Source organism: Harmonia axyridis, chromosome 4 (genome assembly GCF_914767665.1).
Source record: "Harmonia axyridis chromosome 4, icHarAxyr1.1, whole genome shotgun sequence".
Taxonomy (NCBI): domain Eukaryota; kingdom Metazoa; phylum Arthropoda; class Insecta; order Coleoptera; family Coccinellidae; genus Harmonia; species Harmonia axyridis.
The window spans coordinates 29,467,229-29,604,627 of NC_059504.1; the positions used below are offsets into that span (position 1 = coordinate 29,467,229).

Consider the following 137,399-nt stretch of genomic DNA (forward strand, 5'->3'; position numbering starts at 1 on the left):
TGGAGTTTTGAATGGTAGGTCAACTTGAAACCTACCCGATGGCAACCGAATGGTTGTGTTTTTTACTATCCGTTCAGCATTCTCTTCTGCTGAAGATAAAATGTGTTCAGATTGATTAGATATCTCCTCAATTTCACAGAACTCAGTCAGAATATTATTTAGTGAATCTTCTTGATTAACAATCGACTTTGAAGATTCAATTGAATTTTGGGAAAATTGTGCCAATGCTAAGTGAGTAGCGCGAGACATGTGAGCTGACTGTGGGACTTTTCCTGCAATTAGATATCCTAAGTGAGAATTTTGAAGAACAGGTCGACCAGGACCTAATTTGATAATGCCATTCATAATAATTTCAAAATAGATATCTGCACCTAAGAGAATATCAATATTGGAAGGAATATTGAATCTGATATCCGCTAATTTAATGCCATAAGGAATGGGGATAGAACACGAGTTGATATATGACTGTGGTTGTTGGCATGTTATATTTTTGAGGATAGCACAGGAGACCTTAAACTTTCGATGAGGATATACTAACGAATGAATTGTAAGATCTATCATTCTATTTGACATAGAACAACTTTGTGAGATTCCAGAAATTTGAATCGTTTGATTATACGGTTCGAGATGAAGTCTGTTGACCAGATCTTCAGTTATGAAAGATGTTTGACTTGCGGAGTCAGTCAAACAACGAGCAATAACTTGCTTGTTGTGTGAATCATATAATTTTACACAGGCAGTAGCTAAAAGGACTTGATTATTAGAAGATAGAGATGACAGACTAGACACGTTTTGACCTGGACTAATATTTTCATTACGGGTTGTGATGAATGGTTGAGCACTAGTAGACAAATGAGAAACTGCTTGAGATTCATTCTGAATTTGTGATAGATTATTTGATCTGGATACTTCGTTGTTGGATCTTGGATTAGGAACTTCATTGGAATATTGGCGAGTTGAAGTCCTATTGAAATGGAGCAAACTATGATGCTTTCTATGGCAATGGAAACATGTGTGTTGACTAGAACACGATTGTACACTATGACCCAACGTAAGACAATTCAGACAAGCATTCTTTTCTTTCACTAGACTGTGACGATTGTTAGGAGACAAATTCATGAATTTTCTACACGAATATATCTTATGTTCATCCGTATTACACATAAGACATTTGAAAAATTTATTTTTGTTAGTTCTGTTCGACGTGTTAGCATGATAAGAATTAGTATGGGCATATTTAGGGGAAGTTTTGAATTTTGAATGACCTGTTTGTTCGGTTGAACCTAAATTTTCGAGTACCTTATATTTCTTTTCTAAGAAACCAATAAATTCTGGGAGCGTTGGAAAATCTGAAGTATTCTTTTCTTCTTCAAATTCTTTTTTCAGAGTGAAATCCAATTTCTGGGTGAAAATTTGTATGAGAATCAAATCCGTTAATTTCTCCGATAAATTATAAGTTTTCAAGGCAGCGATATTTGTCTTGATTTGCGTAATAAAATCTCTTAACGCGTGTTCATTACTTTTCGTCAAGGAGGGAACATTCAATAGTTTACGAATATAAGAGTTGACAATAAGATATGGATTATCATATCTGTCTTTCAAAGTGTTAATAGCTATGTTGAAATTCAAACCTACAACTTCCAAGTTTTCAATAAGTTGTAACGGTTCTTTTGATAATGCTGATTTTAAGTACATCAACCGTTGGATATCAGACAAATTTTCGTTGTCTGTTATGAGGACGTTGAATAGTTCGAAGAAACTCGGCCATTGTTTAATATCACCCGAGAAGTTAGGAATCGAAATTTCCGGTAACTTTATGCTAGAATGAGTAGTGGGCTTATTATGTTTTTCACTTGGCGAGTTTTTGAACTGATTCATAGTTCTCGTTGCCATAGATATAACTTTAAAATACTTAGTTTCTACAATATCTCTGTCCTCTTCATATGAGGCAGAGTCAATTAACTCCAACTGAGTTTGAACATGTTCATAGTCTTTGAAGATTTGCTCTAACTGACATTTACGAGCACTACATTCTTCTCTATCTTTATTATTATCTTGGCCGAACCAATTGGCCATTCTAGTTAGTTTACTCTTAAGTATGGTTCTTTGTTTAATCAGATTATCGATATTAGACATTTTGAACAAAAGAAATAATTAAGGAAATATATGAAATAAATGAGAATTATATAGAAAATGAATCAAAATTCTAAAATTAACTTATCACTCTCTCCAAAACTGCTTGCACTGGAACCAAAATGGATTTTGGACAGGAACGATACGTCGTAGACAGCGACCTCTTGTTGCGAAAGAATTCACCACACTTTGCGCATGCGTTGATTAAGTTAACCTCTATGTCTGCTTCAGGCACGTGGGTGATACTTCAATTGTGGAAGTTGATAATTTCTTCAGGGATATCTCCAATTTATATACGGCTCTAAGGATCAAATTTATATCCGGCTCGAAGGATCAAATTATGTAGCTATTAGATGAGAACATCCATACATAAATTGGACTGTTAGGTGCTGGGTTGTTGAAGTTCGAAGGACCATGAAATTTTCCACACTATTTATTGAAGTAGGTTTATATATACAATTACACAATGTACACTTTACAAGATTCGCTTAACTAGTTATCGAAAACTATGAATCAGTTCCACGCACTTATCCAATAACTATTTACCGACTTGGGTAAACGATGACCGACTGAAGGATCTTTTTTAACCACGTGGCGACTAGGCCAATATTTAACTAACTTGAAATGTGCAAGCTGAACACTGTGTCTCAAGGGGTGAGAGCAACGACGAACTATACTAAACTGTACTTACTAGACTGTGTGTAGAATATTCTGAACTGACTTGAACTCGAATTGATTGAAGTGACGGTTCGATCTCTTACCCCCTCTCGACCCTTTTGTCGAACCATCGAAAAGGGTTAAGAACATAGAAGTGCTACAGATAAAACGGCCATAGTTAAATTATCATTATAGCCAGCCGTCATTAAAGGACGACTGCGCGTAGCACACAAATAAAGTGCGCGGAATTATCTATAACTAACTTCAGGGGTGATTCTTTGGACAATGGCGGCGCTGAGTTCTACGAACCTTGATCAAAACTTAACAACAGGATAAAAAAAGAAATTTGAACATAGTATTTTTGAAGCTATACATGATACCGATAAATTATTCCGACAATCTTAGAAGTTACTGTCGAAAAATATTCACCAAATGAATCCGCAGGGTTTGTACATAAATTTCCATTCAAAAGCAGATTTATTCTTTTATGATTTTTATTCGTTTTGCCGATTTCCTTATTCACTACTACTAGTTTCGAGTAATTGATTGTAATCTGCCTTAGCAGTTCTATACATTTTCAAAGATTCCACTGATCTGATATTAGAATGCAGCCAATATATATCTTTTAAACGAAGGCTAGCCTGTTTTATCTCTCGCGATAACCAAGGCTTAGAATCCTTTTTAGTGAAAATCCTCTTGAGAGGACAGCATTCGGTAAATGCTTCTTTAATGATGTTGACAAATATGTCAAAGCAGAAATCTATATCAAAATTGACATAAACATCTTCAAACTTGTGTTTTTAATTAGAACATTAAGTTCATCTAAATTTTTTTGAGTAACCTGCCTAACATCGCAAGAACTAATACTTTTCATTGAGTAGTAATAATCAAGGGAAACCACCTTATGATCAGCAAGATGAGTTTCAAAAATTCTAGTTTTACATGATTTTAGATCTACATCTGTCAAAATATAATCTAGCAAGGAAATTGATGTTTTACCAGAAATATCAGTAAATATTCGTGTTGGTTCGAATGATGTGATATTCAAATTAAAGCATTGTAGAAAGTCACTGAATCGAGATTTCGGTCTTGAGTCCATGCTGTTGAAATCTACATTCATATCTTCACACAAAAATAGTAAGTTGGTTTGATCTGTACACTTTTGCACCACGCTGGTGAGTTTATCAAGAAATAAGTTGAAGTCACCCACGGGTGATCTGTAGACACTAATTACACCCACTTTCAAGTCTTCACCCGATATTTTCACCGCACAGACCTCACAATTTAGTTCTTCTGAGAGCTGAGAAACATCAATGTTCGTAGCCCGTAGTGTGTTCTTTACGTAAATGGCAGTTCCACCAATTTTATGCGAGGTACGACAATAATATGAGACTAGCTTATAATCAGAAAGCCTCATAAGTTCTATATTTTCTTTCACACTCCAATGTTCGGCAATGCTAACTTTGTCCGGTTTCTCTTCAATTAATAGTACTTCCAGATTGTTGATCTTATTTGAAATACATTGAATATTTATTTGAAATATTTTCAATCTTTTTGATGACGTGATAATTTTAGGATTCACTTGGAGTTCTGATTGGGTACTTTTTGCCGGAAAAAATGACGGACATTTGCATGTTGAGGCCAATTGGAAGGTGAGACGGCTTTAGAGTACTCACTTGCTGGAATCATGACCTTAAAAGAGGAATAACTCTCGGAAAATCGTGATTTCAAAGGTTCACACATTACATTTCCCAAAAAATTCTGCCTTAGAAAAGACACCAAATCTTCAGCAGTCGTATCCGGTCGTAGATTTGTAACATGGAAGGGTCTTAATCTTTCTATTCCCTGAACATTGGTAGATCCTGCGTAATCACCGGATACCAAAGTACGGTTGGGTTTTCATTTTAACTTTTTGTAGGGTACTTGGGTCCATTCCGACATCTCGTAATGTTGTTTTTTTGCCCTGAGGTAGGGGGAAAGCTAATGCCTTCTCCAGCAGCGATGAAAGTCGTAATGTTGATTTGCTATGAAGTATAATTGTATCTTCTTGACCATTTGTCGACAGTTATCCCAGAAACTCCAAATATTTGCCTGGGTTTTCTAAATACGGAACCATACCATACCATATCATTCGATAGCATGGTAACCGGTCACAAGATCCGAGCTCCCACAAATCTGTAAGGCCCAGTTTCACCAAACAGCACTTGATCCCAGATTGATTAAACTCCGCTTGTTACTCAAGCAGGCTTAACAGTGTTTTCTGTTTCACCATGCATCAACCCGTCCAAAGATGATCGCGATTAACCAAATCGCGATTAAATAGTCGGACCATTTGGCAACGTTGTGAACAAAGAGTTATAACAGTGTTCTGTATCGTATTAGCAGTGATGACCACCATTGGCGCTAGGTGTCAGGTGTCATTCATTCATAACTCATAAAATTTCGAAACATTTGTCATCTTGTAAACAAAAAACAAAGTTAATTTTTGCCGAAAATGTCGAGTGATGTGCTTCGAAATGTCGGAAACTTGCAGAAGTTAAAAAGAAATTATCCCCTTTCACAAAACCACACATTCTGTAAAAAAAAACTATATAAGTAATTTTATTAACTTATTTATTTTTATTAACAAGTTTAACTGCTTCTTAAATAATATTTCAATCAAACATATCAATAAATTATTCTTTGCAATAAATTTCATAAAACACAAAAACAAAGTTTACGGCTATTTTAAATGGGAAATATTGTGCCTATACATATAGTCATATTTTGATAAAATTGACCCAAAAATTAGAAAAAAATTTGCTGGCTGCGAGTGATTTTTTTTTCTTTGTCAGCTGTTTTCAATGTCTTAAGTCCTATTGATCCTGCCTCACTTCTGGATGTGGATCTTCCGCAATCTCTTCATGTTCTTCCACTACAACCCTTCCAATTTCCCTGCGCTGTCGCTCTAGCATTACCAGCCTGAAATATACATATAAATTAGCATTTGCTTTGCTATTATAGAAATGCCAAAATATGTTCAATAATCTTCAGGCCGGACACAAACCTTGTGAAGTATTGATGAACCATAGTACGTCTTTCTCGGTGCTCAGGGTAATCTCTCCTCTCGTTCAATGGATGACCTAAGACTGCTATGGGATTTTGTCCCATGTCTCCCTGATCTATTATAACATCCCATGGTGCTGGTAGGTTGGCTTCAAACTCAGCATCAAAAGGTGGGACATCTTCCCCACGTCTTCGTAGGACATTGTGAAGTACAGCCGTTGCCACTATTAGAGGAAATACTTTATCCAAATCGATTCTAAAACCTAACGATAATACAGGAAAGCGTCTTTTCCAAACTCCAAACATTCTTTCCACAGGGTTTCTCGTTCTGATTTGAGATTCGTTGTATAATTGTTCCGCAGGGTTCAAACAATTTTCAAAAGGAGTCATGAAATACTTGGTACAGGAATATCCACTATCTCCTACTAGGACAGCATTTCCATATCTGTCATCATCAAACATAGCTTTCCGATAGCAATTACGGAATATGGTGGAATCATGACTACTTCCAGGCCACCTCGCAACTACGTCTGTGAATTCAAGTTTGGCATTGCATATAGCCTGAACATTCAGTGAAAAGTAACCCTTTCTGCAACGAAACAGCTCTGCATTATCACCACCTGAAAAATGACATAAATTTAATGAAACAGTGGGAGAAGAATCATTACATGTAGGAGGAAAGAAGGACGTACCTGGAGTTTTAATTTTAACATGAGTGCAATCGATGGCACCCAAAACCCTTGGAAAGCTTGCAATTCCGAAAAATTCAGTCTGTGTTCTTCGAATTTCCTCCTGAGTTTCAGGGAATGTTATATGCAGTGGACGGAGAGAGGCAATAGCAGTACTCACTCGATGAATTATTCTGTGGGCTGTCGATTTACTAATTCCAGTGAAGTCTGCAACTGTCATTTGGTGACAACCAGTAGCATAGTATCGTAAGGTGCATAGTAACTGATTCATTGGAGAAACAGAATTATTCCTGGAAATCAATAGGAAACGCAAAATCAGTGTATCAAACTATATTGCAAACATAACCTCAACAATATCAGTAGCCAATTCAAAAGGAAAATGAAACATTAAAACTTACTTGTCGTTTGCAAATTCAATTTGTTCCTCAATTGAACCCAGTATTTGGAGTGCAGCTTTTTTTGAGAGACGGAATCTTTTCTCAAAATCCGCATTGTCCAAATTTTGGAAATGATCTTCTCTTTCTCGGATCCATCGAGGACGTCGAACGACAAATTCTTCATCACTATCATCATCTTCAAAGGCAAGATCATATACTCGTCGAAAGGCCATTTTAACGAAATTCCCGGAAAAATAATTACATAGACAAGAGTTCCAAATAATTATTAATCTCAGCTTGAAAGGTTATAATCCTCCAAAAATGGCCGATTAGTGCTAAATCGCGATTGGTCGATTAAATGGCGCTTTGGAGTGTGGTGAAACGCTACATTACATTAATCGTGATCTAAAGCCTCACTTAAGAGCTAAGTCAAGATTAAAGCATTTGGTGAAACTGGGCCTAAGAGTTTATTGGTATATCGGATAAATTCACTGAAGATTGACGGTTCATTCCATTGTTTAATTTCTACTACTGAGTATATTTGGTATGAATCTCAAGAAAATGGTGATCACAAGAGAAATCCGAGATGAAATTGCGTCCGAGGTAAACAAAGCGCTGAAGAACTACTTGAGCAATGAATCATTCTTAAAAACCATAGCGGACAATGTGTCGAACACGATAATCAAATAGTCGAATTGAAACTGTCGCAGATCTAAACAACAATGACAAATATGCAAGCTGACATTACAAACATCAGGGATGAAAACAAGGTCATAGTTGAGAAGGTAGATAGGCATACGAATGATTTTTTGCATTACAAAACAATAATGGAGAGGAAATATGATCGAATCGACCGATATTCGAGGAAATGCAGCAACTTGACGATTTTTGGTTTTGAAGAGCGACCGAATGAACAAACTAGAAGATGTCTATGAAATTGACTGAAGACGATATGGAAGTGTGCTAGAGAGTTGGAAGAAAGGGTGGCGAGAAGTCAAGGGCTGTTTTTCTCAAAGTTAATAATTTAAACTTAAAAAATCAAATTTATCCCAAGAAACGGCTGCTGAAGGCACTGGTGTTGTGATAAGAGAAGATTTCACTAGTCATAGAGTTGAACTGTTCTCCAAATGTGTGGAAAAAGCTGTTGTGAAGAATGTTTGGACAGACTCTGGAAAGGTTTACATCTTTAAAGGTAAGAAAAAAATTTTTGTAAGATCTCTAGACGATCTCGATTCTTTTTTTTTCAATGGATTATTGAGAATTTCCCATTCTTTTGTCATGGGTATTTGATTTTGTCAAATTTTGATTTGTTAATTTTCTGTATCTATCAATGATTTCAAATTTCGAATTTATTTTAATTTTTAGGGATTTCGGATCGGGGAATGAGTTCCCAGGATTGTGTTGGATATTTTGGATGTATTGGATGGAAATTAGGGGGTAAAAACGGTAGTTTGTAATAATTTAGATGGTGGCTGGAATACCCAGAAATTAAGTGGTCTGGGAGTGATCCATTTCAATGTACGTAGTCTCAAAAAAAATTTGATGAACTTCTTCTACATTCACAAGAGAATATTGATAATTTAGATGTAATTATTCTGTCGGAAACTTGGAGGGTGGAAAGGGTGAGTGATTTCAGTATTCCCAATTTTCTTGTTTACTACAATGAATCGAAACATAATCAGAACGATGGCCTGGTTGTATATGTGAGGAGCTCTATAGACGCTGATGTTCAGATTGTGAGTTTGACTGAAACGAATCTATTAAGAATAACATTCCGCGTAGGCCTCTTTGAGAAAAATTTCGATATTGGCATAACAGCTTCCTATCGACCTCCTTCTACTGATTGTGGGATTCATCTAGGGGATTTAGAAAGTTTTTTTCAGCTTTCCGATAAAAAACGCTATTTATGGGTGATATAAATATCAATTTGTTGAATTTGAATTGAAAAAGCTATTTATGGGTGATATAAATATCAATTTGTTGAATTTGAATTCTCAACACACAAATCGGTATCAAAATTTGATGGCGGAGAATGGTTTTTCTTCGTATATAAATGAGGTCACGAGAAGTGTCAATGGCTCAAACTCTATACTCGACCACATTTTCATCAGAAAGGAAAATTGTTTGAATGATAAAATAGAACTTAGACCCAATGTCATTAATATCAATACCAGAGATCATTTTCCGGAGCTTTTGGGTGTGGCCCAGTTGAAATTGTCGAAACCTTGGCAGGATAGATGTCATTCATATAAAAGAATCGATTTCAGTAAACTTAAAACAATTCTTAGATCAGAAGAATCGGAAAAGGTTCTCCCAAGTAATGATAGTCAAGAATCTTATAATGTGTTTATTTCTAATTTATTGGGACATGTTGAAAGCGCAACCGGGAATTATAAATTATTATTACAGAATTACTGAGTTGAAACCTTGGATTACGGTTGGAATGATAAACTCTATCAGAACAAGAGATACTTTGAAAAGAAAACTCTTAAAAAATTATACGAAGGAACTTGAAGATCAGTATAAATGTTTTAGAAATCGCCTTAATCATAATAAGGTTCACAAAAAATGAATATTACATGAATAAACTAAACTTAGCTAGAGGTAACATTAAGCAAACTTGGAGGATAATAAATGATATTTCATGTAATGATCCATCTGTTAACACCTTGGAGAGTACCTCCTTTAACTGGATTAATGGCGAGAAAGTCACAAGTAATCGCAAGAAAGCAAACTTATTTAGTGAGCATTTTAATGAAGTGGGTGTTAATTCGGTGAAAAGTGTGATTTGGTAAAAGAGTGATCTTCTAAAAGAGTCATCTGAAGTATCTTCTTTTTATCTAAAACCTGTGAATGTGGAACAGATTGCTGCACTGATTTCTGGTCTCAAAACATTTGTTCCTCAGGTCCGGACGGTATCTCTTGAATTGTTAAAAAACATTAATGAGTTCATTCAAAGTCCCATCGTCCATATTATAAACCTATGTTTTAGTCAGGGTACTATACCTCACCAGTGGAAGGAATTCAGCGTTACTCCGGTTTTTAAGGGTGGTTGTCGAGGTAACTTGAATAATTATAGGTCAATATATGTGATCAATGCCTCTGCTAAGATTTTTGAACAGTCTCTGAAAACAAGAATGAATTCTTTCTCCGGAAAATGCCATATTATAACAGATCGTCAATTCGGCTTCATAAAAAAGTCTAGTGGTACGGAAAACGCGATTTTAGATCTTACTGAAAAAATCGTTAAAGCCCTCGATGTTTCTGAGAAGTGCTTGTCCATTTTTCTGGATTTGGCGAAGGCGTTTGACACTGTATCTCATGACATCTTGTTGGCTAAATTATTCAAATGTGGCATTCGAGGACATGCTTTGAAACTTACCTGTTTGACAGAACTCAAAGGGTGAAAGTTGGTCGGGATCGGAGTGCTGCTTCGGTGGTGGACATTGGAGTACCCCAGTGGACTATCTTAGGTCCCATCTTATTTCTGGTGTATATAAACGATATAGCTAGAATAAGAAATTTAAAGGGAAGTATCGTGTGTTATGCTGATGACACAGTACTTTGTGTCACGGGAAGGGACTGGAGTGTTTACCGCGCTGCTGAAGAGGATCTTCGAAAGCTACATATTTGGTTGAGCAATAATCTTTTAAGTTTGAATGTGGATAAAACCATTGGATGAGGAAACAACACTCTACACGCTTTCGTTTGGGGACGATCAAATTGTGATAGCCCAGGATGTAGATGACCTGAACTACATGACGCGCAAATTAGTAGAGGAGTATGCCAAATGGGGCCTGGAGGTGAACATCCAAAAGACACAATACTTGTGCATTGGTGGTGGTCGGCAGAGCTCTGATCCGGACCTGACTTTGTCTAGCTCTCAATCAATAAAACAGTGCAAGGCCTACAAATACCTGGGATTAAGAATATCGGAGGATGGAGTTCTCGATGAATCGATACGAGAAAGGAATACCCTCGGCAGGAGGGCGATATCGATGCTCAATGGTGTTTTATGGGATAAAAATATATCCAAAGAAAATAAAAAAAGGATTTACAACACAATTGTTAAGAGCATTGTAACATACAGCTCGGAAGTATGGCCAATAAAGGCTAAAACTGAAAAAATGCTCATGGCTACCGAGATGGACTTCTGGAGAAGATCGGCGGGCAGATCAAGAACAGAAACAGATTCGTCGCGCATATCTGGCTTGATTAATATTTCGAGTTGCTTCGTTAATGCGTGTGCGTAATTCTTCAACTGAATTTATCGGCTTGTCATATACCTTCTCTTTGAGACATCCCAATAGAATAAAATCTAATGGATTTAGATCAGGAGATCGTGGTGACAAAGAAATTTTACCTATTCGTCTAATACAACTTCTATGGAATTTTTCATTCGAATAATCACGTACCTTTCGTGCGGAATGTGCAGGGCAGCCATCATGTTGCAGCCACATCCGTCTCCTGTCTTCTAAATTCAAATTTTTTAGTAAAAGCGGCAACTATGCATATTATGCAGGTTGAGGTAGGAGTCGGATATGGCTGCAACATAATGGCTGCCCTGCACATTTCGCACGACAGGTACGTGATTACTTAAATGAAAATTTCCCGAGAAGATTGATTGGACGTATGGGTACAATTTCTTGGCCACCACGATCTACTGATCTAAATCCATTAGATTTTATTCTATTGGCGATGTCTCAAAGAGAAGGTATATGACAAGCCGATAAGTTCAGTTTAAGAATTACGCACACGCATTACCGAAGCAGCTCGAAATATTAATCAAGCCAGATATGCGCGACGAATGAAACGATCTTTTATTAGAAGATGTTCAGCGTGCACTTATGTTAGCACTTACTGTAATTTAAAATAAATATTGAAAATTTTACTGTGTTTTATTGAACCCTTATTAGGTATCATCTCAAATCCCTAAAACTCTCTTTCACTGAAATTAGTACCTCAGATGTAATAATGAAACGTACTCCGAGCACCCAATAAAAGAATAACATGTATTACACCATTTTAGAACCGCAATGAAATAGACAATTTATTTATGAAATGTTCACAAAGGTCTCAATACATTTTTTTTTCACCATAACGACTTAAACTTGAAGAAAAAAGTAAGTGAATTTGCAAACATGAGGATAGTCCTACTTTTTTTTTCTTAATTAAGCAAGATGGTAGGAATTTGGTAGTTTATCTCTTAGTACAGCTATTTGAGAGTAAAATAAAAAACTATGCCCAAAGAAATAACAAGATTTGTGATCACAGCATTGAAATTAGTGAGTTAAGGTGCACTTTTTAGAAAAAAATGAAATTGTCCGATATCTCGAAAACTATGATATTTTTACTGAACATAACTTTACATTTTCTGGTCGGCCATGACCTCCCCTATTCGCCAGTACAGGATTATCCATTAATTACGCCACACCCTGTATATTGATTCAACTCTGTGATAAGAGGCTGCAAGGGCTACTTTACTACTGTCTGTGAATGTGTGTAGCTCTATGTTCTCAGCATTTGGTTGGTCATGCTATAACATTTTGGTACTCTGAAATTATTTACCGATTTCAGATTCTCCAGCATCCAAATGATCTTAAAATTTCCTGGTAATTCTTGGTCCAAATCAATTTTAGCTTTTCATTTCTGCTGCATTAAAATTGTTCCTTTTACAATAAAATGAGAAATGAATTCCATGTGATCAAATAATGTCATAATCTATTTTGAAACATTTCTCTTGGTTGGTCTCTAGTTTTCATATTTCTCGATCTCCATTTTGAATGACAATTGATCAGTTTTAAAATTCAGTAGATAAGGTCCAATCAACAGAATATCATTCAGACTTGAACCCTGAAATTCATAAACCATCCTCACTTTCTTCCTGTTCTGATTCACCACTGGAAAATGAGGTAGATTCCATATCCGTTGACTTCTTCTTGAAGCTTCTTCTGTCAATTTTCGTAGGTTTCCTTTCTGAAAATGGTCATCAAATTTTTCCTGGTATTCTTGATTCAATGTAGGGTCTTTCATGCACTTTTTTTCCTCAATATTCTCGGATTCTGATGAATCTAGGCTAACAACTGTTTCCATTTCAGTTTCTTCCGGCATATGTAAAATTCTAAATTTATTCTCATATGATAAATCCTTCATTGGCCCGTGAACCGACCATCCTAATTTGCATTTGGAAGCATATGGCATGTTCTATGGATGAGATAAATTTCTGAGACTTCGTACACCATGGAGTGAAAATTTTCCTTCTTCATTGTTAGTATCCGATATTTCAATATCTAGTTTTAAGGAGTTCTCTTCTGTTACTATATCATCGTTTGTCCACTGTAAACATAGAGGTTTCAATTGGCCGTCTAACTTTTCAGCAATTTTTGAGTCTAACAATATTATTGTAGATCCCTCGTCACACATGGCCAAGATTTCACATTGTCCTCTAGGTCCATAATTTTTTACTGGAATAAAACGATTCCTTATCGTAGACACAGATTCAGTAGTTATTGGGTTCTCAATCAATTTATCACTTTCTTTATGAAAAAGGGGATGATGTGAAGTCTGCATCCATTCTTCCCACACATTTTCTAATTTCTTCATTTTACTTTTTGATGATTTCTCTTGAGACAAGCAAAACATAATTTTTTTTGTTCTCACAATATTCCATCTACTTTCCATATCATCCATTTCCATTTTTGGATAATTCTCTTCATGAGCGGGCTCTTCACAATAACTGCATTTAGGAATTATTTGTTCTTGAGTAATGAACACTGGTTCTGTTCTCCTTGCTGTGCCTAAAGACGATTTTAATTTGTCCCCAGGAATTTTTGATCTGTCACAATATTCAGAAAAATTAGCGACACTAACTTGACAAGTTGTCTCTGAAAAAGTAGCCAACCTATTAGTAAAATCTTCAAGATTCATATCACAATTTTCTCTTCTCTTCTGAATTATAGCTTCACCCCATTTGAGTTTCAACTCATCAGGAAGCTTACTCACTAAATTTCTTTGTAATTGTTAATTTTGCAAATGGCCAACACAATTTAGAGATTTCATTATAGTTCCAATATTAGTAACTTCGGTCGAGAGGTCTATCAATTTTTCCAAATTTGTATATTTGATTGGTTGAATGACGCTAATTTTGGACAACAGCATCTCTATAATAATATCAGGTCGGCCAAAACGAGTTTCTAATGTTGCAATAATTTTGTTCGCATCAGAAGTCAAAATTATACCAGCAACTGCTGCCTTTGCTGGGCCTTTCAAAAATTTTTGAAGTTTGAACACAATTTAATCGGCTGAATAAAGGTATATGACTCGGTCAAATTACGAACTTGCCGAATGAAAACTGGCCAATCAAGAGGATTTCCATCGAAGTAAATAAAATCTTTTTCTAAAAACTCACGTTTCTCCGGCTTAACGTGCTGTTGAACGGTATTATTCACCGAGAGAAGCACCTCAATTTATGGTCTCACACAACATCTTCACACTTGTATCACCGTGCTGTGGCAATGTGTTCTTGTTCGTTTTTTCGTGGTCGCCAATTTCTTCTTTTTCACTTTCAACCCATCGATTTATCTTAGTATATCATTATAATATTCATTTTCGCTATGCTCGCTCTCTTGATTATCTTATTCCTCCCCCAGATCCAAGAGTCTCAAAGCATTATCTATCTCCAATTTCTTCAACTCTATTTCCTGTCTTTTCCTTTCAGTCTCCAATTCAATTCTTCTTTTTGCTATCTTAATGCTTGAAGTCTACACAGTTCTTGAACTTTCTCCAGTCATTGACTTACTTTTTCTTGACATAATCAACTCTGGTCTCTCGTTCACCTCAGATTTTTCTGCATGGTCTTTGGAACGTTTATTTCCCACCATCGTGTCTTCCTTCTGCCTTAAGTCCTCTTCCTTCCGAACTTGTCAGGCCACACGAAGTCCTAAGATGAACTTGTCCGTATTCCAGCTCCACTTGTTAGAGATCATTCTTTGCCGTTCATATCACGTCGGGGTCACCAAAATGTTCAGAGTTGGACCCCTAATGACTACTGAACACTTAAGAGTATATTTTCGGTCGAAATCTTTTTTATTATCATACAACTGTCAAACAACTGTCAGTCATCTATTCGACTAACTTGATAAAACAAATAATAAAATTCTATGCTAGATCTCTGTGAATTCTCACACCGCCCTTTGTATCTTGTGGTGTGATAGGTAATCTTTCATCGATCGTACGCAATGTGAGATCACTTACGCATTGTTGTCCAGGAATTTATGATAGGCAAAAATGTTCGAAAAAAAAGAAAGCCAGTGGAAACGGCTTTAGAAAGGAATGATTAGCAAAAACGCTAGAGAAATCAAAAATGGCAAATTATCATCGAGGCAGTTGATGTTTTTTGTTGGGGGATGGGGGTGTTATTGATACTTTTTCAGCAGGGGCGCCAAAAAATGATTTGCTTCAGGCGTCAAAATTCTCGCGCCGGCCCTGATTAATACAGCCATATCTACAGAACCCCTTGTCGGATTTTACCTTAGAAGGAACGGAAAGTAAACATTTGTACTCGATCCCGAATACAAGAGAGATGGAAGTTTAGTGTCATCAATCACAATCGAGCTAGCCAATTGTGTGGGCGAGCCATAGGCGTGGAGAATCCTGATTTGATTGTTGATTTCTTCATAACTTCACAATAGCTAAATCATTCAACTGAGAAAAACATCCCGTCAAACAAGGAGGGACGAATGTTGGCATCAAAACAAATGCATCAGTTACAAGGCGATTTCCGTTCCTCTTATAAATGTTCTAATAGCGCGTTCGGCAATAGCATCCGAGCGGACGGATATTTTAGTCACGTGACCACAGATTTTACAAATAATCAAGATTTATCTGAAATAAACGAACGGTACAGAGCACCTGAGCTTCAACTGTTATGTCAGTTCTTTGATATATGCATGTGGTGCCCTTCGTGGCTAAATGAAATGAAATCATTAGTAAAACATAATCAATATTCATAATATACACTTTTACTGTCTTGCCTGTTGAAGAGGCGTTAGAAATTTATGCTTTTTTTAACTATACTAAGAAGTTTTCAGTTGATTTTGTTTTCAATATTGAAAAATACGGAAAAATTCTGAAGATATGGACTTTAATATTATTAATTATTTACTGCAAAAAATTCACAAATTCATTGCTATGTAGTTGGTTGCCACATTTCATATTACAATAAGAAAAAGTAGCTCGATAAAGAAGGAAAGATATGGATTATTAGTGTGAGAAGAGTTTGATAAGAATATTTGAGAAATGATAGCAAATGTCTCTCATCTAAAACTTATTGTAGTGCTGATCATACTTTGAAAGAAATGGCAACCTGAAGTATTCCATAAAATATGCAGTGCTCATTTTGAGTGAAACGTGAAGAATAATGATTATGAGAGAACTTCATTTAAACCAAAGATTTGTAGAGGTTAGTTTAAATTATGTTACGTTTATCTAATCTCATATTCTACTTATTTCAGAAGTATAAAAAAATGGATACCTAAATTCCTCTACAAAAATGAAAAGATATAAAATAAAATTGGTCTGATCTAGTAGAAAGTATATTTCCAAGGAGGAATCACTTCTAAAATCTCCATTCTTTTTATGAAGACAAAAATGTTTCAATGGAAGTTTAAGAAGGAAAAAAGGAATTTTCATGTCAAATTGATCCAAGTGATTTGGAAGATGATATCTTTTTGTTTTCATCAGTAATTTAATGGACTATGGTGCCAAGGGAATGTGTGATGGGATAACTTACTGCCATAGGATAAATAAATGATATGTAAAATCAATGCAGTATTTGATAATAATAATTTATTTGCACACAAGAAATCCATAAAAACATACGCCATCAAAAGTTCACATAGCTTGTCAATCAAAAAATCTTAAACTATAAATGAATAGTATTAATAGTCATTGTTATGAAAACATAAATATGTTTGTAGTTACAAATTATCAAATAATATTTACAAAAATGATTCCTAAATAAATCACTCAACCTGTATATTGTATGATCCAATAGCAAATCCTTTACTCTCTTACTAATAACAACTGGACTCAATTTTTTCAATAATCTGGAAGTTATAACATGTATAACTTCAGACATGTATGATTCGGAACTTTTCTTATTCTGGATGGTCTTATAACAGCACAATTAAGGCTTGGAAAAATATCTTTCTAATTGAAAAATTTAAACTTTCATGCTACACAATGTGTGAAGCATATTTTTAAAATACGCGCTATAGGTCGAAAACGTCCGACGAAAAATATCGACATCTGATTGATCAGATATCTTTGCCGAACGCTCCAGATGTGTATTCCCCTCAATCTGGAATCTGGATGTAATAAACGAACGGTTCAGACAAGTCCGAGCGGTCCGAGGTAATAACCGAACGCGCTTTAAGTTCTAAGGCCCAGTTTCACCAAACAGCACTTGATCCCAGATTGATTAAACTCCGCTTGTTACTAAAGCAGGCTTAACAGTGTTTTCTGTTTCACCATGCATCAACCCGTCCGAAGATGATCGCGATTAACCAAATCGCGATTAAATAGTCAAACCATTTGGCAACGTTGTGAACAAAAAGTTATATAGTGTTCTGTATCGTATAAGCAGTGATGACAACCATTGGCGATAGGTGTCAGGTGTCATTCATTCATAACTCATAACATTTCAAATCATTTGTCATCTTGTAAACAAAAAACAAAGTTAATTTTTGCCGAAAATGTCGAGTGATGTGCTTCGAAATGTCGGAAACTTGCAGAAGTTAAAAAGAAATTATCCCATTTCACAAAACCACACAGTCTGGAAAAAAAACTATATAAGTAATTTTATTAACTTATTTATTTTTATTAACAAGTTTAACTGCTTCTTAAATAATATTTCAATCAAACATATCAATAAATTATTCTTTGCAATAAATTTCATAAAACACAAAAACAAAGTTTACGTATATTTTGAATGGGAAATATTGAGCCTATACATATAGTCATATTTCGATAAAATTTACCCAAAAATTAGAAATTTCCGGAAAAATCAGTACATAGACAAGAGTTCCATACTGATAAATAATTATTAATCTCAACTTGATAGGTCAGGCCCAGTTTCACCAAATGCTTTAATCTTAACTTGGCTCTTAAGTGAGGCCTTAGATCACGATTAATGTAATGTAGCGTTTCACCACACTCCAAAGCGCCATTTAATCGACCAATCGCGATTTAGCACTAATCGGCCATTTTTGGAGGATTATAACCTTTCAAGTTGAGATTAATAATTATTCATCAGTATGGAACTCTTGTCTATGTAATTATTTTTCCGGAAATTTCTAATTTTTGGGTCAATTTTATCAAAATATGACTATATGTATAGGCTCAATATTTCCCATTTAAAATACACGTAAATTTTGTTTTTGTGTTTTATGAAATTTATTGCAAAGAATAATTTATTGATATGTTTGATTGAAATATTATTTAAGAAGCTGTTAAACTTGTTATTAAAAATAAATGAGTTAATAAAATTACTTATATAGTTTTTTTTTTCAGAATGTGTGGTTTTGTGAAATGGGATAATTTCTTTTTAACTTCTGCAAGTTTCCGACATTTCGAAGCACATCACTCGACATTTTCGGCAAAAATTAACTTTGTTTTTTGTTTACAAGATGACAAATGATTTGAAATGTTATGAGTTATGAATGAATGACACCTGACACCTAGCGCCAATGGTGGTCATCACTGCTAATACGATACAGAACACTATATAACTTTTTGTTCACAACGTTGCCAAATGGTTTGACTATTTAATCGCGATTTGGTTAATCGCGATCATCTTCGGACGGGTTGATGCATGGTGAAACAGAAAGCACTGTTGAGCCTGCTTTAGTAACAAGCGGAGTTTAATCAATCTGGGATCAAGTGCTGTTTGGTGAAACTGGGCCTTATAATCCTCCAAAAATGGCCGATTAGTGCTAAATCGCGATTGGTCGATTAAATGGCGTTTCGGAGTGTGGTGAAACGCTACATTACATTAATCGTGATCTAAGGCCTCACTTAAGACCCAAGTCAAGATTAAAGCATTTGGTGAAACTGCGCCTAACAGGCGTAAGGCCCAGTTTCACCAAACAGCACTTGATCCCAGATTGATTAAACTCCGCTTGTTACTAAAGCAGGCTTAACAGTGTTTTCTGTTTCACCATGCATCAACCCGTCCGAAGATGATCGCGATTAACCAAATCGCGATTAAATAGTCAAACCATTTGGCAACGTTGTGAACAAAAAGTTATATAGTGTTCTGTATCGTATTAGCCGTGATGACCACCATTGCCGCTAGGTGTCAGGTGTCATTCATTCATAACTCATAACATTTCAAATCATTTGACATCTTGTAAACAAAAAACAAAGTTAATTTTTGCCGAAAATGTCGAGTGATGTGCTTCGAAATGTCGGAAACTTGCAGAAGTTAAAAAGAAATTATCCCATTTCACAAAACCACACAGTCTGGAAAAAAAACTATATAAGTAATTTTATTAACTTATTTATTTTTATTAACAAGTTTAACTGCTTCTTAAATAATATTTCAATCAAACATATCAATAAATTATTCTTTGCAATAAATTTCATAAAACACAAAAACAAAGTTTACGTATATTTTGAATGGGAAATATTGAGCCTATACATATAGTCATATTTCGATAAAATTTACCCAAAAATTAGAAATTTCCGGAAAAATCAGTACATAGACAAGAGTTCCATACTGATAAATAATTATTAATCTCAACTTGATAGGTTAGGCCCAGTTTCACCAAATGCTTTAATCTTAACTTGGCTCTTAAGTGAGGCCTTAGATCACGATTAATGTAATGTAGCGTTTCACCACACTCCAAAGCGCCATTTAATCGACCAATCGCGATTTAGCACTAATCGGCCATTTTTGGAGGATTATAACCTTTCAAGTTGAGATTAATAATTATTCATCAGTATGGAACTCTTGTCTATGTAATTATTTTTCCGGAAATTTCTAATTTTTGGGTCAATTTTATCAAAATATGACTATATGTATAGGCTCAATATTTCCCATTTAAAATACACGTAAATTTTGTTTTTGTGTTTTATGAAATTTATTGCAAAGAATAATTTATTGATATGTTTGATTGAAATATTATTTAAGAAGCTGTTAAACTTGTTATTAAAAATAAATGAGTTAATAAAATTACTTATATAGTTTTTTTTTTCAGAATGTGTGGTTTTGTGAAATGGGATAATTTCTTTTTAACTTCTGCAAGTTTCCGACATTTCGAAGCACATCACTCGACATTTTCGGCAAAAATTAACTTTGTTTTTTGTTTACAAGATGACAAATGATTTGAAATGTTATGAGTTATGAATGAATGACACCTGACACCTAGCGCCAATGGTGGTCATCACTGCTAATACGATACAGAACACTATATAACTTTTTGTTCACAACGTTGCCAAATGGTTTGACTATTTAATCGCGATTTGGTTAATCGCGATCATCTTCGGACGGGTTGATGCATGGTGAAACAGAAAGCACTGTTGAGCCTGCTTTAGTAACAAGCGGAGTTTAATCAATCTGGGATCAAGTGCTGTTTGGTGAAACTGGGCCTTATAATCCTCCAAAAATGGCCGATTAGTGCTAAATCGCGATTGGTCGATTAAATGGCGTTTCGGAGTGTGGTGAAACGCTACATTACATTAATCGTGATCTAAGGCCTCACTTAAGACCCAAGTCAAGATTAAAGCATTTGGTGAAACTGCGCCTAACAGGCGTAAGGCCCAGTTTCACCAAACAGCACTTGATCCCAGATTGATTAAACTCCGCTTGTTACTAAAGCAGGCTTAACAGTGTTTTCTGTTTCACCATGCATCAACCCGTCCGAAGATGATCGCGATTAACCAAATCGCGATTAAATAGTCAAACCATTTGGCAACGTTGTGAACAAAAAGTTATATAGTGTTCTGTATCGTATTAGCCGTGATGACCACCATTGCCGCTAGGTGTCAGGTGTCATTCATTCATAACTCATAACATTTCAAATCATTTGACATCTTGTAAACAAAAAACAAAGTTAATTTTTGCCGAAAATGTCGAGTGATGTGCTTCGAAATGTCGGAAACTTGCAGAAGTTAAAAAGAAATTATCCCATTTCACAAAACCACACAGTCTGGAAAAAAAACTATATAAGTAATTTTATTAACTTATTTATTTTTATTAACAAGTTTAACTGCTTCTTAAATAATATTTCAATCAAACATATCAATAAATTATTCTTTGCAATAAATTTCATAAAACACAAAAACAAAGTTTACGTATATTTTGAATGGGAAATATTGAGCCTATACATATAGTCATATTTCGATAAAATTTACCCAAAAATTAGAAATTTCCGGAAAAATCAGTACATAGACAAGAGTTCCATACTGATAAATAATTATTAATCTCAACTTGATAGGTTAGGCCCAGTTTCACCAAATGCTTTAATCTTAACTTGGCTCTTAAGTGAGGCCTTAGATCACGATTAATGTAATGTAGCGTTTCACCACACTCCAAAGCGCCATTTAATCGACCAATCGCGATTTAGCACTAATCGGCCATTTTTGGAGGATTATAACCTTTCAAGTTGAGATTAATAATTATTCATCAGTATGGAACTCTTGTCTATGTAATTATTTTTCCGGAAATTTCTAATTTTTGGGTCAATTTTATCAAAATATGACTATATGTATAGGCTCAATATTTCCCATTTAAAATACACGTAAATTTTGTTTTTGTGTTTTATGAAATTTATTGCAAAGAATAATTTATTGATATGTTTGATTGAAATATTATTTAAGAAGCTGTTAAACTTGTTATTAAAAATAAATGAGTTAATAAAATTACTTATATAGTTTTTTTTTTCAGAATGTGTGGTTTTGTGAAATGGGATAATTTCTTTTTAACTTCTGCAAGTTTCCGACATTTCGAAGCACATCACTCGACATTTTCGGCAAAAATTAACTTTGTTTTTTGTTTACAAGATGACAAATGATTTGAAATGTTATGAGTTATGAATGAATGACACCTGACACCTAGCGCCAATGGTGGTCATCACTGCTAATACGATACAGAACACTATATAACTTTTTGTTCACAACGTTGCCAAATGGTTTGACTATTTAATCGCGATTTGGTTAATCGCGATCATCTTCGGACGGGTTGATGCATGGTGAAACAGAAATCACTGTTGAGCCTGCTTTAGTAACAAGCAGAGTTTAATCAATCTGGGATCAAGTGCTGTTTGGTGAAACTGGGCCTTATAATCCTCCAAAAATGGCCGATTAGTGCTAAATCGCGATTGGTCGATTAAATGGCGCTTCGGAGTGTGGTGAAACGCTACATTACATTAATCGTGATCTAAGGCCTCACTTAAGACCCAAGTCAAGATTAAAGCATTTGGTGAAACTGCGCCTAACAGGCGTAAGGCCCAGTTTCACCAAACAGCACTTGATCCCAGATTGATTAAACTCCGCTTGTTACTAAAGCAGGCTTAACAGTGTTTTCTGTTTCACCATGCATCAACCCGTCCGAAGATGATCGCGATTAACCAAATCGCGATTAAATAGTCAAACCATTTGGCAACGTTGTGAACAAAAAGTTATATAGTGTTCTGTATCGTATTAGCCGTGATGACCACCATTGCCGCTAGGTGTCAGGTGTCATTCATTCATAACTCATAACATTTCAAATCATTTGACATCTTGTAAACAAAAAACAAAGTTAATTTTTGCCGAAAATGTCGAGTGATGTGCTTCGAAATGTCGGAAACTTGCAGAAGTTAAAAAGAAATTATCCCATTTCACAAAACCACACATTCTGGAAAAAAAACTATATAAGTAATTTTATTAACTTATTTATTTTTATTAACAAGTTTAACTGCTTATTAAATAATATTTCAATCAAACATATCAATAAATTATTCTTTGCAATAAATTTCATAAAACACAAAAACAAAGTTTACGTGTATTTTAAATGGGAAATATTGAGCCTATACATATAGTCATATTTTGATAAAATTGACCCAAAAATTAGAAATTTCCGGAAAAATAATTACATAGACAAGAGTTCCATACTGATAAATAATTATTAATCTCAACTTGAAAGGTTATAATCCTCCAAAAATGGCCGATTAGTGCTAAATCGCCAGGGCCCCCGCAACCGCGCGTTCAACGCGTGCACCGCACGCGGGCGCCACTCTATAGGGGCGCCAAAATCTCTTATAGACCACATGAAAAACCGAAAGACCAAAGGTTTTTGAAATTTTTTTTTTATTTTTTCAACAATTTTGAACGTGCAAAGACATCTTTTACACATCCAAACAAGTTCCCGAACGTCGCAATCCCCATAAAATAACCTCGGCCACAGATTGCAATTATACGATTCTTTTCGAGTAAACAAATCATAAATAATCATCCCTTTGTCGGTACGGGATTTTTTTATGGACCGCCTGCACCGGATGGCGGGCACCATTTCTTCGATCATCACTAAAACGCATATGGTAGTATGGTACATATAAACAATCATAAATACCGAAGCAATAGCTTTTAGTCAGGGGAATTACTGAAACTTTCGCCACCATCTGTAGGAAAAATACTACAGGTTACAGAGAATTTCTGAAACTACCAAAATCTGCTTGCTATGCTATAACAGCAGAAACCTATCCAAAGAATAGTTATTTTGTTTCGAAACGTTTAGGGGTTGAGGTCAAGACGCAAAAAATTCTACTAGTTTTTCTGATTGGCAACATTTATCCTCAGGCATTACAAGACATGAAACATCAATTGCACATAAAGTTCACATGGATAAATTTAAAAAAAATGTTAAAATTGTCCACAACGGTGAACGATCATCACTTACGGGTTTTAGAAACTGAAAAAAAATATTGGCATGACGTTCTAGCAAGAATTGTTTCAATTGTTCAATGTTTATCCAGACAGTGTCTAGCTTTTCAAGGTTCTTCTAAAAAACTTTTTGAAAATGATAATGGGAACTTCCTCAAAACTGTCGAAATGATTTCATCTTTTGATCCTGTGATGAGAGAGCACATTAGTCGAGTGCAAAACTCACAAACAAATTCTTGATAACCCATTATTTAGGCTACCAGATACAAAATGAAATTATTGAATTGATGGCTTCTAAAGTAAAAAATAATATTTTGGATATGGTTCGAAGTTCCAAATATTATTCAATAATTTTAGATTGTACACCGGATGCAAGCCATACAGAGCAAATGAGCCTCGTTTTGCGTTATGTTGTTCTAAATGACAATTCTAAAATGGTTCAAATACAAGAAAATTTTATAGCGTTTAGTCCAATATTCGACTCTACAGGGGATGAAGGGCTATTCAATTTTGTTATGGGATTTTTGGAAAATTTAAATTTAGATATTAAATACATGAGAGGTCAAGGGTATGATAATGGGGCGAATATGCGCGGAAAACATATTGGTTTACAAAAACGCATACTCGATGCTAATTCTAGGGCTTTTTTTGTGCCATGTGCTGCACACAGCTTAAATTTAACTGTAAATGATGCTGCTAAGGTTTCAAATGAAACACTGAATTTTTTTAATATTGTACAAGAACTATATACATTTTTCTCCTCATCCACAAAAAGATGGGATGTTATAAAAAAGCATGTTCCTCAGTTACATCTAAAACCCCTAAGTGATACTAGATGGTCAAGTAGGATTGATGCTATAAAACCACTTAAATTTCATTTAATTCAAATATGTGATAGCCTTTTAGAATTAGCTGAAAATGATACTTTCACCATAGAACCTAAACATAAAGCAAATTCTCTTTTATCAAATATTTAAACTTTCAAATTTATTTGTAGTGTAATAATTTGGTATGATGTTTTATTCCAAATTAATATTGTAAGCAAAATGATGCAGAGTGTAGCGATTGACATTAAAGTGTGCCAAAACTATTTAAAGAATTTAGTTGATCATTTTAAAAATTATAGAGATGATAATGTTTTTGAGGAAAAACTTTCTGAAGCTGGAAAACTAGCGGCTGCTCTTGAGATAGAGCAAAGTTTTTCTCCATTATATAGTGTAAGACGAAAGTATAAACCAAAATTGTTCGATTATGAACACACGGATGAGGCACCTCAAGATCCAAAAATCGCTTTCAAAATTAATTTTTTTTTTGAAAATAATTGATCAAACGCTAAGTTCTTTAAATAGTAGGTTCGATATGATATCTGAATACGATAACGTTTTTGGTTTTATTTGTGATATTCTCAAATTAAATGACGAAGATCTATTAAAATGCTGTCATGCTCTTCAACAAAAGCTTACTGATCAGGAAAAGAAGGAGGCTGACGTGGAAGAAAATGATTTATTCAACGAGATAAAAGCCCTAAGATTGTTTTCATTACCTGAAGCGTCAAATCCTCTCGAAATTCTACAATATATTTTTGAAAATAATCTAACTTCTTCTCTACCGAATCTTAGTATTGCCTTAAAAATCCTTCTGACTTTACCTGTGTCTGTTGCTTCTGGTGAGAGATCATTCTCTAAATTAAAAATAATTAAAAATTATTTGAGGTCTACTATGTCACAAGAAAGATTATCTGGATTGGCCATCTTAGCTATAGAGCAAGAGATACTCGATAAGATTGATTTTGATGATATAATAAAAGAATTCGCAGCAAGCCAAATCTATAAGAAAAACATCCATTTAATTATATCCTTCAATTGAATATTTTATTTGTTATTCGTTTATTGTTTGGTTTATATATTTATGAATAGATTAAAGAAGAATAAAGCTCAGGTTTTGAAAACTGCAGTTTCATTACAAATTTAAAATAAAATGCGGTTTTGATCGAATGCTTGAATAAAATAATGAAAAATTTAAAAAATGTATTATGCAACAACTGACAGCATAAAGTTCTTAAGGCATCCAATAAAGGTTGCTGATAGTTTTTTTAACCCTTCTACAAATAAATTCCTAACGAAAACTGAAACATTTTTTGCCGATTATCCTGCGACGTTTTTCTCCACTTCCCCCCTTTAAGGGGCGCCAAAATATTTTCGGCACGCGGGCGTTGATGACCCTTGCGGGGGCCCTGTAAATCGCGATTGGTCGATTAAATGGCGCTTTGGAGTGTGGTGAAACGCTACATTACATTAATCGTGATCTAAGGCCTCACTTAAGAGCCAAGTCAAGATTAAAGCATTTGGTGAAACTGGGCCTAAGAGGAACACCACCACGTGACTTTCTAGTGATCTGTCAATATTTTCCCAGAGGAGGAGGACGAAAATAATGTGCGATTTTAACAATCAGTAGAAAGAAGATATGAATAAGTCAGCAACATATCAAAAACTGATTTCCACAGTGAATGAATTTTTTTTCAGCCCTCAAGTCATTATTCTAAACCTTTTGAACGGCAAGTTCGGTCAGAAGTCAAAATGAACATAAAATAACAGAATTGTCAAACAAATCTGTTAAAACCTATCAACTTTAATCAATTTAGAAAAACAAATATTCCACCAAATTTAAACTGATGAAAAACCGCAATAAATAATATTCCAGAAACCTTTCACATCATTTAGGTTATCACCTTAATTCTTATTAAATGTGGCAACGCCGAAATAATTTTGACAACTGGTAACCCAACCCAAACAAATTTTATTTCTGTTATGTGTATTTTAGCTCCTTACATAATCTGGATTATTTATTTTTAGGAAGATTTCGTATAATGCGATAAACTGTATTAGTAATGCTTGGACGTGTCAGAGCGTTCTTCCGTTTGACTCACCGCAAGTTGCCTCATCAACAATTCCATAATTACCAGAGAATATCACCCATTTTTACAACAGGTAACTCCAATTAATTACCATACAGTTAATCACTATTCCCCTACTCTGCATTTATTAACGAACCGTACAAACTACCTCATTTTCGATCAATTTACACGTATATAGCTACGAAGATGGCAGACAAAGTAGATAAGGCTGAGCTAAAAAAAAAGTTGACCCCCATGCAGTATCATGTAACTCAGGAAAAGGGCACCGAACGACCTTATACAGGTAAGTCTAGTAAAACTTAATTTTATCATTAAAACTACATACTTAATACTTTTGATTTTAGGATGTTATGATAAATCTTTTGAAGAAGGTACTTATGTGTGCATAGTCTGCGAACAGTCTCTTTTTAGTTCAAAAACAAAATTTGATAGTGGATGTGGTTGGCCTGCCTTCAATGATGTTTTGGATAAGGGCAAAGTAAAACTAAGTCCAGATACTAGCGGAGGTATGAAAAACATTCATTTCATTTCTAACATTTTTCAAAGGTTAAATTTGAGTAAATTCTTTTCAACTTCAATATAGCCCAATTCTCATTGAATGAGGTAATTCATATTGTATAAATAAAATCAAGGTATAACAAATTGTAGTAACTACTACCAGACGTTTTTAAACCTGCTTTATTAGTGAGCCAAGCTTTATAAAAACTTGTTTTAAACTCGGACTGTACAATCCAATCTCAAAAATGTCATTTCACTGTTTGAATTTACTTGAATGAAGCCTTAATTGGTAGGTATGAATTTTGTGTGGTAATTGGCATATTGGTTTCCTACATTTTCTAGTTCTAATAAATTGTTAAATATTTCCCTCAATCTCCTAAAAGAACAATAGCATAAAACTGAACATATCAACTTAATATAATTGTATCTTCTTCACAAAACAATTGATTTAAAACTTGCCATGAATATCTCAGATAAACATTTTACCCCTTATCAATAAATAATTATTGATAGTAGTATAATTAATTTATTGATTATATACATTTAAGAACTCATCATTTTCCAGTTAGTGTGTAATCTCAAATTCCAAAATTAATTTCAAATTAAACAAATCTATAATTAATGAATCATTTATATCTACTTCTGTTTTTATCAAGATTTTAATTCAAATTCTAGAACATTTCAGAAGTAAAGTTTTTATGTTCTGTACCTGTAACTAGTTAATGCTTTACTAAATCATTAACTCTACTCAACTCTTGAACCTTGCCTAATCCTAATATCTGGTGGTTTTATGTACTAGTCACTAATGAACCTGAAGCCTGTGTGAAGTGACAATATGTATTTGGGAATCTAATTTCAACTATTTTCTCTCCCATTCTCCCCTCCATTGCCACACAATTTGAAAAATTTTCACATCACTGGTGATTGGTCTATCGTATATCGCAAATTCCCCTTCACCTAATCAATGGATAGTTGGCTCAAACCTTTTACTCCTCATATCCCAACCAGGACGTATAAGAACAGAGGTGACTTGCTCAAAGTGTGATGCACATCTTGGACATGTCTTTGATGATGGCCCAGCACCAACCAGGAAGCGGTTCTGCATAAATTCTGCTTCTCTGAACTTTATTCCAGGCAAAACGATAGGAGACAGTTAATAACAAAGCACTGGAGATTTATATTATAGGTTGCTTTTTTATTGAAGTTATTTTTATATGAGAAAATTATAATTGGTCTATGGGTGATATCATAGATGAAGGTCATTGTGATGAAAAAAATTATAAGATCTTTATGGCCCAATTCATGTTTCATTAATGTACTTACACTATTGTATCTACTGGAATATAATGAGTACAGTAGATCTTCGAGCTTGGGTTATTATTACAATATTGTTCAATAAATTTGTCTACTAATATCTTATAATAGAAAATATTCTAGTCTTTTCATTTTAAATAATTTAAAATTGTTTGAAAAATGTTTTTTTGATATATGCTACAAATTAAGAGATATATTCAATACAGAGATGGTTTCTGAAATGATTTTTGTGTTTTAATTGTAATTTCAAAAATTCTAATCAAAATATTGATTGAGATGAATTATTTATAATGAATGTAAACTCAAATGTAAGAATTTTCAAGTAATTAATAAACGTAATTGCTTATATTTTATGCATTTTCTCTAGAAATACATATATAAATAGAATTTCTTTTCTTGGGAAGCTGCAAGTCAGCGGGTGATGCCAATATTGCCCACTGAGCAAGGTGAATTGTTGCTTCATGATGTACCCACAAGAATTGTTGAATATATTCAAATGTGAACATTTTTCAATGGAAGTCGAATGGCGAAAGCTATCCAACTTAAACAATGTGATGCCTAGGCCTACAATGTAGGTATTTGATCTAAAATCTAATGAAAATTGCTTAATCAGTATTCGACCTGTACACGAGATGAAATGTGGCTTAAATATATACAGTGGACTCTCGTTAACTCGAAATCCTTGATAACTCGAATTATTTTCAATCCCCTTGGATAAACCTGTCTAAGCCGAAAAAATTTCCACGTATTACTCGAAACGATTTTACGGATATATTTTACCATTTTGACCTTTATAAGTCGAAGATGCACTAAATTTACCTCTATAACTCGAAGTCAGTAGTTAATTCCGAACCCCGCCACACAAGTCGAAACGTGTCAATGAATCGACCATATTTAAAGATGCAATCATTGCATCGTTAGGTTTTATAGAATTTTGTTTTATTTGTTGCTTAGTTATGTAAAGGTTGTTGGAATACATTTTTTGTTTAATGTTTTTTATCTCGACTTTCCTAAGCCTCTGAGAGACCTCTCGGTAGATTGAAATTTTTACGAATAACTAATTTAGAATGCTCTCAATTTCTGAAACAAGCTTAAAAAATTTGAATAAAATACTCCTGCGCACAATAATTGCAATAATGTGTCAGGGTGAAAAAAAAAGTTACCAAGAAAATAACAAACAATAACACTTTGAATTAACTCTTTTGACGTTTAGTTAGAGTCTAAATCAAACTCCTTCATCAGATAAACTCTTAACATATTCAAAATTTGTCAATAGGCTTTTGTCAACACACAGACACATTGATCTATTTCATTGTAAAATTTTCTATTGTCAATTCGTTTTTCTGTGAATTCATCAAATATTTATGATCTACCCTTATTATAGGGAATAAATATACTTAGATATTTCGTATTCAACACCATTAACTATACTTTCTCTTTAACAAGATTTTTCGAAAAACACGTGAGTTACATCCACCACTTTCAGTCATCGAATGAAACATGGAAATCTCACGTAACGGTCATCAACCGTTCCTTTACCTCCCTTAACCACCAGATAGACTAATTGTCCTCTATAAGCATAGGGCTCGAAGCTCTAGTGCTCCGAGCCGCGGGGTGACACGCACCTGACTGGAAAGCAGCTATTAGTTTTCTGAACTGATTGTATGTGTTTTCTTTTGGTGATTACTGATTTTTAAACCATTTACTGAGTGTTTGTTGATGTTCTGGTGCTTATTTTAGTACTAATAAACAATTTTAAGTATCTCTGCTTCGAGTGTAGCTTATAATTGTGTTGTTATATCCAAAAAAGGGTTGGACGTGACATTTTATAGGTAAGAAAACAAGAAGGGATTTATCGTTTATTTTATTGAATATTTTCACAGGTTTCCGAGAAATTGAATTAAATGGGTAATGGAAATATGGAGTAAAGACAAAAAAACCTTCTGCCACAACCGTAATATGTAGTAATTACTTCAAAACAGAGGACTATTATGTCAATCCCCATATGGAACCAAAGTTTTGAAGGAAGGAGCCATACAATTATGATATTGAGAACATGTGTTACTAAAATAATAATGAATACTATACAGCAAATTCCTGCCATTCATAAATACGGAGTTATGAATTTTTGACCATGTTATTCCAGTTTCGAAGCCTTGATTCGAATCTCTTCGTCGGATGTTAATCATAATTTTTTTATATTGATATTTATCATATGTTTTTTTTTTCCATATGTGCTTGCATATTTGATGATGGAAGGTAATATAATAAACCCATGTATAAAATTTGCAGTCCTTTTTTAAACCGTTAGAGTATAGAGGAAGATGTATACTTACTTTTGGAACGTAAGGCTGAATTTGTCCTTTGATAGGAAAAATATGGCATTTTCATTCCCAATAACACTCACTATTTTATTTCCTCAGTCTATTTCTGAGAATATTTGGGCCATTTTTTCAGAAGATAAAATATATAAAATTTTAAAAATTTCATAAATTTTCTGTTGTGTTTTTACTTATCACAAATTTTGAATTTCCTAAAGCTCAGTTACACTTGTAGCTACATTATATCGAATATAAATTTAATTATCTATAATATTCTTGATATACTGAACTATCTAAAAGTTCTGGAATAGAAATTAAAAAATATTTTCTTTCAGGTAGCACACAATAAAATTCATCTTTTTCTGAAAGAAATTTTAGATTACATGAAAATCTGTACCATACAATTCTAAAATGTTATTCATTTAACTATTTCAATACTATTCTCATCCGAATAACTCAAATTTTTCTGTAAAAAAAAATTAAAAGCGCGTTATTCCCATAGCCATATCAAGCTATTTCCATCCGAATAACTCCATATTTCTCATTAAAAAAATTAAAATCGCTTTATTTCCATAGCCATTTAGCTATTTCAATAATCAACTAATGCGAAAAACTCGGTATTTCTCCAAAAAAAAAATTTAAAACGCGCTATTCCCTTAGTAAATTCGCACTTTCTACTTCCATCCTTCACAACACCTCTCTCTCTTTGATAGTCCGCAGAGCGAAGCGAGTAGAAGCCACGTGAGAGCCAGTCCATGTTATTATAGGTCTATGGTTGTAGGCATGTTTAAAAAGAGTTACACAGGGTGAACTCTAACAAATATCACTATTCTTTACCTCTATAACCCGAATTACCATTTGGTTTACCTCTCGGCTTACCTCTATATCTCATTACCTCTGTGAGTCGAATTTAATCAAGAATGACCTGTATAACTTGAACTACACCTATGTCGAACTATTCGTAACTCGACGAAAAATCTTGGTCCGGTGGTGTTTCGAGTTAACTAGAGTAGAGTCCACTGTATTTTATGGGTAAGAAAAGGAATTATTCAGAAACCATAATAGAATCTGCTTTCTACTTACAAATTTTAACCAATATTGTTATTGGTATTCAGTTAAAAATAGTAAATTAAAATTTTGCATATTATGCTCAGTGAAGAATCTGAATATTTGACAATAATGGTAATGGCATAACATTGAAATTGAGATGAAAATGGAATATAGGATAATTATAGGATTAGCAAGCTTAATTAAAAGGTTCAGTTTATTTACAAAAATTTAATATTTAACAAAATATAATCAACAGATACTAATCAGTTAATGATATGAGAATAAATACTTTGAAAAACTAAGATATAAGTAGAAAAAGCGATAGATATAATACACGTTTCATAAAATTGAAAACATCTTGAATGTCATTCTGTCATAAATTCAATGAAGAGTAATAATGCTAGAAATATGCAATGAATATTATGTTTCTGCTGATAAATTCAACTTTTATTTAGGCCTTAAAATTGGATGTGAGTAAAAATTAAGTCCACAATAGAATATTGTGAACCTGTGAATGTTATCGAATTATAAGTGTTAATATCTACTGGAAGATCTATTTGAAAATTAGAACTAGATTTATGCATCATTTATCTTGCAGTCACAGAGGAGACACTATCATGTTTCAATAAAAACCAGACTCAAAAATAATAAACAATCAAATTAAAGTAAATTAATATTTGGAAAGTTTTTATTGTCACAACAAGAATAGCCATATATCAGATAATTGAAACTTGATTGCATCTTCTTTCCAGTGTTAGTTTGCATGAAGGTTTCTTGATTATAATAGATTCGTACTTGTTGACATGAATAAGACTTATTTATTTGAATATCACAAACGAAGTTGAGTCTGACAGAATCTGTATAAATATGAACATTTTTCAAAAATATGAATTAAAACTCAAAGAAGCCTGTCATTACTACTCCTTGTGTGAGCTCACATTATCAAAATAGTGGTGATGACTACCTACAAGATATCAACACGTCAAATTTATAACTTCTCTCTTTTATTAAGGCCAATTAGATATATCTAAAAAAAAGTAATGAATGAATTCGAAGACACAAACAAATAAATTCTAATTTTTCCAAATAAAAATTTCAATCAACCCCACTCTTGAAGGGGATATTGACAGATACATCTAAAAGAGGTTCATCAAAAGATTATACTGAATAAAATTGGAAAGTTTTATGAAGTTCCTGAACAAATGAATCAAAAAATTGTCTATCAGAAAATATTCATACATTACATGACAGTTTATCGCATTCAAAAATATAAAGTTAAACTTGAATATTCTTGGAAATTAAAATCCATTTAAAGCTAAAAAGCATTCACATTTTAAAAATAATTATGTAGAGTATTATTCAATTGTATTCCATAGGAAAATATTTTCAATGTAAAATCCTCCTTTCGTTCTAAGAATCAAAGTCGCATCACTAGACATTGATATTTCGGACTTTAAATCGCTTCCAAATTTGAAATAATTGACTCAAACAGAATATGCTTAAATGTTTAGCACAATCAATATAATTAGTTTTGCAGTTTTGACCATTGCTCGACAGATTGTTCCATCTTTAGATAACTGAAGATATGTAATAAAATACAGAGTATTTTGTATCTATAACATAATTAAAAAGTGACAGAGATATACTGAAGTCTTATGGATCTCAAACATTGTATTCGAAAAAAATCTTATCTGTATGAGTCAATATATTATTATAAAATTTGGTAAAATACCTCTTGACTTTTTCTTCAAAAAAATGCAGCTCATACAAATGTAACAATATTTTCATATCATTTTTTTCTTTACACACCTCAAGATTTGACACTTTACAATAATGATATGATAAAGAGCAATATGACAATAAAAAAAAATCGACCATATTCCTTTAAAATATTTCCGATTGAGTCACGAATTCTTTCAGACATAATTGGATCAAACATCTAACTATCATCTCAAAAATAGTAGCATTAAATCTTGTATATCTACCTCACAAGCTCTAAGAGATCAGAAATTTGAGAATAGCTCTCCTTTTATAGTACTTCAGAAATGAAAATCACAAAAAAACAATCAAAACATTGGGCAATAAATAATTATTACTTCAAAGATATCTATCATATTTGCTAAAAAATATTTTGAATCATATCATTCAGTTACAATTCATATAACACATAATAATAAATAAAATACTAATAAAAACAAATAGTTATAGAGATCCATAAAAATCCTTATAAAACACTATGAAAAGGTTTCAAAAATATATGTTACTGAGAAGCTACGACATAGACAAACTCATTTTCTGCCACAGATTCCAATTTCAAGTTTATAAATAGATATCAACAAAATTCCAATGAAATAAATTGATTTGTAAAAAATAATTGCTTACAATAATTTAGTCTAATTATAGTATCAGATTTCTGTTGCAATATTTCATTGATTGATATGATTCAAATTTAATATTATTAGGGTATAAATTGAATCAGTTTATATCAACTTGAAATTTAAGACTTACACTCAGCATTAGAGAAATAGTTACTAAATCCGTTTTTACATATAAAATATTTAGATCCATAAAATTCCTGATATAATAGAAAGAAGCATCCCAAAATCCTATCTCTGATCAAAGTATAAATTAAAATACTTCATGAAAATATCAAAGATACATAAAATCTTATATTCTTGGATTAGGCACACTGCTCCTGTGATTTACAATTTTTAACTCGTACAAACTTACTCTATCTAAATGCTTGTCTCAAAAAAAAAGTAAAATGCTACATCTACCCATATAACTAGAATTGCAAGAAGAGAAAATATATATTCATTTATATTTATATCATATATATAAAACACGACTATATTACATACGGACTCCTTTTTAAACTATGCATTTCTAGTAACATGGGTTAAATAGTTTGTCACATATAATACAACTGTTTTTGTTTATCATTCTTTTGTTTAATGCTAGTGCTGCTTTGTGGCATCTTTGGCTGCCAAAATTAGAGGCGTTAAACTTGCTAAAGGTCGGCTCACTTTCAAAAATGGATGCTACAAATTACAAAAACATTTTGAAACGCCAATCAAAATAAATGTAATGAACAATGCTTTTAAAATTCTACCAAAAAAGAATAGTTACTAACAAGGTGTACTTACTTTTAACAGATCTTTTGCTGAAGCTCTCTTGTCTACATCTACTTCTAAACACTTGTCTAAAAAATCCTGAAAGGCAGGAGAGAGTTTGTCCTTGTCTTTTATGTCTGGTTTTCCATTAGTTGCAATAAGATAAAGGGCTCTCAAAGGATTTTCATTGAGATATGGCGGTTCACCTTCAATCATTTCGATTGCCATGATACCTAGTGACCATACATCAACCTAAAAGAACAACAGGTTTGTAAACCCTCCACTGGCATCTGACTTTTTGGTAACTGGTATGTTTGGGTCATTGCTGACCCGAATATTTCAAGAAGGTTTTCAAAGTATCGAAATATTTTAGTCCATCTATGAATATATGCAGATAGTTTTATATTCAAATGTCAAAAATATTCATTAATTGAAAAAGAAGTATTTCTTCAACAGTGGCATCTTAAGCTAAATACTAAGTTTTCAGTACCTAAAACAGCGAATTTCAAGAAGATCCATTTATTTTCTTCTCAACTAATCATGAATACAAAACTTAGAGAACTATTCATGAAATAAAATTAAAATTACATATAAAAATGTATTGGTGGGTTGAAATCGAGTTCTAGAAGAGCACAAAAGAAAATTTTTGTTTTCAAAAACAGGAATAAATTTGAATTGAACCCATCCAACATATACAATAACAAAGGGAAAACGAACCTAAAATATCCCATTCACAGAAAAACATCTACAAAGAAAGGACCTGAATACATAATGTATCAAGTATTTCAATACTATGCCTGATATGATAAAGAATGAAACTAGCTTGAACACCTATAGAAAGAAAGTGTATCCTGCTTGATGTAGAACTCTATAATATTGAAGAATTTTTGAATGGGGCAAAAACTTGGAACGATACAACATCTAGATAGCAGTGTCTGTCTTGTTTGTCTGTTGTTTTTTTAATGATATTTCATCTTGGGGAATACTTTGTTAGCATTGTATCTTTTATTTAAAATAAATTATTATTATTATGTTTAAGATTCTTACTGGAGAGAGAGCTTGTTCGGGAAACGTACCCGCAAAATAGAATTAAAATGACAACTTTCTCAAAATGGGAATGGACCAGAAAATGAAAGAATCAAGGATATACAAAATCAACCATTGGGAATGTACAAGACCAGTATTCATATCTTTAGTGCAGAAATGTAATTCAAAAATACTGAGAGAATGATAAAAAATGCTTTCTATATAACTCTTTTTTGAAAAAAGGCACAGGAATTGGGATATTCTGAGCCAAACTGAGGATCCTTAAGCCCTGGAAAGTGAGCTTATTTTAGAAACCAAGACACTAACTGTTTATACCTGCACTCAAGAATGTCTGAAAAGGAACCTCAAAGGGGCGCATATTTATATCACTATGGACAGCCAGCCCATGCTGAGGTCTCTAGAATTACAAAACCAGGGGTCTCTGCTGAGTGTTGTAATACCGTAGAGCTACTAGCCAGAGGAAATGAAGTAACTCTGCTATGGGTACCGGTATTGGTATTGAAGGAAATGAAAGAGCCAATGACCTTGCCAAAGAACATCAAGGTTAACACCTGTTGGCTCTGAGCCTTATTGTGGGCTTGAAAAAGATCAAAAGGAAACAATCCAACAATGGGAATTGGACAATAGAACAACCCTCTGGAGGAACACTTGGTCTTGCTCAGGCAAAGAAATTTGTGGTGCTTTCACTGACCTATATCAGAAAACTCTTAAAGCTGCCACAAGCTGAGCTTCAGGTAATGGTGAGACTGCTGACAGACCACTGTCGGTGCAAATATCTTTTGTACGGCTTGGGAAAGTCGGCAGTTGAGTACTGCAGGCTTTGTGGAACGAAGATATAAACTAATGAACACATAGGGTGCAAATGTCCGAGGTTAATTGGCCTAAGAACCACTCATGTGGGAAAGTCCGTCCTAGATACTCACGATGTAACACCCAAATCTCCTAAGGATGTTGTCGGTTTCGTTATCAGTATTGACGACCTCTTTGAGTTTGTATGAATGGGAAGGGTTAAGAACAAAAAACCCATTTGGTCACAGTCCCCGGAAGGCTGATCGAACCGCAACAACCCCGATTTAAAATAAAAATAATAATTATAATAAAATGGTTACGAACAAATGATTCAAAGTATTGCCGCTTGTTAGCTACAACTTTTTTCATTTTTCAGGTAGAACTTGAATACCGTTATAGTAAAAGATTTAATCTTTTCAGGCTATCCACGAATCAAGCCATCTTTTTTATGTCATCATATGAGTGGAACTGCTGTAATCAGACTATGTACCATCGACCAGAACAAATAATACTTTCACAGCGCAATATCTGAAGAATACATTTGAGCGTTTCCAGATAGGTTTTAACGGGTTTAGCAACGTGGTCGCACGTTATCATGCTGTAGAATCACTTTATCGTGCTTTTGCTCATATAGTGGCCGTTTTTCGCGCAGTTTTTGGCTCAATAGCATCAATGGAAGTCCCCAGTAATGGTTTCACTTGGTTCCAACAGCTCATAATAAATAACAGCGAGGTGGTCCCACCAAAAATACCAGATTACCTTCGCAGCGTGAATAGTCAGTCGAGGCGACGATGTAGAAGCATGATCGGGCAGTCCCTGTGACTTTCTTTTCATTGGGTTGCTGTAATAGATCCATCCTTTTTTGCCGAATAAGCAGTAGTCCACATGCGAAAAAACGACGTTCAACGTCCTTTGGCTTCAATACATAAGGAACCCGAGTTCCTTCTTTTTGAATCATTCCCAACGCATGGAGTCGTTTGGAAATGGCTTGGCAGGTAACCCAATTCAGCGACTTCGAAGGTTTTTGGCTTTCCTTCACGCGGACAGTCAACACCGAAATCATCGTCTTTTAACCAATCACTGTACGTTGTTTCACTTAGAGTAGCATCCCTGTAAATCTTTTGGAGCTCTCGATGCGCTTCAGCCGCCGTTTTCTTCGAATGAAAGAAGACAATCAACACTTCCCGCAAATGACCATCATTTGGCACAAAATTAGATTTTCGATGTGTAGCAGGTCCTAGGATAGGACAGGTGTTTCGCGAGCTCCCGATTAATCTTGATTATCAAGTGTTATTGAAAGAGCAATTGAAATTTTATACCCATCTGTTGTGGGGAAAATCACTGAACACGGTGCAAACTTTTTTTTCTAAAAGCGCTCCATTCATAAGAGAATTCAAATTTACAAGAATTCATTTTTTATTCATAACAGAAGAGAATTTATAAACAACATCTGCGAGTGCCGATAACAATCATCATCTGTTCGTATCATGAACAAAGTCCAGTGGCGGAGATCAACAATATAAATGTGATCGCAGCGAAAACAAACGGAAATGTTTCCAACGATGCCGGATTCAAGGGATTTCCCAGTTCGACAAATACTCGACAATCCAATATCTCCCCAGAATCTTTCAATTACCATATTGAACAAATAACAAATAATCAACAAAGACACGGAAATAGCCAACACTCTGTCTACTCTCAAGCCATCCAAACGTCAATTCCACCTTCAACTCAAAACTTTAATGCAAGAGAATTTAATGAACTCTCAGGTGATGAATCATCCAATGAAAGACCAAGTGATAATAGCGGACACTCATGGCAAACTATAGAACGGAAGAGAAAAAGACCAATAAGTCTTCAAACCTCTGATGAAATATTCAAAGAATTGAGAATATCCAACAGCTTCCAGTCACTTATGGATTATAATGAAAATCAAACAGATAATGACCTAAATAATCCTAGATCTGATCCAAAACCTCCACCGATTTATATTTACGGAGTATCCTTCTGAAATCCGTAAAGAAATAAATCTTCTAAAAACTCATAAGGCACCAGGATATGATTTGATAACGGCTGAAATATTAAAACATCTACCAAAAAAAAGCTGTGGTACTACTAACAATTATATATAATAGCATGTTACGGTTATGTTACTTCCCCATTCAGTGAAAACACGCTCACGTCATTATGACTCCAAAATCTGGAAAGAACTCTACTGAGGTAACATCATATAGACCAATAAGCCTTTCACTTCTCTATCCAAATTATTTGAGAGACTCCTACTGAATAGAATAGAAAGAGCGAGCATTCTGAATGGCCTGATTTCCGATCATCAGTTTGAATTCAGACAGAGACACTCCATAATCCAGCAATGCCATAGAGTAGTGAACAAAATAAGAGAAAGTCTAGAAAACAAGAAAATGTGTTCATCTGTCTTCCTAGATATATATATATATATATATATATATATATATATATATATATATATATATATATATATATGTAAAGGACTTATTCATTGGGTATCTAGGTTGAAGTTTGATTTCGATGTAAACAATAAACATCGAAATCAAACTTCAACCTAGATACCCAATGAATAAGTCCTTTACATGTTATAAAGAACTAAGTAAAAATGAATTCAAATATATATATATATTGTCTCCAGATAACAGTCGTACTATATATATATATATCTATAGAGAGAGTATGGCATGTCGGTCTCTTATACAAAATCAAGAAGCATATGACAGACCAGTTGTTTCCACTCATGAAGTCTTACTTGAGCGATAGGTATTTTCAAGTGAAAGTGGAAGATGCATATTCAGATTATCATAATATTCAAGCCGGAGTACCACAGGATAGTGTATTGGGCCCCATTTTGTACCTTATATTTACGGCAGATATACCACAAACCAACAACACTTTGATAGCAACCTTTGCAGATGATACAGCTATAATGTCATCAGATGTCGACCCAATAACAGCATCTAATAAACTCCAATCACACCTGAACTTGCTACACAAGTGGTTTATGAAATGGAAGATCAAAGTCAACAATAGTAAGTCTGCACACATTACTTTCACTCTAAGAAGGAACACTTGCCCCCAAGTATCAATCAACCATATTCCTATCCCCCGAAAATCAGAAGTCAAATATCTAGGGCTTCATATGGACGAGAAATTAACTTGGAGGGCACATATCAAGGCCAAAAGAACTCAACTATACCTAAAAGTGAAACAAATGTACTGGTTGTTGAATAGAAAATCCACTTTAACCTTAATAAAGTGTTGATCTATAAAAGCATACTCAGACCAATTTGGACATACGGAATAGAGCTCTGGGGATGCAGCAAGCCATCAAATACAAAAATCCTCCAAACATTTCAATCCAAGACCTTGCGAATGATAGCAAATGCTCCATGGTATGTATCCAACCAAACACTCTATAATGATTTGGAGATCCCTTATGTTTGTGAGATAATGAGACAACATTCAACAAAATACGAGACCCGCACCAATGATCATGAAAACTCACTAGTCAACGAACTTTTCAATCTCACTCATACAAGAAGACTCAAAAGGACATGGCCAGAAGATCTTTGTGGATAGAACTCAGTCTTCCGTATCCGGATGGTAACTGTCTCAAATCAAGATCACACAAAATATTTACTTATTACCGAATTGAGTAGATTGTAAATTAGCAATAAATTAATAAATAAAGAAAAAAAATTGGCACAAAATTAGACATATTCACCCAACCAAAAGTATATGATGCCAAAACAAAATCACTTATGAGTTAAAACAGTTTATCATGTCTAAGCTTGGTTCATGCAATTTGGATATGTCAAAATCGACCAGCACTAAAGTGACTTCGGCTGGCTGTCCCAGTGGGAATTAATACATTCTTGAATGTATATAGAATATATTGTTAGTAATCCCAATTTCTTGAATGTACCTCTACATGATTGATCATACCTCATGTTGTTTAGTAATCGTATTGCTTTTTTCTGTAATACATATAGAGGCTTTATGTTTCTGGATCCATAGAAGATTATGCTAAATCTCAGTTTGGCTTCTATTGTTGCGTGATACACCATCTTTAAGTTGCATTGGCGAATGTATTTGTTATTCTAAAACCATAAATTGCTGTCTGAATTTTTGTACAAAGATTTGAAATATGCTCCTTCCAGTCCAGATGACTATCCATATGCACTCCCAAAAATTTTGTACGCTCCAAAAGTTGGTATTACATAGTTGATTACTGTTATTTTATTATTTTCGCTGCCATAGCTTACTGTGTAGTCAATGATGTATATTATGAAAAATATTGGTCCAGCAATGCATCCTTGTGGTATACCTAAAAGCCGTTCCTCCATATTTGATCTAATCACTTTCTCTTCTATTTCCATTTCCACCATCTGTTTTCTTATTGTGAAATATGACCTCACCCACTGGAAGGCAGGTATTCTAATTCCATATCTTTCCAGTTTCACCGGTAGTTTTTCACTGTCCAAGCAGTCATATGCCTTGGTTAGGTCAAGAAATATTCCCATAGCTAATTCTCCACTTTCAAAGGCTTCAACTATTTTATTAATGAATTTGTACACTGCTGTCTTTGTATATTTTCCTTTTATATAACCATGCTGATTATTTCTATGTATTTCATTCCTCACTAAAAATTCCATTAATTGAGTACAGTATACCATCTCGAATATCTTGGAGAAACTTGGCAGGATACTTATAGGCCTATAGTTGTTAAAGTCATTTATATCACTCTTTTTATGTATTGGTTTCACAAATGCAATTTTCAATTTATCAGGGAAAATACCATGTTTGAGAGTGCTATTAATGATATGGCTCAAAGGTTCAATTATTTATTCTGCGGTTTGCTTAATTATGTGATTTAAAATTTCATTATATCAACTGGAATGTTTATATTTTAACGATTTTATAACCTCTTTGATTTCTAATGGGGAAAATTTCTTCAAACAGATGGATTCATCTCTTTTTTCACATTTTTCATTCTTATTGGTTTTCATAATGTTTTCTGTTGAAATCATACCTGCCTTTATGAAGTGTTCAATCATTTCATATGCAATTTTTTGTGGATCTCCATCTATTTCAATTTTAGTTTCATTAGAAAGTTTCGCATTTTTGAAAGAGTTCACCAATGTCCACACAGTGTTGCATTTATTGTCAGAATTTTCAATTAACTTTTCATATTTTTCCAGCTTTTGTTCCATTAGTAATTTATCATACTGGATTTTGTTTTCATGGTATTTGTCTTTAAAAGATTTATCATATGTGCTCCTGACTAATAGTATGTCTAATTTTGTCTTCTTTTCTTTGATTTCCATGTCTGGTATTATTGGTTTCCTGCGCACCATTATCTTTTTTAGCAGAAAAGCTTTATTGAAGCTCTGTAGATGTAAGCGATGGAATTCATCAAATTGAGCATTCACGTTGTTATTCGGTAATTAATACATTGATATCCACTCTTCTTTGTGTATCAGTTCTTTGAAGTATTCAATGTTTTTCTGTGAAAATGTGCGTTTGAGTATATAATTTGTTTGACTTTGGTTCACTGTAAATGTTATATTCTGTGCAGTATGATCAGATATATGTGTTTGTATGATATTGGTTAAATAGTTATCCTCAGCATTCAAAAAATATTATCAATACATGTGGACGTTGTAGCTGTTATTCTTGTTGGTTAATAAATTGTCTGTTGTAGGTTATATGATCTCAGAAAATCCAGTAGTTGTTGTCCCTTTGTTGAGTTCTCCAACATATTTATAATGAAGTCCCCAACTAAGGTAACTAATATTTTCCTCCATAAGTTTATGTAGTATAGGTTCCATTGCTTCCGTCAGAGCTTCGGTATTTCCATCATTATAAATTGCTATACATACGTATTTATTTCCATCTAGTTTGAATTCTATACCAATACATTCACAATTCTTTTTCCTCAACTGATTTTTAATATCTGTTCTCCCTTTGGTCTGTATTTCATTTCTCTCGTAGATGGCCACCCCTCCATGCTCATTTTGTTCTCTACAAAAAAAAGATCGTAATGAAAAATTCGCTATTCCATGATATTCTATTTGTTCCTTTGTTTTCCAGTGCTCAGTTAAGCACAAAATTTTTATATCACCCTGTTCTGCCAAAATTGCTTCCAACCGTTTCCTTGCATTACCTAACGAACACACATTTCGATATAATATGCTGAAGTTCTCATTTTTCTGCTTAATTTTGATGTTGTCATACCTCTTTTCTTCCTCAAGGGGTTTTATATTCAAGCTGATACTTTCTGCTTCTCTAAAAAATGTTGTCCTTTGATGAAATCAAATCTTGAGTATCTAATTCCTGATGGCCAAAAGTCACTCTTGTATATTTCCTCCTTCATAGTTATAGGAACACCAACTAGAAAACACATTTTTAGTTTAGGTCCTCTTGGTTCCTGGTATTCAATTTTCTTGCATAAACTTGGTTTTCTTCTAATTTTCCCTTACTCATAATATATGCTTTGATCTCTTCATCTTTAACATTCTCATGTACTCGAGATACAAATAGCCATAACTTTCTATCTTTTTCATCTTTCATAGCTTTAGATGACTTGAAACTTGAATTCTCGAAAATCCCTGTTCCTACATCACCCTTTCTAGTTTTTCTCAGTCTGACGTTTATATATACTGATGTACCATCAGGGACAGTATTATTTTCTTGTTCATATATCTGCATTTTTGGCATGTTAGTGTTTATGTTTTTTTCTAGGTTATATTTGGTTTTGTTGGTCAATGTCATAGTTGCGGAATGTGGTAGTTCAGATGTCTCGCATCTGTGGTTTGATGATCGCTGCATTGGTGGTTTTTGATCGTTGAAAATTGAAATTGTTTTGTTTAAGTTTGTATTGATGGATGAACTTGATTTTTTACGGCTTCCGCAAAGAGAGAGAGAGAGAGAGAGAGAGAGAAAGTATATTTATTGCTTAGCAAATGGCTAACGACTTTCGTCTTTCTGCCCGTGTGAATTACATTTTGTACAATATTACGTATGGTAAAATAACTAAGATATTCTGTTTGACAAAAAAAAAAAAAAGAAGAAATGTATGTGTTCACAAAAAAAAGGTATTTCAATGAGTTAACAGCTACAGTGTTTCTGAGAGGTCCTTTATTACATCCATTAGTGGTTTAGTTGGGTACTTTCGTCAGTGATGTCTGCTATAATTTTCTTGTATCGTGTTGCATTGCAGGATTTGTAGGTTGTGGGGGTTGTTTACAAATTTTTTCCCTAATGTTCTGAATCTACTCAATATTGGTTCTATCTTAGTTTTTTCATACAGTAGGGTGTTGGGTGGGTTATAGAGTGGGTTTTCTGGATGACGTATCTTGCTCAAAGTTCTCAAACTACTGCGTTCTGCCACTTCGATGTTGTTCAGGGTGGGTCTTCTAGCGTTGCTATACAAAAGGTGTCCATATTCAAGCATTGGTCTACATATAGTCTTATATATCTTAGAGGCTGTTTCGGTGTTTATGCCACGATTTTTGTATGTGAGAGACCTAAAGTGCTTTGATCTAGCAATTATTTCTTTCTTTTTCTTGTGGGAATGTGTTTTGAAGTTTATTTTATTATCAAGAGTAATTCCTAGGTACTTAACATGTTGTGTTGGTTTTATATTCTGTTGGAGCATATTTATCCCTGGTGACATGTTTGATAGTTTGTGACCAAATAGTATAAGTTTGGATTTCTCCAGGTTTGGCAGGATTCTCCATTTTTTTATCCACATCATGATTTTGTTACAAAGATCATGTAGTTTTTTTATTGCTTCCAATAGGTTTCTGTTGTGTGCGATGATTGCTGTATCATCGGCATACTGAAGGATATAGCTTTCGAGATCATGTTTTATCTCTAGGATGTCGTATACATAGATGTTGTATAATAGGGGCGATAATGGAGAGCCTTGCGGTACGCCTTGTTGGGGAGTAAATGGTAACGAGAGATATTTGTTTATCTTGACCATGATGCTTCTGCCTCTCAAAAAATCTTTTATTATTTTTTGTAGGTATATTGGAGCGTCTAGATGATGTAGCTTATACAGAAGACCCTCATGCCACACGCTATCAAATGCTTTTTGGATGTCCATGAATAGAGCTGCTGATTTGTGACCTTTCTTCATTGTGGTTTGGATGTTTGAGATAAGAGCTACTAGTGGATGGATGGTGGAGTGATTTTCTTTTAATCCAAATTGGTGATTGGGAATATTTTGACCAATTGTGTTCTGAAGACGATTTTTCACTATTTTTTCAAATGTTTTTCCGATTATTGGAAGAAGGGTAATGGGCCTGTAGTTGGACACTTGGTTGTGATCTGTTCCGTGTTTGTGGATTGTTACGATGATGCCTTTCTTCCATTCCACTGGAAAGTATCCCTTAGATAGACAGTAGTCATATATTTTCCGTATTTCATCATGAATTTTTGGGCTCAGTTGGCGTAAAATTTTTCGTGTTATATTGTCATATCCGGGTGTGGTGTTTTTTCCCTGTAAGGCTTCTTCATACTCTGTATCGGTTATTTCTGGGACTGTTTCTGTATTATTCTGCTTTTCAGCTGTTTTTCTGAGATTTTCTATTTTTGTTTTGAAATTTTGATCATAGTTTATATTGTCTTTAGGCGTGAATGTTTCCTGATAGTATTCTCTGAATGCTGAGGCTATTTCTTCATCTGTGTTGTAGGTTCTTCCGTTTTTAGTTATTTGGCTCATTTTAACTTTTGGGTTGTATCTGGTCAGTTTCTTTATTTCTTGCCAGTAGTTTCTGCCTTTCATTTCATTAATCCTTTCACATGTTTCGATCCACTTGTTCGATCTATATTCAGTAATGAGTTTGTGGATTTCTTTGTTGAGGTTGTTATAAAGTTTTTTCAAGTTGGCGTCGTTGTTTACTTTCAGTTCTCGGTAAAGTTGTTTTTTCTTCTTGATTTGGTTAACTTTGTGTGGTGGTAACGTATGAAGAAAATGGCCTCTGGTAATTTTTGGTGTGTGCACGTTTATTAAGTCTGTTAATTTACTTTGAAAATCGCTTATATATTTGTTGGATATTGGGGCTCTAGTATCAATAAAATACTCCATCTATTCATTTACTTTTTCAATATTACATTTCTCCAGATTCAAATGTACATCTTCAGTGTTGCAAGGTAGTTGATTAGGCAACGTTAGCATGATCTCTATGGCCAAGTTGTCAGATCAGGAACCAGCTTAGTTTTTAAATAATTTTTCAGGTTGTTGGTGCAAATAACTATATCTGGGGTACTAGGTGGGTTATTACTCATGAATAATGTAGGTGGAGTTTTAATTTGGGTGAAATCAGAGTTATCTAAAAATTGTTGGATTTGTTTTCTCTTTCTTTTGTTACAGTTGTAGTCTCCGATAAGTAGAGCATATTTGTATTGTGCTGCCTTCCTGAATATGTTTTCTTCGATTTTCGATAGCGGGTGTATATATGAAAGGAAAACGTGCAGCTTTTCATTACCTATTGGGATTGTGCAGTGAAGGGTTTCATTGAGTGAGTTATTCATGGCTGGTGGATTGGCTTTACCTAGGTTTAGTTCTCTACAACATTGGATTAAGCTACCTCCTCTGGTGTTGTTTGTTTTATTACCAAATTTTTTTATGGTCGTCCAGTCCCAATAATCTGTGTTGTGCTTCTCATTTCTTTTAGCCTCGACAAATAGGTTACACATTATATCGTTATTTTCGACGTAATGGTTGATCAAGTATTTCCTTGAGTTGTAGTTATTTATGTTGGAGTATAATAATTTTATGTCATTGAATGCTTCTACTGGGGCCAGGTGTTGTGTTGTCGTTTGTGGCAAGGATTTGTGTTCCCTCTATTGGTTCGGTAGCAACTACTGAGTTTTCCTCATTTAAATCAAACATCAGTATGTACAGTCGGTTTCCTGAGAATACTGCTGTTGTATCGATGTTATGTGCTTAAATGAATCGCATTTTCAATTTGTTTATGAGTTGCTGTCGATCTGTGTTTTTGGGATTATTCAGTTTTTGTATATATGTGTCTATTATATTGTCGTGGATAGTAATTGGTGTATGAACTCTATTGTTTTTTGTGATGGAAGGTTTGATTTGATGGGATTTTTTGTTAATAGATTCAATTTTTACATTTGGAATGCCATCAATTGGTTTTGTTGGTCTTTTTGGGCATTTTATTGACCAAGCTACATGGTCTTTTTCACCACATGCAGTGCAGGAAATTGGTAATGGGGAAGTGCAAGAGTTGGTGTGATGGTTTCCTTTGCACTTGTTACATATAGTGACTGATTTGCAGTTGATTGTCGTGTGGGTGAATTCGTTGCATCTTGCACATGGTACTGGTATCGGTTCTGGTGGGGTACTGGGGAATACAGGGTAGTGACGACATTTGTAGAAGAGTCCTGCTGCTAGGAGACATTCAAATGCTTTAATGTTGCCAGTAATTATTCTGATTAGTTGTGTTGGTTTTCCTGTGGCTCTAGATGTGATTCGTTCACAGAATCGGTGCTCTATTTTCTGGTTCTTCAGTTCTGTACCTATTTCTTCGTCCGTTATATCCGGATCGACAGAGCTTATAACGACTGAATAACTTCCCTGGGTTGAAAATCCTTGTGATGTTGAGTTCATTTCTTTGTTTTCTTCAAATGAGTTTATGGTTTTGTTGTTTTTCAGCAGTTGTAAGATTTTTACGATGTTTTCTTTATCGCCATCTGATTTAATTAGGAATCCCTTTTTAGTTTTCAATATGGTATCTTTACTTCTTGGAAAGTGATTCATCCATATATCAGCCATCTGAGTTCTGGGGAGATCTGTTGTTGTTGATACATAAAAACCATGTTGATATTTTCTGTTTATCTTGTGGAACATTTGTTGTGAATGATTATTGATTGTTTTTTTTTAAGAATTGTTGGAAGTTGTATTTGTGACTTTATTTTGTGGATTTTTTTGAGGTGGTGGTAAAAGTGGAGGATTCATTCTGATTTCAGGTGATTTAGTGTCATTCAGTTTTTTTGTTTGTGTGGAAGATCGTTGATTTTTTTTGCGTTTTGTCTCTCCCACTGTGGTGAATGTTTGCTCATCTTCCGTGGATTCGGGGGCTGATGTGCCGCTGGCTTGCGACATTATGGGACTACAGAAGTCCTCAAATTCATCTACAGTTATTATCTTTTCTCTACTTGAAGAAATTTTGAGATTTTACGTAGTTTTCCACTAGAATTATTATCGTAAATCGCCGTATGCGCGCGTTATCACACATGTGTACACCGCGAGCGTTCAAACGAGACTGTTGCTTCCGCAAAGGATATCTCTTTCTTTTTTTGTTACCTTCCAATATTTTGATTTTTTTTAACAGGAGACTATTATTCTGCATAAACACTTGGTTTTTCTCTGTCATTTCCTTTATAAGTTTCTTGAGATATAAATTTTCTATTTCCAAAATCTTATTTTTCATATCAACTGAGTCTTCCTTCACCGTTAATGGCGACTGGTAGTTTCCTAACCTCTCATGCTTGCATTTTGCATTTTTCAGACTTCCCTCTTTGATGAGGCATGATTCGTGGAAAATATTAAAACATTTCCCGTATTTCTTAATTGGTTTTCCGCAGTATACACACTCGAAACCGTCATCTTTCCCATCTTTTAGGGAGCTTGCTTCAGAGTCACTCTCATTTGACGCCATCTTTATCTTTAATTTGTTCTATGTACAATCAAATACTATCAAGCCCAATAATTTTAAATTTGACAAAGTGTCAGTTCAGTTCAGTCAATTGTGTTCTCAAGTTTTATGGTAAAGCCATATGGTTCGCCACTTTTAGGCTCAATTTGAAGAAATTGTCGCTACTGTGTTTAATTAAGTCACTGTAACCAGCACTATAGTGACTTTATATACTACAATGATATTTAAATATGGCGGACGAAGAAGATGTGTTGTCGGATGTCTCCGATAAAAATGATAGAGATTTACAATATTTTAAATGTTGTGCTACCAAAAACTGTAAGTTTAAAGTGTGCATACAGTGTTTTGCGATATTCCATCAAGCCTGTGCGAAAAAGAACCCAAATCTGAAATATCTAACGGGAAATAAAGTGATTTGTTGCTACGGATCGAGTGAAACTAAAGAAAAACAAACTGAGGAGATGAAGTCAGATAACAACGCAATGGAGATAATATATCTTAAGGAATTGCTGAAAGAATCAAGAGATAAGAATGAAATATTGAAGTTCAACAATTCTCTACTCATGGATAAAATTAAAACTCTTGAAAACATAAAAACAAAGGTAAACATCAATGAAAAAATACCACTAATAAGATTAACAGAGGATGAGTCGAAAACGCAACCAAATACAGGAACAACAGAAACCTATACATATGCAAGGGCAACTAGATCGGCTACTGGGCAACAGAGGGCTCCACAAGAAAATCTGCAATCAAGAAAAATTTCAAATCATAGACTTTTGAATACGGAAACATCAATCACAAATGAAAATGACAATCTAACCTCCAATTTGAATAATCAAAACACAACAATAAGAAATGTACAAACCGGAATTTTGGCCTAAATACGTTGCTGTGAAGCGGTTCGACTTTGAGCGTCATCGTCAATTTCTGAATGGACAAAGTGGACATTTTTTATGAAGAAAAAAACTCCAAAGGTTACAACAACAAAAAGAAAAAATACGTATATATCATCTAGCCTGATACTTCAAAACTTACAGTCAATTTCAAATTGTATAGATGAGGTAGGTGTCTTATTATCTGATAATGCAGACTGTGTTGCATTTGCAGTTACTGAGCACTGGCAAACGGAATATCAACTGAGAGCATATAATATCCCCAACTTTAAATTAGCAGCATATTTTTGTAGGGAAAAAAATGAACATGGTGGTGTTGGAATCTACATTAGAAATGGATTCGAATTCAATGTGAAATGTGAAATCAATAAAATCTCTAAAAAGAAGATATTTGAATGTGCAGGTGTTGAATGCAAAATAGGCATTGAGAACTATATCGTCGTGAGTGTATATCGACCACCAATAAGAGAAAACTTAAACGAGTTTTACCAAAAGCTAGAGGCATTACTAGAACTGTTAGTGAATGAGAAGAAAATCATCCTCATTGCTGGTGACTTCAATATCGATCTGAAAGACGATGCTGTGAATATTCACAGAATGAACCTGCTTTTAAATGGATATTCATTTACTTTTCTAGTGAATGAGTACACAAGAATTGCACATAAAAGTAAGTCATGTTTGGATAATGTTTTTACTAACTGTATTAGTATAGATGAAGTGAATATTATGCAGACTAATATCTCTGATCATATGGGAGTCAAAATAAATTTTCCAACAAATACAAAACAAAATAAAATATATAAAAACATTAGGTTGCTTTCCGAAGAAAATAAAATTATATTTAAAAAACAAATAGCAGAACAAGATTGGTCCAACATATATAACATCGCTGCAAATGAAGTAGATGAACAATGGAATCTTTTTGTGAATACCTTCATAATGCATTTTGATGAATGCTTTCCACTCAAAAAAAAGTGTGTCACCGGAAAATCATTAAAATTTAAACCCGATCAGGAAATACTGGATTTTAAAAATAGATTGAGTATATTAGGTATCATTATGCATTATCATCCTGAACTAAAATCACTTTATAATGATACCAAGAAAAACTATCAGAAATTACTAGCAAAAAAGAGAACTAAAAAATATGAAATCAGTATATCCCAATCTGATAATAAAATGAAAACAATGTGGAATATTTTCAATGAAATTACAGGTAGAGATAAAGTAAATGACACTTTCATCAGTGGAAATCCTGAAAGAATAGCTAACATGTTTAATGAATACCTAACAACAAATGTACCGATTTTGCCCGTAAACATATTATCATGTGATATCCCAAGAGCTTCACGATCAATATTTTTGACACCTGTTACACCTAGAGAAATAGAAGAACTGAATAAACAAATTAAAAATAAACATTCTAGTGGAGATGATGATATACCTATCAGCTTGATAAAATTTTGTATACAAAATTTAGCAGAAGTACTATGCTACATAATTAACAATTCCCTCACATATGGTATTTTCCCTAGTCAATTGAAGATATCTGTAATTACACCAATTTATAAAAAAGGTGATCGCGAGTCCCTTGGAAACTACAGACCCATCAGTGTACTACCAAGTTTCTCAAAATTTTTTGAAATGGCAATGTGTAACCGTCTAGTTAACTTTCTATTAGTGAACAATATACTGAATGATAACCAACATGGATATATAAAAGGAAGATCGATAATGTCAGCTACTATTCAATTCACTGAAAATATAATCAAATCGTTCGAAAATAATGATATACTTCTAGGAATATTTTTAGATCTATCAAAAGCGTTTGACTGCCTGAATCGACCACTTTTGTTGGAAAAAATCGAAGCTTATGGAATAAGGGGAACTGCTTTGAGATGGTTCGAATCATATCTGAATAATAGAAAGCAGAGGGTTAAAGTTATGAAAAACGGAAAAACTACAAAATCTGACATAAAAACCAATTATACCGGTGTACCTCAAGGAAGCATATTGGGCCCTATTTTGTTCATTTTGTTCACAAATGATATGGAACGAGCACTGATGTCTGATTCGAGTCTTCTCACCAATTATGCAGATGATACAAATTTGTTGGTTGCTGGATCTACCTACCCAAACTTGATAAATGAAGCCAGCACTTCGTATAAGAAAATCGAAAACTGGATTGAAAGGAATGGTCTTCTTTTGAGTCAGGAGAAAACTACCACTATTCTCTTTAGAACAAAACAACAAAAGATCACAACACCATCTCAGATACAACTGTCAAATTTGAGCATCACACCTGAACATTGTACTAAATTTCTTGGTATGCAAATTGATGAACATCTAAACTGGAACAACCACATTATATGTACAGGAAAAAAACTAAATTCAGTCAGCTATAGTATAAGAATAATTAGTAAATATTTAAATGAAAATTGTTTGAAAATTTTTTATTTCACTAATTTTGAAAGTTTAATGAGGTTCGGATTGATTTTCTACGGATCTGATTCAGGGGTGTTGGAGATTTTCCGTATACAAAAGAGAGTCATAAGAACTATATTTGGACTCAAATACAGAGAATCATGTAGAGGTTTATTTAGGAAAAATCAGATTATGACAGTATTTGCATTGTATATATATGAATGTTTAGTTTATTTATTCAAGAATAGAAATAAGTTTGTATACAGTAGTTCCGTCCATGATTATAGTACAAGACATGTAAATATTCTTTATCCTGAACATAGATTGGTCAAATATGAAAAACATCCAACATATGCCGCAATAAAATTTTTCAACCAATTACCAGATGATATAAAAAAATGTACAACACTCAATAAGTTTAAAAATGATGTAAGAAATATACTCATTAACATGGAACCTTATTCCATTCATGAATACAACATTTAACAATTCTGTTAGTTGACACTATTCCATCTAATGTACTGTATTGTATGTAATGTATTATATTGGACATTCTTTCGGAATAAAGATCATTATTATTATTATTATTATTACAGTGACGACAATTCCGTCCATCCGCCATTAAATATCGGCGGGATTCAAACACTAAGCGGTGTTTCAAGATTCATATTATTGACTGCGCCTGCACGAAGGGTGGTCGACAGCTAGTTTCTTTTGATAACATCTTCACATTTTGAAACATTCCAAATTAGACTAACACAGTCACAGTCACTAACAAGTCAAATAAGAATGCTTCAAAGCATGTCAAACAGCACGGCACTCGAATGTAAATAGTGAAAATCAGAGATCTCTGGTGAAAGTTCGACCTTTAATGGCAGATAGGGTTCCAACCAATCAAAACTCAAACGAGCTTTGTCGTCACTGTGGTATATAAAGACACTGTAACCAGCACTTACTGCTGAAGCCATTTATTGACAAACAGGGGGAACTTAGTTGCACACCTAATACATTAAAAGGTAGTCAACCTCTGATCAAAAGTTATTGACTCAATAAGCTTTTGTTTTTTAATCGTCATAATTCATTCATTATTTATCATTCATATTATTCATCAGTCAGAACTAGAACAATTATTGATGAACAATACTAAGCAAAAAAAAAAAAAACAATCCATTACCTTAGGACCATATTGCTTCCTAGTAACTACTTCTGGAGCCATCCAATATGGTGTCCCAACCATAGTCGTTCTCTTAGTTTGTTCAGGACTGATTTGAGCACAGAAACCAAAATCAGCTGAGATGTAAATATTTTATTAGAAAACTGTTATAGCTGCTGCTCATTTGATACTCACTCAACTTAACTGATCCATCTAACCCAAGCAATATATTGTCAGACTTGATATCTCTATGGATCACTTGATTCGAATGCAAAAAATCTAATGCTTGTAATACTTCACGACACACAGCCGCAATTTGACCCTCATCCATACATGTTTCCGTCACTACATCAGTCAGGGAACCTCCCGGCAAATATTCCATGACCACCCAGAGTTCCTAAAATGAACAATTGAAGAAAATTATATGATAATATTTTTTTTTTGTAACCTGATAATTGTGATTTGAACTAATTGAGCTGAAGAACTTTGGTCAATTACATTAAATACAATTGTTTTAATAATATAAAACTGAGAGAAATTTACCTCGTTTACTAAATAACTATCTAAATAATTAACGACATTCCCGTGCTTATTCTCTCTCATGACTAGAATTTCATTTATGATCAGTTCTTTTTTGGGTTGCTGGGATAGATTCATCTGTTTGATTGCTACTTCCATCCCAGTTGAGCTTTCAATTGCAGTGTAAACCACACCAGAGGCACTGAAAAAAAAAAAATTGCATCTCATATAGCCTTTCAATCTTAAAGAATAAGGTTTTAAAGGAAAATGTTATTAATATATAGAAAAATAATTTCTGAGAGGATACTAACAAAATAATGAGAAATGTTTCCTTACCCTTGTCCAATTTTATCGATTTTATTATACTTCCTATTGGGATCCCCCACTGATACAATACTCCGAAGCTTCTCTAGTATTTCTTCGTCAGACATTTTTTTCTTCCTTTTTTCTGAAGCCACCCTAGACATTTCAGATCCAGCTTGATTCTTGTTTCTGTCCAAGACGGGTGCGCTAGTAGTGGAATTTGTATTTACGATTTGTGGTCCAGTTATGTGAGCTGGACTCAAACTGTGAGTAGGTGTACTAACACTGTTTGTGTTGTTCTGTTCTTCTTGTAATGGTTTTGTGTACTAAAAAAGATAGATTTTTATAGATTATCCTTTGATAAATCCAAAAGTCTAGGGTCTAATTAGTTGAGTTTGTGGAATATACATATAAAAGAATTGAAAAAATATATTACTTACTATACTTTTCGTACGTTCTGGCCGACTGGCAATAGGAGGTGGTGGTGCTTCGTCTTCTATTTCAGAACTTACAGCATGAACAGGACTGTGGTACAAGTTCTGGCTACCGCCTTCACCTTCAGTTGGTGTTGTACTACTTGGACTTGAACTTGATACTCGACTCAATGATGAACCTTCAAATATTAAAGAAAATTAATTAAAATAAATAAATCTTAACAGTGATTTTACCTGAATTGGTAGCTGTGGCTTTAGTCATATATTTCGTAGTAGGGGGTTCCTTTGAAGTATTGTCATACCAATTTAAAACATCAAGAACTGCTTGAGGATTATTCTTTTGTTCTTGTTTACTGATATTTGAGTTCATGAGCAGTTTCGACCAAGCCTCAGGCATACCCTGTAGAAAAAATTTCAAATTATCTATTGTATTGAAAGTAAGGTGATAATACTAATTGAATTTCCAAGTAGAGCTCTTCACAAATATCAATTTGCTTTCTATGTTTAAAATAAAATGAAATTTTTTTTGGATAATTGAAAATTTTACTACTAAAAAATTCTACTTCCTTATCGGAAAAAAGTGCAGCCAATCAAAGAGTTGTAGTCGAATGTTTAGTAACACACATATTATAATGATTCACTTCAACAAGAAAATCAATAACTATTTAATGCAATACCAAATAAAAAATAAAAATTGTATAGAAAAGTAATGAATGACAAAATCTCTAGTTGAATATATGAAATTTTGAATTTAAAAAAATTAATTTCTTTTCATCAATTTTAGAAAACTGAAAAGTTTCTAGCAACATCAGGAATCAAATCATTATTCGCCATTGGTGCTTTTTGGATATTCAAAATAAGATCAAATATTGATGATTCAAATTAACTTATAAATTCTATGAAACTGCCTTCATATAGCTTTTAAGAATTTCATCAAACACTTTTAAAAGATTAATTGAACAAAACATTCAACTAAACAGCAACTAAATTAAACACCAAATTCTATAATAGTATCATCTAAATGCAACTGAACAAAAATGTTGTCTTGCATTACTTACTTTAATAGGCAGCTTGTAAAAAGACACTTAAATTATTTTAACTGAATTAAAAAACAAGCATCTACTTATCTAGACTGATTTGGAAATCTACTTACAGTAAACTCCCCAGATATAGGATCGAAACCAACATGCACTGTATGTTCAAAGTTTGTAGGATATGAGATTTCAGGCTTATCGCAATAAGTTGAATGTTTGAGTGTTTTCTTAGATTTGAGTGCTTTCTTTTTTCTGTCTGCATCTTCAGGCTCTTTTGGCAATGGTCTATCAACTGCTATAGAACTATTAGCCAGATCTGTCCCCCTATTAGAAGTTAAACGGACAGGGGGAGCTGGGGGCTTTTCATCTTCAGAGGACATGATTCCTACAATGAATGAACTACTTGAAATTGGTAATTTCAGAAGATAAGGTTGAGTGGGCTTATCAGAAAATATTCAGCCAACTATGCGTGGGTTATTTATTTTACTCTGTTTTGATTTAAAAAAGGACCCTGTATGGGCGCGCCGGTTATGCGTCAGCTTTCCATGGAATATATGAAGTAGGATGAGTTGATAGCAGAGCTGACTTGGTGCTTCCTCACCTTTTATGACAGGCACTTGCAATTGAAAGCTCACCAAATTGTTTAATAGAGACAATACACCGCGAACGAAGTGTAATTCTAACTCATTTGTGTAATAAAATACTAAAACAGATTAAAAAAGCCTCTTTAATGATGCCCGAATTCCACCATCTTAGTTAGCGCAGATTTTCCACCTATTCATTCTTCTTCTTCTACTTAACCTTCAATATTAATATTACTGAAAATTTTATAAGATTTTTCACAATAACAACAAAAAAATCTCTTTAGCGGATTAAATTATTGCAATAACCAAATATTTATTATTCGATCAGGAGTTATTATCCGTAACTAGTAATTACAACTTCTCCAGTGTAATATTAGAAAATTTCCGAAGGAAATCCCATTTCCCCCATAGATTATTTGACAGATCAATGATTCAAAATAGAACCCTAACCTCATAAAGTAGATAAATCAAAATAAACTAACTCAAAAGGAAAATTTCAGAATCAAGAAATGGCTATAAATTGGAACAGTGATTATTATGTCGCTTTGGAGGGGAAAGACTTACAAGCCAATGCTATGGCTGTTGATTTAACTGGCACTTATGTTTTGCTTGCTGGGTAAAATTTATTTTCCAGATATCTTTGTAGTACAAATAATATTACTCAATTAAAATGATTTATTTTATTTCTTGTTCATTTTCCAGGAGAAGATATATCGCCCTACATAATCTGGAGGAAGAATGTGAAATTGTCCAAAAATTCCCTCGGCATAGCAAATACGATGTGGGGGTTGCCGAATGGAATCCAACAATGCATCACAGAGATTTGTGTGTTATATCTGTGAGATAATAATAAGTATTAGGAATGGTCATCTTGTAATGATTTCAAATTTTCAGAGTAACCAAAGACTTGAAGTTCTTACATGGAGATCTGAAGAACTCACTCAATCCCACTGTCTCAAAGCACATACTAGAGTAGTGACGGATGTCAATTGGCATCAAATGGATCCTAATTTATTAGCAAGTTGCTCAGTAGATACATTCATTCATATATGGGATTTGAGAGATTCTAGAAGGCCTGCACTTTCTTTATCAGCTATTGCAGAAGCTTCTCAGGTTTGAAAATTGGCATAACTCAGTTGAACTAGAATAATTTATAGTGCTTAAATCTAAAATATCTAGAGATATCATTCTTAGGATTTTGATTTGAATCTTAGGTACGATGGAATAGGATTTCAGCCAATCTGTTAGCTACAGCTCATGAAGGCGATATCAAAATTTGGGATCAAAGAAAAGGGACGTCACCTGTACAATATGTGGCTGCCCATTTGTCCAAAATACACGGGTTAGATTGGAGTAGAACTTCAGAGACTCAGTTCACTACTTGTAGTCAAGATAACACTGTTAAATTTTTTGACACAGCTAACCCTAGGAAAGCAGAATATGTTTTAACTACCAATGCACCAGTCTGGAGAGCAAGGTGATTGTTGCAAATTTTTTCATTGTATCATTCATACATAAATATCAGGTCGACAGACTAAAGAACGTCCTATAATAAATAAGTCAAGTTACATTCTCTAGTGAAGTGATAAATTGAAACTACAGCAAAAGACGCTGCTTTAGTCAAAGAAATGCACCAAAGCTCCTGATTTCACTGATATCAGTGATTTTCTCATTTTGGTGTATTATTTTCAATAATAAAGCTTTGGAATCGTTTGAGAAAAAAAAATTTAACCCCTCATGAAATTTTCACAGTTCTTCACATTTTGTAATGTATAGAATCCAAAAACCAAATAAAAAATATCCATCCGCTGTTTAAAGCAGACATGAAATTTGATACAAAAATGGGTTATTATACTGCATTGATCCTCCTTGCTTAGAAAACATAATCCATGAATTTTTAAAGCAAAAAAAATCATGGAGACAAGTTTAAAACAATTCATTTTTCAGAAAATTAACAACACAATCATGAAATTGAAAATATATATTATTAGAGGGCTGAAGGACCTTAGGTCGATGGCCATTTGTTTGTTTATGAACAATAAAGTACTGTTACTACTACAACTATTATTAGAGATATGAATTTTAGAAATTTTCATTTGGAATCATTGACCCTGGTTCGAATCGCGCTGCTGGTTATTCATTAAAATTTTCATATATTGATAATTTAATACTTTGAAAGTAGATATAATTAACTATTGTTATCATTATTAAAATTTTTGTTTTCCCAACAAAACATTTATTCTACAAGACAGAGAGAAGTCCAAGACTTTCGATGTGAAAAAGCAGGATTATTTCTGCAATATCAAAATTTTGAACCTCCATTGTGATCATAATAATCATTAATTCTCTTTGAAATATGCATTTTAGATACACTCCCTTTGGAAATGGTCTTATAACTGTTGTTGTGCCTCATATGAGAAGGGGAGAAAACAGCTTACTGCTTTGGAATACAGCAAATAGGGCAACTCCAATGCATACCTTTGTTGGACACAAAGATGTTGTTTTAGAATTCGCATGGAGGTATAAACGTCCTGGAGAATCATGCTTTGAACTGGTCACATGGTCAAAAGATCAAACCCTCCTTATATGGAAGATCGAGCCATTCCTTCAAAAACTATGTGGTTATGAGCCTGAAGTAGCCCAAGATGTTCTATCATATCATAATTCTAAAGAAAACACAGGAAAGGTATTGAAGAAAGTACCTCCTAAGGTCGAGCCATTACAGCAAGAGTTTTCACTAATCAATGTACACATTCCTAATTTAGATGTGAAAACAATGAATTTATCTGAACGCATTTGTGCTGTGAGAGCTACTGTGAGTAGATTCACAGTTAATTTACAAATAAGCTTCCCTGCAGCTTATCCCCACGGTGTTCCTCCAGTTTTTGAGATAAAAGAAAATTCTCAAGTTACTGAAAACATAGCAACTCAGTTACTTCAAACATTAAACCATCTGGCCCAACAAAGAGTTTCTAAAAATAGAACATGCTTAGAATCCTGTCTCAGACAAATGGTTACTACTTTTGAACAATTAGTAACTGATACAGAAGCAGACAGAATGTATGAGAACAGTTTTATTCATTCGGCCAATACCTTAGGAGGATTTATTGATGCCTACATACCATTTCCTAGAACATCTGGTGCTAAATTTTGTTCCGTTGATACCCTTGTGTGTTTTGGGAGATCTGGGCATAGTCGTAGATTGTCCACAAAGATGGATATTGCCACTCCAAGAGCACTTTCTGCCCTAGAAAATCTATTGGCTAAAAGATCCCCATATAATCTATCAGTTTCCAACTATTATTTTCAAAGGCCAAGAACCAGAACTAAGCATTATTCAAAACCCACTAAGGCAGTTGTGCATATTTATGATAGTTCTGGATTGTTTCTTGTGCATAAACAATTAGCCGAAGAATATATTTTAGAAGGAGATGTTGGAACAGTGTGCAAGCATAATGCTGCTGCTGCAGCTCTTGTTGGCAGATGGGATCTAGTGCAAGCCTGGGCATTGGCAGAGCTTACTGCTTGTCCTGACCAGGTTAGAGATAGTGAAATGTGGGTACAGCATCCATTCAATGTCCGACTCATGAAATCCTTGTAAGTATTATCAAATTCAAATACTATTGTCGATAACTTACCCGCAATTTGCCAATGAAACACTAAATACTTATAACTCATCCAAGTTTATTGTATCGTCTTCAAAGTAGGCCTCTTCCGAAATAATACTCTTACGCCAGTAAGAGTATATATATGAGGTAGCTCTAATATTGAAATAATTATTATTGATGATAATAATATTGTACTGTTTCTTCTTCTATAATTTTTTTATTATACATGAGTATGTATACATATGGGGAAAGCAGTCCTGGATACCTGAAAGGTAACGGCCAAGGTCCTTAAGGAGGTTGTCAGGTTTATTCACGTCATTGACGACCTCCTTGGGTTTTCAATGGATGGGTAAGGTATAGAATAAAAGATCTACATGGTCGCAGTTCCCGGAAGGCTTACCAAGCCACAATGACCTCAGTTCAAATAATAATAATAATGTAAACAGTGTGAAGAATGGTGTTCCAGGCAAAGATACAAAATTTGGCCCTTTTAAGCATACAAATTCTAAATTTTTATTTCAAGATGCAAGGTGTCAAAGTTATAACAAAAATCAGTTTTTATTATTCACCCAAAAACTAATTTTGATAAAAGTTAGTTTATTTGTCGTAATATGGAGAGAATGAACATGGAAATAGTGACATGCAAATATTAGTCTTACTAATATCAATTTGATCAACCACAAGAACTAATAATTACCTCAAATAAGCATGTCAAATTTTATGAAAATGGATCAAAAGGTTTCAGACTAAATGAAAATCTAAATTTTTCTTATAATTTTGCCACACTTTTTCTCAAAACCGAAACAAGTTAGACACAATCATGAAGGAAAAAATTCTTATGTATACCTGAAAAATGTTGAGCTTTGGAAGGTTTAACTCTGGATTTCCCTGTATATATATGTAGGATCCAGTTTATTGTTTCCCTGTAAATAATGGCGATGGTCAACCGGAACCTATTAGTTTCTTTTAATGTCGAGGGCATGACAGTTTCAATGGATTTACAGGGAACGTATTGTACATAATGTAAAAAGGATGTGCTATTCTTCGGGATGTCGAAGAATGTCATATGTCGATGGTAAAACTTAAGGGATTTATGGGGTTGGATTTATGGGGTTGGGAAAGGTTTCGGAACAAGACGATTATGCCACATGTGTTTCATGCTTTTTCTCAGGCCCTAGTTCTTCTAGAATATTCCAGGAATCCGGAAGATCTTTGGGGGCGGTACGGCAAAAATCTTATTGGACTAGGGGGATGGTACCTTCCCCTAAGGGTGTGGTCAAACCGAGACAGGGTAGTTCCAATCGACAGAGAGCACAGTTAAGATTAAGCCGAAGACGGAAACAGTTCAGATTAAACCAAAGACGTGTACAGACGGTACAGTTTAACTCAAGTCGAAGACGAGACAAGTTCGGTCGGTCAACTTAAGACGTACGACGTAAAGACGGTTCGCGGACTAGATTAAGACGAGTCGCGAACAAGTTAAAGACGAGACGACCGAAATCTTGAAGTACGACGAAGACGTTTCGAGTTATCAATTAAACGTGTTAAAGACGAAATTCAGTACCGTAGTGGGAAACTTGTAATTAAGACGTAATTAAGATCTTCCCAATACCGAGTTTGTACTGTATAATTGTGGCTTTGTAAATAGATGTAAATAATTGAAAAGAGTTTAATTATTACAAACCCAACAAAGTCACGAAGAAAAAGACGAAAGGCCAGGTAATCGAATCATACCTCTAGACGATCGATTAACCAAGCCTACATTTTGGGGGCTCAACCGGGATCGAAGTAGATTTTCAAGGAGAAAATCAACCGGGATCTGTGGAGTATTTTCAAGGAGAAAATCGTCCGGGATCAAAGTGAAAAGCCTACACTAAGGAGAAAATCGTCCAGGATCTGAGAAGAATTTCCGAATATTCGACGTAGACGAGAATATTCTACAAAAGAAGGAAGATCAACCGAGAGACGAGGAGAAGACCATCTAGGAAGTGTGTGAAGTGATAAAAGGTCATTTTTGTGTAACAGTGTGAATAAAGGATTACGTTCAACAAGACGAGGAATTGTACAAGGTAGAAATTCATAAGCTGTTGGTTCTGCAATTCCATTTGACTTAATTTGATTATTCACTGTTTTTTGACTTTTATTCACTTGAGAATTTTTTCCTGTATCTGTTTTTCTCTGGTATATTTTAATCAGGATTGAAGACGAATATTTTGATCTCCGATTCTCAAATCTGACGATTTATTTTCTGTAGATTTAGTGTGTTGATTTTGCTTTTTGTTCTTATTCCCATTTATTTTTATGTGTGTCCATTTTATTTTGTGTTACTGTTGCTTTTATTTGTGAGCGGTTACTGAATTTCTGTCAACGGGTAAAGTAAGACGATTCAATTTAATTTCATTCCGTTTCGACGTAGATACCTAAATTGAAAATGTTCTCGTTAGGCGAAATAAAACATATTGAAGACGGTATTTCGAAAGCCAAAGTTCCGGCTATTAGAGCACTGCACATAGCTTATTTCGGGACCGAAGGTGACAAATACAAAAGACGTAGGGCAATACGAAACTTTGACGGATTTGATTGGGACAAAGACGATAACGAACATCAAGACAAAATACAAGACGTTGAACAAAAATTGACGGAGACTGATTTAGAGGCGGTATGCCAAATTTTGAATTTACCATACGAGGGTTCTACGGAAGAGATCGCCAAAAGGGTGTGCGATTTCTTGTGTGGTCCCCTTTTAGAGAAAGACGAAGACGATGACGACGAAAATGACGATGATTTAGTTAGCTCTGTTTCGGTATCGGTGTCGAAAATGAAGCTCGAAGAGGAAAACCGTAATTGTCGAAGTAGTTTCTCTTTGACGTTTAGGGATGTCGAAGATTCAATTCGACAATTCACGGGGGCCGATAATTATCCGGTCGGGAGGTGGATTGAGGATTTTGAGGAAATGGCTGCGATGACGGGTTGGTCAGATCTTCAAAAATTGATATTCGCGAAAAAGTCTCTGTCGGGTTTAGCGAGATTGTTTATTCAATCTCAAAAGGGGATAAAGACGTGGGCATCTTTAAAAGAGCGGCTATGCGAGGAATTTGAAGTCCGTGTGAGTTCGGCGCAAATTCACAAACTCCTGGCTAGCAGGAGGAAGAAATCTAGTGAGAGTGTACAAGAGTACATTCTCGCTATGAGGGAGATCGGCAGTAGAGCCAATATCGAAGAAGAAGCGGTGATACAATACATTATAGACGGTATTGCGGACATTTCCGCAAATAAAATAGTATTGTATGGCTCGAAAAATTTTGGTGATTTCAAGCAGAAGGCCAAAATTTATGAGGAAATCACCAAAAGGGGGGATTCTCACTTCCAAAGAAAGGATGTGAGATCAAACGGTTATGAAAAGCGGACGGAGACGAAAGAGAAAAATTTGACTAAAGACGCGAAAAACGGTGCGCAAGCAAGCAGCGAATCTTGCTTTAGTTGCGGTAGAAGAGGGCATAAGTCGAGGGAATGTCCAGATAAAAGCAAAGGAACAAAATGCTTCCGATGCAATAAGCATGGACATATTGCCGCGAGTTGCAGAGAAAAGGTTGAAACCACGGAAGTGGCCGTGGTAGAATCAGTTCCCAAAAATGCGATCAGACTTGTTTTTGGGGCGGTTGCGGTTGAGGCTCTCTTTGATACCGGTAGCGAGATTAGCATTATTCGCGAGGATATTTATAATTCATACCTGCGTCACTTACCGTTAGAGAAAGACGTCACCATCATTAGAGGTTTGGGTCATTTCAAGGTGAATACGATGGGTTCTTTGAAATTAGACGTGAAGATAGATGGACAATTGTTCAACCTTAAATTTCATATTATCCCTAAAGGATCGTTGGGATTCCAAGCGATCCTTGGTACTAATATTTTGAAACAGGCTACTGTTTTAATTGGGGAAGAAGGGATTAGCGTGAGATCAAAGGAACAAGCGGTTGCGAACAGTTGGTTGATGCATATCGCCATCGACGACGACGAAGATAGAATTCATGTAGAACGCATCGATAGTAAACCTTGTAAAGGTAAAGACGGTAAACTGACCCAGAATTATAAAGCCAATCAGACGAAAGACGTGAAGTTAAAGATTAAGAAGGAACGCATAAACCAGGTAAAGATTACGACCGATGTCCCCAGAAGTAATAGTCAGGGGGAAAGGGTTAAAATGCGTGAAAAGGAAAATCGGTCAGTGGTCGAAGCGTTCGAAAATGACATGACGAAAGACGATAAAGGGCAAAAACGAAGTAAATGCGCCGATCAGGTACCTAAGGTACAAAGGGATGGCAAACGAAGACACGATCGACGGAGAAAGAAAGTCGAGACGTCCACGGTAGGAGACCTGGTAGCGATAAGGCAAACTCAATTCGGCGCGGGTCAGAAGCGTAAACGAAAGTTTTTAGGCCCATATGAGGTATCCCGATCGAAGGGAAAGGAGAGGTACGAAGTGACAAAAGTCGGGGTTCATGAAGGTCCTATGAGGACATCTACATGTGCGGAATTCATGAAACCGTGGATACCTCACGAAGACGAGGACGATGATGAGTTCGGGTCGAACTCTAATTTTTAGGGGGGTCGAATGTAGGATCCAGTTTATTGTTTCCCTGTAAATAATGGCGATGGTCAACCGGAACCTATTAGTTTCTTTTAATGTCGAGGGCATGACAGTTTCAATGGATTTACAGGGAACGTATTGTACATAATGTAAAAAGGATGTGCTATTCTTCGGGATGTCGAAGAATGTCATATGTCGATGGTAAAACTTAAGGGATTTATGGGGTTGGATTTATGGGGTTGGGAAAGGTTTCGGAACAAGACGATTATGCCACATGTGTTTCATGCTTTTTCTCAGGCCCTAGTTCTTCTAGAATATTCCAGGAATCCGGAAGATCTTTGGGGGCGGTACGGCAAAAATCTTATTGGACTAGGGGGATGGTACCTTCCCCTAAGGGTGTGGTCAAACCGAGACAGGGTAGTTCCAATCGACAGAGAGCACAGTTAAGATTAAGCCGAAGACGGAAACAGTTCAGATTAAACCAAAGACGTGTACAGACGGTACAGTTTAACTCAAGTCGAAGACGAGACAAGTTCGGTCGGTCAACTTAAGACGTACGACGTAAAGACGGTTCGCGGACTAGATTAAGACGAGTCGCGAACAAGTTAAAGACGAGACGACCGAAATCTTGAAGTACGACGAAGACGTTTCGAGTTATCAATTAAACGTGTTAAAGACGAAATTCAGTACCGTAGTGGGAAACTTGTAATTAAGACGTAATTAAGATCTTCCCAATACCGAGTTTGTACTGTATAATTGTGGCTTTGTAAATAGATGTAAATAATTGAAAAGAGTTTAATTATTACAAACCCAACAAAGTCACGAAGAAAAAGACGAAAGGCCAGGTAATCGAATCATACCTCTAGACGATCGATTAACCAAGCCTACATATATATATATTATTTTCATTGAAATTACAAGATAAGTTTCTGCCAAGTAAAAATGGAGATAATCAAATATGAAAAAACATTTACTTATTCCAATAATAGAAGAATTGAGAGATGATCTGCCTAATAAAATTTGATTCCAGAATATCTCATTATGCAACTTTGAACGATGTCCAAATGGCTGCGATGCTTTGTTGCATTTATGGAAAAGAGCAAGAAAGAGCAAAAAAAATTCTGAAAAATAAGGAAAAATTAGCTAAAGTAAGGATCGTTACAAATCATTAGGAAAAACACTATCTAATTCGAATTATGTAGATCGTTAAGTATTGGAAATTTAATATTCACTTCAATTCATCTATCAGCATTCATATGAAATAACAAAAATTAAAATTTCTTTGATCAACAAACCAAAACTGAATAATTCTATTCCGTTTTTTTTTTCTAATAAATGTAGTGAAAAATGTTCTTCATAAACTTTCTTAAACAAATCACATAATAATGTATGTTTTTTCTTCTGCTTATCATCTACTTAAATAATGAGTTTTTAACTAATATTATCAACATATACTATAATAATAGCTAAGAACGAGTTATTCAAAAATAAATTGACTACTGATAAAAAAAAGATAAACACTCATACATAAAAATCCTATTTAGTTTACTCTTGGTACACTTGTTGAGTCTCATACTTCTCTTACTCAGTAAATAATTGGAATTTGATGCTTCCAGTAGAAAGCCCTGATTCAGTAGTGTATTGAAGACCCGCCATTCCTTAGGTAGTTCTATGAGGGAGTCGATATCTTCTTGGGGTATCCTATTCCACCCAAATTTCGATCTAAGATGGATATATGGATATATTTTCTCTGGTATCATGAAATCTGACGTTACCTTGTTTCAACGTAGTATTCTCACTTGTTCGTGAAAATATATCACAAACTATTACAATTAGATAAACATATGGGTGTTCACCTTTTTTGTCATTCAGTATACATACTTGTGAATGTATCTTAATTTCATAGTAGTTCCAAGATTTTAATTTTTAACAAATAAAACACAATGTCATGAATTATTTTTAGAGTTGCATATACCTATATATTGGATTTAATGAAGAATATTCTATTTTTTGAATGACTTGTTTCCGAGTACCTTCTTCAGTGGTAATATTTATATATCTAATCCATTTCCATGTTCTAACTCTTTTACAGTCCCAGGCTCATTTTAAACTTGTACCATCTACGTTTTCTTCTTCCAAACATAGCAAACATATTTTACATAAGGTGGGCCTATTTATTATCTGAATTAATTTGTTACAGTACTATGCTTTTAATATAACGATTACACTTTGTTGCTACAATCTGAGTGCTTAAATTATTTTATTTGGTTTAATGTCCATTTTCTTGACAAAACCTAATCAAATCAGATACATAAGCTTTCAACATTAGTACTCAGATTTCCAATTTCCATCAAGCAAAATTCATTGTGATGCCATTGTATTTACTAATTAATATGTAGCGTTGTATTTTTCAGTCATGTGTTTCGCCATACCATACAATACCACCAGCAGACGTTCTAGCAGAAGGTTGGGTATTTCCGTCTCTAGAAACAATGAGATCGTCATCATCTTTAGATTGTTTATGGTTAGATAACCCTGAGAAAAAAGAAAAAAGCTCCACCATATCTAATTATGAGTATTATAAACTAGCATATGCGGAAATACTTCACAGATGGGGATTATTATATAACCGAGCAGAAGTACTCACATATTTAAGTACACCTCAAGAACAGCACAAAGGTGTTGAGTTCCTCTCTGAGTGTAAATCATGTTCCAAACCATCTCGCTCTTCAAGCTGTAGTAGTTGTCGAAAACTTACCTTGAACTGCATAATTTGCCACCTGTCAGTAAGAGGCTCTGCTAACTGTTGCATTGTTTGCGGTCATGGTGGTCATACAATACATCTTATGAAATGGTTCAATGAAAATGACGTATGTCCCTCTGGTTGTGGGTGTAAATGTACTTATGAGACCGCAACTATGTTTTGAATTTTTGAACATTTTGAATTTAAACATGGCTAACTTGTGATATGTGTGTGTATTGAAGATTATAATTTTTTTATTCTATTATCATTGATATTAAACGTGATATTACAAAATACTAATTAGTTTATTATTTCCAAAACTAAATTTTTCAAATGAAAAACTTTCAGCTTGGTTTTTAGATAGTGTTTAACCTTAATATGAAAAATGCTCTATAAGAACTAATTGCATTGAATTAGTACAAAAATGCTCAACATTGATCTTCCAAACTCTAGATCTTAGCATTTCAATACCAAACATTAAAAAAAAATTAGCTCTATACAGGCTGTTTCTAAGTTGGTAGTAAAAAACGAAAATGGGAGATTCCCTGCATAATTTTAAGACAAAAAAAAGGCTTAAAAACTGAACCTGCAAAAGCTTTGTTTTGAAAACAGGATGTTTCTTGTAGTCCTACTATATTGTGATGATTAGACTAGTTTATCGAATCGTTATGCTAAATATCGGGGAAAAAAGCATCAAAATTAATAATTAACCTTTTCACCTCAGCTCTTTTACTGGATTCTTATGGTCATTTGTATTTTTCTGAGGATTTCGAGAATTGTTTGAAATTTGTTTTTTCGAAATCGGTATGACAAAATAACTACAAAAAGTTTATTACTAGATCAAATTTCTTTTTAAATTTTCTGAAACTACCAGTAGTGCAACAAAAAAGGTTTTGGAGAAAAAAGCGAACACTGTACCAGAAAAATTATGACCCTGCAGATTTTCAATTTAAATTATCATACCCTATGATATGAACTCTAAATTGGAATATTATTATTATTATTAAACAAAATTACAGAGTTGAGGTATATTAGACCATAGTATAAGGAATCCTTATACTATGATTAAACCTATAAACTCTAACTCAAAATCCATAATACAACTGTAGAGAAAGAAAAAAAAACAGAGATAAGTGAAACGAGTAAAGTATGGTCAATCATCACCAGAAATTTACAAAAGGCTACAAGAATGATATCATCAACAACCAAAAACCTAACAATGTACACACTAATTACTTTTCCGGGTGTCAAATTTATTCTTGAACGCATTGACTGATACTGCTTCTAGAATTTCGCTGGGCAGGCCGTTCCAATGGTTAAACACCCGATTACAAAGGAAATACTCTCGGCACCTCGTTCGAAATACTTCTCTCGGTAACATATGCTCCATCTCGACTCGCCGTCCCCAGTGCACATTACATCATCCCAGTCTGTTTTGAAAAATATTTCATTAATACTCTGGTATCTGACAATTCACATCATTTGTAAGGATTAGATCTGGCGTTGTTGGTTCTTGATTTACTCTGTAACGGGTGGGTTGGTCAACTAACTGGTGTAAATTGGAGTGGTTCAATATTTCGGTGTATGGAATCGAAGGAGAATTTGCTGAGGGCGAACGAGATATTGGCCATATTGCCCATATTCTAATGTCGCCGAGATGAAGTCTCCAGCCAATAAAACATGTTTATGTAGGTTAGACAAGTTCACCAGATGCTCACATAGGTCTTTGTCATATATGGAAGGTCGTGGACGATATATACAGCCAACACACAAGGCGAAGCCAGATGATTCTATCTTCAAAAATATATTATCAATGCCTGGGGTATTGAGTGAATGTTTAGAGATTTTAAACGAATTAGCAATGGAGTCATGGACATATACAGGGTGTCCCGTAAAGACCACGTCAAACCGAGGGAGAATGTAGATCAAAGGATAACCCACCTGCTATGACAAAATTCCCATTATAAAAGTCTTACCGTTTTCGAGATATTTTTTTTTTTTTGAAAATAATGAATTTTTGCCCCTTTCAATAGTTTTGTCCTTACGGTTGCTACAATTTTACATCTTTTTGATTAATTTTTTTAGTAAAATATTGCTGAAGAATGATTTTAACGTTTACATCCTCCGAACATTTTAAAGGGGGGCTATGAGAAATATTTTCATTGGAAATTTTGGTAGTGGATTATTTTGTTCATGAAGTTTAGCCCATCGTAGTAGAAAAAAAATTTACCGAGCTACTGCTGCACATTACACCAATTAATTGTCTATTTTATAGTGATTTCAAAGAGGTATCACACAAGTCATTTGTTATTCAAAGAAAAAAGATATGGCTGTTTTTATCCAAATGGGTAGGTACGTTTCTGACAAAATCAAGTTTGTCAATTCTGTTAAGAAATCTTCGATATTGCTTTACTTAGTAAACAATGACAATTGTTTACGTGCGAAAATATTACTCGCATAATTATTCACCTCAACGAAATTCAATTTTGCCGGCAAATTTTGCGAAAACATCATGCAGATCCAGATTTTTTTAATAAGATCATTTGGAGCGAAGAGTCTCCCTGTACCAAGGATGGGTACATGAAGACCTAAATCCTCTGGACTTTTAATATTGGGGCTGCCTAAAAGACAAAGTATACGCAACACTCATACGTGATGAAGCCGAATTGCGGATGCGTTCTCTCAATTCGGCTTCATCACGCATGGGTGTTGCGTATACTTTGTCTTTTAGGCAGCCCCAATAATAAAAGTCCATAGGATTTAAGTCAGGTGAACGAGGAGGCCACAAAATTTCACCTTCTCTTCCAATCCACCGGTGGGGATAAATTCTATTTAAATGAGGGGTAACTTCGAGTCCGTAATGTGTTGGGCATCCATCATGTTGAAACCACAGACTACGTCGCAGCGCCAGTGGCACATCTTCCAATAAAATGGGCAGCTGGTTGGTTGAAAATTCCAGATAAATGTTTGCGTTCAGTGATGGCGGCAGTTCGATCGGGCCCAAAATTGCACCATTAAATATTCCAGTCCATAAATTGGTCTTGAATCGATATTGTGATCTATCTTCTCTCACCTCGTGTGGATTTATGATATTCCAGCCATGCAAATTGTGGAGATTCATGTACCCATCCTTGGTACAGGAAGACTCGTCCCTCCTAATGATCTTATTAAAAAAATCTGGATCTGCATGATGTTTTCGCAAAATTTGCCGGCAAAATTGAATTTCGTTGAGGTGAATAATTCTTCTCTTCTTCTTCTTCTTCTACATATTTTAAGCCTGTGGCTTGTATTTTCCAACTATTATGCCTCCTGTGAGATCGAAGTCCATGAGTCTCTCCAGCGTTTTGGTGGTCTCCCCAACGGTCTGCGTGTTCCCGGTGTTCCGTCTCTCACAATCTTCGCAATTCTTCCATCGCCCATTCTTTCTACGTGGGCATTCCATAATCTTCGCCTATTGCGACCCCATCGGACTACATCCGGAACTTCACATTCGCTGCGAATATCTTCGTTTCTTCTTCTGTCTCGTAATGTGAGGCCTAGGACGTTTCTGAGCACTTTCATCTCGGTAGTTCGCAGTGCGTTCTTCATTACTTTAGTATCGGCTCTCGTTTCGATACCGTATGTCATAATTGGTCTCACAATAGTTTTGTATATTCTGATCTTGGTTTGATTGCGCATGTGTTTGTTGTTCCACACAATGTCTCTAAGAGCACCCGATATTCTTGCCGCCTTATTCGCTTGGTCTTTAATTTCCCCTGTTCTGTCCTGATTAGATGAGATCTGCACGCCCAAATATGCAACCCTCATAACCTGTTCTATTGGTCGGTCCTCAACTACAAGTTTACATCTAATTGGTTCCTTTGAAACAACGAGTGACTTAGTTTTTGTAGTAGATATTTCCATGTTCAATTTTTTTGCCTTTGTGTAGAATTTAAACAAGAGCCTCTGTTGATCGTCTTCGCTCTCAGCCACAATTACTGCGTCGTCGGCGTAGCAGATTATCTTTATTTCACCGGTTGAATAATTATGCGAGTAATATTTTCGCACGTAAACAATTGCCATTGTTCACTAAGTGAAGCAATATCGAAGATTTCTTAACAAAATTGACAAACTTGATTTTGTCAGAAACGTACCTACCCATTTGGATAAAAACAGCCATATCTTTTTTCTTTGAATAACAAATGACTTGTGTGATACCTCTTTGAAATCACTATAAAATAGACAATTAATTGGTGTAATGTGCAGCAGTAGCTCGGTACATTTTTTTTCCACTACGATGGGCTAAACTTAATGAACAAAATAATCCACTACCAAAATTTCCAATGAAAATATTTCTCATAGCCCCCCTTTAAAATGTTCGGAGGATGTTTTTAATGTAAACGTTAAAATCATTCTTCAGCAATATTTTACTAAAAAAATTAATCAAAAAGATGTAAAATTGTAGCAACCGTAAGGACAAAACTATTGAAAGGGGCAAAAATTCATTATTTTCAACAAAAAAAAAAATATCTCGAAAACGGTAAGACTTTTATAATGGGAATTTTGTCATAGCAGGTGGGTTATCCTTTGATCTACATTCTCCCTCGGTTTGACGTGGTCTTTACGGGACACCCTGTATATATATACCCCAGCATAACCCGCAGTAGTAGTACTATCGCAACGGTATAAGGTGTAATCAGGAATATGAGCAATGATATCAGGCTTTTCTGGATGCAGCCATGTTTCCGTGATCATTATAAGAGAAGGCTTATGATATTCGACCAGTAAAAGAAGCTTATTGAACTTTGCAGTTAGGGAAAAGCTAGGTTGGAATATAATACTGGCCATACATTCAAAGGTAATGCTAGTTTTTTGAAGAAGAATCCTCTGATACAATTGCAGGAACACCCTTAATATATCTTATGGTGAGGTTGGCTTCTCCAGTTCGGCGTCTTCTCTCAAGCACAGCGCGTGGGTCTTGAAGCTGCTTTGCTTGCATAGGGGTTTTATCATCAGAGATGCTGAATTTGCGCCAATCAGGCATACTAGCGATAACTCTTTTGTTCTTCAGGATTCTCGTGACTATTAGATGGGTTTTTAAAGGATAACTTGAGAATTCTTGGACGGTCACTCAGTTCCTATTCTTGAGATGGAAGTGCGTTTAAATTTGCGTCGGAACATATGCAATCTCTCTGCAATTGGAATCTTACTTGGGTGGAAGCAGATCATCAGTAGCCTGGAAACTTATTAAAAGTTTGAGGAAAGATCAGATGACAAGAAGCAATATACAACCAATAACTTTGGATGAGTGGAAGGTACACTATAGGAAAGAGCTTCAAGAACATAGAGAAGAATTCATCAATATCTCTCCCAAATGATATACAGTACAAGGTCCAGCAGAAACAATCAATGAAGAACATATAGAAAAAGCCATAAGGTCTATGAAAAACAAGAAGGCTGCTGGACCTGGAGAAATCCCCGCCGAGTTGATCAAAAATGGAACAAAAAAATTACAACATATGATGAAAGATCTCTTCAACAAAAACCTGAACGGCGAAAATCTTCCCAGTGAATAGAAAGAAGCGTGGATAACTCCTCTACATAAAAAAGGCAATATAAGTGTTTGTAACAATTATCGGTGTATATCAGTAACTAGCACATTATTCAGCAGATTATACGGTAAAATATTGAAAAATCTGATAGAGCAGGAATACGAACCTAATGAATAAGAAGAGCAGGCTGGATTCAGGATTGGACGATCCTGCATAGATCACATTTTCACGCTCAACCGACTGACTGAAAAGAAGATGGCAACTGGCAGAGACACTCATTTGTTGTTTGTTGACTTGACGAAAGCGTATGATAATGTACCCATCATTAAACTCTGGCAGGTGCTGGAAAGGTCATCGGTAAACGTGACACTTATACGAGCAGTTCAACAGCTTTATGAAAATTCCTCTTCGAGAGTTAAAATAAACAATCAGTTATCCTCCAGCCTATCACCAACGTTGTTCAAAATTTATTTGGACGAGGCCCTGAAACATTGGAGAAGATCATGTCGTGGAATGGGGATTCAACTAAATGATCAAACGACTTTGTACACCTTACATTTCGCCGATGACCAGGTTGTTGCCTCCCAGGATAAAGAGGATTTGGAGTTTATGAGTAGCCGCTTGATCGTTCAATACGAGAAATGGGGATTGAGTGTAAATATGCAGAAGACCAAGAGTATATTTGTGTCGGCTCAGATACAGAGGATTTTTAACTGCAAGATGGCAGGCATATACCAACCACAACAGAATATACTTACTTAGGAACCAAAATCACTAGCACTGGCCGAACAGAAACCGAAATAGAAGAAATATTAATAAAGGGACAACAAATTATTGGTGCCTTAAATTCGGTGTTATGGTCAAATAAAATATCAAAAGGGATGAAACGACAAATATACAACACTATCTTCAAAAGTGTAGTTTTGTATGGCTGTGAGACATGGCAGCTAACATCGAAGACAATGCAGAGTATATCATCCCTAGAAATGGATTTTTGGCGACTATCAGCACGGATTTCTAGACTTCAACATATACCAAACACAACGATAAGGGAAAAATGAACGCAAACACTACTATAATCGATGATATAAAAATCAAACAACTCAGCAGGTATGGCCATGTGTAGAGAATGGGCGAAGATAGGATACCGAAACAGATTATGAACTGGAGTCCATTGGAGCGACGAAAACAGGGAAGACCGAAGATAACTTGGATACAGGAGGTGAGCAAAGCAATGTCCGAGAGAGATCTCAGACCAGGAGATTGGGAGAATCGACAGAAATGGAGACTGGGCTCCGCAAGGCGTACAACCCTATAGAGCGGATATATAGATATATATTTGTTTTTTCCTCCAAAAAAATCGAGTCGATATACCCTCATAAACTAATTCTATATATATATATATATATATATATATATATATATATATATATATATATATATATATATATATACAATACTCAAAAAGACAAACAACTGGTCTGCGCCGGGCCCCGACGGTATACACAGTTATTGGTGGAAGTATTTTGACTGCACCCACAGAATCCTGGCGAACATATTCCAGAGAGCGTTAACAAATCCGTCTGTCATACCGGAATCACTCACTGTTGGCATAACCCACATGCTTCCTAAAGGCGAAAAAAGTGGAAATCCGAGGAACTACCGGCCAATAACATGTTTATCGTCGGTGTACAAAGTACTCACCGGAGTGCTCACGCTTCACATTTCAAGACACATAGGACAACATAACATACTGGCACGAGAACAAAATGGGTGCCGTAGGGACGCGCGTGGTTGTAAGGAATTGCTTACCGTTGACTCTCTCATCACAAGACAGGCTAAAAGGAAACAACGAAATATATCAATGGCGTGGATAGACTACAAAAAAGCCTTTGACTCGATACCACACTCATGGTTGCTGAAAACCCTGCAACTCTATGGTGTGTCGGAGGCTTTGGTCAGGCTTCTCAGACACTTGATGAACTCATGGCGAACGAGGCTGCATGTGAATATCAACGGGCGCACATACACAACAGAAGAACTGCAAATCAGAAGGGGAATATTCCAAGGAGACAGGCTTAGTACCCTTTGGTTTTGCCTATCGATCAATTTTTTGAGCAAGCTCCTAAATAAAAGCCACCATGGGTATATAATAGAGAAGAGGCATAATACAAAGATAAATCACCAGCTTTACATTGATGACCTCAAACTTTACGCCGCCAATGAGGACCAACTGATGAGTCAGCTTAGAGTGGTGGCATCCTTCACTGAAACAATCAAAATGAAGATGGGGCTTGACAAGTGTGCGGTCGTACATGTGAAAAGGGGTAAACTCATGCAGGGAGAAGGAATGCTGGTGCAGGACGGAATAGAGATCCAAAGACTAAACACAGAAGAAACCTATAAGTATCTGGGCATCAAACAAGGGTTGGAAATAAAGACTGCTGAAACCAAAACCACGTTCAGGATTAAATTTCTGAATAGAGTGAACAAAATCCTGCAATGCAAACTGAATGCCAAGGCAATGGTCACATCGATAAACACCTGGGCGATGCCTTACTTGGCCTATTCCTTCGGAGTTGTTAAATGGTCCGCAGCAAACCTTAAGGACATTGACATACAGGTGAGAAAGCTCCTAACGAGGCATGGAATACACCACCCACGCGCATCAGTTAATAGGCTATACATACCGAGGAAAGATGGTGGGAGAGGTTTGCAAAGCGTCGAAACAGCACACCATAAAGCTGTAATAGAAATGAGGAACTATTTCTACAAAAAAAACACACCATTCTCCAGAGTTCTGTGTAAAGAAGATGAGAACATCACAGCATTGAACCTTGCATCCAGCAACCAACCAACTGAACCTCCTACATCTGAGAAATTATCTGAAGAATGGCATGGCAAGGCCCTTCATGGTAGATATCCGACGGCCCTGAAACGAAGAACAGTCAATAAAGAAAAATCAGTCTCCTACCTCAAATCTGGATATCTATTTGCCGAGACGGAGGGCAGGTTGGCGGCCATCCAAGATCAGGTGGTCCCCACAAGAGCGTACCTGAAAAATATAATAGGGAAAAACATACCTAATGATAGATGCCGCAAGTGTGCTCAGTCGCTTGAAACCATTCAGCACATCACCTCGTCCTGTTCGGTAATGGCTCCCAGAGAGTACACAGATCGCCACAACGCTATGGCCAAGATATACCACCAGGCCATTGCCATCCAAGCCGGACTAATAAAAGAAACAAAGAAGGTGCATGAGTATATACCAAGGGAAATACTGGAGAATGATGGAACTAGGTTATATTGGGATTCTCTACTTACCACGGACAGGCCTGTTCCACACAATCGACCCGACATTGTCATATTCGACAAAGCGAACAGGAAGGTGATAATCATCGACATCACCATTCCAGCGGATGACAACATCGAAAGAGCTTACACTGAAAAAAGGACTAAATATCATGACCTGTCATTCGAATTAAAAGAAATCTACAAACTCAACAGCACTACGATACTTCCCCTTATCATCAGCACGAATGGACTGGTTGAGGAACATTTAGTTGAAAATACTCACCATCTTGGATTGGAAGAGAGACTCATATCGGATGCACAAAGAGAGGTGATCTTGTGGACGACAAGAATTGTACGCGGATTTTTGACCAGTGAGTAACAATGCCTTGGCCAACTCGGCCCGGCATTCTCGCTCCTCAAGCCATACCCTATAAAGGTGGTTAAAAAAAAAAAAAAAAAAAAAAAATATTGATCATGTTATTTACCTGCTTTTCAATAGTCAATAGTATTTTCTTTATTTGGAAGTGTCATATATATATACTTAACTAATATATAATATATATATATATATATATATATATATATATATATATATATATATATATATATATATATATATATATATATATATATATATATATATATAATATACATACTAAACTTACCACAAAATACTCTGATGTGGATGCAAAAGGCTGTGATATTGGGCACAGTCAACATCGTGCGAAAGGTGCTTTATCCTCATTAACGGACTGAGTTGCTCTTGGCGTCCTCGCCCGGGTAGCTCTGGATTACTCCAAAACTGTGTGAATTTAAAAAAAAAAATCGCATTTATTTATTTAATGCTTCTTCTGGGCTATACTATAGACCTATAATAACATGGACTAACCCTCACGTGGCTTCTACTCACTGCGCTCTGCGGACTATCGAAGAGAGAGAGGTGTTGTGAAGGAAGGAAGTAGAAAGGCAGAAAACGCGAATTTACTAAGGGAATAGCGCGTTTTAATTTTTTTTTGGAAAAATATTTAGTTTTTCGCATTAGTTGATTATTGAAATAGGTAAATGGCTATGGGGATAAAGCGGTTTTAATTTTTTCAATGAGAAATATTTAGTTATTCGGATGGAATTATAATTGAAAGAGCTTGATATGGCTATTGGAATGGCGCGTTTTTAATTTTTTTTTGAAGAAATATTGAGTTTTTCGCATGAGTTAATTATTGAAATAGCTGAATGAAACACATTTAAGAATTGTATGGTACAGATTTTCATGTTATCTAAAATTCCTTTCAGAAAAAGGTGAATTTTATTGAGTGCTACCTGAAAGAAAATATTTTTTAATTTCTATTCCAGAGTTTCTAGATAGTTCAGTATATCAATAATATATATAGACAATTAAATTTATATTCCATATAATATAGCTACAAGTGTAACTGAGCTTTAGGAAATTCAAAATTTGTGATGAGTAAAAACACAACAGAAAATTTATGAAATTTTTAAAATTTTATATATTTTATCTTCTGAAAAAATAGCCCAAATATTTTTAGAAATAGAATGAGGAAATTAAATCGTGATTGTTATTGGGAATGAAAGTGCCATATTTTTCCTATCAAAGGACAAATTCAGCCTTACGTTCCAAAAGTATACATCTTCCTCTACTCTAACGGTTTAAAAAATTTCTGCAAATTTTATACATGGGTTTATTATATTACCTTTTATCATCAAATATGCAAGCACATATGGAAAAAAAAACATATAATAAATATCAATATAAAAAAAATTGTGATTAACATCCGACGAAGAGATTCGAATCAGGGCTTCGAAACTGGAATAACATGGACAAAAATTCATAACTCCGTATCTATGAAGGGCAGGAATTTGCTGTATAGTATTTATTATTATTATAGTAACCCATGTTCTCAATATCACAATTGTATGGCTCCTTCCTTCAAAACTTTGGTTCCATATAGAGATTGACATAATAGTCCTCTGTTTTGAAGTGATTACTACATATTACGGTTGTGGCAGAAGGTTTTTTGTCTTTACTCCATATTTCCATCACCCATTCAATTTAATTTCTCGGAAACCTGTGAAAATATTCAATAAAATAAACGATAAATCCCTTCTTGTTTTCTTACCTATGAAATGTCACGTCCAACCCTTTTTTGGATATAACAACACAATTATAAGCTACACACGAAGCAGAGATACTTAAAATTGTTCATTAGTACTGAAATAAGTACCAGAACACCAACAAACACTCAGTAAATTGTTTAAAAATCAGTAATCACCACAAGAAAACACATACAATCAGTTCAGAAAACCAATAGCTGCTTTCCAGTCAGGTGCGTGTCACCCCGGGGCTCGGCGCACTAGAGCTTCGAGCCCTTGCTATGAGTGGAACGCGCCAAAACGAAACTGTCAAATTCAACATAAACAAACCAGCGTTCTACAGCTGTCTCGTATTTTATGCGAAGTAACGGTCTTCTTTCTCTCTCACACCTGTCAGGGCTCGAAGCCCCGTCAATGCGGGGGGTGCTTCAGGGGGCTGGAAAGCACCTTATGTTATGCCTTTAAACTTTCATCCTTGTCACAATACACCGATATCAATGGTCTCTCTCTAACGCTCAGTCCATGTTATTATAGGTCTATGGCTTCTACGGAAAAGTACAATTATTTTTTAGTTTAAAAACATTTTCACATGTTTCGAACATGAGCTTTCGCATTTATTTATTTAATGCTTCTTCAGGGCTTCTACGGAAAAGTACAATTATTTTTTAGTTTAAAAACATTTTCACATGTTTCGAACATATGCTAGTTCATTCAAAAATCTCACATTCAGTAAGTTCCATGTGAAAATGTTTTTAAACTAAAAAATAATTGTACTTTTCCGTAGAAGCCATGAAGAAGCATTAAATAAATAAATGCGAAAGCTTGGCATAGAATAAAGAGTCCACTTTCTTTTTTCTCCAAAAAAATCGAGTCGATATACCCTCATAAACTAATTCTATATATATACAGGGTGTTTCAAGTTCGACGGCCTATACCCCCATTAACCAAAAGAGGGTTACCCTTGGCCTCCGGCCTTGGCGTCCGGATAACTCTCAGAAACTTGCAATTTTTCACGTTTCGTCACAGATGGCTCCACAATCTGTTATGCTGAACAGTTTGTTTTCAGTACATGTTCTATTATTGATCATAAATGACGAAATAATTTGTTCTTTGTTCAAAATACTAATAATAATTTGTATTTTTTGCCGTAGATCTGCTATGAAAAAGCAGAGGTTCCCATTTAATTACAATTCTAAAGTATTCATTATTATTTGAAATGATAACCTTTGTGAATTTGCAGATTTTCAGTTATAATTTTATTTGAAAATATAATTTACAAATTTACATTCAATAAATTTTACAACTTTATATATTCCATCATGAGTATATGGAAATTTTACTTCTTAAGGTATAATGAACATAAAATATATCTTAACCAGTATTAAAACTTGGCTTTGAACTTCACACTCATCACAAGAGAGAAGAAACTAAGGGTGAGGGAGGCCATTTCAAAAAACTGAAAAAAAAATAAAATAAATTAAAAAAATAATTCATTTATTTGTGATTAAGTGGCGTACCAGATCCTGAAACTTTCTCCAACTTCTCAAAGTGTTTTCTTGCATTTCTGATATTGATCAATGTAACTTCTGAAGGAATTTGAGGATCAGACATGCACACCATTACATAGGTGTTGCTAGTAAACATATCAATATAAGCTGCAAAGGCTGAATTCCTAACTTCCATACTCTGAAACTGGGCAGCTAGTTTTGAACATGACAATTTGAACTGTTTTATTATATTAGATACTTTCTCAAATCTATGAATATCTCTGTGGGCTTTCCTTTGATAATGAGAAATAACTAAAAAGGTAGCTCTCTCAAATAACAAGACTTCGTCAGCATCTACAATACTAGCAAACTGTTTTAAGCTATTCTCTAATTCTTTAACATTTGGTATCAACATGTAAACTATATTAGACCAAGCTCTATAGAGAGTTTCATCCCAAATTGATGTCCTAAAACATGTGCACTGCAGAGGTCTAGATAATTCTTTCAAATCTGTTTCTCTTTCTTTAAATATAATATCTCTTTGATCCTCAGTTACAAGATCCATTTTGTGTATCAGACAAAATAATTTTGCATCAGGAGAATTCTGCAGAATGGCTTCTAGACATGATTGATAATAATGAATATCTTTTTGGAGTTCTCTACTCTCTACGTCAAACACATAAATTAGAACTTCTACATTTCGAAATATGTTATCTCTCTGTGATGCAAAATAATTTTCCATAAAAGCTTCTTGACCACCACAATCCCATAAATTTAGCACGAGGTTTCCAAGAAATCGTACATGAGAATGCTCGACATCAACTAAAAATCAAATCTTTCTAGGGGTGTTTATATTGGAATTTATTCTTACTTACTTGTAGCTCCCAAACGTCTTGTATCTCTAGCTATATAATTAGCAAAAATGATAGATCTCATGCTGGTTTTTCCAGATCCACTTTTGCCCATAAGTAAAACCTACAATATTTTAAAATTAAATTATTACTATCAAAAAGTTGATACACCTACCTTTTTCTTCATTTTGTATATATTATCTTCTAATTGGAAATTAATTAGATAGCTCAATATAAATGACTTATATTTTAGCTGCTAGTGTTTTATTAAAACTGAAACTAAATCATGAAAATAGTAAATAACAAATTCTAACCTCTAACAAAGAAAAACCTTGTAAAGGTCATTGTAGTACTTGACAAGACAGACGTCATTTTCCGAGCACACGATTATTTTCAACTAATGCACATTGCTACTATAAAATTCATGAATTATAAATTCACAATTCTCTAGATGTTTCTGATATATCATTTAAATTCTTTTAATAGTCTGAACTAACGCCTTTATCATCTTAAAATATTCATACTTCCATTTATGAAAGATGAGATATTTGAGAACAATCAACTCGATTTTCAATTTATTCGCCTAATCAAGTTATCTCTTATTATAACAATATTTGTCCACCAATGATAAACTTATTATTCCAAGTTCAGTGAAGGTAAATACTTCTGAATTTGTCATCATACTTGATTTGAGTATTATAATTTCATCTTTACCTAGATTATCAGTGCTTACTTGCTCTTAGGTATAGACTTTCCAAAGTTACTTGACAAGAACTGATACGTACCATATATACAAGGCTTTCAAGTTTCAACTAATTCTTAGGGAGATTGAAGTTTTCATTTTTGTCATTTTAATTTTTTTCCGGTATTTTACGACTAGTGCGTCTCAACATCGAAGGAACAAATATATTAGCGTTTTCATAATTTGGTCAAGTGACTGGTACGAATACTATACGGTATAAAATGTGAAAGTGTAAAATAACTCTTACTCTCTTGTGAACACTTTCATAAGATAAAAACAATGAAAATTGAGCAATGGTTTATTATCTTCATGACATCTTGCAACCTCTTCGGAATTGATCCTGGGGTACTAGCTAGGTACTGGCCAATCATCTTAACAAGAACAATTGAGCCAAGAAGCTTTCGAATATAGAGATTGTGATGCTTTGGGGAACGATAATAATAAGCCAAAAAACTACTGAAAAATTCTACAAAAAAGGTCCATTACATCTAGATTTGATACGAATTTGAACTAGTAGCATTACTTCCGAGTCTACCAAATATAGTGGAAGCATTTGGGATAAAAAATATTTTTGGTCACCAATTTCAAAATTTACACTTGCAAAAATATATTTTAGATCATCACTTGTCAAGAGTATTAGTCCTTTCTGAACAGCTTCAAGTGATACCATTTTTTTCTGATTTTAATGAAATTTAATATGGGTTATCAGTTATGGACAGTGGATGGTTTCATAAAAATTCATTTCACCAAAAAAAGGATGCACATTGGAAATGGGCTCTTGAAAAAAAAAACAATTATATTAAACCTATATTAGAAGAATGCTTTGGGAATAACACTACAACATATCAAATATACAACATAAAATCTCTAATACAAATACAGTGTGAACATTTCAAATGATATAAATTAAAGAAAATATCATTACATAGTCGCACTGGGTAAAATAGATGTTTGATTGATTTGAAAAAATTGATTAAATGGAATGGATATATAAAATAAATTTAACATTTCAGTAAAACTTAACTAAAATTCATCTGAAGAAATAAAACCAATATTTTATATTTCATTTCAAAGAAGGGAATGATGAAATGATTCAAAGATATATAATAATAAGATTAGTCACTTCCACATTTCCCTTCTCTACAATGAAATCCTCATGATATCAACATAATTCAGATCTCTGAAAAAAGGTCAGAATATTATTACAGAAGGTAAGATAGTAATCACATATGTACACTTATAATAACTGCACTAAAAATGTAATTTTTTTTGTCATTGCACTTCAAGTCTATTTCAATCACTCTCCATCTCTTCATCAGATATTACATTAGACACATTATTACTAGTAGATGGCAAGGGTTTTAAAACTTGTACAGTACTATTGACTTTCTGACTTGGACTTCCTGCTTGTTGGGTTCTATTTGATGGCGACGTTACTGTAGAGTTTACATTCCTAACCCTTGTAAATAAGGAACTTGTTGCTATGTATTTAGTTCCTTGTGAATTCGCAAGGAATTCTACATTCGATGAATCTACTATTGTTAAATGACCTCCTGTGGTTGTCTATAAGAAAAAAATTAAGATTTTTTTGCATTAAAATGAAATTAAGAAAAGATTGTAATTCAAAAAAACATACTACAATAGACAAAAAATTATGTAAAAAAAAATTTCATCAGAAGTCTGGTATCTGAATGTCATATACAGTGGAACTCCCTTACTCGAACTTCCCTATCTCGAAGAATTCTTCAAGTCGAATTTTCTTGAGAAGCAAAAACGTTTCGACAACATCGCCATGTATTTTTTCCCTATAAGTCGAATTTCCATAACTCGAATATTTCTGAAACTCGAACTGAAATTCAGCAGTAACCGAGGCGGCAACCAAGCATAACTCGAATTTTTTGGGGAAACGCTCACTGCAACTTCGGGAAATTACCGAGCGGAGAGTCGCCGGCAGATCCAAACTTGTTTTTCTTAGTTTCCTTACGAAGGTTGAATCGCGCACGCGCTCTATAAAATATCAGTTCTGATAAGTTACGTTGTGAAATTTAAAAAGGCTTTATGTTGGGTATCAGTGGTGAACTAAAATGACATCGAAGCGAAACTTGAAGTGTTTGACGCTGAAGGAGAAATTAAAATTAATTGCTGAAGTAGAAAGAGGCGAAAAGAAAAAGAAAGTTTTTGCCCAACAATTTGGGATTTCCCAAACACGTTATCAACCATTTTGAAAAACAAAGATAACCTATTAGAAAAACAAGGTAGCTATGATTCTAACTCCGAACGGAAAAGGCTTACAACTTGTGTGAATATTGGTGTTGATGAAGCTCTGCTTAAGTGGGTTACTACCGCGCGTGCCAAAAATCTTCCTCTTTCGGGAGTCCTAATCAGAGAGAAAGCTCTAGAATATGCCGCTGCTTTGGGTCATGAAGATTTTTCAGCTAGTGTAGGGTGGCTAGATAAATTTAAAAAAAGACATAATATCGCCCAAATGTCAGTTTGTGGTGAAAGTGCTTCTGCAGATACAAAATCTAGTGAATATTGGAAAAACAACGTTTTGCCAGATTTAATCAGACAATTCCACGAAAACGATATTTTTAACGCTGATGAAACGGGTATTTTCTTCAAATGTTTACCCAACAAAACATTAGCTTTTAAAGGTCAAAAATGCTTTGGTGGCAAACACAGCAAGGAGAGAATTACAGTTATGGTTGCCAGCAATATGAGTGGTTCAGAAAAGTTGAAATTGCTCGTTATTGGCAAGTCAAAAAACCCACGTTGTTTTAAGGGCATAAAATCACTTGATGTTGATTACGAGCACAATAAGAAGGCGTGGATGACAAGTGAAATTTACGCTAAGTGGCTCAAAAGTCTAGATAAAATCTTTGTTGCCCAGAATAGGAAGATTTTACTTTTTGTGGACAATTGTCCTGCACATCCTAAAAATGTAGAAGTAAGTCTAAAAAATATTAAACTGGAATATTTTCCTCCTAATCTGACGTCTGTTCTACAACCAATGGACCAAGAATTATCAAAAATCTTGAGCAGCATTATAGAAAACGAATGGTAATGAATGTCTTGGCACATATGGAAGAATCAAGTCCTGCCACTGTATCGTTACGTGATGCAATCAGGGATCTGAATAAAACCTGGAATTGCGATGTGAAACAACAAACAATCCGTCATTGTTTTAGAAAGGTAGGTTTTGTTAAAGATGAATTAATACAGAATGCTGCTACAGCTGACTGGGATGAAGGCGACGATCTTCCATTGTCTGAATTGAAACAAATTTGGACAACATGCAGAGGGGCAATGGGAAGCGCCGATGTTTCTTTTGAAGATTACGTCGATATTGACGATGGTGTGCAAACAATGGGATTACCAACAGACGAAGAAATTTTAGAAGACGTTATAGAAAATCTAGTTTCTTCTGAAAAAGGTGAATTTTAAGTGATATGTAGCATTAATGTTAAACACACATGTCATAATCTATTGTTTTAGACTGAGAGAAAGAGGAATTTTCTAGTGAGGGCGAGGTTGAAACAACTACTGATGTCACAACCACCTTCAATCAAGCGTATTCTGCTCTTCAGACCCTGAGAAATTTTGCTTCGTCAAAAGAAAATGTTCCGCTTGCAGTACATGTGTCGTTAAATTTAGTGGAGGATTTCATAGACAGAAATAAGTGGTCCGTATTTAAACAAACGAAAATTACAGATTTCATTAAGTAAGAATACATGTCTATTTGAAATAAATGTACAAGTTTCGTTTTTTTTGTATCTGTTTTTTTGTGTGTTTTTATTAAATAATGTACATACATGGGACCGTGTTTTTGTAATACATCTGCAATACATTTGCATATATATATATATACGTGTTTTTTTTTATTGGTCACCCTCAACTCAGTCCAGTTTTCCGTATTTCGAATTTTCTGTAACTCGAAGTGAAACTACTGGCCCTTGGAGATTCGAGTTAAGGAAGTTCCACTGTATAAGCAACAAATTTGTTCTATGTAATTTTGTTTCCTAGTCTACTGAAGGACAAGGAAATTTTGGGATCTCTTTTGGAATGAAAAAAACTTTTTTGTCTCCTATTTCAAAATGCATTTCATACTAATTTGGACTATTTTGGTTGTGTGTCTATCTGTTGGTATAGGTCCGAATATCCTTGTAACTTCATCAGCTTCTATAATTGTTATTCAATGGAAATTACTATGGATATTCGACTTCAGATTATCCCTTAGAGAATTCAGGTTTTCACAATAAAGAACCCTTGAAGATCATGCGCAAACATAAATTTAATCAATTTATATGATAATTAGCTACTATACTACCTTACCTTAAATGGTATAGTTTTAGAATTCGTTGACCTATTCAAATAAACTTTTGTTGGCTTTGTCACTAACCTCTAGAATGCAGAACAAAATGTAATTTAAAGTATGCAATTTTTATTTCATTACTTACACCACCAAATGCTTTGGCTATTGCAGGTCTGAAGGTTAACTGACTTTGGGGCCTTATAGCTGGGGATTGTCCAGGTTGTGACTGTCCAGCATGTTGTGTGCACTTGCTCATATGTTTTGACCACTGTTTTATTTGACAAGAATAATCACAATAGCTTGTATTCCAACAGCAATAAAACTGCGCCTCTTTCCCGCAATTTGCGCACCTAGAATCAGAAATATGCTGCATATTTATACATCACAACTAAAGGATTGTAAATGACTAATTTCAACATATATTAATACTACTCATACTAGATTACTTTCAGAGTAGTGTTTACAGAAAGTCCTCTCGTATTTTTCGCTTTTCTATTATTTTTCATTGAAAATGATTATTCTAGAATGGTTTTGATGGCAAAATAGTGTTTATGCAGATTTGTCAAACACTTTCAGTAATAAAATTCGGTAATTTATTACTTCTAAAGTTGTTGAAGGTGATCTTACCACTGCTTCGATTTTGCTTCTTCTATCCTCCTCAGAGCTTCTATTTCACAAGCTGATCTAGTTTCATCAATAAGCCTCTCTCGTTCTTCAACTATACTACCTTGTATATCCTTCAAAATAGTGCATACATTCTTTCTTATATCCATCATTTCAGCAGCATGTCTCTGCTGTAAGGTTTCTATTTCGTGTTTCAATGAAGCAATAGTAGCCTCGGTATTATTCGTTTTACCCAGGTCTTCCAACATCTCAATAAGCATACCACGGAAATAGTCTCCAAGCTGGAAAAGGAACACATTCATATCAACTGACAAGTAGCAAGATCGACATTTTTTCAATACATGTCATCTTTTTGATTAAATTTCAAATATAGAGTTTTTCAGTACTTCATCTTGATGGACCAATATTATTTATGATTGTTTTTGGCTTCATATTATTCTATAAACAAAAAAAAATGACGAAAGCACTGGCGTGAAGTCAGGAGCTTTTGTGCGCTTAAAATTATTATTCTATAGCCTCAAGCAAAATCTCAATTTGGTCGAATCGTTACTGAAATATCAGGTAAAAAAAATGATATAAATAAATAGATATTCTGCTTAATTCGAACCGAATTTGCAGAAAGATTTGTCATCAGTGAGTAGAACCTTATGGTTGGGGACCATCTTGACAAAATGAAGAAATGATCCGTTCAAGGAGGAGCACTCAAAAAGCGAAAGTTTTATATGGATTGTGAAAAAAATCCAAATTACTACTCAATCACATAAAAGGAATTCATATAGTCTGTTATAACGGCTTACCCTGTGTGATATAGAGTTTATTTTAGCAGAAACAGGCCCGGCATTACTAGGATTTCCACTATCAAACACTTGACTCAAAGGGCCAGGCGGTCTCGGTCTAAGTTTAGGAGGTGGTCGACACAGAACCTCACTAATGGCTTTAGAAACAGACTCTGGAACCATTGAATGAAGGAGGCTAAATTCGTCATTGGTATTTTCTGTTCTTGCTTCAGTTGTAGTATTGCTAGTTGTTGGAATAGTACTTCTTTCATTGTCAGTTATGGGTATAAGAGAAGGTATGTCTCTATTTTGAATGTTATTGTGAATATTTGTTGTGGTGCTGTTAGAATTGGCAAGTGGTGGTTGACTCATTGTCCGATTTGTGTTGTTTTCTGTTTGTTCTTCACTCTGTGGGATGTAATTTTGAGATCTGAAAGAGATAACGTCCAAAATAATAAATATAAGTATATCAGATAATCAATAAAAATGATTGAAAATTCAACAATATTATAACTGGCTGCATTATAATAAACTTAATCTGAATATTATGTAAACTAAATATATGATTATGAAACAAGTAGGATAAAGTAAATAATCCTGTTATAAAACTAACATTAACTTTAAGTATGAATAAACATTTCTAATGCATTTTTAGTTTTTCTGAACGATCTTGGGGTCGCCATAAGAACACATTATTCTTAGGTTAATCACGGCTTTTTGTCGTTCTATCATCTAGCTCATATTAAACCTGGGGACACTGCTTCATCTGATGTAATATTTTGTAATATCATATGTAATAAATAGATTTTTTTGTACTTGTTAAACTTTCTATTTCTCAGAGCTAAATATAATTGTACTCACAATCTTCCTACTCTGAAAAACAAGTTTCAATGGCCTATAGCCATTTGTATTTGTAATCGTAGTTGGTTATGCTCTGAAACCATGTACCCTGTAAGATTTTTGGTTCTTGTTTGATATAATTCTGCTAGATACTGTGATTTTCTGTATATAAAGGTTGTCTGTCCCAAGTGATTATGAGAAATTCACTATCCATGATATTGTTGATTCTTTAACCAATTCATCCACTAGTACATTCTCTTTTATACCTATGTGGGCTTTAGTCCATACAAGTGTTATTCTTTTATTCCTAGAGCGATTTGCCCTGTTGAGTTGTATTATTTGATTCTAATTAGCCCAAGTTGATTGTTTCCTATTGCATATGCCTCTAACTTCAATATCAATCTGTGGTTTACATGATCAAATGCTTTTCTTACATCGAGCAAAATTCCTTTGGGAACTTTGCTTTTTTCAATAGCATTCAACACGTTAACTTTTTTTATTATAGTTTTGGCATCTGATCATATCCTGTTAGCATTGTATTATTTTGTTGTTTTGCAAGTTTAATAACTTTACTTCTTTTTATTTCGAAAACATAGAAAAACTTGGTTATTCCCAGTTCAACTTTATTTTCTGTTCCAGGTATTATCTTTACTGTTATGTATCGTCAAACAGAAAAAAAATGTATTGGTAGATCTCATATTCCACCAAAAATTCACCTTATTTCAGGAAACAAAAATTGAACAATTTCATGTCTGATTCAAAATTGGTCTGAAGGCATGTGTATTTCATTTAAATTTCAAGTATAGACCGTTATGCTCTAAAAAAGGCATAGTGCAGAGAGCTTATTTTTGATTTTTTGTATATAAAATTATAAAGATGTTCAAAGTTAATTGTTGTTACAGAGTTCCAAAAGAAATTGAACCAGGGTAAGAAGGTTGGGTACAGTTCTAATATAATTTTTTTATTATGTAATGGAGCTGATCTCGTAAAAAGAATTAAATCAAAATATTCTACCCTATCCGAGTACGTAATCGTTAAAAATGAACCAAATCTAGTAAATTGTCTTACCTTATCATTTCCATATTAGAAATGGGCTGAGGAACAGATTCATTTTGATGCAAAGAAGGGGCAACAACAGCATTGATAACCTGTGAGGTTTGCATCATCGCCATGTTCTGTTGGCTAGGAACAAACGTAACAAAACTACCGGCATTGTAAGTCAATTGTTGACTGGTAGGAAGTATAACACCGGGCTGTGTTAATATTAAAACATTGCCAGAAGAACTCAAAGATTCTAATGTTTTATTAGTAGATGTAGAGGCTGTAGTGATAGTACTAGAAGTGTTGGAACAAGAAATAGGTGTTGATGTGATTCTAGTGAGAGTTGCTTGAGAGGAATCAATAATGTTTATTTTTGGAGTCACTTCTCTACGAACTGTCTGGATTACTGCTGCTTTGCTGGTGGTAGAGTTGTTTGGTTTTGGTTTTTGTGCCGGTTGTTGTCTTTGTTGTTGAGGTCGGGCCATCTTTGCAAAAGATTTAACAAAAATCTCCCCATTTTCCTGATTGGAAGTTTTCTTTCTATCTTCAGCAGGTTGAAGCGTTGCTGGAGGTTGATTATTAGTCTTTTTTTCCATTACCTTCTTTTGTGTTTCATGTTTTGCACTGAAGGTGGTCGCCACTTCATCTATAACCTACAAAAATATTTTAATTGTAGCTGATCGATACTAACCAAAAAAAGTTTCAAATTTCTACATAATCAGTTGAAATTGCCTAACTTACTCTAGTCAAATTATCCAATTGTTTCCCTCTTCCCATTTCTTCTGTTTTAGATCTGGTTCTAATCTCACTTTTTTTAGGAATGGCCACTTCTTCAGTCTTCTCTGATATATTCAATGCTGACATATACTGACGTTTAGCTTCCATGTATTCGTTTTCCTGAAAATCTTCTTCAGATTCAGGTTCGCTTTTAATTTCGACACAATCGAATTGTTGAGGATCTGGAATATGCATTGCTGATACAATTGGCTGTGACAATTTCTTCAGAAGAATAGGAGTACTACTTATAGTTTGATGTTGTTCAGGAGATTTTTGATCAATATTTTTATTCAAAATATGTTGAATGGGCACTATTTTGAAATGAGACTCCCTTTGAATGGGTTCTGTTTCATTTTTATTGATTTTGATCTTTTTATTAGGAGTTCCTTCTTGCATCACCTGCAACTTTCTTTTTGTTACTTTGCCTTCATCTAAGACATGTTCGTGGGAAGTTTTCCGGGCGCTTGTCACATTGTTCAAAGATGAATGAATGATATTTCTAATATTGGTTTCATCTATTTGAGTATCATCTAATACAAGTTCTTGATCATCACTTGAATTCGAGTCCATTGGCTGAAAAACAATATAAAATTTCTATTTCAATAAATAATTCTGAATTCAATGAAAATATTCAATAATCCAAAAAAATTGACTACTCATGTAGTCATTTGACTCAAATAATTTTTTACAAGTCAGAATATACCATAACAAACAAGTGATTGATTTTCAGGTTTAGCTGTTGCAAAATTGTTAAGTGATGAAAACGAATTCAGTTGTCAATCTTGTATGGTTACATTTTATTTCTTTTTGCTAAGCCATTATCAAATTTATCTAAATACTTCAAGTAGTACAATTAGAAAGGTTTTGCAGCTTAGTTTTTTTGGAGAGGGGTTGAATTGTAGGGTTGTGGTTCTTCTTCTTCAGCTATGCCAATCCTGGCTGATCTAAGATCTTTTACATGAATTTAGAAAGACCCAATCTAGAAGACATGCTAGCCTATACAGGGTTAGAACTATTTAGAGGGGCACTACGACAGGGATATCAAAAACCGTTAGAGATACAGAGTGGCTTGAATTACAAAAAAGTTGCGTTATTTAGGGATTAGTGTGTTGGTGTTAACATATCCAAAATATCTCAATGAGTGCAAGTCAGCAAATAACTTCTGTCTTATTCTTCAAAATGTTTGATCTCTGGGTACAGCTTTGAATAGTTTGCAACTTATGGCTGGTGAAGAAGGTGCAGACGTGTTGGCTATTACAGAACATTGGAAATGTAAGGAGGAACTTGAGGCTTACAGAATAAAGGGTTATAAGCTGATTTCAGGTTACTGTCGAACACAAGGAAAACATGGTGGATCTGCAATTTACAGCAAGGAGAAATTTAAGTGTACTGAGAGGACGGACTACAGTCTTCTGAGCGTATCAAACATAATTGAATGTTCTGCTGCACAAATTTATCTTGAAAATTATAAGATACTCATTGTTTGTATTTATAGGCCAAACACCCAGCCATTAGCAGATGTCGATCAATTTCTGGAAGTATTAAGAACTATTCTTGAAAAATGCACAGTCGAGAAGGGTAAATTCATTTTGGTAGGTGATTTTAACCTGGACATCCTTTCTGATTCTACCAATGTCAGTGAGTTTAAATCTCTTTTAGAAAATTTTAACCTTGACTTCACTAATTTTGTGCCCACCCGCCCAGCTTCTGGCTCCTGTTTGGATAATATTATCACGCCCCTTCCGGGTCAAACTCGGGTTTTAGAGTATCATATATCCGATCACTGTGCGTTGAAATTTGTTGCCAACTCTTTATACAGTAATCATATAAATAAGAGAAAAATTAAAAGGAGAATTATAAATGATGGAACCATTGCAAATTTCGTGCAAAAACTAACTTTAATAAATTGGGATGACATCTATACCTGTACAAGTGATCCAAATCAACTTTGGAATATTTTTCACGAACGTTTTTCCAAAACATTTGAGCAATGTTTTCCCAAGGTTGAAGTTTACTTATCTTTTAATGAAAAGAACATCAAAGTAACACCCGATGTCGAGCATCTGAAGGACATTTTAGATAAGCTCTATATAGTTTCATTCGCCAGACCTGAATTTAAAGCAACGTACATTTCAATAAAAAAACAATATGACAACTTACTGTCCCAAAAAAAGAAAGATCATTTTAACAGCCTAATTCGTAATTCAGAAAGTAAGTCAAAGGCTTCATGGAGGGTAATAACTTCTCTTACTAAAAATGGGAGTTCTCGGGAAATTTCATATGATCAGGGTGATCCCTCGTGTTTACCAAATAGATTCAATGACTTTTTCGTGGACTTCCCATCTGATATCACTGAAATGCTGGAAAAAACTACCCCTGATGATAGAGATAAACTCAATAAGTCATTTTTCATGTTCGATATTTCACATGATGATGTATTGAAAGCTTTTAGGTCTTTGAAAAATAAATTATCTTGTGGTTACGATGAGATACCGATAAGAGTTTTGAAATCATCGATCAATATTATACTCGAACCACTCAGCTTTATTATTAACCGCTGTTTCAAAGAAGGAATGTTTCCGGACCAACTGAAAGTTGCCATTGTCAAACCTCTACATAAAAAGGGAGACATCAGTGATCCAAATAGCTATAGACCGATTGGTATTCTGCCCTCTTTTTCAAAAGTATTCGAGAAAATACTAACTACTAGATTACTGAAATTCTTCAAGAATCTCAGAATGCCAACATGGGTTTGTGAAGAACCGAAGTACTGAAACAGCTGTCTATGAACTTATAAATGAAGTTGTGGTGTCTATTGAGCAGGGAGAAATCCCAATCAGTTTATTTCTGGATTTGACAAGGGCCTTCGATTGTGTGGAACATGGGAGATTGCTGGAAATTCTGGAGGATTGTGGTATAAGGGACAATCAGTTGAGACTATTGGAGAGCTATTAAGCATCAAGAAAACAGATAGTTATTATGGAGATTGATAGTGAAATATTGGTGTCAGATGAAAGAGAAATCTTGATGGGCCTACCTCAGGGAAGTATAGCCGGACCTGTTCTGTTCATCGTTTATATTAATTTTCTACCAAAAATGCATACACCTAGGAGATTGAGGTGTTCGACGAGGATGTTTGCAGATGATGCCAATTACTTGATCAGATCATCAAGTATTTCATCTGCTGTGGAAGAATCGAACAGTGTTATCAAGCTTGTCGGTAATTGGTTAAGTAACCACAACCTCATATTGAATTTGGGGAAAACTCAATGCATGTTTTTTTATAGTGACAGATCTAGACTGGACTATCCCGAATCAATAAATGATTCTGTTATGGTTGATGATAGTGTGAGATTTTTGGGAATTGTGCTTGATAAACATTTGAAGTGAGGACCCCATACAGAACAACTTAAAAGTTGGTTAAATTCTGCGTGTTATGTACTATTTATGTTAAGAAATCAGGTGGATTTTGATTTACTCAAGATGGTTTATTATGCAAACTTCCATTCAATCCTTTCATATGGGATAATTTTTTGGGGTTGCTCTTCATTTATGAATGGCATCTTTGTTATCCAGAAGAGAGCTTTAAGAACCATGCTCCACTTAGGCTTTAGACAATCTTGTAGAGGATTTTTTAGGGATAATAATATACTAACTACCTATGGATTGTATATATATATATATATATAGGTTACTGATTTTTTTCAGCAAGCATTGTCATTATTTTGATTCGTATAAGAACTTGAATTGTACCCGCAGAATGTCTCCCTACATTGTTCCGGTTTATAAGACAGTTGTTAGGGAAAAATCTGTTGAATGTGCGGCCATTGGTTTCTTCAATGTTTTACCATCAGAATTGCAAAAGATTGTCTGTCCCAGAAAATTTAAGAAAGCTCTCTATGCATTTATATTAAGATGTGAACCTTACAACTTCTCAGAATTCAGAGAATATTGTAAGAGATAATTGTTTGTTAGAAGTTCTATATTGTTAAATTTGACTTGTTCCATATTTACAGTCATGTAATTTTTTGGAATCAATAAATATTATTATTATTATATTATTATTATTATTATCTGCAATAGTTCTCGAGATATTTCGAAAAAACTGAACGACATTTCCTTTCTGTATAACTCATTTGTTTCTGGAGATAACTTCACGAAATTCGGTTTGAAGCCATTAAGATGTCTAAAAACATTGGGCCGTATTCATAAAAAAAAAGGTTATGCTTATACTTGCAGAATATAAAGGAAATCCTTCTGCTTGCATTCATAATATTCCGAGTAAAACCTTATACTAATAGAGTATGAGCATATTCTTCACAAAAAGTATTTGGTTATTCATAAACGTTACCTTTTACTCTAAATAAAAAGGATATCCTTCAATAATTTCGAGTGTGGTCAGTAGCAGACTCAGTCGTATAGTGATCAGTTGTAGCGATGGCAGATGTTGAAAACATGGAACTGAGAGAGATTAAACACTAAAAAGAGCGTTTATCAACACCTGTTCGTGATTACAAATAATTATATCGGTTTCAAGAGGAAAATGTGCAATGGCTTGCTAACAGATTTTTGGGAATAAATAATGCTGAAACTCGAGGAGGTGCGTTATCATCCGTCCTAAAAAATGCAGATATGTTTACGCTATCTCAGTGATCCTGGGCATCAGAAAGGCATTGGTCAAGAACTGGGTGTAAGTCAAGCTACAGTATCTCGTACAGTGACTGCCGTAATTGTGGTGCAATCAAATTACTGGATAAAGTTTTCGTCTACGAACAATGCACTTATGGATGCTAAACAGTTATGGCAAAGTGAATATAGGTTTCCAACAGCAATTGGCGTAGTTGACTGTACCCACGTAGGAATTCTGAAACCAAATCGCCATGGTGATTAGTATGTCAACCGGAAAGGTTATCCTACACTGAATGTGCAAGCCACTTGTGATGCAAGAGAAATGTTCACTAGTACAGACGTTAGTTGGCTTGGTTCGGTCCATGATTCAAGAATATGGAGAAATTCACAAATAAGGATTCAATTACAAAATAAAAACAACGTCGTGCTACTTGCTGAAGCTGGATATGGTATAGAGCCGTGGCTCATTCCGAAACCCCAATCCAGGAGCTGAACTAAATTATAATAAACTTTTGAAAAAAGAGAGAGTAATAATTGAACGTGTTTTGGTCAACTGAAACGTCGATTTCCTATTTTGCAACATTGTTGCCTGTATTGTGCTTCATAACTTTGAAAGATATCGATTTTGCAGCACCTGAAGAAGTGCCAGAAGAAGATCACACCGAGTCACAAGCCAACATGCCAACAACCATTTACTTATTCTTGGAGGATATTCTTGCAAGTATGCGGTTATCATTATGAATACAAAAAAAAAGGAAATGCTTATACTCTTACCTTTTTCTTCAATTCAAAACTTTATACTTCTACCTTATACTTACAAGGATATACTTTAGTTTTATGAATACGGCCCATTGTGTATGCACTCGTCAATTTTTGAATGCAATGTCATACATTAATTAAAACCCGATCCTGGTCAATCAAAAGCGATGTGTAATCGAGAATGATCGTGCAAAGTCGTGAAAAACACAAAACGTTAACTAGAATGAATTCAAATATTTGAAATATAGAGAGAGCTTATTGGTGTTCTTACAATTTCAAGAGTTGCTTACACAGGTCTCAACTATAATGAAAGATACATAGGACAAAATGTCACAAAACTCATAAAGAATAAATAAAAAGAATCTATCATCAATTGTTAATAGCGCTACCTACAGTTGACATAACGAAACTTAACTTATATTCTCAAAATTGGCAAAACAAAATCTAATCAGTCCATTCACCAGGTTTTTTTTAGACATCTTAGAAGCCATTATCCAATATTTGACAATTTTGGCACCAGCCTACTACTTAAACAAAAAAATAAAAAGGAAGTTGAAATTTGCCTAGCAAGACTCGATATGTTTGTAGAGTGTGATACATTGATGAATTCATAATTTTTTTCTTTATCACCTCATGAGGAGAACCAATATGGCGTCCATAAGAAAAAAAAATTGACTATCGCATCTGTTTAACAATGGAAAATAGAAAAAATCTGGCGACAGAATTAGAATCTCAATATTGGATAATTGCTGCAAACCAAATTTCGTGAAGTTATCTCCAGAAACTAATGAGTTTACAGAATGAAAGAAAATGTCGATTTTCAGTTTTTTCGAAATATTTCGATAACCATACGAGATATTTCGGATCTGTTAACACCAACACACTAATTCCTAAATAATGCAACTTTTTTGTAATTTAAGCCACCCTGTATCTCTAACAGTTTTCGATATCTCTGTAGTGCCCCTCTCAATAGTTCTAACCCTGTATAAGTGCCCCTCTCACTTTAGGAATAATAAGTGTTGGGTTTCCTAGATGTGTTTTCTTTAACTTACTAAGGTTAGCACAGGTGAACAGAATATCTTCAACAGTTCCATTCATTCTCCTTCATCAGTGGCACAAGGAGAAATCAATTAATCTCATTCAATTTGAATGTGTTTTAAATAGGTGACTAGTTAGTGCACCATTCACCAGACTGAGTTATGTCCTTTTAAGGGCCAGTAGTTTTTCGACCTCAGGATTAGAGGACAGCTTCACAATGAGAAACTTCGATTCCTTGTGTTTAATTGACTTAAACATCAGAGAGGGATTTTAATGTCCCTTCACTATTACAACATGTAGATGCATTTGCGGAATATCCTCTGCAAATGTTCTCTAGTGTGAAGACAAGTTCAGCCTTTACTATATAACAGTTTTTTCTTAGAGCGATGCACAGACTAGAACGAGGTTCCAAGGTTCGTCAACAAAAAAAGTGTCCAGAAAAACCAATGGAATTTTTCGCGCTATACTGCACAGTGAAGAAGGACCAGAGCCTGGATTCTACTTATTTATTATCGATCGATTCGTTAATAATTGGGGTATCTATTTATCACGTATCGATAATAAAAATTAGAAAGATTCCTGATCAAGACACAATTGGAAACGAATTGAGGGGCTCTGAACATCTCAAAGGAAACACACCATCGATTAATACTTGTAGACGTATTTTTTCTTATCGTCCACACTGGGGGCTGACTTTCACAGCTAAATATCAACATAACAGTCTTTACAGACTGTTATGTTGATATTTAGCTGTGTCAAGCTCACCTGATTGAATGAAATCAGGTGAGCTTGACAACTTCTATGATAAACTCAAGGACATAATTAACAAGATCCATAATAGAAAAATACCTACTGTATTAGGGGATTTTGAATTTAAAAAAGATATATGGAATTTTATCTGCTCTACAAAAGTCTAATCAGAAGAATTATTAATTTACCTGTTCAATAACTGGCGATTCTTTTCTTTTAACTTCTGCAGACTTTCGATCCTTTCTACTGTAAGTAATAATTTTTTTCACTTCCAACCTTGGGATAGTAGTATCAGACAAAGCTGCATCTTTTTTGATAATTTCCTTTGTGACTTCAGTAGCTTTAATAATTTTGTCTTTAAACTCACTTTGTATAGTTTTTTCTATGTTAGTTGCTACTGCTATCTTATTCTTAACCTGCATACCAGGAGTCGATTTTGCTTTCTCAATATTTTGCACTGTTGTCTCTGCAGATAATACTTTGATGTCTTGCTTTATGTTATGTTTTTCAGATTCTCTACTGATAGCAGCTTCAATTTTTTTTGCTTTAATACGAACATCTTCTAACTTTGTCATATTATTTTTCACGATTATGTCAGTCTCATCATTCTTTGAGGGGTTTTCGCCATTTTTTAAGCCATCAGGTAGAATAATATCTTCTCTTTGAGTGTTTTTCAGATCAGCAATTTTCAGATCTTCAGAAATAGGTGGTTTATCTAGCAATAAAAAAAAAATATTTTACTTCTAGCTATACAAACACACATTTTGAATAAATTCAACTCACCACTCTTAGGAATTTTCTTTTCTTCTAAAACAGATTTAATTAAACATCTTTTCTGTATCTGTTTCTCATCAAAAGCATCTATTTCATCATCTGGATTTTCTATTGATTCTGCAATGTGTTCAATTACATGTTCGTTCAAGTCATTTTTCAAGTTTTCCGTAGATGAAATATCCATTTCATTGTTGTAATTTTCATTCTTCTCATTTGATTGTTTATTCCCATTTGTAGGTTCCAACTGTCCATCATTTTCTGAAGCCGTATCTTTTTTTACTTCACATTTATTACTGATAACATCGTTACCACTTATGCATACTTCTTTTGGAACTACAGATGTGGTACCAAAAGATGTTGAAGCTTCCTCTGCAAAAGAAAACTCCATACTTTTTTTCTTCACCAAATTCTTGTATTTCTCCAGAATACTATCAGTCATCAACTCCCCATCTGTCTCTTTATTATCACCGTCATGTTGGGAAATATCTTCATCAGATGAGGATAACTTCTGCATTAGCCTATCAGTAATCTTTGTTTTACTCTGGGGGGATATAGACAGCTCTAAGTTGTTGACTTCTACCTGAATAGGTTTCTTTCTGAGTTCTAATTCGCCAGTACTTGAAGTTATGTAACTGTCTGCAGTATTTCCCAAAGTTAATTCAACATTCTCTGATATATCAACTCTATTGATCTTATCAGATATGGACGACAATCTACTGGAATCGCTCTTTATACTCTGATCGCTATTTCTTCTGGGTATTTTGCTAGGAGAAGACAGTTCATCTGATGATAATCTTTTCAGAGACATGGTTTCTTCAGAAATTCTTCTAGGTATTGTTTTTAACTTGCCTATAATTTAAAGATGTAGAAATAAAAAATAACAGAAATTCTCATTTGTTCACCTGAAGATGTGTGGAGACCCCCTCTAGTTCTAATATTACCCCTTGGAGACTTACCATCAAGAACATTGCTAGATACTTGAGTATCATCATCAATTTCAGGTTCTATATTGTCTTCTTCTTCACTATCAGAAACAATTGATTCATTTTTCTCTAAACTTGGATTGGGATCAATTCCTTGTCCTGACGTTAACCCTCCCTTCATAGAATCTAGCATTTCATTTCCCATCATTTCATCATCGGTCCCATAACCTAAAGTAGTAAAGAAGCAATTGTAGAGTCTAACAACATTGAGCTGTTTGAAAAATTTTTCAAAATAATATTTTTCCTTACCATTTCGCAAATTATTAGTATTTAAAATAATCAAATTAATCAAGCATTAGCTGAAGTTACCTTTCCAGATAGTTGCAAAATTTCTAAAGTCATACCAATATTTGAAAAAGGCAAAAGAACTGAGCCTGAAAATTATAGGCCAATATCAATTGCTCCAATATTTTTAAAAATAATAGAAAAAATTATAAAAGAAAGGTTACTAAAATTTTTCAATATCTTCATGGATCAGTATGGATTCCAAGAAAAAAGCTCTACAGAGGGTGCGGCTAATTGAGTATTTAACATAAAAACTGGATGGAGGTGAGCACACGATAGCAGTATTTATTGACCTGAGTAGAGCTTTTGATACCATAAATATCAAAATATTATTGAAAAAGCTCAAAAAATGGGTATACAGGCTACAGGTTACGGATTACTCAAGTTCTTTTTGACCAACCGCCGACAATATGTTTGTGTTGATGGCAGTGAGAGCGGAAAATTAAATACTATATTTGGAGTTCCTCAGGGTAGCTTACTCGGGCCTCTGCTGTATTTAATTTATTCGGAGAGTTTGTCGGCGACTGGATTAAAGGGTAAATTCTTGATGTTTGCAGATGATAGGATCCTACCATACAGCGGAAAAGATCTAAACATATTACAGAAGGAAATAAGCCAGGATCTAAAATTGTTCGATATACGGTTAAGAAACAACAAACTTGTACAGTCGCCGCCAAATATGTTGGCAAGAACTTGGTTGCGCACAAAACTGAAGGAGTACCTAATGAACCGAAGCGTTCCATTCAGTAGCGTACATATAAAGCATAAAATTTAATGTCATACTATCGTACTACCTGTATATTTTCTCAAATAAAAGTACCTGTTATAAATGTAAACTTTTTCTATCTTTTCTTATAATAAATGGTTCTACTCTCAATGTCAAATATTATCCTCCGATATTTTTTTTCGTTATCTCGAATAATTCATTGCCGATTCAATTTATTTACCACGCCAATAAGTTAAGCAGTCTCGAAATCGGCAACACCCCAGAACCAATGCCGTAATAGTGCGAAGGAGATAGCATTATCTCTCTCTTCGCCTCAGATTTGCCATCTTATTTGGCGGCGACTGTACTTAATAAAGAAAAGACTGTATTCATCAACTTCAAGGCTAAGCACATTATGGTGAACTCCGTCGTCAATTAGGACTAAAAGATAATCTAAGAGACATTCTCACCTCGAAAACTCAAATCGAAGCATCAATTCAATTTCTAAAAGATTGTCAATTGTACAATCAAATTTGATTGATATCATTTTAGTTCAATGTTTCTTTTTTTTTGAATATTTTATGCCTAGAGAATAAGTACATTGTACCTTGTGTCAATGGCCTAGCTGCTGAGACACGTTAATTCAAATAAAAAAAAAAAGACTAAGCGAAGAAAAACAAGAGCTATTAGTTTAATCATCAACAATACGCCGTTAAAGCAAGTTGGTCATGTTATATACTTGTTTTATATAACAGAAAATCTGAAATGGGATCTTCATATTGAAAAAATTTTCGGAAAACATAGATGTGTTATTGGTGCATTTAGGAGGGTAAGAGAACTCATCACTGATGACTATAAAAATTTTCTCTACTCAGCACATATTCAGTTTGTGCTGAATTACATGTGTGTTATCAGGGGGAATACATCCAGGTCAAATTTAAAATGAATACGGGTGCTGCAGAACAAAGCTACAAGAGCCCTTTATGGTTTACCTTATGACATGCCAACAACTGTGTTAAACAGAGAATCGAAGTTGATGAAATTCAACAAAATACTTATTCTCAACCAGTACAAATTGATATATAAAATTAATAATAATCTTGACAAAAATGATTTACTTTTGGAGAAATCTGGTGAGTTGCATCAACACAATACCAGAAATAGGGATAAATTTCGTCTTAAGAAATGAATTCTGAACTGAGCAGAAGATCTCCTGTTTATTCAAGTATGAACGAATACAACAACTTACCTATATCTTTGAGACAATGTGGTGGTTATTTGAAATTTGTTAAGTGTATTAAATCTTATATTCTATGGCAACAACTTAGTTGATTTGTAGATTTATTGTAATAATAAAATAAAATAAATAAATGATGGTCCAGTTCATTACTAGGCAACACAACTTCAATAATCTAGATCAGAATAGTTCCAGTGAAATTGAAGTGAATCTTTTATTGCCACCCTAATTTGAATTTGATTTGGATAAGTTTTCAACAACAATATGGAATTGTTCTTATAAATTAAATTAATGTAACAACTAGGCCAGCATACCTCCAGATCATTTAAAAAGTAGAAATATTTCAACAAATTGATAATTACCTTCTTGAATTTCCATAGACTCTTCATTTGTTTCCTTCTCATTATTCCCCTCACTTTCCTCCTTCTTGACCTTCGTCATCTTACGTTCGTCTGACTTCAACCTCTTTTTTGGAGGCGGTGCATTAGGTTTATACCTTGGAATAAACAATAGCAACTGCTTCAATTCATTTTCTGGATCATATTGATATTTGAAAGGAGCATAATTGAATTCCCCATATATTGCTTTAAGATTTCCAATATATACTTCAACTTCCTGAAAGACAAACAAATAAATAATTTGAAAGAAATATATGAAGATCACATGATTGGTATCCATCTTACCCTCATACATTCAATTATGTCATTCCTCTTTTGCTTGTTTGAATTTGGGTCGCGCCTTGAATATAGAAAGCATTCTTTTGAGGGTACCCAAGCTCGATCATGAGCTCCAAAGAATCTAACGTCAACCATACCAGAATTATTTGTGCACATTGCTTTAGCTGGCCAGTATGGAAATCCTGATATTGAATGAAAAAGAAATTAAAAATTGATTTTATACATGCTGTCAAGAAAAAAACGGGAAATAATTATCCTTTTTTGCGATGAGTTGACACAAGTGTCATCTATATGTTGCCGGTAGTGATATAGATTTCATTGTGAAAATCCCAAAGTAAAACATAAGATAAATATTGGTTTCACGTCTGTATATTAATAACATGTCAAATTATTTTCACGGCGTTCAGACAATTTTTCAACTCTGGAAAAAGTACCTCCCCGATGGGGGCTCCGGAGCCGAAACGTCGAACACGACAAAATATTAGACGCCGGTCCAATTCGGAACACACAAAGTTCAAATATATATATATATATATATATATATACATATATATATATATTTTTTTTTTTTTAATTTCACACTTCTCGTGGTAGCCGTGATACCCGGGCGCACGCGCCAAGAGTACCTCCGTGAGCTAGTGGGGATATATTATTTTTCTCACTATGCTGACAGTTCCCAGGATTACTGCTTTCTGCATCCACGTGATGGTGTTGTGCGGCAGGTCCAGTTCATTTAGATGTTGAGTGGTCTTTCGGTGTACGAGGCCATTCACGCTTATTATTATATATGTAGGCTTGGTTAATCGATCGTCTAGAGGTATGATTCGATTACCTGGCCTTTCGTCTTTTTCTCCGTGACTTTGTTGGGTTTGTAATAAATAAACTCTTTTGAATTATTTACATCTATTTACAAAGTCACAATTAAACAGTACAAACTCGGTATTGGGAAGATCTTAATCACGTCTTAATTACAAGTTTCCCACTACGGTACTGAATTTCGTCTTTATCACCTTTTGAGATTTATTCGAAACGTCTTCGTCGCACTTCAAGATTTCGGTCGTCTCGTCTTCAACTTGTTCGCGACTCGTCTTAATCTAGTCCGCGAACCGTCTTTACGTCTTACGTCTTAAGTTGACCGACCGAACTTGTCTCGTCTTCGACTTAAGTTAAACTGTACCGTCTGTACACGTCTTTGGTTTAATCTGAACTGTTTCCGTCTTCAGCTTAATCTTGAACTCTGCTCTCTGTCGATTGGTACTACCCTGTCTCGGTTTGACCACACCCTTAGGGGAAGGTACCATCCCCCTAGTCCAATAAGATTTTTGCCGTACCGCCCCCAAAGATCTTCCGGATTCCTGGAATATTCTAGAAGAACTAGGGCCTGAGAAAAAGCATGAAACACATGTGGCATAATCGTCTTGTTCCGAAACCTTTCCCAACCCCATAAATCCCTTAAGTTTTACCATCGACATATGACATTCTTCGACATCCCGAAGAATAGCACATCCTTTTTACATTATGTACAATACGTTCCCTGTAAATCTATTGAAACTGTCATGCCCTCGACATTAAAAGAAACTAATAGGTCTCCAACGCATCCGGTTGACCATCTCAATTATTTACAGGGAACAATAAACTGGATCCTACATTCGACCCCCCTAAAAATTAGAGTTCGACCCGAACTCGACATCGTCTTCATCTCTGTGAGTTATCCACGGTTTTATGAGTTTCGCATATGTGGATGTCCTCGTAGGACCTTCATGAACCCCGACTTTTTTCACGTCGTACCTGTCATTCCTCTTTGGTCGCGATACCTCATATGGGCCTAAAAACTTTCTTTTACGCTTCTGACCCGCGCCGAATTGCGTTTGCCTTATCGCAACAAGCTTTCCTACCTGGTACGTCTCGACCTTCTTTCTCCGTCGATCATGTTTTCGTCGGCCATCCCTTTGTACCTTAGGTACCTGATTTGCGCATTTACTTTCTTTCCTCATTTCATTTTCAAACGCTTCAACCACTGACCGATTCTCTTTTTCGCGCATCTTAACTCTTTCCACCTGACTATTTTTTCTGGGGACACCGGTCCTAATTGTTACATGGTTCATGCGTTCTTTCTTGATCTTTAATTCCACGTCTTTCTTCTTATTCGCTATGTAGGTCTGGGTCAATTTACCGTCTTTACCTTTCAAAGGTGGAGTTTCGATGTGTTCTTTATCAATTCGTCGTCGTCGTCCGTCGTCGTTGATAGCGATATGCATCAACCAACTGTTCGCAACCGCTTGTTCCTTTGATCTCACGCTAATCCCTTCTTCCCCAATTAAAACAGTAGCCTGTTTCAGAATATTGGTACCAAGAATCGCTTGAAATCCCAATGATCCCTTAGGGATAACATGAAATTTAAGGTTGAACAATTGTCCATCTATCTTCACGTCTAATTTCAAAGAACCCATCGTTTTCACTTTGAAATGACCCAAACCTCTAATGATGGTGACGTCGTTATCTAACGGTAAGTGACGCAGGTATGAATTATAAATATCCTCGCGAATAATGCTTATCTCGCTACCGGTATCAAAGAGAGCCTCAACTGCAAACGCCCCAAAAACAAGTCTGATCGCATTTTTGGGAACTGATTCTACCACGGCCACTTCCGTGGTTTCAGCCTTTTCTCTGCAACTCGCGGCGATATGTCCATGTTTATTGCATCGGAAGCATTTTGTTCCTTTGCTCTTATCTGGACATTCCCTCGACTTATGCCCTCTTTTACCGCAACTATAGCAAGATTCGCTGCTTGCTTGCGCAACATTTTTTCCGTCTTTGATGCAATATTTCTCGTTCGTCTCCGTTCGCTTGACATTACCGTTTGATCTTACATCTTTTCTTTGGAAGTGAGAATCCCCCCTTTTGGTGATTTCCTCATAAATTTTGGCCTTCTGCTTGAAATCACCAAAATTTTTCGAGCCATACAATACTATTTTATTTGCGGAAATGTCTGCAATACCGTCTATGATGTATTGTATTATCGCTTCCTCTTCGATATTGGCTCTACTACCAATCTCCCTCATAGCGAGAATGTACTCTTGTACACTCTCACTAGATTTCTTCCTCCTGCTAGCCAGGAGTTTATGAATTTGCGCCGAACTAACACGGACTTCAAATTCCTCGCATAGCCGCTCTTTTAGGTTTGCCCACGTCTTTATCCCCTTTTGAGACTGAATGAACAATCTCGCTATACCCGACAGAGATTTTTTGGCAAATATTAATTTTTGAAGATCTGACCAACCCGTCATCGCAGCCATTTCTTCAAAATCCTCTATCCATCTCCCGACCGGATAATTATCGGCCCCCGTGAATTGTCGAATGGAATCTTCTACGTCTCTAAACGTCAAAGAGAAACTACTCCGACAATTACGGTTTTCCTCTTCGAGCTTCATTTTCGACACCGATACAGAAACAGAGCTAACTAAATCATCGTCATCGTCGTCGTCGTCTTTCTCTAAAAGGGGACCACACAAGAAATCGCACACCCTTTTGGCGATTTCTTCCGTAGAACCCTCGTACGGCAAATTCAAAATTTGGCATACTGCCTCTAAATCAGTCTCAGTCAATTTTTGTTCAACGTCTTTGATTTTGTCTTGATGTTCGTTATCGTCTCTGTCCCAATCAAATCCGTCAAAGTTTCGTATTGCCCTACGTCTTTTGTATTTGTCACCTTCGGTCCCGAAACAAGCTATGTGCAGTGCTCTAATAGCCGGAACTTTGGCTTTTGAAATACCGTCTTCAATACTTTTTATTTCGCCTAACGAGTACATTTTCAATTTAAGTATATACGTCGAAACGGAATGAAATTAAATTGAATCGTCTTACTTTACCCGTTGACAGAAATTCAGTAACCGCTCACAAATAAAAGCAACAGTAACACAAAATAAAATGGACACACACAAAAATAAATGGGAATAAGAACAAAAAGCAAAATCAACACACTAAATCTACAGAAAATAAATCGTCAGATTTGAGAATCGGAGATCAAAATATTCGTCTTCAATCCTGATTAAAATATACCAGAGAAAAACAGATACAGAAAAAAATTCTCAAGTGAATAAAAGTCAAAAAACAGTGAATAATCAAATTAAGTCAAATGGAATTGCAGAACCAACAGCTTATGAATTTTTCCTAGCCTCGTCTTAAAAGAAAAATTTCTACCTTGTACAATTCCTCGTCTTGTTGAAAGTAATCCTTTATTCACACTGTTACACAAAAATGACCTTTTATCACTTCACACACTTCCTAGATGGTCTTCTCCTCGTCTCTCGGTTGATCTTCCTTCTTTTGTAGAATATTCTCGTCTACGTCGAATATTCGAAAATTCCTCTCAGGTCCTGGACGATTTTCTCCTTAGTGTAGGCTTTTCACTTTGATCCCGGACGATTTTCTCCTTGAAAATACTCCACAGATCCCGGTTGATTTTCTCCTTGAAAATCTACTACTATCCCGGTTGAGCCCCCAAAATGTAGGCTTGGTTAATCGATCGTCTAGAGGTATGATTCGATTACCTGGCCTTTCGTCTTTTTCTCCGTGACTTTGTTGGGTTTGTAATAAATAAACTCTTTTGAATTATTTACATCTATTTACAAAGTCACAATTAAACAGTACAAACTCGGTATTGGGAAGATCTTAATCACGTCTTAATTACAAGTTTCCCACTACGGTACTGAATTTCGTCTTTATCACCTTTTGAGATTTATTCGAAACGTCTTCGTCGCACTTCAAGATTTCGGTCGTCTCGTCTTCAACTTGTTCGCGACTCGTCTTAATCTAGTCCGCGAACCGTCTTTACGTCTTACGTCTTAAGTTGACCGACCGAACTTGTCTCGTCTTCGACTTAAGTTAAACTGTACCGTCTGTACACGTCTTTGGTTTAATCTGAACTGTTTCCGTCTTCGGCTTAATCTTGAACTCTGCTCTCTGTCGATTGGTACTACCCTGTCTCGGTTTGACCACACCCTTAGGGGAAGGTACCATCCCCCTAGTCCAATAAGATTTTTGCCGTACCGCCCCCAAAGATCTTCCGGATTCCTGGAATATTCTAGAAGAACTAGGGCCTGAGAAAAAGCATGAAACACATGTGGCATAATCGTCTTGTTCCGAAACCTTTCCCAACCCCATAAATCCAACCCCATAAATCCCTTAAGTTTTACCATCGACATATGACATTCTTCGACATCCCGAAGAATAGCACATCCTTTTTACATTATGTACAATACGTTCCCTGTAAATCTATTGAAACTGTCATGCCCTCGACATTAAAAGAAACTAATAGGTCTCCAACGCATCCGGTTGACCATCTCAATTATTTACAGGGAACAATAAACTGGATCCTACATATATATATATATATATATATATATATATATATATATATATATATATATATATATATATATATATATATCTGAAATGCCTTGGCAAATTCTGCCCGGCACTAAGAGATACCAACCCTATAAGGTGAAAAAAAAAAAAAAATATATATATATATATATATATATTATTATTATTATTACATTAGAAACAGAGTTGAGTATGTAACTATAAAACTCTTAATAAACAAAAATTTCAATAAAACCCTAATGAGAAAAATAACATGAATGCAATTTGAGAAAAACAAAGATACTGAAATATCCAACTTATGAAAAACTAATTAACTTTATTCAAGAACCCTTGACTTCCAGACGTCGAACCCATTCTTGAACACGCTCACCGACGGAGCTCCAACAATATCAGGTGTAAGTTGATTCCAACAGGCGAAAACTCGGTTGCTCAGAAAATTTTCACGGGATCTCGTATGGAATCTTTCCCGCGCCAATTTCAAGTTATGCCCTCTTAGATGATTGGTGTTCAACTCAAAGAGATGCGATAGGTCGGAGCCGAAAAAACCATTCAACGCTCTGAACGTCACAATCATGTCTCCACGGTGCTTACGACCCGCAAATGTGTCGAGACACATAATACTCAAGCGATCTTGATAAGAAGGTCTTTGCACCCCGTATGGCAACCGTGTGACACGTCGCTGCAGAAACTCGAGCATCTGAGCATCTCTTTGAAGCCATGGATGCCAGACTGGACCAGCAAACTCTAGGATTGGGCGGATGTATGCCTTGTAAAGTGCAGCAACGACATCCGGATGGCCACCCCTAAAACACTGCTGGATCATATAAAGCCGTTGTTTGGCTTTATTATATATATGAAGGATGTGAGGACTCCAAGATAGGTCACTACTCACAACAACACCCAGATCGACGTGGCTCAGACACCCATCCAGGGGAACACCATCAATGAAATAAGGTCGTTTCGGATTATTGTTGCCTAAATATAGGACACGACACTTGGGTATATTCAATGGAAGCAACCAGTCAAGACACCACTTTACCAGGAAATCTAGCTCACTCTGCAGAGATCGATGACACTCTGACCTATTGTACAGCTTTATATCATCTGCGTAAGATGCGGAAGGGGAGCTTAACAATGGCTGTAGATCGGACACATATAGAATGAACAGGAGGGGCCCAAAAACTGATCCCTGGGGTACACCGCTCAGCACTGACTTCATAGAAGATGACATATTACCGACCCTAACAGAAAAAGAACGATCTGTTAAGAATGCATCAATGAACTTGAGTAGAGAACCTCGAATACCAAAATGCTCCAATTTATGAAGTAGTCTTCTCCTTGGTACTCGATCAAATGCTTTTGCGAAGTCAAGATACACCACATCCATCGGAATCCCAGCATCCAATGACTTAGTCCAGTCATTCAGGCAAGTCAAAAGATTGGTGATAATTGATCTTCCTGGAACGAAGCCATGCTGCTGGGGTGGAATAATGGACTCCCGCAATGCGAACTGAAGCACCTGTTGGGATATTACCCTCTCAAGAACCTTGACCACAACAGAAGTGAGACTTATGGGTCTGTAGTTTTCGGCCTTAAGTTTATCGCCCTTCTTGAAAATTGGCGTTACCGTCGATTGTCGCCAAGCTGAAGGTAAATAACCCATAGATAGTACACGATTCATAATAGTAAACAATGGTCCACTGAGAGAGCCTGAACACGCCCTGAGAAAAGCTGGCGAAAATCCATCAGGACCAGGGGCAGAAGAAACATCCAATCCATGAAGATACTCCTCCAACATGGAATCAGTAACTGTTATGCTCTCCAATGACTCCACTTTTCTGGGACAGTTGATAACTGGCATTGAACCATCTGGTTCAGTCGTGAAGGAGGAGAAAAAAGAGTTGGCAAGAATCTCAGCTGACACGGACTCATTACTCGCTACGGTACCATGTTCATCAACAACTATAGGAATCGAGACTTTACTATTAAACTTAGATCGCATATACTTGAAAAACGTTGCTTTGTTTTCAGGCCTGGTCAGATTCTGCTCGTAAGTTGTTCTGGATTGTTTAATTACGGCTGAGAGGTATTCGGAAAATTTTCTATGTCGCAAAAAATCCTGTGTCGAACGACTCCTACGAAACCTTTGCCAGAGACTCTTCTTCCTGCGGATGTCATCATACAAACCACCAGTGATCCAAGGTTTAGTCGGGCTCTGGTTAACTATTCTCGTTCTAGTGTTAACCTGAAGAATCTGCGTCAAAGTGTGAGAAAACCGATTCCACACCTCCTCAATATCAGGACCATCAAGCACCGAACTCCAACCAACGTCACAAAGCGCAGCATCCACTTTCTCATAATTCACAGACTTTATCACCCTCTTCACATTTTTTGGATGCCTGGATGCATGTATCTGAATGCTTGTGCCCAACACTACATGATCTGACCTCCCCAAAGGGGGAAGATACTCAATATCTGAGATAAGATCCTCATCATTGGTAAGGAGGAGGTCAGGTGTTGTTGGCTGCTGATTTAGTCTGAATCGAGTAGGCTTATCCACGACCTGAGTCAAACTGGACCTCTGTAACATATCCGCGAAAGGGAAGGAAGGGGAACCACCCGATGGCAGCTGAGCAATAGGCCAGACACGAATATCTCCAAAGTTGAAGTCGCCAACGATTAACAAGTTCTTTCTTGAATTCGATAGTTGTTCTAGATGATTAAATAGATCTTGATCGTGAACACAACTTCTGGGACGATATATACAGCCCAGAGACACCTCCAAGTCGTCTGATTTCACATCGAAGAACAGGTTGTCGATACCAGGGGTAGCGATTGAGTAGTGAGAAATCGTGGATGAGTGTATTACATCGTCACGAACATAAATGCAAACACCAGCATGACCAGGCGTTGTAACACTATCGCAACGATATAATGTATAACCTGGTACCGCAAATTGACGATCAGACATCCTGGGATGAAGCCACGTTTCCGCAAGAAAAACAAACACAGGTTCACGATCACAAACGAGGACAGATAGCTCATCGAATTTGGAGTTCAGAGAAGCAAGGTTTGTATAAATGAGTGGCAACGTAATTAAGTTAGATTTCAGTTTTTTGATGGCGCTATTTTAATTATTGAAGGTATTCCTTTTTTGTATTTGATAGATATACACTGGCAAGGCAAATTAAGATAATGTGGAATTTGCAGAGAGTGGAAATAAAACCTCTCATCATAAGCTGTAATGGGCTCGTCCATAAGAAAACCGTGCAGCATCTGCAGGAACTCCAGCTTCCCAACAATGCTATCTGTTGGATGCAGAAGGCCGTTGTACTGGGGACGGTTAACATCATCCGCCAGGTGCTTTACTCCTATTGAAGGTGACGACAGGATTTTACCTTGGTGCTCCCACCCGGTTGATCCTATATAACCACGAAAGTGTGAAGGGAAAAAAAAAATATATATATATATATATATATATATATATATATATATATATATAACTTTATAATATTCTCGAATTCGCGTACGACCTATGGTTCCATTTTACGTAAGAAATAAAGCATTCAACGCGTGAACCAATATACGATTATACTCTACACGAAGCATATGATATGAACGAATACAGTGTTGCCGAAACTACGGAAGACCAAAATACGGAGTAATGAAAAGTGATGTATATCGAGGAGGAACGATCCTCTGTAGAATGATCAAAAATATACACCTCAATATACGCGTGAGAGCGCTCTCCTAGTACAGAGCGGCAACTCTCGCAACTAAAGTATTCAAAATCGACAAAAAGCATCCATGAGTCCTCCGGCTGAAATTTTGCCAGATGGTTGTTCATGTCATAAGGAAGTAATTAACACGCGATGCGTTAGGTCCTCCGTATACGGAGGACCTATCGCAACCGGAGGAGCTATACCATGAAATCGGGCTATTAGAAGAGGACCTATCTACCGCAGGATATATATATATATATATATATATATATATATAACTGAAAGCTCAATTACCTGATCGCTTCTACAAAATATTTAAATCATTTCTGTGAGTGATCCCAACTTTCAGGTAAAAATAGAAGATTCATTATCAGATTTTAAGTCTATAAGGTCTGGTGTTCCCCAGGGTTGCGAATTTGGACCTCTTCTCTATTTGAAATCCACCTCAGATATTGCACAAACTGATCATGGCAACATTTGCAGACGACAAATCAATTAATTTCGGACACAGACGCGACATTAGCAAGTGGCAGAATCCTATAGATGCACTGTCCAAGTGGTTGCAAAAATGGAAAATAGATGTCAACGCCCACGAGTCCGCCCCGGTACTGTTCACCAACAAAAGAAAAAAAGAAATACAAGTAAAGCTGCACAACACTCCCATAGTAGTGAAATCTTAAATCAAGTACTTTGGACTCCATTTGGACGAAAAACTAATATGGTTATTGAATCAAAAATCGAGAGTATTCTTGTTTAAAAACTATTGGGCAACCATAGTCTCTGATACTTGAAGATATTGATGCTTAAGAGTCAGGAATGAATTTATAAATAAAAATAACCAAAACACACCAGCTAAGATATGGAAACCCTAACAGAAGAGTCTCCCCGGTCCTACTAGTAGGGGGTTGGGCTGCCAGGCTGGTTCCCTGTCACCCGGAAAATCATTAAACTTACCAAAGAGTCAAAAAGAAGCCTCGGAAAGGACGGATATCATGGAAATATACACAAGCACGGAAAAAGGACACTGAATTTTGGGACATGGAACACTCAGGAAATAAGTGGAAAAACTGATGAAGCAGCTGCCACAATGGAAAAACATGGAATAGATATAGTGGCCCTAACCGAAACCAAAAAGAAAGGGCAAGGAACGGAGAAGATTGGAGCTTACGTACATATCTTCAACGGAGTCCCCAAACATGAAAGAGCCAAAAGAGGGGTATCGTTGATAAGTATATGCGATTTCAGATGATGAATTGATCTCACGGAAGGGGGAATTCTACAACAAACATTACTCTGCTATACAGGGTGTGGGAAGAAACAGAGAACTCATTTTGCTGGGAGATTTCAATGCCAGGACGGGCACCCAGAGAAATGATTCTATTGTTGGACCTTTTGGAGAAGAATGATGTAATGATAACAGAGAAAGAAATAGATTGTTGCCGAACAAATGATCTAAAAATTGCAAACGGTTTTTTTAAGCATAAACCTATACATAAGTATACCTGGATCCAACACACAAGAGTCCTCAATTCAATTATTGATTATATCATTACACGTCAGCACACTCACTTCAAATTAATGACGTAAGAGTATACAGAGGGATCTTATGCGACTCGGACCACTACTTTGTAAAAGCAAAAATATACATTCCTTGGCATTATAATAAACATCAAATATCACCTACACACACAGTAAACAACCACAGTATAACAACAGAAGAAGAAAAATATGAAAGGTGGAACTTGAATAGTATTCAGGATGAAGGTAGGAAACAAAAATTCCAGAAAAGACTAGACAAATATTTGTCAGACATCAGTAGTCTTGATCTAAATCAACAGGATATGTATGAACACATAAAAGAAGCACTAAAAAAGTCAACAACAGAAGTACTTGGAAACATTTCTCCTCAGAGGAGCAAAAAATTGTGGTGGAATAGTTAGATAGAACATATGGATGATGTGAATAATAAGGCGTACATAAAATGGTTAACAACTAAAAACCAGGAGGACAGGGAACTTTACCTGGATATGAAGAGAAGGACAAGAAAAATAATTAACGAGGCGAAAAGAACATCTGATGTTTATTGATTTGAAAAAGGAATATGACAGCATTCCTCTGAAAAAACTATGGGAGTCACTACAAGAAACGAATATCAATCAGACTTTGATAACACGCTGAAAAACTTGTACAGGGATTCTAAATCACAAATAAAGCCGGGAAAGAAACTACCACGTGAGTTTTCTGTCACTAAAGGATTACGTCAGGCAGAGCCGGCGCTAGCAATTTTGGCGCCTAAAGCAAAGAATTTTTTAGAGCCCCTGCTGAAAAAGTATCAATCAAACCAGCAAATTTGTACGAATAAAACATATTTCGTATTTCATTGGTATATTTTTGATTATGACGAAAATGGAATCAATTCGATAATGAAAGAATGTTCAAAAAAAGTCTTTTCAATTGAGCACTTTTTCAATGAAAGTTTCCTATATTAAGTGTACCAATACCAATTTTTTTTTGACTATTTGAACAAGTTGAGTGTAGTGTTTAATCAATACATAGTGTTAAACAGTTCACCAATACTTCATACTTCAATTGATGTCAAGAATAAATATCTAAAATATATAGCACATTTAGTTCAAGTTTATTCCTCTTAATAATTTCATTAGTGAAATATCCAAAAATAGTGCTAATAAACAAGAGTGATTTTTTATTCGAAGAATTTGTTGATTTTAAGTGCACTAATTCTTTTCAAAATTTCCAACAAAAAGTACTGATTACCATAAGAGAAAAACTCACCTTTCAGTTTGGCCCAAACTAATATATGGGGCTTCGGACAGACCTCCACAAACCAAGTAGATTTTTTGGTGTTGGCATTCAAGTAACATGAAGGACAATTTTCAATTTCTGCCATTTCCTGTCTACAAATTTTGATGATTGTCTTTGCACTTGTAGTAAGCTTGGATTGGTCTAGAAATAAAGAAAGTCTTACTGTTTACTTTTAGAATTGAATATTTGTTGAAACTTACATGAATTGAAAATTATACTATTGTGTAAAATCCACTTAGCATCTGCTTCAAAAGCCTGTGTACTTCCATATAAATTATCTTTTATATTTTTCTCAAGAGATGTGAGGTTCATAGGTTGAATTATATATTTCTTATATTCAGGAAAAAGTTCATCATTAACAGGGTGATGAAAGGGTTCAGACTATAACAAGAAAAAATCAGACTAGGAAGAAAATGAAATTGTTGAAAAATTTTCATAATTAAGAAAACTACAGTAATAATTAACAAAAAACATTGCTGAAGAAAATTTAAAAATATGTCCGACATAATTTCATTGTATACTGTCACAATGCTAATTCATGGCAAATATTATTTTTGCAATTTTATTTTATTCTTTTTTCATATAAATATCTCTAAAATGAAAATTTCTTGTTATGTTATAATGGCCACACTAATTTAGTACCTTGTTTCGAATAACTTTCCTATAGTAAGATATTACAATAGTGTCAGAACAGACAATAAATGGTGCAACAGATAATATTGCCATGATGATGCTTCTCCACAGTTTACAATATGAATTAGAAAAATTCAGAGGTCTCCATGTTCAACAAAACTGAAATAATTATGTTTGGGCAAAAAACAATCCAGGCAATTAAATCACCTACAGCAGACCCCCCAAACTTCACAACAATAAGCAAATGAGTTGCAAGAACTTTTAGACACAATATGCCACCTTATTTTAGTTTTATTTTTTTTTAATTTATGGCGAACATTCTAGTATTATTTACTTCAATATACAGTATCATAGAAGATATAAAAATGATATTTTGAATTAATACGAAAGTGAGTTTAACGTCTGTGAGATAAATATAAGAAAATAGTTTTATGGCAAGCAGACATAAAACTATTTTCTTATATTTTGAATTAATTTAGATTTCTGATTGAATTTTTTATCCTTTATAATAAAATCAATAAGCTGCAAATTGATGGAAATATTCTATTGAAATTATTCTTACCCCATTACACTCTATCATCCTCTTAACAGCAAATTTAAGTAGGCTACAAAGATGCTCCAGTGTCATTCCTTTCATTGCAAGTGATCTAAAAGTGGAAAAATCTATAGAAATGTTAAAACCTTCAAATTATTGAAGCTATACCTTGTTTGAGTACTCTCAGCTTTCAAAATTGCTACACATTCAGGGCATGGCCAATTGTTGGCATCAGAAATTGTCTGTTTCAAACATTTTTGATGATATGACCGAGGACAAGTTTCACAAGAAATATTTACACCTTCTCTATGGCATCTCCAACAAAAAATATCCTTATTGGGCTATAAAAGGAATAACTTATATTTGTAATATAAGAAACTGGAAATTTTATTTTTTGAATAATTTTTTCCCACATTTATTCTAAAACTTCATAGAAAACATACCTTGAAGATTTTAACATCCCTTATATTCTTACGTTCTTCTGTAGCATCTCCATCTTCTTTTTTTATTTTATCTACATTGGGAAGATGTATTGCACTAGTACTATCTCCAGTCATACTTTCAATTTCACTCTCTGCTGTTATTGGAAATTTATCAGTTTTTTTCTTTGAGTCATTTTCAGATGAGACTTTCCCAGGAGTTAATGCTAGTTCTTTTAATTTCAAAGAATCTAGGCTTTTCCTTTTATGAGAAATATTCAAGTCAAGATTTGCCTCTTTTGACAAAGCCAGTATGGATTTCAATTCTCGATTTCGTTTTGTGTTTGCTTGTTCATCTTCTGCAATGTCATTATCTTGTGATTCAATTGTTTTTATGTCACTCTGTTTGTCTTCAAGTATAACACTGTCTGTAGTTAAATAAATGGACCCTTGTTGATTTGAAACTTCATTCTCATGTACATTAATCAGTGAAGAAACAGGCACCTCTTCTGTATAAATTGGGCTAATGTCTTGGTCAGATTGAGCAGACATTCTGAATAACAAGAATTACAGTAGATCAATCAGTATTTTATTAATCAAGTAAAGCACTTACGTTATAACCTGTTAATTCTTTACAAAATAACCATTTAACCAAATTTCGATGAATTTTCAATCAAATCAATCTTAACTTCAAGCCTTTCTTTTTCTTAAATATATATGTTCCCTCTCTTGGATGAATGGTACTTTCAGTGATTTGATGAACAGGTTCTCTATGCGAATACAGCGCAGATTTTTATTTTCAGGTATACATTTCATCAAGAAACTCCATAATCTATAACCTTAAAAGTGGATGAAATGTATTGCAGAGCTTTTGGAGAGAAAACAAATACTTACAATTTGTCTAGAAAAGAATTATAATCTTAGATTAGACGCTTAAGAAACAAAACTTTTCACTAGACATTTATTTCACTTCAGCAAAGTACGACACTAGCGCCACTGACAACTGTTAAGTATTGGGATAGATTTCCTAGTTATTACTGTTATTAGTAGAAAGAGAAGAGAATAGATGTTAAGCAAACCTTTTATAAAGCACGAGAGAAATGGAGCAATATCTAGCTCTGAAATAGGGAAAAATAAAATTCACTAATAAATTAAATATCCCTAACTAATATAAAATCATTGTTTAAAGAGAAACAATTATAATATAGATTTTTCACATCTGGATAATATTTAAAAAATTAAACATTGACAATTCAACAATGAAAAATGTTTTACATTGATCAATTCAAAAATTGTTTGTTTTAGGAAAAAACTAGGAAGAAAATAATATTCAAAAGTCAATGAAAAAAAAATTATTATTTATTAAATTGTTTTTTACAAATTATAAGAAATGAAATTTTTATTTGTCCATTTCAGATAGTTCTTGTTCTCTGCTATCCTCAATCTTCATTTGCAATTCTGCAAGCTGTTTCTTCACATTGTCTATTTCTTCTTGACTTATTGTCGGTTCAATTCCACAATCTCTTTCTTCATCTTGAATAAATTCTAATACACGAATTTTTTCTTCCAAAAAAGCTGGTTGTTGTGCCTCTAGAAGGAGTTTCAATTCATCTAATTTATCTTTCTTGAGTTGATCACAATACTTATCAGTAAGTTTTCTCAAAGAATCTTTTCTTGTAACCCAATGAACATCTAATGGCATTGGTTTGTAAGATAAGTTCAAGTTTTCCAAGAGCCATTCAAACCTCTTATAATCCCAACGACGCAAATATCTCAAATATTTTTTTCTTTTATCAATCAACTCCTTCAAATGAACTTTAAGTCTTTTATTACGAGGAAATCGTTCCATTACTTCTTGCCATGCTCGAATTACACCTGTCCACTTAGCAATGATGACCTCATGGGAACCAAAATCATTGTTATGTCTCTTGACTTTCTCTGCAGTTTTATTTACAACATGGGCAACAGTAAATCGTCTGGGGGCATATTCATATGTGAATAATTTCTTAACCAATTCATTAGCAGTGTCCAATCCTTTACAGTGTTTGAATTCATCTCGAATTTGATTTTTGTCTACTTGAGGAAAACCTTCAAGATCCCCAGACTTTTCAGGCTTAAAACATGGTATTTTTGCAGGTCTGACCCATTTGATTTTCAAATTACTTTTGAAGGCGTATGGCCTTATTTGGGAAGTGCATGCAGCAACTTTGAAGGGTAATATTCTGAGGATTTTTAGTCCCTGGTTCATCTCAGAACTAAATAAAATATTTCAATAGATAATAATAATAAGGTTAAAAGTTATTTTATTTATGTATGTGTAAAAAACTCGAGTATAGAATCACAGATTACTAGTATAGAATCACAGATTACTAGTCTGTGATACACAGCGTTGCCAGGTCGAGAAGCCTAAAATATCGTACGGCGTGTTTAAAATTATCGTATATTATCGTATCTAAGATGCATAGAATACCTGGTGTGTCTACTTATACCTGTAAAACTTTCAGACAAAACGGGAGATTTTTCGGATTTATACCTACTTGATTTCGAGGGATCGCGGGCTTTTCAGATGGCGCATACATCGTTTACATTTGACATTTCTCTCAATTCTCGACTCTTGTGAATCAAGGGCGTAGATCTTTTTTTTTTCTTGGGGAGGGATAATCGAAAAAAAATGTTTGACGACAACTTTCATTCATATCTGTAATGTTAGAAAAAGAAGTTTGATAATGAAGTTTGAACCAAATTACTCGAAATAATTTTTGTTGTTACTAATTCGGTTGTTCTTACCTTGTTCTCAAATAAGAGTTACGAAGGAAAATGAGAAATTACTTGGATAATTTTGAGAAAAAAAAGTTTCATGAATATGAGCCCACAAAGGCTTTGCTTTCCATATACAGGTTGTTTCTAGTGTGTCTTACAGTTTATCAAATACTTATTAATCTTCGCTACAGATTAGGTAAATAAATACCAAAACTTATAATTAATGCATTCATTAGAGCTTACTAGCTGGATCTTAAAAATAATTTGGATTTTCCTGAGGATTACTAGAGATTTTTCTCGAAATCGATAGCAGATACGAAAAAACTATAACAAACCAAAAAGTGTAGTACTGGACCAGAGTTTTTTTTCTACATTTTTCTAAACTAACAGCCATTCACCGAAATATAGATTTGGAGGAAGGAAGCAGGCATCCTTCCAGAAAATATATCACCCTGTAGATTTGCATTCAAAATTAGCATATCACATAGTGAAAACTTTAAACTGGAATATCTATGGCCAATTCATATTAAATATCTTGTGAAGGGAAGTTTATACGAGAAAATAACTTGAACTTCAACACATGTATCTCAAAACAAAATGTTTGGGGACTCATGTTATAGGACTTTTTTCCTAAAATAATCCGGAAATCTGTCATTTTCATTTGTATCCCCAATTTAGGAGCACCATGTAATTACCCCCAGTATCCCCCTATTTCTACGCTCTTGTCGTGAACTTTGATTATAGAACAATAATATTTTATATTCTATGGTCAGTCATTATATTCCATTCATTTGAGTAAAAATTCGATATGAACTGAATTGTAATTTATTGTGAATGTTTGCAGTGTCTAAAATCAGTATTTCTTTTTTAAACGGCACCAGGCAGATGCGGGAATTCGAAAAATTTTAAAGAGCGCCACCTTACAGCACTCTGGTGAAGCAGACCACCAAAGCAACAGGTGGGTCTCTCAAAAAGTCTGAAAAAAAATCGAATCAGTAAACACACCAGGTATTCTGTGCATCTTAATCGTATCCTACTGATTTTTATCGTACACATTCGAAATAAAGGAAATTTTTGCGAGAATATGACAATTTGTGGACAAGGATGAAAAAACAAGCAATGTATCGAATAAGTAATATATTTTTTATTTAGACGAAACGGTTAATGAATAATTAATTAATTATCAGACAAGATCAGAGATCCTGTATTATCCTATTCACAGATTGTCGGTATTTTCACTTTATTCAGAATACACCTTATTCTTATGTCTCTTATGGTTAAATTTTACTTCATGAATTGGATAAATAGTAGAGATACGTACAGATTCGAAAATAAAACAAGAAATTTTTTAAGGAAATCGTGAAAGAATGGATCGAATTTACTTATGACATCGTGAAAATTGTTTCTGTTATTTTTGTTTTTTTTTCAGAAATTACTCATTTCCATAAAAGTTCTTTTCCCAAATAACTTAGAATATTGCAAAAAACATGCAATCGTCGACAAAGATGTAAAAGAAACCGAAACAAATTTATTTTGATAATTATATTTGACTTCAATAGTCTTTCTGAATTGAAATGAATGAATTAATTTTTATGCATTGTCATGTATTTCTTTTTCATATTAATTCAATTAAATATCTCTAGTGTGCTTTTTTGCAGGTACCCTTTTTTGCAGGTACCTGCAAAAAAGCACTAGCATTCTTTCACGATTTCCTTAAAAAATTTCTTGTTTTATTTTCGAATCTGTACGTATCTCTACTATTTATCCAATTCATGAAGTAAAATTCAACCATAAGAGACATAAGAATAAGGTGTATTCTGAATAAAGTGAAAATACCGACAATCTGTGAATAGGATAATACAGGATCTCTGATCTTGTCTGATAATTAATTAATTATTCATTAACCGTTTCGTCTAAATAAAAAATATATTACTTATTCGATACATTGCTTGTTTTTTCATCCTTGTCCACAAATTGTCATATTCTCGCAAAAATTTCCTTTATTTCGAATGTGTACGATAAAAATCAGTAGGATACGATTAAGATGCACAGAATACCTGGTGTGTTTACTGATTCGATTTTTTTTCAGACTTTTTGAGAGAGGGCGTACCGTACGCCCTTTCCAATTGAAATGGCAGTATATTTTTGATGGTCTTTGTTATGTGCTTTCAACAATTGAACATTTGCTCGCATAGCCACATATTATAAAATAATATGAATCTAAATAATTGAATTGATTGGAAATACGAAGAAATATCTCCGTAAAAATTCTCTATAAATTAAAGGTCATCAAAAAAACTATTTTGTTGTGTGAAATGAATATATTCAAATCTGAAATATTCAGCCACTCAAATATGTCAATAAAATTCCTGTTACAACAATTTTTTTTCACTCAATAGAATACCAAATAGGAGATAATGGTATATTTTCAACTGAAGTTTGAACACCATCTGTTTTTAATGAGGCACCTACCCTTCGGATATTCCATGATTCTTTGTATTTATTTTCAGCCTACAGCCACCAAAGAAGTTTTATGATTTTATTATGTTTGAGTAGGTTCGTTCTTCTAGATCCACGTAGATTTTAGAACCCCAATGAACGATGAATTGATTCATCGGAACATTCTAGAGTCTAGACATTCCCAACCGTCTCGTTTAGATTTTTTAAAACTACTAAAATCTACCAAATGATTTCTTCCTACTAAAAACTTCATGAAAATGCGAAAAATCTACTGAAAAAGTAGGTTGCTACTAAATCTGCCGATACTTAGTTTCATTATATTTTTAGTATCTATGGAAATTTTAACTCAAATGATAGGTGCACTGAAATTATCGTACATGCGGTATCGTACATAGTACTGAGCACAGAATACTAATAACTGAGCAGCAAATTATCGTACAAAACGATAATTATCGTACGAACGGCAACGCTGGTGATACATAGACCTAATATCATAGACCTAATTTGATATTAGGTCTATGCTGTGATAGAATATTTTATATTCTATGATAAAACAAGATAAATGAACTACCCAATTACTTCTCCATATGCTCGGCTGAATTTGTTAGCAATCTTGGAGGCAACATGGGTAATTAAAAGTAAAAATCTTAAAAAATGTCTGATAGTTTCGGATTCCAAGGGGGCACTTGAAAAAATAACGAACTGGAAAAATGCAGGTAAAAATGATCATATTACACTTTCTATCAGAGCCAACCTAATATATCTGTATGAAAATGATTTCTCTGTTAGGCTTGTATGGATACCCAGTCATACAAATATTTATGGAAATGAGCAAGCGGATTATTTAGCAAGAAATAGTTCTGAAAGGTCGCCAATTGTTAGAGCGGATGTGGCTGATTTTTGGCCGACTTTCAAACGCATTGTCTGGGAAAGATGGAAGAAACGCTGGATTGAGAAAATGGGTAACCGTACTTTTGCTCAATATGTGGCTCCAGGATCCATAGGTGTGAAACCTTGGTTTTTGGGTGTTGATCTGACTAGAGGTAACATAGTTACGATCAATAGATTAAGAACTCAACATTGTTGTTCTCCTGTACATTTGCACAGGATTCATATAAGGGAGACAGATCTTTGTTCCTGTGGGGAGAGGGGCGACAAAGCACATATATTTTTCGCGTGTAAAGATAATATGGAAAATTGCTCAAAGTTATATAATGATCTCTTAAAGATCAAGTCTTCAGGGACTTTTCCACTTAACATATTTGATTTACTATTCTCTAAAAACATCACAGTGTATAGGTTGCTGTACAATTTCCTTTTAGCTTCAAAGATCAAATTGTAAAATACCAACTATAGGAAAAAAAAAGTGTGTTTTAGTTGATTCATTTTTGTTTTTATGTGGTATAATATACCCTATCCTTATTTCCTTCTATTTTAGTGCTTTGTCTGAGTTTTGGGAAAACCCTGGGTAATCGTGAGTCCCTGCCAAGGTGATTCCTCCGAATGTTAAATTAAATAGTGAAAATACTAGCAATTAATAATATCATAGTTTGAGTGTATGAGGCACGATAAATGCAGACAAAACCAAAGTGGGAACCCACACCCCTTCCACTCTAGGAGGTTCATTTGTTTGATGTGTCGATGGTCTCAACCAAGCACATGGTAAAGGAGTGAAGAAGAAGAAGATATTTAGTATTCTGTTGTTATTAAATCATATTGAAGAACTTCTTCTTCTTCATAGTAAAGGATTGAAGAAGATGAAACACTCGAACGCTGATTGGCTTATTATGAGAATAAAATTTTTACATCGTGATATGTATGCATGATGTATACCGTGTATGCTGAGTGTTTGTGACGTCACATCTGTTGCTAGCACTAGCGGTTTCACCACAGAATACTAAATATATAAGAAATGCTAACGCCGTATTAAATCAAGGCAACAATATGGCCGATATTTTGTCCGCCATCATGTAGTGTAATATGGCGGGAAAATTTGAATATGAAGGTATGACAATTCATTGAAATTGTTGGAATATTATTAGTATTTATTTTAGGTTATGTTGTTATAATTTCGAATTAAAACAGAAAAATATCATCGAAAAGTTTTATTTATCAAAGGAAATTTACATATTTGCTTAAAATAATAATTATTTATAAAAATCAATACATAATATACATTATATTGGGAGATTTACACTATACCTGACTGAAAAAAAAATACCTATTTATACCTACTTTATGAAATTATATCTGACGAACAACTGAATTGATACATTTCTGAAGCAATATTCAAATTTCTACACATACATGAAAGATAAAAATCTTCAGTTGGTTTAATCTATCTTCCTGCGTTACAGTGCTCATTTCGTAATTCACTTTAATTATCACAGGTCCTCTTTGTTACTTCATTTTCAGCTCATTTGGAGGTTGTAGGTGGATATGAAAAAAAAAGATTATAAATAGCGATCAATTAGTAGGCAATTCATTTTAATTTGATATGATAATTCTGGATCACGTAGATGGTTATTGTTAGAATCATTAATATTTTCCATACAAGAAACATTTGGGGAAGTTCTACAATCATAGGGCTGATGATTATAAATTTGATACTTCAGTAAATGCCGAGGAACAGAATTTAACTTTAATATAGTTGATTCTGAAGGATTATTATAATCACAAGTAAGGATCTCAGATATATTAGAGCATTGAAATACAATATGAGGAAAAACCCGGTCTTATTTTGTTCTAAATTTATTTTCTCATGGATTACCTGACCTTACCTTACCTGGAACCTAAAACAGAACTTGTAATAAATAAGTGACAATAAAAACCACTTTATCTGTTCTTTCAAGAATTACAAATACAAACACAATTTATTGTTGGTTATAAAATCATATTGAAAAACTCGAACGCTGATTGGCTTATTATGAGAATAAAATTTTTACATCGTGATATGTATACCGTGTAATCTGAGTGTATGTGACGTCACATCTGTTGCCAATGCTAGCACTAGCGGTTTCACCCCCCTGCTGTTAACTAAGGGCTCAGGTAAAATATAGAAGTGCGCGTGCGCCGCATAAAATTTAAATATTTACGAGTACCAGTTTCTATCATCTTATGTTTTTTACTCGTGTTTATCGATGAAAAGTATTAGGTGTATTTGAAAAAATTAAATTTAATTTTTTCACAATAAATATCAATGTCAAATATCAAAGTATAGAACAAATAGAAAGTAGTTGGAGCACGTGTGCATGCCTTAACTAAGAACTAAAAAGTGAGTGCATAAACGCCACTGAATTCTTAGGTTTAGTTCATAGTTCTTATGGTGGATTTATGCACCGTCAAAACGTCAAAACATATGACTTATTACATAACCATAAACATTATGTCTTTATGGACATAACCCATAGAATTAATAAAAATAAATTAATAAAAAAATTGATTTTTACCCGCATTTACCAACAGCTTGTGTGAATTTATATCATTTGCAAAATTCAATAAGAAGAGAAAAAGTAATTTTATCGACGTTTCCAATTTAAAATATATTTTGTCCAAATTTGTATTTTACCAAGAGGAATTTTAATGAATAAATCGATATTGTTTTGCCCCGTATCACATGGTCTCCGATTGTTCATCTTTGTCAAACTAGTGCAATGCGTATTAGCTCTATTTCTCTCTAATGCGCGTTTCCATTCCTAACACCAAAATAGAAGCATAGACTTCTTCCATGTATTATAAGGCATTCCAATGACCTGTCAAATATGGCGGCTGTAGGCCAATGTTTATAAACATTTTTTGTTGTCATTGAGTTTTCATATTGTTCTGTTATAAGTTGATCTTAAAGTTGTGAGATTTTTGTTTTCGTGACTGCATCAAATGATTTTTATATTGTTTAGAGCTTATTAGTGGTATTCTCACGAAAAAATGCCTTTGACATGCCTTGTAGTTGATTGTAGAAGTCGTTCCAACAGGGATGATGTAAAATTCTTTTCAGTGCCTGCGGTTTTAAGCCACAGGTTTCTTACGGATAAAAACGAATTGTCTGAAAGGCGTAGGGCACTATGGATAGCAGCAATTAAGAGGGACGATCTTACTGAATCGAAACTAAAGAATCAGAGAGTCTGCAGTAAACATTTTTAACTTGTAAGTGATATAGTTGAAATCAACCTAAGTGGCCAAGTGTTATAATGATATTTACATTAAAAGTATTTTACACCAGTCTGAATTGCCTCTAGGAAAACCTGCTGCTTTGGAAGATGAAAATCATCCGGATTGGGTTCCATCACAGAAAATGGGGCACAAATCTCATAGGAAACAGGCTGATGTTGAGAGGAAAGGAAGATTTGATAAACAGAGGAAATTGAGCGTAAGTAATACAATCAACACGTTTATATCATTCTTTGCAAAGGAAATAAACACTTTTTTTTTTGCAGATTGAACACGCAGATATTGATGTCGAACTTAATTCAGAGGCCCCAGACCATGGTAGTAACTTCGATACTGGGGTTGCATCTCAGACGGACATTACTATGGAAGAATTAACTTTAAAATTCGACCAATTGAGTTTTGCCTCAAAAACGATAGAAAGACTTGAAAAAAAAATTGACACATCGCCATTTGGTCTCAGAGACGATCCTAGTAATGATATCAAATGGATTTACTATACAGGTTTTTCGTATACTTTTGTAGAAGGTATATTATATAAGATTATAGAAGATGATATTCCCACAACAAGTATTACTGCTCTCAGTTCTTTCAATCTGTTAATGTTAACTCTAATTAAGTTAAGATTAAATTTACATTTTCGAGACTTAGCCTTTCATTTTAAAATTTCCCGATCAACTGCTTCAACATATTTTGAAAAGGTCATAGATATTCTCCATAAAACATTACAGCAGTTAATAATATGGCCTGAGCGTTCAGTGGCCTCCAAAAATATACCATCTTGTTTCCAAGAAGCATTTCAAGATAAAACAACCATCATTTTAGATTGTTTTGAAGTTTTTATTGAAAAACCCGCGTCTTTAAAAACACAGATGCAATGCTGGTCACATTATAAACACCACAACACTGTAAAATTTTTAATAGGAATTACACCACAAGGTACAGTAAGCTATATTAGTAAGGCATGGGGTGGGCGTACCTCAGACAAACAAATTGTTGAGAACAGTGGTTTTTTAAATCATATCCCTGGGGATATTGTTTTAGCTGATAGGGGTTTCTTAATAAAAGAAACTTTAGGAGTTTTACAAAGTAAATTGGTTATCCCTGCCTTCACGAAGGGTAAAAAGCAGTTACATCCTCTGGATATTGAGACTACAAGACATATAGCTCATATAAGAATACATGTGGAAAGAACAATTGGCATGTTAAAAATTAAATTCAATATTTTTAAAGATACCATACCAATATCTATGATAAAAATGGAAAATGACCCTGATGATTTGAATATTGGCGCCAACAGACAAACATGGCGTCAGTAGGCAAACGCCATATTGGGTCACGTGATTTGGAATGCCCTATTAGTTCAATGACATAACCTGATGGTGTCACATGATATGTTTCTGTGTTTGGTTTTGTGAGGAATTTAAATTGAAATATGGATTCTGATTCAGATCGTGAATTATCATTCAATGACAGTTCATAATGATAATTTGTGATTTATTTTAACTTTGTCAACACAAGAACAGAGAACATTATACTAGAAAATTGAAATTCCTGATTTTTCTATGATCACCGTCGATATTTTGAAATGTTGCCAAACATATCTTATGTTTAGCTAAACATCGATTATTAGAGAGTTATTGCAACACACAAATAAGCGATCTTTTATTACAGGATCTCTTATTTTGACATGTACGCATGCGCATTGAGTCAGATATTAAGGATTTGTCTAAATCTAAAATACAGGCCTCCCTTACTTTATTTAAATACAGGCGACCAACTTTTATTTAAGGATCCTTTATTTTGACAGATATCTGTTTATGCCGAATATTTGCCGTCGTTATTCAGCAAGAACTAACCTATAAATATTTGTAGCTGTTTAGGTAAACAAAGTGAACTTTTCGAGAAATTTGCATTTTATTTCTTGATTTTGGGCATCTGTGGGAACCATTTGATTCGAGGAAAAAAATGTGCTCTCAATAACGAATTTTTCAAGAACTTATACGATTCTCAACAAAACATCATATTTAATTTGATCCTACTAAAAGAATTAAAAATAATACTGATAAATCCTGAATTTTATTAGAAATAAGAATTTACCTATATGTATAATGTAGTATTGTTGCAGAATCCTACTGCATACTGAAAATCATTCTTTTATATTGAATATGAGTAATTTATTCTGTAATATGGACACACCAATGGGATTGTTTTGAAAGAAAAATAATAAACTTGTTACCTAAGTACTTTTTTATATATTGGATCAACATAGCATAAAAAAAGCAAATCACAATGCAGAACCTAATTAATTATCAATAATGTTATTATAAAATTATACGTTAAGTACACTTATTTCAAAATTATTGTGGGAAAATACATAACATAATTCTGTTAAACAAAATAATCTTCCAATACTGGTGGTTTTACATGAAAAGAAATACTTGATTGACTTCCATTCAAACAAGTACATAAAGTACTTGTATAGTATAGTTCCATCGATAAAACCCCAGTAGTTTGGTACAGCTCCTCCCATATAACGAATTGGTAGACTAAAAATGAATTAAGGTAATATAATATATAATTTAAGTTCAATTCAGGTAATAGCTTACCTATAACTAGAGCTGATAACTATTTCTATAAAGCCACTTATGTGCATTCAAATTATCTTAGAAGTGCCCATGATTTTCCACAATGAAGTTTGCAGTTATAAAAATAAAAACTTCGATAATGATTGCGAGACTTGTAGTAAAAGTTTTCCATGTCAACTAGTCGATTTGTTTGAATTGGTTTTGATATATTTTCTACACCAACTGTATCTATTATGAAAAATCAATTCCTCAATAATGTTCCCAGCTAAAATTGCTAACGCTATTTGTTCTTTCATTTTCGATTTTGAGCTTTTACCAAATGAATTATTTTATTTATCAGAATACAAACTAAAGGTGACAAAATATAAATATGTCAAATTTAAAGATCTGTCACTTTACTGACTTTCGTTAAAAGCACCTTGCAATAGTTCACTTTTAACGTCCACGATAGAGGATCCTTTATTACAGGATCCTTTAATAAAAGATCGCTTATTTGTGCGTTGCAATAACTCTCTATTATCAAACGGTGCAATCGGTAGAAATTATAATCATCGATAAGTACTAAACATTGATTAGGTAAACAGCGTTTATCTACTCCTATTGAATTATATATTCATTATTCAACTGCTTTTGAGCAATTAATAGTATCTATTAACAACCATCGTGAGTTATAATAACTCACTGCTATAACTCACTATAATAAATCGAAAATATGGATCTGTGCTTCTATACTTCTCTGCTTCTATTCGATTGGCCGAAAGGGAACATTCCATTATTGTTATTGAGGGGAGGAATGTCCGAGGGAATGTCACTTTAATAATTTTGACGTTTTCAAATTAAGTTGATATCTAATTATTGTGAATGTTTGGCTGAAAACGATTAATTCAGATAGTGAAGATGAAATATTATATAGGTATACATTTCCAAAAGACAAACAGCTAATGTTACCATACAGAATTACTTGCCCGAAAAAAATATAAAGGAGTTTGTAGCAGTAAGGTCATTAAGTCGTCGTTTACAGGGAATGTTTTTTGGTATATTTTAATGCATTTTTATAGGCAACTATTAAGGGTTTTCAATATAGTTCTATGTCTGTACTCTGTACTGGACTCGAGCTAGCCGAAGCTAGTTCGATTGTGATTGGTGACACTAAGTTTCCATCTCTCTTGTAGTCGGGATCGAGCACATATATTTATTTCCCGTTCCTTCTGTCTATATTCTGAGTCTATTTTTTTCTTGGTATTTATTGATATAGTCGTAGATAAAGTATAGTATTCAACTTGCGGTAATGGTCATAACTCACTTGATGAATTACAGCACTCGCCTGCGGCTCGTGCTGCAAACTTCATCTGCGTGAGTTATGACCTACATTACCGCTCGTTGAATAATATACTATTATTTTTTGAATGGTGCAATTGGCCCTAAGAACTAAGAACTAAACCTAAGAATTCAGTGGCGTTTATGCACTCTCTTGTTAGTTCTTAATTAAGGCATGCGCACGTGCTCGAACTACTTTATTTGTTCTATACTTGATGTTTGACATTGATATTGATTGTGAAAATATTAAACTTAATTTTTTCAGATAGCAGACCAACTTTTAATGGTGGGTTTATGCACCATTCCTAAGAACTAAACCTAAGAATTCAGTGGCGTTTATGCACTCTCTTGTTAGTTCTTAATTAAGGCATGAGCACGTGCTCGAACAACTTTCTATTTGTTCTATACTTGATGTTTGACTTTGATATTGATTGTGAAAATATTAAATTTGATTTTTTCAGATAGCAGACCAACTTTTAATGGTGGGTTTATGCACCATTCCTAAGAACTAAGAACTAAACCTAAGAATTCAGTGGCGTTTATGCACTCTCTTGTTAGTTCTTAATTAAGGCATGCGCACATGTTCGAACTACTTTCTATTTTTTCCATACTTTGATGTTTGACATTTATATTGATTTTGAAAAAATTAAATAAAATTTTTTCAGATACACCCAATAATTTTCATCGATTAACACGAATAACGGAACATAAAATGATAGATACTGGTACTCGTTGATATTGAAATTCTATGCGGCGCACGCGCACTTATATATTTTACCTGAGCCCTTAGTTCTTAGCTTCTGTGGTTCTTAGTTAAAAGTTGGTCAACTCTCTAGTGCTACTAGTGCTAGTGTTAGTTCTTAGTAAACGTGCATAAACGCCCTCATTGATTTGTTAGCGTTCAATTCTTAGTTCTTAGGTTTATTATTATTATTTGAACTGGGGTCGTTTTGGTTCGGTAAGCCTTCCGGGAACTGCGACCATGCAGATCTTTTGTTCACTACCCTACTCATTCATAGAAACCCAGGGAGGTCGTCAACGACGTTAATAAAATTGACAACCTCCTTAGGGGCCTTTGCCGTTACCTCTCTGGTACCCAGAACCGGCTTACCCATGTGAATGGTTCTTAGTCCAGCCAGCTCCGGACACTTGCATATCAACTGTTCGGCTGTTTCTGCATCCGATCCACAGAGCCTGCAAATCTCGTCTGCTGAATTTCCCATACGGTACAAATGAAGTGCCGACAGTGCCCCGTCAGCAGTCCCACCATCATCCGAAGCTTGGCTCGCGACAGCTTCAGGAGCTTTTTGGCGTAGGTAGGTGAAATCTTCACGAATTTCTTTCCCTGAACAAGTCTTGGAGTGTTAGTCCAGTGAATTGTCCTGCTGTTCAACTCCCATAGCTGGACCGCAGCTTTATATTGGTCTTTTCCTATCCCACAGAAAGGCTCAGGTCCAGCAGGTGTTAACCTTGATGCACTTTCCGCAAGCTCATCAGCTCTTTCATTTCCTTCAACCCCACAGTGCTCTGGTACCCATAGTAGAGTCACCTTATTTCCTCTCGCCAGTTGCTTTATGGTGTTACGGCACTCCCAAGTCAGCAGAGACCCCTGACAACACGATTCCAGGGATCTCAGCGTGGTTTGGCTGTTCGTGGTGATGTAGATATGCGTCCCCTTGAGGTTCATTTTGAGACACTCCTGGGCGCATACATAGACAGCCATTATCTCGGTCTGTAGAATCGAGGATTCACTTCCCAGGGCTTTAGAGATCCTCAGTTTAGGTCCATATATCCCAATGCCGGTGCCCTTCTCTGTTTTTGATACATCTGTGAACCATATGGATGACTTATTGTCCAGACGATTTACGAGACTTATTGCACTAGGACGGTCATTTATAACCGTTTCAAAGGGCGTTTCAAAATCGTAGGTGGTTGGCAAAATATCCGATGGTTTTGCGAGGAGGTTTGCATTTAATTCAGTATCCTCATATGTCCAACCCAGTTTCCAGGAAGGAGCTTTCCATTAAGGGAAATTCTTATTGCTTCAATCAGGCTGCATTTCCTTACATGTAGGTGTAAGGGAGAGAAGTCTAGTATGACCTCCAGCGCTGCCGTGGGAGCTGTGCGCATAGCTCCTGTGACACCAATACACGCCAGCTTATGCAGTTTCTGCAGCCTGATGCGTGTAGTGACCTCCTCGGTTTTTGTCCACCATGCTAGAGATGCATAGGTGACAATAGGGCGTACCACCGCTGTGTATAACCACAGTACCATTTTCGGCTTCACTCCCCATGTCTTTCCAAAGAGTCTTTTGCATGCCCACATAGCCGCCGTGGCTCTGAAAAGAGTCTTATCTATATGTTTCCCCCAGTTCAGTTTACTGTCCAGGATAACACCTAGATATTTACACTCACTAGAGAAGTGCAGGGTCTGACCATTTAAGACCAGAGCTCTCAGGTCGAGATTCCTTCTTCTAGTGAATGGAATTGTTGATGTTTTCGAGAGGTTGACAGTAAGCCCCTCTTCCCCGCACCAATTTTCAATAATTCTGAGAGCAAGTTGCATTCGGCTACTTAGTTGGGCCCCCATGCTTGCCTCTAACAGTCACCACTATGTCGTCGGCGTAAGCCTGGACGTTAAAGCCACTTGCTGTAAGCCTTTTCAAGAGGCCATCCATGACCGAGCTCCACAGCAAGGGTGATAGAACCCTTCCCTGAGGGCATCCCTTGCATGTCAGCACGGTCACTTCGGTTTCTCCCAGATAGGCTGTAACGGTTCGTCCTTTCAACATAGCTGATATCCACTTAACAGTGGAGGGTTCTATCCCTTTCCTTTCGGCTGCATTGCATATGGAGGTATGTAGGGTATTGCCAAAGGCCCCTCCGATATCACTAAACATTGCAAGCAGAATCTCCTTTGCGTTGAGGGTGCCTTCCACCTCTCTGAGAAAATGATGAAGGGCTTCTACAGTAGATTTGCCCGCCCTATAGGCAAACTGTTTGTTGTGGAGCTTTAAACTTTCCCTTATATTATTATCCATTATTTTCTCCATGGTCTTTAGGATAAAAGAGGTGAGGCATATGGGTCGATAGGATTTAGGCTCTGGGCAGCCTTTTCGACCCTCTTTGGGTATGAATACTACCCTCGCCTTCCTCCATGATTTCGGGATATAGCCCCTTGTAAAGCTGGCCTTAAAGAGCTCAGTTATCGGGGCCATTAGGACTTCAAAAACTTTCTGAAGCATGGCTGGAACGATACCATCCATGCCTGCTGATTTGAAGGGCTAAAAGCTCTTTATCGCCTATTCAATTATTTCTAGTTTGAATAGTCTCTCAGCTTTCTGAGAATCCCACTTGGTGGGGTTGTATTCTTCCCCAGCGGGGGCCCCATCTTCACTGGTAATCTGCCTGGAGCCAGGAAAACGAGTCCCTAATAGAGCTCTTAGGCTCTCTTGAGGATCGTTCTTAAATTCCCCACATGGCTTCTTTATTTGGCCAATTGGGTTGGAGTGATCCTTAGATAGTACCTTTTGAAGTCTATCTGCTGGGGCTGTTTTATCTATTCCCTCGCAGAAACTTCTCCAGGACTGCCTTTTGGCTTTCCTGACCTTTTTGTTGTAGTTGGTCAGAGCCAGTCTGTAGGCATTCCAGCTGCCTTCTCGCTTAGCCTTATTGAAGGCTTTCCTAGCACTTTTCTTGAGGTTTTCAAGATGATTGTTTCACCAGGGGACGTCTCTGGACATCGTTTTCTTCCTGAGTGGACAACTGTTTTCAAATGCCCTCTTCAGACATGATGTGAAGTGAGCAGAGGCGTTCTCCAGATCCTCATTGGAACTGATGTTTTATTTCAGGCCCTTCAGTTCAGAACTTAGGTGGGCTATATAAAGTTCCCAATCTGTCTTCCTGGGTATCCTGCACTCAACATCAGCTGAAGCAGTTGCTTCAACGTTGAATTCAATTGCGATATGGTCTGACATGGATGGTTCTTCTGAGATCCTCCAGTTCTTGACCATCCCCGCAATAAAAGGTGTAGTGTAAGGTCAATTACTTCCCTTCTGATCGCATTCATGGGGGTTGGACTATTACCCACATTCACTATCTCTATGTTAGTAGAAAATAGAAAATCAAGCAAATCCTCACCTCTATGATTTATATCTGTGCTGCACACCATGTGGTGTGCGTTCGCATCGCAGCCCAGAATCAGTTGTTTCTTCTCCCTGCGGCACCATTCGATGAGGCGTTGTACTTCCTCCGGTGGTGGGTTGATGGCGTCTCCTGGAAAATATCCTGAAGCGATAACCAGCTGCCTCTTGATGCTTTCAGTTCGCACCTCAACCAATGCCTTGTCAGGAACTCTGTAAGTGGAAGACAGGTTAGTCCCCTTCTGAGTATTATTAGGGCTCTTGGACTTACTGCCTTATCGCAGTATATCGTCTGATATACTTTGTTTGGTAGGCCTCTTACTTGGCCTCCATTGATCCAGGGCTCTTGTATCAGCCCTATATCAACATGCCTTCTAGATGTTCTCCAACATAAGGCACTAGAGGCTGCCTTCGAGTGCTGGAGGTTTATCTGAAGGCATGTCAGACATCTGCCGCTTATGAGGTTGGATGTCCGCTAGGCTCTTCGGAGGGAACCACAGGTTTTACTCCGTCGGACCCCCCCTTATCACGCCTTTGCGGAACAGCCCTCCCCCCAGAGTTGGTGGTCGGTTTTGTGGCCTCTTCATCGTCTGGAGGCTTCACCACCTTCTCCTTTACCTCCCCTTTGGGCCTTTTCGGCGCCGGACCAGAGGTTGAGGCCTGAGATGCCTCTCTCCTCTCGGCCGTTGTCTTTGGCCCCCTAAGGCGAATATTTGTTTGGCCGAATAAATAGTTTATTCGCCAATTTTTCACTCTGAGTCTCTCGACCGATGATCAGCCGAGATGACAATCTCGAGCATGGGTCCTGATGGTCCCCTTCGAAGGACTCTCCAGCTGAAGGTTTTGAGCCCTGTATTCTGATTCTCAACCACCGTGAAAATTTCCTCGGTCGAGAGATCATGACTGTCGGGGAGATAACCGACCAGGATCTCCGGGTGAGGCAGTTCTGCCTCTTCGGCTATCCTCAGGTCAGCTCCCTCCCAGGGTTTGAGTTTCGGCTGTATGCTTCTGAGCCACTCCACAGTGGCTTTGTCAGAGCATGTCAGCCCAAGCCAGCCTGGCCTCATGTGGAATTGCTGGAACGTAGGCGTTATGGCGTCCTCTTTTCCCAGCGCAATGATTTGTTCCATCAGCGATTTTTTGATGGCCTTTAATTGGTCCATTTCCAAAATCACCTCTGGAAACTTTTTATCCATTATCCCCACCTTCAGACCAGCAGTAATCTGGCTCTAGGTGGGCCCACCTGGTGCAGGAACCTTGGGAACTCCCGAGGGCTGAGCCCTGGAAGTTCCCAAGGATTGAACTTTGGAGACCCCCAGGGCTTGAGCCCCGGCACCTCCTGAGGACCGTGCGGCTTTTGGAGCCTCACACTTGGCACTCTTAGGCTCCTTGCCTTTAGGTGTGCTGTCCTCCGACCTATTTATCTTGGTCCCCCGGGCCTGTTGTCTACCAGGGACCAATTGGTTTGGAGGCTTCTTTCCTGGCATCGTCAGGAGCCATCCCTTTCCTTATGAGGAACTTCATCCTCTTTCTGGCAGCCCCGGAGAGTCTAGGTCTCCTAACCGCCAGCTTTTTGAAGCCAGCTACGACCTCTTCATTGCTGCTCTTCAGCAGAATTTCCTCCGCCATGGGGTCAGTATTTGCGCCCTGTTCCTCAGGCTGAGCGAGGCTTTGTTCTTCCTCATTTAATAGCACATTGGGGCTAGTGCTAGGCCCTTCTTTAGTAATTGCTTGGTCCATACGAAGTCCCACGTGCAGATAGGGAATTTCAGTCACCAGAGGCAGAGCCCCGCATGCCCCTGGAAGGCCAATTAAACCAGAGGTCGCCTGGTATCTGGAGTTCGCATATTCAGGACTAGATCCTCCCACTAGCCATGCAGACTTCGGCATACGCTATTCCACCTTGTCTTGGGAAAAGTCTTTATTGTGTCTTTCATACACTTGGTTCAGGCGGTTAAGCCAAATCCCCCGGCATGTGTCCTCTGCTCGCGAAACATGACCACAGACATCAGATTCCACATGTCGGTATGTCAGGCATGAAGGTGCTGATCCCTTGCATACCTGGCATCGTTTACCCCGTGCAATACCCCAAGCCACGACACTACAGCAGGGGGGGGAGTCGCACCGCATTGTCAGTGTCAGTCGATCACTGTCCAACTCTCGCCCCGAGGAGGCTGCGGTGAACCATGCCAGCACAGACCTTGGCATGGCTGGGGTCGACTAATCCCCAGAGAGCTAGTTCTTAGGTTTAGTCTTAGTTCTTAGGACTGGTGCATAAACCCACCCTAACTAAGAACTAATGGCTCAGGTAAAATATAGAAGTGCGCGTGCGCCGCATAGAATTTCAATATTAATGAGTACCAGTTTCTATCCTTTTATGTTCCGTTATTCGTGTTATCGATGAAAAGTATTAAGTGTATCTGAAAAAATTAAATTAAATTTTTTCACTAGTTTATCTATGATCTATACCAGGGGGTGAAACCGCTAGTGCTAACATTTGCAACAGATGTGACGTCTCAAACACACAGCATACACGGTATACATATCACGATGTAAATAAATAAATATTATTCTCAAAATAAGCCAATCAGCGTTCGAGTTTTCCAATATGATTTTATAACCAACAATAAATTGTGTTTGTTTTGTAATTCTTGTATGGTAGCATAGACCTAATATCCATGGATATTAGGTATATGTATGGCATAGACAAATCAAGAGAAGACTGACGACTCCGTAGGGTCGTTTGAAATGTTGATGCTAGCGACCCGAGGGACAGGGTTTGGAACTAATATATCGCTATTTCACACAAAAACATATTTCATCCTTATCTGAGATGTCTGAAAACATGGTGAATGCACTCGTCAAATTTTGAATGCCATTCGACCAAATTGAAAATATTAGTTTTAGTTCGTGGCGGCGCCGCAACGTCATACTTGTCAATTCCGTTGATTTTGATTGGATACATTAATTAAAACCCGATACTGACCAATCAAAAGCGATATGTAATCGAGTATGATCGTGCAAAGTCGTGAAACAAAACACGAAACGTTTACTAGAATGAATTCAAATATTTGTAATAGAGAGAGAGAGTTTATTGGTATTTCAAAAACAAGAATGATTTCCATAGATCATAACTATAACGAAAGATATACATATAGGTACATAATGGCACAAACCGCGGAAATAATAAATAACAAGAATCTTAATTTGTTGATAGCGCTACCTACAGTTGACATAACGAAGCTTAACTAATATTCTCAAAATTGGCAAAACAAAAGCTAATCAGTTCATACACCTGGTTTTTATACATCTTATCCTTATCTACTGAAAATGAAATGTTTTCGGCGTAAATCCCAACCTCCCTTTTGTGTTTCAGTTCTGTCCTGATTCTTAGTTTCTTGCAGATTAGGTAAATAACTACCAAAACTTATAGTTAATGCATTCATTAGAGCTCACTAGCTGGATCTTTATAATAATTTGGATTTTCCTGAGGATTACTAGAGATTTTTCTAGAAATCGATAGCAGATACGACAAAACTATAACAAACCAAAAAGTGTAGTACTGGACCAGAGTTTTTTTCTACATTTTTCTAAACTAACAGCCATTCACCAAAATATAGTTTTGGAGGAAGAGAGCAGGCATCCTTCCAGAAAATATATCACCCTGTGGATTTGCATTCAAAATTAGCATATCACATAGTGAAAACTTTGAACTGGAATATTTATGGCCAATTCATATTAAATATCTTGTGAAGGGAAGGTTATACGAGAAAATAACTTGAACTTCAACACATGTATCTCAAAACAAAATGTTTGGGGACTCATGTTACAGGACTTTTTTTCTTGAAATGATCCGGAAATCTGTCATTTTCATTAAATTTGTATCTCCAATTTAGGAGCACCGTGTAATTACCCCCAGTATCCCCCTATTTCTACGCTCTTGTCGTGAACTTTGAGTATAGAACAATAATATTTTATATTCTATGGTCTGTCATTATATTCCATTCATTTGGGTAAAAATTCGATATGAACTGAATTGTAATTTATTGTGAATGTTTGCAGTGTCTAAAATCAGTATTTCCTTTTTAAACGGCACCAGGCAGATGCGGGAATTCGAAAAATTTTAAAGAGCGCCACCTTACAGCACTCTGGTGAAGCAGACCACCAAAGCAACAGGTGGGTCTCTCGAAAAGTCTGAAACAAAATCGAATCAGTAAACACACCAGGGATTACAGGTATGCATCTTACTCAGAGGTAGTCATTCCACTGAGGTTCTAGCATTCTGCTTTGTTTTTGTGTGATATTCTACAAATATTCATATATTTTTGAATCATTTCAATAGTTATGAGCCGTTCGAATCGCTATTGTTCAGTTCCTCAGTGTTCTTCCTGGGAAAAAGATCAAATATCAAGTTCCATGCTTTCCCTCAAACTGGTGATGAATATCGTGTTTGGATGGAAGGGAAACTGGGGAAAAGTGCCGATGGATCGACAAAAAGCTTGGCAAGTGAAATTCAAAATCGATAAACCAGTGACAAGAAATATGAAAGTATGTTCCCTGCATTTTATCGATGATGATTATTTTTATCGAGGTAAGCAACTGATAGCACATGAAATTTTAGCTTATATTTATGGGGATAATAATAATAATAATAATAATAATCGTTTACAGATTCCTGTTCTACACAGAAAGAATGTTTGAAAAAGACTGCTGTGCCTTCCAGAAATCTTTCCGTTGGATCCACTACCACAAAGGAAGAACCTGAATGTTCTAGTAGTAGATCTGAAAGATTGAATCAAAGAAATATCAACAAAGAAAAACTTATTGCTGAAGAATGCTCTTGTGAAGAAATCGAACCTGCTCTACAATCTACTTCCCAAGATGAAATCGAAGCTGCACAAGGTCTATTACAGCTTCTTCAGGGTCAGCCTGATTATAATGGGCCTAAAACTTTCAAGGATTTCGAAGTGCAAGTGAATACTCCTGAAGTATCTTCTTTGTGTGATCTGATAACAACAGATAGTGCTCTGAACAGTTTTACTGGTCTCAATAATATGAAACTATAAGATACAATAGTAGAAGCAGTACAATCTATTTACAGTGATCAAAGATCAGATCGTTTAACAATTAAGCAGTGTATTGTTTTAGTTTTAACAAAATTGAAATGTGATCTTTCATATGTGACATTATCTGTTTTATTTGGCATTTCACAAGAATTGTGCCAAAGATACATTGTCTTCAAATCTAAGGTACCTTTACACAATATTGGAAACATTCCTCAGAAATATTTATTTATTTATTTAATAATTACACCATTCCACAGCCTAGGCCAATTACAGAATGGGGAAACAATT

The 137,399-nt window shown here is 35.1% G+C and overlaps 8 protein-coding genes and 2 long non-coding RNA genes across 20 annotated transcripts; 5 read left to right on the forward strand and 5 right to left on the reverse strand.

The window, feature by feature from the left end:
• The first annotated feature begins 3,422 nt into the window (after window positions 1–3,422).
• Window positions 3,423–4,966, forward strand: LOC123678365. Its single transcript, XR_006747227.1, has 3 exons — window positions 3,423–3,927; window positions 4,366–4,523; window positions 4,709–4,966. It is a non-coding gene; the product is annotated as an uncharacterized LOC123678365 (long non-coding RNA).
• Window positions 4,967–5,573: 607 nt separating this feature from the next.
• Window positions 5,574–8,077, reverse strand: LOC123678363 (putative nuclease HARBI1). The gene is made up of 4 exons (XM_045615353.1): window positions 6,923–8,077; window positions 6,528–6,814; window positions 5,837–6,455; window positions 5,574–5,751 (listed from the first exon to the last, which is right to left on the reverse strand). Exons 1-4 carry the CDS (start codon window positions 7,132–7,134, stop codon window positions 5,646–5,648), a joined length of 1,224 nt encoding a protein of 407 aa, XP_045471309.1. The 5' UTR covers window positions 7,135–8,077; the 3' UTR covers window positions 5,574–5,645.
• Window positions 8,078–26,385: 18,308 nt separating this feature from the next.
• LOC123678364 (methionine-R-sulfoxide reductase B1) lies at window positions 26,386–28,898 on the forward strand. 4 transcript variants are annotated; one of them, XM_045615359.1, is made up of 5 exons: window positions 26,386–26,599; window positions 26,677–26,811; window positions 26,917–27,021; window positions 27,083–27,244; window positions 28,245–28,898. In XM_045615359.1, exons 2-5 carry the CDS (start codon window positions 26,712–26,714, stop codon window positions 28,391–28,393), a joined length of 516 nt encoding a protein of 171 aa, XP_045471315.1. In that variant the 5' UTR covers window positions 26,386–26,599; window positions 26,677–26,711; the 3' UTR covers window positions 28,394–28,898. The 4 variants fall into 4 exon arrangements, with proteins under 4 accessions (XP_045471315.1, XP_045471311.1, XP_045471310.1 ...); XM_045615355.1 differs by having other exon boundaries at window positions 26,432–26,599; window positions 28,209–28,898; XM_045615354.1 differs by lacking the exon at window positions 26,386–26,599 and having other exon boundaries at window positions 26,606–26,811; window positions 28,209–28,898.
• Window positions 28,899–32,134: 3,236 nt separating this feature from the next.
• LOC123678367 (serine/threonine-protein kinase Pak) lies at window positions 32,135–56,127 on the reverse strand. 2 transcript variants are annotated; one of them, XM_045615364.1, is made up of 10 exons: window positions 55,955–56,127; window positions 55,473–55,738; window positions 54,554–54,719; window positions 54,326–54,498; window positions 53,919–54,211; window positions 53,607–53,784; window positions 53,259–53,460; window positions 53,085–53,200; window positions 35,068–35,286; window positions 32,135–34,962 (listed from the first exon to the last, which is right to left on the reverse strand). In XM_045615364.1, exons 2-10 carry the CDS (start codon window positions 55,731–55,733, stop codon window positions 34,879–34,881), a joined length of 1,692 nt encoding a protein of 563 aa, XP_045471320.1. In that variant the 5' UTR covers window positions 55,734–55,738; window positions 55,955–56,127; the 3' UTR covers window positions 32,135–34,878. The 2 variants fall into 2 exon arrangements, with proteins under 2 accessions (XP_045471320.1, XP_045471321.1); XM_045615365.1 differs by having other exon boundaries at window positions 55,473–55,752; window positions 55,955–56,118.
• Window positions 56,128–56,194: 67 nt separating this feature from the next.
• Window positions 56,195–67,176, forward strand: LOC123678366 (GATOR complex protein WDR59). Of its 4 annotated transcripts, none has more exons than XM_045615360.1 (8): window positions 56,195–56,553; window positions 56,640–56,775; window positions 56,832–57,050; window positions 57,152–57,414; window positions 58,305–59,534; window positions 65,164–65,281; window positions 66,226–66,297; window positions 66,533–67,176. In XM_045615360.1, exons 1-8 carry the CDS (start codon window positions 56,447–56,449, stop codon window positions 67,058–67,060), a joined length of 2,673 nt encoding a protein of 890 aa, XP_045471316.1. In that variant the 5' UTR covers window positions 56,195–56,446; the 3' UTR covers window positions 67,061–67,176. The 4 variants fall into 4 exon arrangements, with proteins under 4 accessions (XP_045471316.1, XP_045471317.1, XP_045471318.1 ...); XM_045615361.1 differs by having other exon boundaries at window positions 66,548–67,176; XM_045615362.1 differs by lacking the exon at window positions 66,226–66,297.
• An 11,867-nt stretch (window positions 67,177–79,043) lies between these two features.
• Window positions 79,044–80,465, reverse strand: LOC123678369 (ras-related GTP-binding protein A). Of its 2 annotated transcripts, XM_045615371.1 has the most exons (4): window positions 80,324–80,465; window positions 80,173–80,272; window positions 79,328–80,119; window positions 79,044–79,266 (listed from the first exon to the last, which is right to left on the reverse strand). In XM_045615371.1, the coding sequence occupies exons 1-4, from the start codon at window positions 80,333–80,335 to the stop codon at window positions 79,259–79,261; spliced, it is 912 nt and encodes a 303-aa protein (XP_045471327.1). In that variant the 5' UTR covers window positions 80,336–80,465; the 3' UTR covers window positions 79,044–79,258. The 2 variants fall into 2 exon arrangements, with proteins under 2 accessions (XP_045471327.1, XP_045471326.1); XM_045615370.1 differs by lacking the exon at window positions 79,044–79,266 and having other exon boundaries at window positions 79,305–80,119.
• Window positions 80,253–115,626, reverse strand: LOC123678368 (protein kinase C-binding protein 1). 3 transcript variants are annotated; one of them, XM_045615368.1, is made up of 20 exons: window positions 115,510–115,626; window positions 115,229–115,454; window positions 114,640–115,168; window positions 114,365–114,537; window positions 114,224–114,308; window positions 113,229–113,409; window positions 112,999–113,169; window positions 101,105–101,280; window positions 100,784–101,036; window positions 98,113–98,361; window positions 97,220–98,059; window positions 96,625–97,151; window positions 89,225–89,833; window positions 88,511–89,136; window positions 86,624–87,032; window positions 85,830–86,107; window positions 85,348–85,552; window positions 85,223–85,291; window positions 80,934–82,453; window positions 80,253–80,427 (listed from the first exon to the last, which is right to left on the reverse strand). In XM_045615368.1, the coding sequence occupies exons 3-19, from the start codon at window positions 115,165–115,167 to the stop codon at window positions 82,184–82,186; spliced, it is 5,649 nt and encodes a 1,882-aa protein (XP_045471324.1). In that variant the 5' UTR covers window position 115,168; window positions 115,229–115,454; window positions 115,510–115,626; the 3' UTR covers window positions 80,253–80,427; window positions 80,934–82,183. The 3 variants fall into 3 exon arrangements, with proteins under 3 accessions (XP_045471324.1, XP_045471325.1, XP_045471323.1); XM_045615369.1 differs by having other exon boundaries at window positions 98,167–98,361; window positions 112,999–113,190; XM_045615367.1 differs by having other exon boundaries at window positions 112,999–113,190.
• A 326-nt stretch (window positions 115,627–115,952) lies between these two features.
• On the reverse strand, window positions 115,953–116,967 carry LOC123678370 (28S ribosomal protein S15, mitochondrial). Its single transcript, XM_045615372.1, has one exon. The coding sequence runs from the start codon at window positions 116,861–116,863 to the stop codon at window positions 116,015–116,017; it is 849 nt and encodes a 282-aa protein (XP_045471328.1). The 5' UTR covers window positions 116,864–116,967; the 3' UTR covers window positions 115,953–116,014.
• Window positions 116,968–120,413: 3,446 nt separating this feature from the next.
• LOC123678371 lies at window positions 120,414–121,216 on the forward strand. The gene is made up of 2 exons (XR_006747228.1): window positions 120,414–120,551; window positions 120,625–121,216. It is a non-coding gene; the product is annotated as an uncharacterized LOC123678371 (long non-coding RNA).
• Window positions 121,217–123,581: 2,365 nt separating this feature from the next.
• Window positions 123,582–125,318, forward strand: LOC123678650. Its single transcript, XM_045615785.1, has 3 exons — window positions 123,582–123,978; window positions 124,071–124,201; window positions 124,269–125,318. Exons 2-3 carry the CDS (start codon window positions 124,127–124,129, stop codon window positions 125,316–125,318), a joined length of 1,125 nt encoding a protein of 374 aa, XP_045471741.1. The 5' UTR covers window positions 123,582–123,978; window positions 124,071–124,126.
• Window positions 125,319–137,399: the final 12,081 nt, after the last annotated feature.

Coding starts and splice junctions, on each gene's coding strand:
- LOC123678370 (XM_045615372.1), bottom strand. CDS start 116,863: ATGAACCAGGGACTAAAAATCCTCAGAATATTACCCTTCAAAGTTGCT.
- LOC123678369 (XM_045615370.1), bottom strand. Junction 80,120..80,172: donor AAGACGTTTGGGAGCTACAA/GTAAGTAAGAAT, acceptor TTTGATTTTTAG/TTGATGTCGAGCATTCTCAT.
- LOC123678367 (XM_045615364.1), bottom strand. CDS start 55,733: ATGTCCTCTGAAGATGAAAAGCCCCCAGCTCCCCCTGTCCGTTTAACT. Junction 54,499..54,553: donor AGCCACAGCTACCAATTCAG/GTAAAATCACTG, acceptor TAATATTTGAAG/GTTCATCATTGAGTCGAGTA. Junction 54,212..54,325: donor CAGAACGTACGAAAAGTATA/GTAAGTAATATA, acceptor TATCTTTTTTAG/TACACAAAACCATTACAAGA.
- LOC123678363 (XM_045615353.1), bottom strand. CDS start 7,134: ATGGCCTTTCGACGAGTATATGATCTTGCCTTTGAAGATGATGATAGT. Junction 6,815..6,922: donor ATTGAATTTGCAAACGACAA/GTAAGTTTTAAT, acceptor ATTGATTTCCAG/GAATAATTCTGTTTCTCCAA. Junction 6,456..6,527: donor TGTTAAAATTAAAACTCCAG/GTACGTCCTTCT, acceptor GTCATTTTTCAG/GTGGTGATAATGCAGAGCTG.
- LOC123678366 (XM_045615360.1), top strand. CDS start 56,447: ATGGCTATAAATTGGAACAGTGATTATTATGTCGCTTTGGAGGGGAAA. Junction 56,554..56,639: donor ACTTATGTTTTGCTTGCTGG/GTAAAATTTATT, acceptor TTCATTTTCCAG/GAGAAGATATATCGCCCTAC. Junction 57,415..58,304: donor GCACCAGTCTGGAGAGCAAG/GTGATTGTTGCA, acceptor TATGCATTTTAG/ATACACTCCCTTTGGAAATG.
- LOC123678650 (XM_045615785.1), top strand. CDS start 124,127: ATGGGGCACAAATCTCATAGGAAACAGGCTGATGTTGAGAGGAAAGGA. Junction 124,202..124,268: donor ATAAACAGAGGAAATTGAGC/GTAAGTAATACA, acceptor TTTTTTTTGCAG/ATTGAACACGCAGATATTGA.
- LOC123678368 (XM_045615367.1), bottom strand. CDS start 115,167: ATGTCTGCTCAATCTGACCAAGACATTAGCCCAATTTATACAGAAGAG. Junction 114,309..114,364: donor GCTGAGAGTACTCAAACAAG/GTATAGCTTCAA, acceptor TTCCACTTTTAG/ATCACTTGCAATGAAAGGAA. Junction 98,362..100,783: donor GTCTATGGAAATTCAAGAAG/GTAATTATCAAT, acceptor TTACTACTTTAG/GTTATGGGACCGATGATGAA.
- LOC123678364 (XM_045615355.1), top strand. CDS start 26,712: ATGCTTGGACGTGTCAGAGCGTTCTTCCGTTTGACTCACCGCAAGTTG. Junction 26,812..26,916: donor ATCACCCATTTTTACAACAG/GTAACTCCAATT, acceptor ACACGTATATAG/CTACGAAGATGGCAGACAAA. Junction 27,245..28,208: donor AAGTCCAGATACTAGCGGAG/GTATGAAAAACA, acceptor ATCAATGGATAG/TTGGCTCAAACCTTTTACTC.